The 121,896-nt window shown below is 39.3% G+C and overlaps 1 protein-coding gene across 1 annotated transcript; it reads right to left on the reverse strand.

The window, feature by feature from the left end:
• Positions 1-28,055: 28,055 nt before the first annotated feature.
• On the reverse strand, positions 28,056-121,647 carry DTWD2 (DTW domain containing 2; the record flags this gene model as incomplete). Its single annotated transcript, XM_084278210.1, has 6 exons — positions 28,056-28,263; positions 32,491-32,619; positions 67,451-67,634; positions 90,723-90,817; positions 95,667-95,757; positions 121,517-121,647. 6 exons carry the CDS (start codon positions 121,645-121,647, stop codon positions 28,093-28,095), a joined length of 801 nt encoding a protein of 266 aa, XP_084134336.1. The 3' UTR covers positions 28,056-28,092.
• Between the last annotated feature and the right edge of the window lie 249 nt (positions 121,648-121,896).

A 121,896-nucleotide genomic window follows, 5' to 3' on the forward strand; every position in this document is an offset into this window, starting at 1 on the left:
TAAGAAATTACACTTTATAATGAATGATTCAGTATAACAAAAAGTGAACTGTAGGATTCTCCTGTCACATCCCTACATGCCTTTATATTAGAATTTTACTTTCTTTGCTTATTCTTATCTGCCAGTGAAAGATCTGAAAGATTTGGGACTGTAAAATCTGCCAACAGTGCCAGCATTGTAATAGAGTCACACAGATGTGTTATTTTTTCTGTAAATGGATTAAAGCAGGAAGGTAGACAAAAAAAAACTTTGTTTGCAAATGGGACTCAGTGCATGATCTTCCAAGAGTGAAGACCAGAACCCCTGAATCATTACAGCAGTTCACCCAGGCCTTGACTCTGCTCCTTTGCAATTAACAGAGGTTTTGTTCCTAACTTCAATCAGATGAAGGCATAGTCTGGTAGTATCTGAAATTTCATACACATACAAGAAATGCCACAGTGGAGTATCAGGAAAACATTTTAATAAGTCAGCATAATTTCAAGTATAACATGCTGTTCAAATATCAAATCCTCTGCCTTTCAAAGATAAGACTTTCTACAACAGGAATCACGGAATAATCATGCCTGTGGAGAAAAAAAAAAAGGCAAAGAGAGAAAACTTTTAACAAAATCAAAAGCTGGATTTTTGGAAGACAATATATTGCATCTAAATGTCTGGTTTAGTGTCTAAAAGTTTTAAATTCATGTTGTTACTCAAAAACTAGGTCATTTTCTTCATTTTTTTTTAATTCTACTCTGGAATGAAGACTCATAAAAGCAGAAATATACATATAAAAACTGCAAAGTAGGATGTTGTAAATCTACATTTACTATTGAAACTAAATTTCATCAAATGCAGCATATTTGCCACTTAGTCTAATTTTAAGTTATTTTTCCCAGGTTTTGCTATGGAATTAAGCATTGTGCCTTGCAGTTGACTATCAGAGCTTCAGAGTGGAAGTGAGGTACATGCACTAGCAAATGAGCATTTCAAAGCATCCCCAATAAAACCTGAAAAGCCTTCTAGAATTGGTTATTCCTACCAGCAACCACATTTATAACTCTGCATCATCCATAGAGCTGAGACTGATAAATATGCTGAAAAGGTCACATCGTGTAGCAGCTGCTAAAGGGATACTACGAAAGGCCACAAGTAATAAGTCAAGCAGGAAAAATTTACTCACTAATCTTAACACTCTTACAGTCCTTTCTTGAAAAAAAAGCAAAATTGTTTGCTGAAGCAGAGGATGCCCTTGTCTACCTACCACTTTCTGTGCCTTCCTTTTTGAAGTCCTCTACTTAGGCAAACTATTTTGTACATTTTCATTGTGAAATCTGGCCTTGTAAAAATACAGATGAAAAGAGGGTAAGAATCACACAATGTGTGATGCAGGTCCATCTCAGCATGATAATGACCCGTTTTTTTCCAAATAATAAGATGCGCATCAGGTACCTGACACAACTTCCAGTGACTGACAATTTTCTCAGCATATGGAACATCACAAATAACATGGCTTTTGTTTTGTCAGCTTTTAATTCATCCATTTACTACTTCATTACAGCCCTATCATGGCAGTGACACAACTGAAACTGCTTCTCTTCTTTGTATTTCCCATTTCCTACTACAAAATAAATCCAGACAGAGGTATACCTATTAGGTATAAGGGTTAATTCCAAAAATGAGTGTAATAAATGCTCTCAAAGCATCTACGGGCTCCTGCAGCAAATCTTGGATACAGACAGCCTTTTCACAACAGAAAGTGTATTTAGAAACAAAGTAGATGGAACATCAGCTTACCTCACAGGATAAAATAATGGCAATATTTGTATTGGCAGAGTTCACAGGGAAATAGTTACTGTTTTGTAGGAAATTTTTAAAGATAAAATAAGGGTTGGCTCATCAATAATGTAAACTAAATTTCAACAGCAAGCAACCCAGGAAACAAAGTTTCTTCATTAGAATTATTTTGCTGTTGTTTTCCACTCAGTGGCACAGATAATTTAAAATGATAACCAACAGTTGACCAAAATAAAGCTCCTGATAAAGAGCAGCTTTAGGAGGGCAGGAAACTTTAGCAGGAATGTATTCTGCCACCCTAAACTTTCAGATGCAAATGACATGAAATCTGAGTATCTGGCTACAATAGTGCCCCCAGGTGACATCCCTGTTTCTATCAGTTATTCCTGTGTGCTCATGCTGGAACAGTACTGGAAGGGACTTTTATCAAGCTGTTCAGGACCTGCCTTTCCAGCACTTTGGAGCTAGAGTTCATCCCCTGGAAAGTCTGTGATGCACATATAAATTCCACTTCAGCAGCAGAAAAGAGCAGACTACAGAGCATGTGAAGATCAGACCAGATTTGTCTCTTACACAGTCAAACAGCCTTGATGGGAAAGAAATCAGCTTCTATGCAAAGCACAGCTGATGGATGCTGCACAGAAGCTTCACATTGCCAAGAAATCAGTACAATCTCACCAGCTAGGCTAATGGGCAGGGAAGGTTTATTTGTTTCATCAGCCAGGAGAACATACAAAACAAAGGATGAGTTTAAAGGAGAGGAGGATACTTCCAAGAAAGATTTACTGCAAGTCAATTTTATGAATTTGCTACAGTATTACACAGCTGCTCTTCTGTACATCTTCAACAGACATTTTAACATACATTTATTCTGCTACCAGTATTTGCCAAGGAGAAAAATACTTTTAAAAAAGTATGCTGAGAAGCATAGGGGAATTTGTAAGTGTGCAAGATAAAGCAGGCCATTAGGCTGGAGAGATGTTCAGTGATGGAACAGGTAATTCTCAGCCTTTATTCTGAGATCATACATTCACTGGAGAAGTGCCAAACCTCTCTTTTGGCACAAAGAAAAGTTTAATCCAGCACTAGATATATATGTGATTTTTCTTGCTCCATCAATGAGAGCACCCTTAGGCAGTGCTAATAAGGGTTTAGGGAAGAAGATACAATCCTTTGGCATCCCTGGTAAATCTAGCCTTGAAGCATAGGCACAGCATCTAGGAGTACACTCCACTCCTGGTATCTATCTGCCAAAGTTCTCCTATATCTGACCTAACTGCATACCTTTAGCCTAGGGAGGTCAGTATGCATGCCATGCATTCCTGCTGTCTCCCCTGAACTGGCCTCAGGAGTCTCATTTAAAGTCCATTTACACTGCTGAAGTATCACCTAAAGGCCCAGATGTAGCCAGCATGTATCTTTCACTGTAAGACAAATGGAAACCCAGAGGGATTTAATGTCTACTACTCTCCCAAAAAGAGACACTGTTCATTAAAAAGTAGCTATAAAGAATTCTGAAACTTTAATGAAAGTTTGTCCATCAAACCACCTTTTCTGTAGCAAGGATCGTTCCCTGTTAATTCACACAGGTTTCTCCAAGAACACTTGCAAATTACTGAGGTCAAGACAAGCATACATTGCTCATAACTGACAGAGAAACCTGACGTGGAGAGAGTAACATATTTGCTATCCATACACCTCTTCCTTTCAAGAACTGAAACAACACTGATGTCACCACCAAACCTTTGGTATTAAAAGATGCCTGATTGAGCACTACAGCTCTCCAGGTATGTGCTGATGTTGCTACATCCATTGCAGAGTGACACTATACAATAAGGCAACATATGTCCCTGATGTGCAAATATACCAGAAAGACACCTTACTCCACCCTAGAAAATATTTAAACACCTTTAAGCCTGCGTTCAGGGGCAGGCCTTGAAGCTTCAGGTGCATGGGGCCTTACAGAACTGAAGCCCTATTCCCTAGAAACTAAGAGATGTTTTTTCAGACCAGCAAAGAAATACAGATTCTACATCTGACATCAGGGGTTTTCTTTTGGTCAGTTGGAATTCAATAGGGTGTACAAGTGTATTTTCACTTGCTGCCTGAGGAAGAAAAATCAACAGCTGCCATTTTGGAAGTTGTGCATTTGAAAGGCTGGCTGCTCCAAAAATTTAATCAAAAACTAGGAGTCCCCAGATAGCTGTTCCAGCTTATTAAGGGTGAAAATGTTTTAAACACCTATGATTCAGGATTTATTTTCATAAAAAGAAGTCAGGACAGCTGTAGCTTATTGTTTTCTAACCACTTCATGCAAGTGGATGAAAGAGCTATCTTATTCATAACAGTCCAGACAACAATGCCCTCTACTATAAAGCTTCTGCTCAGTAAGGGATAACATAGTCAGGGGCTACCCATGGAGTTTTGCTTTGATTTCTCCTTGCTCATATTACCTTGCAGACTTAACAGACACTTTGGGTCTATTTATTTATGTATAGATTAGATTCTTAATCAGATGGAAGCTGTGTTGACACTACTTAAACCCAACTGGTAAAATTAAAATTATTACATGATGAAAATTATATTCTGACTGCAAATGGCACTCCAAGTTCAATAAGTTTGGACACTAGCCTCTGAAAAGAACATCAAAACAATGTACTAAAGAAGTACAAAATGTGTTCCCCCACAAAAGCCCAGAATTTATCTATCAATTTTCAAGCATGTCAAGAAAGAAAAGGCACAGAAATGACATTAAATGGCAAACTAGCAAAATTTTCCAAGCTTTGAATAAATTCTGAGTACTACTGCACAGTAATACCTAAATTTAATTCAAAGACTGGGAGGGATGCTTGAGGGTGGTGGTATAAAAGCACACATCCATTACTTTACTTTTTAGCACAGTGTTAACAAAGTACAGTCTTTTTCCCTTGCAAAGACGCAGAAGCTGCATTAGTTGCAGCCTGGGTTTTGCTCTTACTACAGAGGAATACTTCAGCTGCCACCTCCTGGATAACCACCCCTACTGCACTGCACCGGCCTTGTTTCTCATCTTCCTTCCCAAATCTTGTAAATATAGATAAAACTGGCTTTCCTTTAAGTGCATTCTTATCCTAACCCAAACAGGTTCTTTACTATTTTTCACCAGTAGTAAAGAGTGAAAAAAGAACATTGTATTTTCAGCCTTGACACTAAGTCTGCATGAAAGAGATCAGAAAAGACTAGGAACTTGAAAGCAACATGACTGGTCCAGAGGAGGATCACGTAGGCACTACCTATCCACCTACCCAATAAGATGGCAGTACTGAACTAGGAGGATCTGTGTTCTGCCAAGTCCTGTTGTGTCTAGCCTTTACAGGGAAGAACAAGCAACTAAAAGGACAAATCCTTGATGATTGGTAGCAGTGCACCAGACATTCTACCAACATGATACGATAAAACTAACACAGGTTAGATACAGCTTTGTGGTGACAAAGATATGCGTATACACGTGTACTTCTTTGTTTGATTACCATCACAGCATCAGCTAATACATAAGCCAATGTATCTTCATCATGAGTGATATCTATCACCTTGCTCTAGCAAGAATGTCATGAATACCTCTGGCTGATGTGCATTATAGAACAGGAGCAACAGCCTTTGAAATTCTTCATCTTGTTTAAATAAAGCTAATGCCCTAAGGCAGATATAAAAGATGAGGATTTGGGGCCTCTTTGATCAGGAATTTTGAAGGTCATTGCTTCTACCTGTCTGTATATCTACTGCAACACCCAAGTGGAACTAAAGACCAAATGCTTATTATAAATACAGGTATTTCACATTAGTAACTCAGGCTAAAACTAGGAGTTGTAGGATTCTACTCAGAAAACTGAACATCCCGGACATCTTAGACATAATGTTTCTGCCTCAGGACACCCTTGTACAGTAAGTCAGTAGAAACTGTGAGAATGTGACAACATATCACCATGCACATCAACCACATTCGACTCTGTCAGAAAAGGGACAGGATCATAGTTCAACACCTGACCTAAACAAACTAGCACACAGTTAAAAACAGGCCCATGGGGAGTGGAAAGTCGCAGGTAACACCATCCCTTGTAATTACAGCCATAAGTAGCGTTTGGGTTCTCTCATCAGAGACTACTATGCTTCTAGTGGATTTCCACAGACCCTGTTGGCTTTATTGCCTTAGTACGAGTCTTGAGCAGCTTGGAATATATTGACACTGTGAAACAACTATCACACTCTCAGGAAATGTGAGTTCTTTAGGCAAGTCCATGGCTGGATGCTCTATTTAAAACTGTTCATGGATGAGAAGGCCAGAGAAGCAGAGCAATAGACTTAATTCCCAGTTTTATAAAGAAGCAGCGTTATTTCACTGTACCGTAACATACCACATTTATTTCCAGCCAAGCAAGACAACACTTACATAAAAAAGCACACTACAACAAAAATTGCTTGTTCATTTGAAATTTGCCTTCTACTCTCATAATCTCCCTGCACATTTTCACTTTGTCGTTTTTTTTCATTTTCTGAAGTATGGCATTGACTTATCCAGGGCTCTGCATCAATGCTTGTCTGCACGTAGAAGACACTTGGGATCTTCGCCTTAGAAGCATAAAGAGTATGGATATACTAACATCATCTCCAGAAATTCTTCAATAATTTAGATGAGAAAAGGATGGGGAAATTAGCATACTAAACAAATCTACGTAGTAAAAAACAGGAACGCAGGCTTAGGAGTTTTATCTGTTTTGCTATTCCTTTCTAATGGGATCTAGCTGCCTAATTATCAGATTGGTCAAATAAGGCAGCTTTTGCCATTTTATTTCTAAATCTCAGAGTGGTTCTCCACGAACCTGCTAACACAATTTTCCACTCCTTTTTTTATGCCATAATGCAGAAGAGCATTAGTACTAAACAATGCTGTACACACACACACACACAACACACACACACACACACACACACACACACACACACACACACACACACACACAAATGTTCTCCGAGGTTTCAGCAGCAAGTATCAGCCATTCATTCCTGTCTGGTGGTCCTTTCACAGTAGTCTGCATTCAGAGACTCCTTCCTCCCAGTCTCGGTGTAGATCTCCAAAGAGCTTTCTGATTGCCCACTTGAAGAAGAGCTCTTCTTCCTCCAGTCACTGCCACCTTTGTCCCACAATCACATAAAGACAAATTTGCTTATCAGTAATTTCAAAGTCATTTTCTAAGATGGGCATTACATTCTTTCAGCCTCTGAATGTATTTTTAATGTAAGCCACAGTCATTTGCAAAGCACTTTGAAACTATTTGTGATGAAACACACTGTATAAATAATGTATTATTAATTTATAATCTATCAACGTGGTGCCCAGATTTTACACAATATTTTCTAAGCTTTGGGGGTTGTGACAATTTTCTTAAAAGCTGTAATTAATCTTTTTAAAAAACAAAACAAAACACTCCCCTCAAATTATTTAGTCAGTCTCCAATCACATCTTGGGAATATAGGCCAATTGAATTAACCCAATTATCCCTCTCTCTCTCCCTGCTTCGTTCCGTGTTTCAGTCACTTGTCACAAAGATGAAGCATGGTTTAAATGAAATAAGCTTTCCCTTATGTCTGGGAATAAAGGGCTTGTTGAAACAGAATGCTTTTTCATTTTGGGGCTGACCTTTCCTTCATTTAGTTTTACTCTTTATTTGCACATCACTACAGCAATGTTACTAGGGCAGGGAGATAGATGTCATCTGGTTGCTGTAGGAAAACAACATCCAAGAATGTGCATGAAATGTATATGCAACTGTTTGGAATAAAACATTTGAAGGTATTCCTTCTTCCCACTAGCTGCATAAGCCTTCATGACTGATCTTACCCCCATCTCCTCAGCTGGCAGAGAACTGTGGGACACTTTCTTTCTTCTAGTACTCTGATAACGTGCAGATTTAACACAGGAGGACAGTGCTTTACTGCAGTTTCCCAAGGGCATCAATTAGTTTCTTTCCTTTCATCTGCACTTTCCTAGTAGGCACGAGTGAGGTAGGCAAGAGTAAAGCCTGGTCACACTGAAGTAGAGATACCACCATCAGAGCTCTCACATACACAAACAGCATTGCTCTTCTAAAGACAGCAATGTGAGGAATAAACATGAGCTTTGAGTCCAAAGAAATGCAATGTAACACAGCTGCAGGGTTAAACATGTACACAGGTTATATTTCTGCTTCATCATCCAGATCTGCAAGTAATACGGCTCAAAACTGATGTTGCGTCACCTTGAGGAATTCACAGCTACACAACATCAGTCAGAGCCAGATCAAAGATCCACTGCTAGAGGCAATAACTTTTGGTCTCAGCTTGCTGTGTTTCAGTGGTTCAGAAATGCAGTTTCTCTGCAAAAGCCAGACTACTGGACTAGAAAATTCATCAAGCTGTTTCTTTCAATTAGTCATCACGACACACAGAGTGAGCTTCAGCACTTCTCAGCATTCTGTATGGGTTAGCACTGGTTTCTGAAGATCATTTTGAAGTAGCAAGGCTAGAGGGAGGATTGGGTAGGTCACTGCCTTTAAAAACACTTTCATCGACTTTTGCCAATGTAAAAGTGCTGATTGTCCATTAATGTGTTCACCATCTTTCTATACATTAAAGACTGCTTCAAAATCACACCTTGAAGCATCTATTCAGTTTTGTTTTGTACTTCTTGCTCAGAGTATGAGAAAACACACTTAGTATTCTCATTCAGACTTTAGTAGGAAGAAAATGTGTCAATTTTATTCCTGATCAATATCATGTCAATCAAGATGATGAATATATAAATGTGTCGTTTCAAAACCAAGGAATCTTTGGAATGAAAACAAAATACATTACAAATCAATGTGAAAAAATGTCAAACTAGAACTCAGCATACACAATAATTCAGAATTTTGATCTTTAAATGAAACTTTATTAATTGGGACAGCTCACTAGGATATCGAGCAGGGAAGTAAAAAATAGTGTGGGTCCTCCATGTCTTTACAGGACAGAAAAGGAGCAGCTAGCAAAGTGATTGCAGCAAGATTTCTGTGAATTTATCTAGACAACTTACTGAAAAGCTTTGGACTCAGCAATATCAAGGTAAAAGGCTAGAGGAAGAATTTGGAAAAAACCTCTTAAAAGACTATCATGCATGTCAGCTTAGTCATGGTAAAGTAAGAAAAAATAAAGTAGATGCAAATATCTGAAGGGAAGAAACATCAAAGGGAGAATAATAATTTGCTGATATAGAAAGCTTGCTATGTTGAACAAAGATGAAATTAAAATACAGTAATTTAATACGGTTGTTACAAAAAATAGTTTGTGCTAAAATACATCAGGCTACAGGAAGTATCACAAAACAGAACTGAAACTTCATGAGTAGAGGAAGAAAAAATATGTTTGTATACAATCATTCTGAAGCAGAAATGAGGTGATACAGAAACAGTGATCCTACAGCACCTTTATCACATTATTTCTAAGTAATACAACTGCCAACGTATTCGAAAACATTTTTCCCCTTCATGTAGGCATACCCAAAACACCCAACTCAAGGGAGGTTATGCAACCATTCTGAGTAAAATTTGGTGTGGTTTTATTTCAGTCTCAGCCTACCCACTGATACAGCAAGAGGACAGAGTCCCATGGCAACTAGAACACAGGATATACCCTTTCAGATACACCACGCCGGGTTAGCCAGCGTACACTCCACCTTGAAACAGAGCCAGTTCCCAGGCACTGCAGCACTATGCCAGGGCAGGGAGGGCACCAGAGAAGTCTTACAAGTTTTTTAAATGATCCATAGCTATTTTCACTATCCATTTCATTATTATTAAACCAGTGACAGCATGACAAAGACTGCAGATTTTCAGATAGATATGCGGAACGAAATGGCAGAAAGCCTGCAGCCTGGCTGTACACACAATTAAAATGAACAGACTACAGAGACAGATGTAATCCCCCCTGACCTTAACGATGTTGATGTTTACATACGAACCTCCCCACTCAGCTGCAGATAAGAAATGACAGACAATACTACAAATTAGTGAAGGTCAATAGAGCAGGAGGCAGCAGTTAGTCAATTACAAAAGCAAACCCTCTGCTAAAGCACAAAGTCCTGTGTTTTCTCAGTATAATCAACTGCCTGAGTCATGGAGTCTAATAAAATTGACCTGTTTTTCCTTTGTCTAATTGACTGATGCCTGGAATTGCATGAACTTTAGGTGTGCTAGAATTTAAGTCTTAATATCATGTAGCAAAAGGCAGACTTCTAATTAGTCTGTCTTCAGGTCTAATGGCTGCTTCTGCAATGTGCAGTTCCATCCAACCATGACAAAATCTTTGCTTTGAAGGTGTTTACAAAGACCAAAAAAAATTGTTTACAAGCTATGCATGAAATCTACTGGGTGCTAGTAAAGTTGCTATAGCAGAATAGTTCTAGTGTGAAAAACAAGGATTGAATTATAAACAAAATAAAAAAAATGAAAAAAACCCCAACACTTTCTTCAAATGAAAGTATGATTTTCCTCATACCCCTGCCAGATAGAGCAGAAGATAGTTTTCTTGAAATAGCAAGGCTTAATAATTTTCATGATTAATTTCTCAGAGTAAGCTCATTCAAAGTCCTAAATAGCCTCAAAGATCTGCTTCCCTTTGGCTCTGTGGCTCATCTACATAACTATTTGACACCTTTAAAAGGCTGCATACATCTTCATGGTTTTCAAGGGTTTTGTTCCCATACATTCCTTATATATTTTGAGCTTAACTTAAAATGACCTTCAGATGAAATGGTCCCTAGTGATAAGTAGCTGCAACTACTGTTATGGTTTATGGGAGATGCTGCTTCATGGCTCCTGCTTTAGCCAAGGTATTTGAGTGCATTCTTGACCTTTTACACTGTTGCTGAGTTATAAACAAAATCAAATTGGACAATGGTCCCAAATACTATTCAGTACATGGATTTTCAAAAGAATCCCAGGATACACAGATGTCATTGCAAGACTTGGCACCTTAAAAAAACCCCAAACCAAACTAAAAGATACCTTACTGTTTCTTGGCCATGTCTCTGAGCAAAAAAGTAGTTGGACATGAAAGGCCCACTAACTTTAATTTTAATCCAGGCTCTACGATCCTCTTCTCAAACTGTACTCTCTGACGTTATCATTGGAAAGTAGCTGCACAGCCCCACTACTGTATCATTTGCTCTTTGAGAAGACAGAGGTAATTAAAAATAATAATTTTAAAAAGAGAATAAAAAGTAAGACAAACTCCAAAAATGTACTTTCTGTGTACAGTTCCCTATGCGTTCACAACAATATAAATTAGTTTCTGCTTTGGAGAAGTCAATTTCCCAGGGTTACCACTGAATAATCCTACTTGAAAATACATTATATGTGTACAGTTCCACTAACCGTTCACCACAGAATACGGTACCCACAAAGGGATTCTTCTGACACTGGAAACTATATACAAAGAGGTTGAAAAGCACATTCTCAAAAACTCAAAGCAAAATTATAGCCTTTATTTATGTACAGTTTGGTAACAAAGTCTACATACTCTGTCTCTAATCACACAAAATATTTTATATATGTTTAGCTATTTATATAAATATATGATGTGGATATTCACCTCCCAAATTTATTCAATTTCCCATTGTTATATTAGTATTTTCTCTGCTCCACTAAACCACTTACAGGATTTTTCAAGAGTCCTTCTCTTTACACTGGGAAATTTCTTAGTTTTCATTCTCTCCCAGCTGCACAGTTACTAATGCCTCACTAACACATTTCCCTTGAACTGATATTGCTTCTCAACCATCTTTATGTTCCCCTGTGTCATACTCCTATTTCTGGACTAAACAGTGTATTCTATCACCATGTAAGAGTCAAACCCTAAGAGGCAAATCAATTTATTTACTATTACTCACTCCTGTTGCCAAGGGGCTACTTAGGTGAAAAATCAAAATTTGTTTTCAACATCCTAAAAACAGCACACTTGTAATGCACACCATGAAACTCAAGGTTTTTTTAAACAACAGCTTCAGTGCTCACGTAGGTTTGGAAGTAAGCATCCAATGCCTTCAGAAAGTATTAAAACAATACTTCATGGTGCCACATAGGGCTATCTTGATCTATAATAGAAGGCCAGGGAAAATGGAATCCCTTTCGTCACTGACATAATTCTGTTACATTCATGAAATGTCCAAGATAGAAACATTTCAGCAGCAGATACAGAAACAGGGAAAGTAAATATACTTTACATCCCATGTTGATCAGATATAGTACATTGTACTGGTCCAGCCAGTTCCACTGACGTGTTTTAGAAACCTTTAACAAATTTTAAAGCTTCCCTTGAAGAAAATCATGTAGTTAGTTTAAAGGAGTTCACAACAGGCACTGGTCTGACAACAGTAGCATTCTCATGACTAGTCAACCATTACAAAAATATTTCCATTCCACCAAAAAATTGCTCATATGATAATACCAACAAAAACTGAGGAAACATGAGAAGTCTATGCACCTATTACCCAGAGCCACAAATCAGACCAAATGATTAGCATAAATTACTTTTATCAGGAGTAATGCTCAAAAGTATAGGCTGCTCTTGGCACCTTTGAAACATCAGAATTTCCTTTCAATGCAAGACGGTTCCTTTGTACTAGAGTGACAGTTAACAAATACTAATGCAAAACTCGGAAAAGTTAAACAAAAATCCAGTTTCATTTATTCATTAACATTAACTGGGTTTAAGCTCCTTCCCAAGGAAGAAATATCACTGCTTACTTCCAATGCAGTAAAGTTTCACAACAAATAAAACCACACTGAAGAGACTGTTTGAACATATCTTTCCTTTGTCCATCACAGTCCTTATTTCATTGTCCAAAAGAGGCATGACAAAAATACAGGGACAAAGTTAGGAAGAGAAATAAGTGCCCTCACACATCATTGATGCCTTGAGGCAGCTGGTTTCTGTTGCACACATCATCAAGATCAAGTATTTCCTACTGTACTGGGCATACTAGAGGTGGAGATGGTCAAGTCCAGAGAGGACCGGCAGTGACACCAAGAGTACTGAGGCTTTCACTGTCTTCACTGAACAGATACAAACACTACCTCCAAAGACTTTGGCAAATATTTACACCTGTATGTCTAAATTCACTGAGCACTGTGCATAGCAGTCACATCACCACCACAGCAGACTTGGACCCCTTTAGAGCACACCATTTGTGTCCCTACTGGAAAAGGGAAAGCTTTTGTCCAGTTTATCTAGAGCTTGTGCCCAGCTCAAGAGCTGCCTCACAAAGGGAAGCAGAGACACATCAAAGCCAAGACCCGATTTGCACCAATATACACAGTTTATAAGAGAGAAGGCAAAAGGGTACCAATACAACCTTGCAAACTCACACATATCTTCTATAATACAGTTAAAAAAATCTTGAGCTGCCTCTTGTATTTTTTAGCACAGTAAGTGCTCTATAGAATGTTATAATCAGATAAAATGTAGTTAACATACATGAAGGTCACAGGTCCCAAATGGGAAAATTAGAGATCTTCCTGAAGAGCAAATTTAAATCAGAACAACTTATAGAAAACAGATGCCACAGCAGCATGACACAATTGTATGTTGTGGTTTTAGTTGAAGATACAGCCTTATGAACCATAAAATGTTGTAATCTCATATTGAGATATGAGGTCTCTGGAGCAACGAAAATGGATCTTTGAAAGTAATGTTAATAGAAAGTGGTTAGCACAGTAAGGCAAATGAAAGAACTAATTTATAGGCAATTAAACTCCAGACACTCAGAGAAGTAATTCTCAAGCCTGTCCAATCAAAAGCTAGGTATATAAAAATAAGAGAAAGGATCTGATAATTTATTACTTGGGGGAACTGGTACTCTGTTTTTTGCAACCTGTCAGACAAAAGCCAAAGGAAAGATATTTAAACAGCCTTTTGGAGACATAGGTCAGCATATGGCCTAAATTGGGAAGAGGGCATGCCAAGAGAGACACCAAGGAGGTCAGAATGTAATTCCTGGCATAAAAGAGATGTTGAAAATCAAGAAAAAGACAACAGAGTCTCAGGAAACCCAAGCAATCCTGAAGGGATATCTGCAGTATCTCATGCTTTTGTAAAGTGTAAACTATGTTTTAAATTTAGGAGAATTAAAATTTTGCTATGAATAAATTGTGGCCAGAGTAAGAAACCTCTACCAGGGCTATGGGGTTGATTTCTGCTTAATGGAGACACAAACCTCAGGAGAACGGGAAAAGGCACTGCTAAACATTACATTTATTAATGCTGAAATTAGTTAGGTTTTTTTCCATACTCTCAGTACTTTTGCAGCAACAAGCTTAATGACTAGTATGACATAACACTGCTCTGCTGAGCATTTGCAGCTAACTGGATAAGTTCTTAAGTCACCGACTTAAGAAACATAGTCACAAGATGGTGACACCGTAATGATGTTTTAAGTTAATGACTCTACACTGCAGCTTGTCTGAAGGACGCACCTGGCCAGTTACCACAGCTCACCATCAGGATATACTATTAGTTTACAACATTACCTGGAATGCTTTTACTCATATCTTTAACTAAAAACCATGCTCAACTATGTACAGCTTGAGATTTAAGGACTAAAATATATTGATGTATTTTGGTTTAGCCTGTACTTCCAAGGTTTTATTTGCTGAAGTTCTATCTGACCTGTTATCTGGAATAAATATGTTTAAAGCTAGTTTCCTTAAAGGAAATTAAGAGCTATAAGGAGCATGAATTACTGGCATTCTTACTAAAATTGTCATTAAATTTCAGTGGGATCACATCTACTTTGCTGAAATCATGCCATATTGTTCCCTGTAGCCTTAAGAATCGATGTCCTACGTACCACAGCATCATAAGTACTGCATCATTTTTTATTAAAACAGATTTTTGATCCAAGGAAGACTAAAATATAAACATGTCACAACAGTTCCATGTCAATGTGCTCTAAGTGCCATTAAAGGTAAAATCTCTGGCACTATAGAGCATCATTAAATTTTTTTTGTCAATTTGAGTAGGTTTAATTAAAACCTATTACACCCAGGAAAGCACACCGCAAAAGACAAGGACAGTATGCAAGAGCTATATATAATTATTTCTATTCCTAGCAAAAGTTGTCAAGCAGAAATGGTTGGCTTGTTTAAAAATAGCTAGCTGTTAAAGACTCCAAGCAATGGAGAAATGGCATACAGTGGTATTTCAACCTCGGATGTGCAGCAGAATCATAGTATTACAGAATATCTCAAGTTGGAGGGGGCCCATACAGATGATTGAGTCCAATTCCCTGATTCTTGCAGGATTACCTAAAACTAGACTGTATGACTAAGAGTTCACTCCTTGAACTCTGACACATTTGGTGCCATGACCACTGCCCTGAGAAGCCTGTTCCAGTGACTGACCACCTTCTCAGTGAAGAACCTTTTCCTAAGATCCAATCTGAACTTCCTCTTCATGGCCTACTATTGGTCCTCAGAGAGAAGAGATCAGCAACTCACTCTGCTGCTACCTTTGAGGAAGCTGTAGACTGTGATCTTTGAAGTGCAGTGCAAGGTAGAAATTGGCAAAGGAGATGGTCTTCCTTCTCAGGCTGGCTTCTCCAAGTTACTGCCTGGTGCTCGTGCAGCAGAAAAATGCCACTTGTGCCCTGGGTTTGGTGTTGGGAATTCACTAAGAGCTGCCTGCAGCCCTGATGCTCTGTGCACCTGCATTTCTTCCCATCCAAGACTGCTCAGAAACTTCCACAGTGTACCAGGGGCATGAGATGAGCCCCACTCCACATCACATGATCACCCCCTTTCCACTCCACACTCCCACCTCTGCCCTGAGATGCTCCCCTCCTGTACCATTCACAGCTTATGGGAAAGACCTCCTATCCTGGTTCTGTCCAGGCCAGAGTCAACTTCCCCAAGCAGCCAGCACAGGTGAGCTGAGTCAGCCCAGGCTGTTTCCATACCACCTGACATCACTCACCTATAAAAGGGGCTGGTTGGGGAACTGTGCTTCCGGGTGCCTTCAGAGCAGTTCCAGTGTGGCTGGGGTATTGGGTTAGTCCTTGTGTTGTGCAGCACTCTGTAATCATTGGGTGGGTAAGGTAGTCTGTGTTATCATAGGGTGTGAGTGTAATTGGCTGTTATTGTTTCCCTTTCACTGTGATTTTGGCAGATCACTGTTCTTATCCCAACCCAGGGAGGCTCTGTTTCTGCTCCAGGAGTGAGCAAGCAGAGAGTGGTGCTCAGCAAGGAGATGACTGTAAGGATACATGATCACGGCATGTCTTTGGATGACATGCCCATGGCATAGCAGAGGATGTCATTGAGGGGCTAGTGGGATTCACTGTAGGGCCTGACAAGGCAGCTGGAGGTTCTCTGCTGCAGTCCCAGCTCCTGGCAGGGCCATGTTCAAAGCTGCTTCTACAGGATGGAAATCCTGCTTCATCCTTCCTTCAGGGAGTGGAGACAAGTTCCTGGGCAAAGTGCCACAGACACCTGGAGGTGCACACAGCTGTGTGGCAGAGGATGGCAGAGGCAAAATTTGGCTGTGTGGCCTGAAAAGACCATGGGAAGGCATTCTCAGTGCTTGAGGAGCACTGCAGAGCTCACCATCCTCGTTGCCTGCAGAGCCAGGGGCAGTGGCACTAAGGAATGGGCTGCGAAGATGCTGCAAGAGCCAGCACATTCCCCAACGTCTTGGAGCACCCACTGGTGTCCTGCCAGGCCCAGGAAGGATTTTTATCCCCAAGATTGATCTAACTGAGGACTTTTTACTCCTCTCAAAAACCCCTGAGGTGAATCCAGGCAGTGGGAGGGAAGGGGTTGCACAGAGATGGTGTCCCTGTTAGGACTGACCATGCCATAAGGCCAGGAGGAAGGTCTTGCCCACATGCTCCAGGAACAGCCCATCAGTCACCAGCTCCTGAGTCAGGAAAGAATCTCCTCGCCCGGAGCAGACTGGTACTGGTCCATGGGGGTTTTTCACCTTCCTCTGCAGCACTGAGCAGAGTTTCCTGTCAGGACTCCTCTGGGCCATTTTGCGTAAGTTCTTACAGCAATTAGATGCTTCTCTTTCAGCATGAAGATGTCACCAAGTGCTCTGGGTCTGTGACTGGGAAAGAATTTTTTTCCTTAATTGACACTGGCACAGATCCTGAGGGGAATTTCCTTTCATTGGCTGCAGTGAACATAGACCCTTTCTGGTCCATTTTGTCTAAGCACCTGCCCACTGCTCTTGCAGCACAAAGATGCCATGGGTGCCCTGAATCCCAGCTGTCCCTGCATCCCATGTAAGCACAGATTTTTCCTCAATCTGTGTTTGTATCATGTGTGCTGGTCTCAGGAGACTTGTCCTGTAGCTGTCCACTGTATTCGGTTTAGATGATAGCAAGTTTTGGGCATTAGGGAGCTGCAAGGGTGGCTTCTATGAGAAGAGACCAGCAGCTGTCCCCATGCTGGACACAGCCAGTTCCAGCTGCCTCCAAGACAGAACCACCGATGTCAGCAACGCCGGTCGCACCTCTGTGATAATGATTTAAGAGGGGTAAAAAGTGCCGCTATCCAGGTATTGCACTGACTTTTCGAATGTCACTGTACATCAGAACATGTTTTCTGCTCTGGGATGTTGACACAGATTTTACAAACTGCAGCAAAGTCATCATGCTGGTGTACAAAACCATGATAATGGTCAGGCAGAAGCAAAAGGAGCAGCCTCCAGCTGAGGCCTTCAATAGTCACAGCTACTGCAAACGGTGAACTCTGGCCTTACCAAACGGCACCAATGAAACTGAAAAACAGGAACGGTACAATTGACCCATTAACTTTTCAAAAACTCCTTTCAAGCATAAAACAAGGATGCTATCAGTTTTTCACATCATGATGAAAATACAGAAATTAAGCAATGTTTTTGAACTCAGAGATTCTCGGATAACAGTCGTTACCCTCCGTATTACTCGGGCACCTGCAGCCTGCATTCACAAATGGAGCATATTTCCACAACAAATATATTTGTTTAATAAGTATGGAAATTAAAACACAACAGTTGGCATTTACTATGCATTTCTTACATGAGCTACCATAGTTCATTTTAAAAAGGTATTGGATTTCTATTAAAGCTTGCTTCTGCTCCTGCTTAGATTATTTACAGAAAGAACTTTAACTCTTCAGGAAGAACAGCAACAGAGAGTGGAGTACCTGCTTCTTCCCTAGAGTTTTTCCACACCAACCTGTAAAATTTTGTCACCATGCCCTCTTTCAAAAGCTGGTTCAGCTTGCCTAAGAACTGGAATCTAGCACTACTTTAGGACACAGTGACCATCTACTCAGTCCCATTTTAAAACACAGCATTTGTGACAGCTTCAGAAGTGATATGCACAAATGCTGTTTGGGGTTCAACCCTACTGCACTTTTGCCTATCCTACAGGATAAAAGTTATTAATACTTAAACATCGGCATTAAAAGTATCATACATTTTACATAGGATGCTTTGGTTCCAACATGATTTCTTCACTGAGTCATTGGCCAGCAAGGCACTTGCTTCCTTCTTCTCTGAATTATTCATGAGGCATTCCCCTGAAGAAATCATCAACTTAACTGGAAGAATCATTGAACAGAAGACTCCTGTCATACTTTATTTTTTCCCCCTTTTTAAGTTCCAATTTTAATCAAAAGCACTGCATTTTCTTCCTTGTGAAAGACACTGGGTATGAAGCAATGAATGTCCATTACCTGCCACACATCATAATCGGCATCTTGGACTACATGCTGGGAAATCTGTTGTGTGGATGACAAAGTTACCAAAAATGAGTTAATAACTACAATTAGGTAGATATGAGTAATAGTTTGATACAAATACAATTTGATATAAATAAACACCTGCCAAATATCTACTTCTAGGAACTAGTAATTTTCTCAAAATAAAGGAACAAGTATCTTCGTAACTTTAGATTAACTTATAAAGGGGATGAAAAATCAGCTGCTGCCATTGAATAGGCACAATTCATACAATTACTTAAGGAAGGTCATGTTTCATTATGAAAACTGGAAACATTAGATGTGCTACAATACTACTAGGTTTCCATCTTCTGTTGTCACTTCTAGCAAATTTGGAGGAAGAACATGGTCTTTTACAAGCAAAACATCAAAGCTTACTGCAAAACCTGCAGTGAATACAACCCAAATTAACAAAATGTCATCCAAACCACAAGGCTTTTTTTTTTTTTAAAGAATTTCAACAGATTTAAAGACTGAGTGTGTTGGTCCTCTGAAAGGTCACAGCATTCACATTACAATTTTCCTGACTTGAAAGTGTTAGGAAGTCACAGCATATGCAAGTCACAGGATGTAAATTCTTCAAAATCTGTAACTCACACCTCTCTCTACTTCCAATTCAATTCCTCCAATAATTTCTCCCCGCCTACTGAATTCTAGAGCTACCTCAAAAAAACCCAAACAAAATCAGAAACTCCCAATTCCTTGTTCCCAAATTTTGTTATAACTTCAATTTAGGTACCATTTTCTCATATACCCACTGTGAGAACAACAGTAATTCAGATCAGTTTATGTCTGAGGCAAACAATGGTGCCAGGTAAGTGAATGCCTCTCTTCTTTGATTTTTAAATAGGCTTAACTTCCTCTTAATGTGAAGCACTTAAAAACTTAAAAGAGGACATATCATAAAGAAAAACCTGCATCCACCCATAAGTTCACTTTCATAGAGGTAAGGTAGTGTTAGAACAGGTTTGAGCTGTACAATAGTAATATGCCTTTCCCTCCGTCTTTGAAGTGATACATGCCTCTAGAGGGAATGAACTGTTCTTCTATTCCCTTGAACAGAAGGGCTGTGATTTTCTGTGCTTCTTGTGAAGGGTGCATAAGCAAGGACCTCCTGTTGCCCGCTCCTAGGCAAAGTGTAAAATCTGGTCCTTAAAAGTTCACTTTCATATTTGGTTCTTTATCACCGGACAAATATTGACTTTTTTAAAATCCCATTTCAAATAAACTCCTAGTGAACAGTAACTGAAAGAGAAATTTACGTTCAGTGTTCTCCTTCCTCATCAAAAGCACACAGTGCCCCGACAGTGCCAGCACAGCTCTGCAAAATATCATCTGTGCCTCCACAGTGACAACAGGGTCAAATCCAAACATGACTGCTGTCTGAACAGAGAGGCAGGGATGATTTAGCTTTGCAGGCAGAGGTGTAAGTTCAGCCTGCACGGTCAAAGAATGTGAAACTCTCGCTGATCACAGGGAGACCAGCCGCACGAATCCTAGAGGGGAGAACTGCTGCCTGTCTGGGGGGAGACAGGTGAACAACACCAAGCAGAAGACAGATCTCACAACTCTTTCAGGATCAACTGAAGTATGTATTTTGTCTACTACAAATACCTGCTCAAAGAAAAAAGAAAATGTCTTTGAATAAGGCAAGGGTCACAAACTGTAAGTGTTCAATATTCTTTGGTTAATACCTGACTGCCAGCACATTCCATTAACAAATCCATTATTGATACACTCTAGAATGAAACAGAATGCCAACTACAAATCCAGTTCTGCATAACTTTATTACACTCAAATGGAAAAGAAAAAAAAAACCAACATAAACAGTACTCCATGGACACTCTCTATAAAAAAGAAAATCCATACAACCTTTCTAGGGAAAACTATACAAATGATCTTTTGAGCTAAACTTAATATTCCTCACAAACCTGAATCTACATTTGGCATACAGCAGCATATCTAGCACTGACTCAAGACATCCTATCTAATCCCCCAAAAGAACAGGGAAGTTGATTTTGTGTAAAGTTAAAATCCCTTAGAGGACTACTTTAAGTATAATAAGGGACCATAAATTGATAAATTAATGTACTACAGTATCACTTTTTCCTCATTACCTTTTGCTAGTAATTACAGAAAAAATTCAAATGTATTGTAGATGACCTCAATTCTGCGAGTGCTTAATCACAACCAGTCTATGACCCACTTCTCAACACACTCATTAAAAACTGTATTTAAAAAAAAAAATTAAAACCCCAACTAGAAATATATTATTTATCTACACATCTGCTATATATCTATGACCCTTTCAGCATTAAAATGAAAACAATTAAAACCAGAGAACCACTTCTTTTCACTGAATTTTAATTTTACTTTTAAAACCTATTTAAAAGATGGTGATAACTTATATTAATTATGTACTTTGTAAACACACAATATATATGTATGTGCCTGTACATATGCAAATAGTTCATACATTAATTTACCAAATATTCTTCTTGCTCTTTTCCACTAACACATAGAGAAGTATGTATGTCTCAATGTGCTTTAAATCTTTTGTGTATATTCTTTGATACACCTCTTTATTGAGAGTAAATCCTAGTATTCAAGCCTAAAAGAATCTTTCATATCCCAGATAAAGCCCCAGTTTCAGTTCAGCTATAAAAGCTAAAATATGTTACCTGTCCTTACAGACACAGTAGGCCACAGCATAGCATATGGTCTGTTAGAGCTACTGAGGTTTTTAATTATTACTTACACGGGCAGAGAGAACAGTTCAAAGCTACTTCCAACAGAGCATCTGCTGCCTCTTACATTCGTAACAGAAGATGTGCAGTATGCATGGTCCAACCAGATGAAGTGCTGTATATACACCAACATAAGCTGTAACTGTGCTGCACGCATCGCTGCCCCATAGGTAAAGCACTTTTTCTGTTGCTTGGTGATAAAAATACCTGCTCACACCAAAAACTAGTTAGCATCTTCTATGAAACACAAAGATCCAAAAAAATATTTAGTGAATCTTAAACCGGTAAAACAAAGCAGCTGCCCATGGATACACTCCACATCAAGCCAAACTGTTCGGACAATCCTGGTATTAAGTTAACACCGAGCCAGTGTGATCAGAATCAAGCTTTAAAGCAGCTATATCCTGGCAGCAGAAACATATTTAACTTTTAAAACAGAATTTTCTCTCCTTCTCCAGTCTTTACTTCCCCTACCACAAAAGCAGCAGCTCTCAGAACATGAAGCACAAGGGCTCTGAAGGGATTGTGACCAAGGACAGAAGGAAGTAAGGGTATATGAACTCTCAAAGGTGCAGGTTTTGCAGCAGAGAGATGAGGAATGGCTGCCTGAAAACTGAACCAGCTTTTTTTTCAACTGCAGCACAATTTGGGGAATGGAAAAATGTGAGTGAGATACAGGTTGTTCAGATCACCACTCCTGGTAGGGCACTGAGCTGGATGGAAATGCAGGACTTTGGGGATGATAGAGTGTGGGAAGATGTGGGGTAGCAAATGGGAGTCAGCCACTACTGCACAAAATGATGAGAGCTCTGAAACAGAAATGCTTGAGAAAGCAGGACAGCAATTTAGTCTTCGTGCAGGTTTCAATGGATAACAAAGGAACCTTTTTCTTCAGCTGGCATAGGAAAAGCCACTTCTCTTCATTAACTGACTGAATGGTGTTAAAATGGCACAAAAAAGGACCAGGCTTACCTCTTTGTGATACCAGCACATGCCAGCAAATTCAGTTCTGTAAAGATGCAGTGGCTCATGGTCACAGTATATTAGATCTATTCTTGCTTCAAAGCAGAAACAAATATGTGATTTATGTGCATGCATGTGTGTAGCCATAACAAACACAAACCTCAGGAGAAAAAGTGTGAATGACTGTCCTTTTTAAAAAGTATGGTTTTAATTATATTTCCAAACTAGCAGGGAAGTTGTAGGACAATAATGCAGCATAAGTAATTCTTTATCTTAGAATCACAAAATGGGTTAGGTTGGAAGGGACCTTTAAAGGTCATCTGGTCCAACCCATCTGCAGTAAGCAGGGACATCTTTAACTAGATCAGGTTGCCCAGATCCCCATCAAGCCTGACCTTGAATGTCTCCAGGGATGGGGCCTCCAGCACCTCTCTGACCAACCTGTTCCAGTGTCTCACCACCCTCATAGTGAAGAACTTCTTTTCTGATGTCTAATCTAAACCTCCCCTGCTCTAGTTTTCAACCACTGGCCCTTGCCCTTTTGCTACATGCCCTTACAAACAGTCCTTCCTCAGCTTCCCCTTCAGGTACTGGAAGGCTGCTATAAGGTCTTCCCTGAGCCTTCTCCAGGCTGAACAGCCCAACTGTCTTCATAGGAGAGGTGCTCCAGTGCTCTGAACATCCTTGTGGCACTCCTCTGGGCCTGCTCCAGGAGGTCCATGTCCTTCTTGTGCTGAGGGCTCCAGAGTTGCACAAAGTACTTCAGGTGGGGTCTCACTAGAGCAGTGTAGAGGGGAGAATTACCCCTCTTGATCTGCTGGGCACATGTCTTTTGATGCAACCCATGATGCAATTGGCCTTCTGGACTGCAAGGGCGCACTGCTGACTCAGGTACAATTTTTCATCCATCAATATCCCCAAGTTTTTTCTGCAGGGCTGCTCTCTATCACATTGTCTCCCAGCCTGTGCTGGTAACAAGGATTGTCTCGACCCATGTTCAGGACCTTGCACTTCTCCTTCTTGAACTTCGTATGAGGTTTCCATGGACTCACTTCTCTGTCTGGTCCAGATCCCTCTGGATGACATCCAATCTCTCTAGCATGTCAACTGCACTACTCAGCTTGGTGTCATCTGCAAACTTGCTGAGGGTGCACTTGATGCCACTGTCTGTGTCACAGATGAAGATATTAAACACTGGTCCCAGTATGGATTCTTGAGGGACACCACCTGTCACCCCTTTCCATCTGGACACCAAGCCATTGTCCACCACTCTCTGGATGTAACCATCCAGCCAATTCCTTATCCACCCAACAGTCCAACCATCAAATCTGTATTTCTTCAATGTAGAGAGAAGGATGTTGTGGGGGACTGTGTCAAACCTTATGTAAGAATTATAGAATCATAGAATGGCATGGGTTGGAAGGGACCCCAAGGATCATAGAGCTCGAACCCCCATGCCACAGGCAGGGACACCAACCTCCAGGCCTGGATCTATGCAAGGTTGCCCAGGGCCCCATCCAACCAGGCCTTGAACACCTCCAGGGATAGGGCATCCACCACCTCTCCGGGCAGCCTGTTCCAGCACCTCACCACTCTCTCTGTAAAAAATGTCCCCCTAATGTCTAATCTAAACCTTCCTTCCTTTAGTTTTAATCCATTCCCCCTTGTCCTGCCAGTGTCTACCCTTTTAAAAAGCTGGTTCCCCTCCTGTTTGAATGTTCCCTTCAGGTACTGGAAGGCTGCAATGAGGTTCCCCAGCAGCCTTCTCTTCTCCAGGCTGAACAAGCCCAGCTCCCTCCGCCTCTCTTCATAGGGGAGGTGCTCCAGCCCTCTAATCATCTTTGTGGCCTCTTCTGAACCCTCTCCAACAGTTCAACATCTTTCTCGTATTGCAGGCCCCAGACCTGGACACAGTACTCCAGATGGGGACTCATGAGGGCACAGTAGAGAGGGACAATCCCCTCCCTGTCCCTGCTGGCCACTCCTCTTCTGATGGAGCCCAGGATACCATTGTCCTTGCGAGCTGCAAGAGCACACTGCTGGCTCATGTTAAATTTCTCATCCACCAGAATCCCCAAGTCCTTCTCAGCAGGGCTACTTTCAAGGAGCTCTTCTTCCAGTCTGTATCTATGTCTGGGATTATTCCAGCCCAAGTGCAACACCTTACACTTGGCAGTGTTGAATCTCAATAGGTTCACCTGAGCCCACCTTTCCAGCCTGTCAAGATCCCTCTGGATGGCTTCCTTTCCTTCTGTTGTGTCAACCACTCCACTCAGCTTGGTGTCATCCACAAACTTGCTGAGGGTGCACGCAATTCCAGCATCAATGTCATTGATAAAGATGTTAAAGAGCACCAGTCCCAAGACAGACCCCTGGGGGACCCCGCTTGTCACCGGCCTCCACCTGGACATAGACCCATTGACCACCTCCCTTGGTCTACTTGTAAGAGTTGAGAAGAAAACCCTTGGTTTTCAAATATGTTTTCTCCCTTTTGACATCAGTTGAAAAGTTTTCTTTTTATTTATAGAAAAACTAATAAAAGTTGAATTACTTGGTAGTATGGTAATGCTGTCTTCTGTCTGGAATGAAAGTTAAATCTTGAAGAGAAAAATGTTTATGTTTTCTTCCTGAGCACCTCTTCACTTTTCATTTGAAAGCTTTCTAAACAGAATTTGTAAATGTATGGGGAGGGTTGTGTACTTACTTGGAAAGTTTTCCAGCTTTCTCTTTTTTTCTTAAACGTTTTCCTACAGATTATGAAAATATGAAGACTTAACAATGGCCACCTTTATGTAAAAATTTTACATTCATTCCTGCATTCAAAATCCTGCTATCCATGTCACCGGTTTTCCCAAAGCATGACATAGCGACCGATGGAAGGCAGATTTCATTTTGGTAGCAATATTTGGAAGTACAAAGTGGACAAGGACAAAGAACCAAACATTAGAAGCAAACACATTCCTTTCTTTTTAATCAATATCTTGTTAGACTGGTAGGTTTGACTCATTAATCTTTTGGTAAGTGAAAAATGAAACAGATTGAGCATTACAGCAAAAAATAAAATTGCAAATTAAACTCATTCTAATGAAAATATGTGTAAAGAGTGCTACTTCACCACATGCAACTTCTGTCAGAGAACTTTGGACTTCAGAGTACCCATTTCTTTGAGGTAATGTATTTAGAGGCAAATTCTCAAACCAAAATACTTGAGAACAAACTTTCTAAACTCTTCCTCTTACACTGTGTATATGTTTAAAGCCATGCAAGTTCCACCAAAAGAACAGTAAAAAAAAAAAAGTATTTTGTGTTTAATAGCTTTGAACAAATCCAAAATTGAACTTCATGTGACTGCTGTGTTGCATTTAAATGATCACTGTATTATAGCTGAGATGGGACATACGAAAAATCCAAAATATAAAATGCCTGGAGGTTTCCAATGAATTGTTTTTCATTTCTTCAGCAACTGCTGCATAGTGATTGATCTAGTACTATACAGCACAGGAAATTAGCAATTAAAGGCTTCCATGCATCCAGCATTAGATCCTACAAATCCCGTTAACCACAGGAGCAAAATTAGAAGAACAAGAGGAATCAACAAAACTAAAAAGTGCTTGTTGTAAGCTGTATGGAGTTTGTCCTTTGCTGAAAAACATGAAAACTCTGCACAGATTGCATGCACAAGAGTATTTAATGTGGGATTATAACTCAATTAAGACAACTATTTCTCTGATCCTGTAATTCTAAGGCATTTTGCAGATGTCTGTGAATCCCAGGCTGTAATACAAATTTCTGTCTATTCTCCGTAATATAAACTCACATTTTACGAAAAGACACATTTAGCCTTCTGTCTAGGAAAATAATCTCCACTGTGTTGGTTGAAAGATACACTACTGTTCCAGATGAATCTAAAATAAGGTAAACTATGTTACCATACACAACATGAAATGTGAACATTGCCCATATATGTAAATATGGCATTAACAGTAAAGCCTAACTGATACCCTTGTTTTCTTAAGGAATGCTTGGACCGTGTCCCAGAGCACAGGGGACACGGATTCCCAGCCCGACAGGAGCCATGCCAAACCCAGAAATGGCAGCAGCGTCACACACAAGGCTGCACAACCAAGTTGCACCAGACTGCAATGCAACTTCAGACTCTGAGGCAGGCTGGAGGACCACGGCCTTGTGCTTCACTACAGGAATAAACACGGCCTTTCTCCATTCCCATGTGAACAAAAGTGCATCTACACAATCATTAATCACATGAGACTGCTTTGCTTCAGATTTGTCAAAGCTAATTCAGGTTTGCTGGATTTAGTGTCAGATACAGCATTTTATCTAGACCGGGAGAAGGAAAAAAGGTTATATAAACTTTCCTAACATAGCCAGACAAATTAAATTGTTAATCCATGCCTAAACAAAAGGTCACTATTAGCTCAGGGTTAACTAAAACTTCTTAGCTAATCTCTGACCTAATTTTAACCTCTCTACTTAATTGCAGAAATGCTTCCAGTTAATACATTGGTTAGTTGTGTTTGCACACCCCACTTCTGTAGTTTCTTGCCTTGCAGCTCATAAATTAAACACAAAATATCTTTTTCTCAGACTAATTAGTACCCAATTAGCTCCATGTTCTTACCTAGAGCGGAACTGATAGTAAAGACAAGCTTTAAGCATTTTAGTCTATTTCATGAAGGAGGCATTTATGAAGAAAGTAACAGCAAAAACTTTATTTCACCATTTTTCCCTCTCTATCATAAAATATTATGTCACAAAGCTTGTAAAAAACCCCAATTCTTCTGCTTCTAGCAATTCCTATTAGAAAGAGGTACAGTTAAATCACTAGTAAAAGAACTAATTAAAGACCACATGTAAATCTAATGGATCTCCAATCATCTTTGTATCCAGACAGAAGTATTTGTTATTCCATCATAACTTCTTACAGGGCTGTTTACACTGGGCTTGTTTAACTTCTTCAGTATGACAGTCCCTGTATGCCAGGGTATGAAATATCCACAAAATGCCCCCTTCTGCAGAAGAGTGGGTTTTGCTTAAGTAAAAGTGAGTACCTGAGTTATAAACCCAAAATTAATTTCTTTCAATTCACTTTATTCTTTTTTTTTTTTTTTTTAAAGTCAGAAGTATTCAGGTTCCGGTAGAAATATATGTGGGCTTAATTTAAAAATTAAGTCTGAGAGAGAAACTAAACCCAACGGCATTGTAGAATGCATATAAATTTCTGAAAAGGAATTCTAATAATGGAAGAGATAAAAATCTTAAAGTCAAAAAGAACTATACAAATAGCATACCTCATGTTCATCTGAACTAATACAAGGAATTACAGTTTGAAAACCTACTGTAATTAGATACTGAAGTTAAAATACTCAGCAGAAATTCAATATACTTCTAAATGCTGAAGCCTTGCCCTTCCATTACATTCATATTCCTTGTCTTTTCATACTGACAAAAGCTTCTCCAAAGTAAATTTATCCAGTCATTTTGAGGAACATACTTGTCACCCAAGAGATAACATAACTCTAAATTACGTTCTGAGTTTTCTTCTTTTCTAAAGGAAATAAGAATGATCTTCTATCATCTGAACAAAGGCACCTGGCCTACTGCAAAAAAGGAAAAAGCTTGTCCATTACTGTTTGTCACATTGGTAGATAAACCTTTGCCTACGAAGGGCCTAAAATTTGTTTTATTACAGTACCATACATTTGGATCAAATCCAGATTCATATTTATTTGCTAGCTGCAGGTAAATCCAACTGTATTGCCAGTACAGTTTTCTTAAATTTTAACATTATTCACCAAAAGCTCCATTCTTCTGAGTTTGCGCTTATTCTTTGGCATTGGTTTGTCATATAAGCCATTTTTGAGAAGATGCTCCTTGCTGTGATGGATCTGGGCACCATGCTGAAGCTGGAAAGAACATAAAGCTTGAAGTGGACGGAGTATAGTCTGCAGAAAGATGAAGGGGATGGGGGAGACAAAAACCCCAAACTTTTAGAGACCAATTATTTTAGACCAATTATTCCAGATTTTGCATTCAAGGACTACTTAAAATTGCTAATAAAATATAATTTAGATGACAAACGTTGATAAAATATAACCTTTGGAGACACAGAGGGCACAGCTGAATAAGAGATGTATTAAAAAGAAGCCATATAGCAAACATACAACCACCTACCAGCTGTTGGCCTTTACTCCTTCCCGCTCAAGCCTGATTTCAGCCCCAGCTGCATTACGGTAAGTTACAGCTTTAACTTGACCTTAGCAATGGACTACAATCAATTAATACGGTTCAGCCAACAAGCTGTAATAAAATAAGTAACACTAACCAAGCTGTTTGCACTTGCATGAAAGCACCTTGAGGCAGGGTTTTAGAAAGAGGAAGAACTCACAATCAGGACAGCTGGACTGCTAGCCTGGAGACTGGACTGTGTCCCTGCTTCTGCCCATGGATATTATGTAGGACTAATGAAGCCACACAAACCAAATTTATCTCAGGTGGATCCTAATTGCAGGTTCTTCATTTTCTGGTTGCCTGACTCACTATCATGGGGCCTCAAGTGCAGATGTGTAAAGCAATCACAAATGTAACTGCAACCAGCAGGAGCTGAGTTTCTACCAAGAAAAATGTGACTCCTCTGAGCATACAGGACTTAGATTTGGCATCAAACTAAGTGCCCGTTTTTAACTTTCATGGCTCTCAACTTCAATTCACAGTCTTATATACTGGGAACAGCACTCATTTCAGAGAGGGTATAAAAAAGTGCATGAATGTTTATGAAGCTCTTGAATGCTGCAACATTTAGAGAAACACCTTTGAGAAAATGATAATTTTGTCTTTGAAAACTAGGCTGGGCTAATTCTGAGTGGAAGGGATAAAACAGAACACAGGACTGGGAATTGTAGATACCAATAAAACATTCACCCTGGACTGGAAGAAGACAGAAGTCCTCATGAAGGGAAAATATGGACACTAAACCCTCACTTACATTTCAGTATTTCTTATTTGTTATGGGTTAAACTTCTACTACATATAATAATAGATGCCATAAAAGCATATGATAGCTACACTGTCATAAAAAATACATATGCTTTTATAAAAAATTTCTTTACAAAGAGGTCCAATTTCTGAGCCATATTTCTTGTGGCCACACACTTTGTCTCGGTCTGGTTCTAAATGCAATTGATGTAACATTGAGGTGTCTCTAGTGTCACAGAGGCAGACATGGGGGTGGCAGACTGAACACTATGCTAATTACAGAAGTCATTCATCTGGCAACCTTTTTTTAGTAGGCGGATGTCAAGTACCAAAATATCCATTATATGATGGAGAAGGGATATGAGCATCCTTGGGTGGACAGTAGAAAGTAGTGAAGACATGGGTAAGCCTTAAATCTCTTTCACAGACCCTTCTATACTACAATCCAAGCACACAATCAGATTGCAGACCTGGGTCTATGTTGCAAAACTACTCATAGGTCTTTTTTGAAAGGCTTATTAAATTGATATTACTAATGTCAGCAACAAAAGATTAAGAAGGACATTATCTTAATAACCTCTTCCATCACAGACATCACAACTTGCAAGGAAGAGGCTAATGTCCAATTAGTATTCTTTGACCTGGGATAAACTTAAACTCAAGAATTGCTAAGTCCCAAATTTCTCCAATGGCACACAAGAGCTGTGAGCTGGCTGGTAGGAAGACATAACTTAATGGGTTTAATTCCATGGCTACATGTGCGCCAGGAGGTCAGTAGGTCAGTGGGACAGGCTACAAAAGCATTTTATCTTCAAGCTAGCTGTGAGGGGGTATTCAGATCATCTCTGCCTTTCAGTTTTTGTAGAAAATAACTTACTACTTTCCATGCAGTAATACACTCAACTGGGTGTCTCCAATTGGATCAGCTTTTGTGGCTTTGAGTCAAAGATCACCTTGCTGTGCTTTGACTTCAGAGAATCATTTAAAAATACAGATCTTCTAAAAAGATACTGATTGTTTGACCCTAGTAAATATTCAGAGACCAACACATGCTAAAACAGCAATTAATCCTGACTCCCAACTAAACGAAACTTTTTAGAGTCTAGGACCAGTTATTCTCAATGACATTTATCTTTCCAGTAATTCTGAATCCAAATCTTAACTAAAACAGTTAACCATTTCACGGTAGTTAAATACTTTAAAATCCTACATAAGGCAGAAATTTTACTGATACTAATCTCCAAATTTTCTTCAGCTTCTCACCCTTTGGAAATACTTTTCCTTTTTAACAAGTTCTATCCAAAGGTATTTTACACATTCCCAAGAGCCTCAATTGATAGTACCTGAAATAATAGTGTTCTTCATTCTATCCGAATATGAAGAGACTGGTGAAAACACCTGAATGTTTCTACAATTTTGCTCCCAACTGAAGTAAATAAACATTTTAAGGTGTGCATATATACATCTATTATAGGATTTATGATTTTAAATTAACAACCCCTCCTGAATTTAAGTGGATTCAGGTTTCATCTGCCATTAGAAAAGGCCCAAGAAAGTCAATGGTATGAAGCTTTTGAGACCCAGAACTGCTTGCTATATTATTCACTACCAGTGGATCACTATTCAAATAAAAATCGTCATGCTTTTCTGGCTTCCTAAAAATTGGAGTGGTGGCTATAATTTCTGGCAAGTTTTCTAATGTCTTCTTTTGCTATAATATTAATCATAGCTTAGACTGAGTATAACTTTGTTAACGTAAGGGTGTAACATGTAAATTCCATATCTTACAGCAGCCAAACAGTTAATAATTGCAGTTAATTAACAAGTTTCATAAAACAGAATAGTTTTCAATATATATTACAGTTAGGAAATATCCCAAATGATTTTTTTTAAAGAAAATCAACCTTGCATGCTACATTTGTACAACTTAGTATATTACACATGCTTGGTATGCAACCTATGTTTTGAAATTTTGCTGTAAGAAATGTCAAGTGAGTATCACAGGAAGAGATAACCACAATGCTGCATCTCTGCACTATTTCCCCTGGAATACACACAGTAATATTTCTATTTGTTTTGGGCTAAATTCCCTATTGTCGTATCTACAGATTTTTATTCTGTATTGCAGCAAGCACAGCATGTATTTGTTGACTCATAAACCATATTTTTTTAGAAAAGTAACATGCAGGTCCAGAGAGTCTGAGTCACTCTTCTCATCATAAGTAGAATTACAGGAATAAGTGTGCAAGGAAGTACTACAGGACTAGAGATTGTGATGGGAAAGGAGAATGAGGTAGAAGGAAAGAATGAACTAGACTGTTGAGTCAAAAATGCATAAAAGGTACACGAGAGCAAGACTGAACAGAAAAGACATATGGAAAAAAGGAAAAATAAAAGGGAGATTGAATAACAGCTACAGGAAGAAGAGACCCCATGTCCTGAAGACTTCACAGTGAACACGGGTATAAGTGGAAGTGTTTGGGGAAAGCACAAGACAACTAAAGAAAAGGGAAGGGAAAAGAAGAAAACCCAAAGACTCAAAGCAAACCACAAGGAAAAACAGAGGAACTGAGGAGATGGGTTGACAAGGCAGCATTTTTTTCAATAACCAAGATAGTATTTCATGCACAAAACGGGGTACAAGAGTAAAACTTGTCTGTCAGATAACTAGTCTGAATTTAGCCTGGATATAAGTTGGAGCACCAAATAAAATCTGTTACAGGACATGATCTGACCTTAACTGTTACTTTAAGCATCACCAAAGCAAGATTTTTAGCCCTGAATTTTGCCAAGTTTATCTTCAGAAAACTCTTTGTGGCAAAAGAGCCAGTCTAATTCCATGATGGGATAGAACCAAAAAATACCATACTAGAATTTAACATACTGAAAAGAGGAACAGAAAACAGTCATTCAAGACCTTTTATCTAACAAGTTCTCTCAGCACTCTGACAGCACTGTGGAATAAAGAAAAGGAGAACTACAGAGACTTTTGGAACACAAGAAGAAAGAGTCACAGTAATCTTAATCTACTAGAATGATAAATAGTTTCTATTGCTATATTCTTGTTTTAGTTTGCCGTGCAGCAAAACTTTTACAAAGTTGTTAGGATTCTGTTAAATGCAGCATTAATAGCTAAGTACTTTTGCTGTCCCTCTATTATTCACAAAAGAAAAACTCAGATGTTTAAAATTACATACCTCTTGTATACACTTATTGTTTTCCATGATAGTAAGAGCAACAGCAGCACATTCAAGTGTAGACAGACAGGTGTTTGTTGGCTGTGTACGGATTACATATTGACTTGAAATGTTGGTTTTTAACTGCACCTGAAAAATAGCAAACTCTATTAAAATAAACAGGTCAGTAAAGCAAACAAGACGCTTCTTCCCCACACTAGGCAAAACGCAGCCCTTTCTCCTCTGTGATCAGTTGTCTTCTTTTGTTTTTGCTGTTTTGTCTCCCATTAGCCAATAACATGATGCTACTGTTATAAGTGTAATACTATAATACCTGTGAGTTGCCATAAGAGACAAGAACTGCCTGTTTCTTACTGTAGAAGGCAATTATTAGAGGAAGACTGAAATTTTAGCAATCAATTTCCATAGATATCCTATAAAAAATAAAATTATTCATGTATTCTTGCTTTACTGCAACACTCTAAACACACACACAATCCCATACAAAGTATGACTGAGTAGTCACTGACAATATTTACCTTGGTTAAATATTATATGTCAACTTCTGAATGGAAGACTTTTAGAAACTATTTTTTCATATAATTTATGAGGTCACTGATTAGAACTGTTTGCTTACATAACTCATGTTTGAAAATGATTTATAGGCTCTCCCTCTAGTGATAACCACTCTATACTATCTCATAAGTTAAAGGTTTTAAGAAAAAGAAATCTAATTCAACCACTACACTGCTTATCAGCTCCAAAAGCTTCTACTGAGTTTGTAACGAGCAGTTGAAACATCACAGAATTTACATTACTAGACTTTGTGTGAAAAATTCCAGTACTGTTCCTTTATTCCTAAAATTTCCATATATGTTTAAGCACAATTTGCCAAACAATATCCTAGCGACATTGTCATTATTCTTAATCAAAAATTATCAGTTCCTTTCAAAAAAAAATTTGAGTACAGTACAAGAAACCCTAAGGAATGATTATAAAAAGGCAAGTCACTTTTCTTTTTTTTTTTCTAAATTGTATCACAGCATTTTATTTTTCTTTCTTCTCAAAAAGCCTGAGTGTCTTCTCCCTCAGCCATCATAATATTGCTCCCCTTCTGCTTGACAGAGGTTTTTCAGCATTCCTTACTTCACTCAGTATTGTCCCTCTTAATTTTTCACATTTTTGCTTTCGTTTGTAATATTTCCTTTTCCTTCACCTCTTTTACATGCAATCACCCATTCTTAAAGTCCAAGATATATCATTTAGAAAAGGGAAAGTCCAAGCTGCAGAAGATGCATGAATGAATAAGATCAAATAGCTTTAATCCCAGTGCAATGGGAATTAAAAATAAACAAATAAAAAAAGGTCGCAAGACTGATAAAGTGAGATATATGAATGTTAGTTATGTAAAGAATACAACACAATTGCTGTAATGATTTTTGCATTATGTAAAAGTACATTCATATTCTTTTCACAACTGCACTACCGGAGGTGTTGCTTTAATTATATAATTTTAAAATGACAGCTTTCAAACTCCATTTGCATCCCCCCGGAGTGAAGATCAATGTTTTTGCTCTTTTTAAGGCTACCATAATAATTACCTGGAATGCATTCTAGTTTTAGTCAGGTTATGCAATTATCCGTTGTTAACTGACCTGAAAATGCACCATTGTTCTCAAAGCAGACACAATATATCTTTCTTGAATATATTTACTATTCTTAGCTGTTTGAAATCAATGGTTACAGGTGATGTTATACAGCGTTATTTCCTGCAAATTCAGCATATTTTTGCAAACTAACTGACATACTGTATGACAAATTACTCCATGAATGCCTATTACACTATAAAGCCAATCCTGGTATTTTAAATTTAAAGTTAAGATAGTTGAAGTAGTTGATTATTCCACAACTGTAGACTCACGGTCTTCAGTCTGTAGCTCTGTGCTCTGACTGTTGAAATAAAAGAACTTTTACCTAGCACCTCACTAGCAGATTATGTTTGCTATTGCACTGTACTGGAAGCTTATCATACATCCATTAGTTTATAGTTATATTGTAGAATTTTTAGCTACTGTATGAAAGATGTTAACACTCATTCAGGTATACAACAGCAAATTTGGTCCACATGCTGGGGAACATACCCAGGGCAGATTCAAGAGTGAAGATAAGGGATACACACAAGCCTTTATCAATTACCTTCTTCGATTTGGTATTGCAAAATAAAAAAGAGAATACATTGATTTAAGAGAGAAAATATAAAATTTGAACATCAGTGTATAGAATGAAATACATCCTGAGTAGCAGAAACATATCCACTCACAGCTGACAGCCACATTCTTCATAGAGTCTCTCTACAGAGACTGAGAGAAGCCACGTCACTGACCACCTGCAGACACACTGGCTTCCTCCTCCTCCAGGCATAGACACGAGTGCCTTAAGGCTTTTTTTGTAGGAGCTGGGTTTATTTCTGTCTACTTCATTTCTTGGAGCTCATGCCTAAAAACTTTTAAGATCATCAGCATTCTGGAGAAAGGAAAATTATTTCTGACTGCAGGACAACTTCTGTAGAAAGCAAGCTGCCTGCACTCAGCTTTACACTGTGGAACCAAAATGTCTTTAAGTACAGTTCTCACACAGCTGACATTGTATGAAAGGGAATCTTTCTAACATCAATACCAGTAGCAAACAAATTTCTTCTTTCCTGGAAAAAATGAGAGAAGATAGGAAAAAGTGGTCCTTACACATTTTCCTGAAAAATTACATAGTCACTGAAATGAGATGAAAATACCACAAACAGCACAGTAGTGGACATCAGAGGAAGAATACCTGACCAGGACAACTCCCTGCTAGTTTGTCTCTTAGGTTTCTTTCAACAATCTTGTCTCCACAGAGACACAGTATGCAAACAAGACATTCTTAGTCAACTCAAATACAGTAGGCATAGCCTTTTTCTACTTGAATTTGGATAGACTCTCCAAATGACTCTCAAAAACTAAGCACACTTGCTGAGTGAATAAAACACAAAATGAGAAGCTCTATCAACTTAGAACACAGGTTGAATGGTGAGACAAAGACAATATAGAAACTATGGAAAACAATATAGAAACCAAAACATATGAATATAGTTAATACATATTTCAGACATGGGAATAATATTTTCTTGAAAGAAAAGGCTATACACACAGAATATTTAGTGTTATCAAGCATGACTGGGTAGGAGAACAACTTTACTCATTCTTAGCCAACAGGTCTAAAACTTGCCTTGTTTTTATGGAGTTAATAGTTTCAGGTAGGGTATTAAAACAGTCTCATCAAAGCTTCAGAACTCCCTAGCTGGATCAATTCTTTGAAAGCTGAACAAGCTTAATTCAAAGTTATAGAAATGATGTTTCTCCACGGTTAATGCAAAAAAAAAAAAAAAAAAAGTGATTCTCTACCCCTTAAATGACATTTCAAACACTGAGATTAAGTATACATAAATACCCTATTTAAGGATATTTCAAAACAACAATCATGATCTTTTATAACCAATTCTCTAGAAAATGATGAAGATGTCATGATACAACAATTTACTTTTATTTTTTAGTTGTCGAGGTAATTTGCAAATCATATGCACATTTTGGAGTAATTTCAGTTACTTACAAAATGCAGCTATGTCAAGTTGAAAAAACAGCAGCCTATTTAACACCACTCATCAAAATAAACAGTAGAAGAAGACAGAAAATGGAAACTATCTCAACCTATTCAGAGTAGAGAGAGGAATTTAGATAAGCTGAATGAAATTACTCACTGAAATTTAGCCAAGACACTGAAATTAGTGCATCTATTCTCTTTATAAATGCAAGGGAGTGTGGGGGCTTTCATTCCAAGCCATCAGAAGCACAAAGCAACACATACAACCAAGTTTCATTTCTACGTGCAACTCATGACCCAGAATTCCCAAAAGCCTGAATGTCAGCAATTCTCACAAACTGTTACACTAATTTAATAAACAGGGCATTCTCTGCCAACACACAACCCTCTTAGAAAACGCCATGGCCTTTAAGCATTTACAGTGGATTTGAACCACATTAAATATAGTAACCCTGCAGTATTTCTGAGGGTTGAGTTCTTCCTCCACAGCCCTCTTTGGAGGTCCCTCAGGCATCTGATAACCCCACTGATGCTGTTCAGAATTTATGAAAGCAAAAGTGTTGCCTTGATTGGGTCAAAGAACTGCTGTTTGAAATTTTAAAAATTTAAGTCAGTACAGACAGGCAACTGATTTCTGCCCTTCTTTTAAATATTAGGACTAGAGGTCTTGCATAAAGCTCCAAGCACTATCCTCAGTCCTCTCTTTAATACCAATATCTTGGTCTTTTACCTTTTCTGTGTGAATTTCTTCTTCCTTACTAAATTTACTCTCCAAACAGAATCCAGTATCATGCAAAATTATATTTGCAAAATAGAGCATCCCCAAGAACACAGGCTATAATGTTAGCACATCTGTCTCTCAAGGTACACTCAACAATTCTTCATTTTGACAGCCCTGCTATCTGCAGTTAGACTGCACCTCAAAGCTATAAAAACATCAAAACCTACCCTCCTCTGTCGTCTGTGAAAAACCTACTATTATTTAAGATCTCCTCCACTTTTATTTATGTTGATAGTATCCTTTTAAAATCTGAATTTCTGTTTGAGAATTAACTTGCTCAACTCTCTAAGTATGAAATAAGCAAGTACCAGCCATCATCCAGCCATCATCCTACACAACACAGGCAATAGAGTTCTTGTTCATACTACCTTAAAAAGTCTCTTCCCCAAAAACTCTATACACCATTTTTTTAAAAGGAACTCAAAAGGCACAAAAAACACCTGAAAGAGTACAATCACACTCTGCCATCTTGCTCATCATTATAGAAACTAAGAAAATACTGCTTTTAATGTGCTGAGGAAGAGCATTCTCTCTGTGCTACTGCGCAACAAACCTCAGACGGAAAAGGGAGTCAGGCATGGAAAGATCTTTCACTCAGTACCCAGTTGGCACAAACACCTTCTACCTGCAAGCCAAAACAAACTATTTCACGTACGTTATAGAAATTTCATGCAGTTAAATAAAATTACCTTTGTGACAGAGAAGATAGCCTGAGTAAATTTAGTCTCAGCATGCTACTGAAATTTAAATCAGGAATATAAATAAGTTATTTTGTTCAAAATCTCGGCTTTAATTCAAAGTGACATCTTAAGAGCACTCTGTTTCTAAATACTGGAGGGAGTAACTGCCATGCAACCGTCACAAATGGATAGCCTGGAAGAGTAGATAGATATCACAAAAACCTCTGTCCACTTTGCACGCCTTCTGATTGTGAATTTTTAGGCATATCCATGACATTATTATGTATGTTCCACATAAAATGCTGGAACAAGTCATAGATTATATTGTGTCTTTCAGGTAAACTTGAAATTTGTTTAATTTCTACAAAATGAAATTGTCTCAGACAATTTCCAATGAACCTCAAAACCCTTCTCTTTGCATATCCCTCTAGAGCATTTTATAGCATCAGGTTAGACTCTAGAATCTTACCACTATAACAAGCCTCCAGATATCTTACTGCTGCTGTGGTAGTTACTGTGGTATATATGTAATATATATATTCTGTCTTTGCAAGAGAACTATAATTGCTTCTGCTGAACCGTGGCTTTGTGCAGGTTCTATCTACTTACACTGCTTTCAGCCTGAGCAGAAGAACCTGAATTCAGGATTGTGATTCAGATTATCACTTTCACAGGTGAAAACCAGAACTCTTCTTACGCTCTTTTAAAATGCACCTGTGTAAAAATAATGCCCAGAATTTCTTCCAAGTATGTTGCTGTTGTCTGAAAATGTATTAAACTTCCATGAACTTTCAAGAATGTCCTTTTTGACCTTCTGAAACTGAAACAATTTAAAAGCCTGATTTTATTGCTGTGGGGTATTCACATGCTAAAGATAAATGATCCAGCAGAAATCAGTAAGCTACTCACTGAGTGACTTAATGTTCATCTTCTGAATATAATCCAACATGACGTCTCTTAGTTACATGACTATGTCAAATTACATATTTTTTAAACACATCACGCCTGCATTTCATTGTGTCTCTTTCCTGTTACTGTATTAAAAAGTTTGAAAGAAAATAAATATCCTGTAATTTGATGGATATAAAAATATTTGACACAAGTGCCTTCTGGGAACTTCTTTTTTTTTTTTTTACTGATATTCTGATCTTTTTTAAAAAATATCTTCTTAATAAGGATAACTCAGACTGTACAAAGCTTTCATTTGTTCCTTGCTTTCATTTTAGACATAGTTGATTGACAGGAAGAGATTTTAAATTGCAAAAGCAATGTGTCCTTCTGAGACAGAGATTCTTACATCAGAATCCTACAAGAAATTTTTTAAGTAAAAAAAAGAGAAAGCAAGGAAAGGGAAAGCAAAGGAAGGGAATGTGGCAAAAAAGTCTCACAGGTATATTCTCCACCCCGCCTCAGCCAAATTTTAAGTTTTTAGAGTGCTCCTAAGGAGATTCAGCCAAATTTGTTCAGTAGATCTGGGCACAGAAGCAATAAACATAAAAATGAAAATGCTGCCTTTTAAAAAGTAAATCACAATAAATGCAAAGCTCTTATGATCACACAACACAAAATTACATTTTCCACATGTAAGAAATCATTGTAAAAAACACTTTTAACAAAACCCATTACTGATAGTAAAATTTCTACATGGAAAAGTTTCTCATATAGCAAGATTCACACTTTATAATTTAGCTTATGTAAAGACTGAAGACTTTGACTCATAAACATGAAAGTTCCATTTATTAAATACTTGAAAGAATTGCAAACTAAATACTTAATGAAGTTTAAAAAACCTTTTCTAAATACATCTGTAATCTAATCCATATGTCTATGTTGATCATCTTTGCACATGATACTGTATGAAGTGAAGATAAAAATCAGGTTCCAAAGCACAATTCTTTGCAGAAGAACCCGGAAATTGAAAATATTTATTATCAAGTACTCCCACTGCTTTGAGAAAGTCCAGCAGCAACCTAATTCCTTAGGCTAATGCATTATGAAGTCAAAGACATAGACAAAAATACTGAACAGTTTGCAGTGGTCTCCTTAACACTACACTTGTTTTATACAACTATTTACAACAGGTCCTTCTTCTGCCTACACAATCATTTCTGAAGTGTTTTTACCAGGAATGTCATTACATTTTTTGTCGGAACTCAAATTTTTAGCATCTTCTCAAAGATTCTAAGAGAATTCAACAGTTTAGTACTTGTCACTTCTTGCAAATAAAATTGTTGCCACTTTGTGTTTTCAACTAAGGTATTATGAACTCCTGCAAACTTCAGAAGTAAACAATATTTTGGAAGTGGATGCTTATGCCCACCTGTGTATTTTGAATCTTTAATGTTGCATACAACATTAAAGGGGTAAAATTATGGGATCACAATGTTTCCAGCAATTGCTCATGATATTTGCCATCACTTACACCATCCATGGAAAACACGTAGTACGAAGTAAGTGTCCACCCTAAAAGAAGTTTGGAAAATTAATCTATGTCAACCTGACAACCTCTTTTTTTTCAAAGAAGATATCTACTGAATGTAGATATTCAGATCTAAATTCAGTAAATAAAATTTAAACAGTAAGTATGTATAAAAAGGGAAATGAACTCTTCAGTATTGATGGTCTGCAGAAAGTATCTAACTTACTAGGTAAGTAACATGCATTTCTCCATTGATGAAAACTATCATCAGTAGAAGTTATCTAAAACAGCACTTTAAGTGCCCAGATCAGGCTGCTGACAGTGACAGATAAATATCAGCCCCCAGTGCTGGAAAGAGACTGAAGAAAGTTTGTGCATATGCATCCTGTTCCCTGAAAGAAAAGACACTGAACTTGATGTCATGAAATAATCTGAGCTCACTAAATCACAGTGCAACTTTAGGCAAACCACCTTACTTCTCTGAGTTTCAAAGATTCTACCCGTGAAATGATATTTACCCAATGCTGTAAAGCACTTTGAAGGCTGAGGGAACCCATGAATGAGAAGCAGGAGACCTATCAGAAATAGTGTGCTGCTACTGGAGATAGGAAGATCGTCTTCATTCTGATATTTTAGTGTGATCTACTCCTAAAAAGTCTGTGGGGATGGCAAGGAGGAAAAACGCAAAGAGGAATTAGGCCAACCGTCCTTATGTATAAGGATAAAAGAAAACCCAGGTTGCCTTCACTATTTATCCTATGCTTCCTGTATGAATATTTACATGAAAAAAAGCACTCATATTCAGAACATCCCAACCAAATAACAACAAAAAACCTCTGACAAAAACCCCACACCAAACAGAAGGCCCTACTATCCTAAAGAAAGTAAAATAGTGCAGCTGCATTTAAAATAGATAGGAGAAATAAAGTCCATGTGCAGTTAAGCTGTAGGTTTAATCTAAAAGTTCAAATTCCTGTAGAACACAGCAATCTGAGTCTCACCCAATGGCTTACATAAAATTAAGAACTAACAGTGAAATTATAAGGAAAGAAAATTCCTAACAGCTAAGGCAAAACAGAAGATAAGACTGTGCTAATAATATCTGGACTATATATTTAGGACAAATAATTGAAATAACATCTGGTTAGGGTCTTTGATTCTGATACTGCAGGTTTTTACCTCTAACTAATACTGCCATTATGTTACGTGAAAATAATTATATTTAAGTGTAAGTCACACAGGGCATGCCTGGCACTTCATAAAATGGCTGTACATTTTTAGTTAATTTCCATGCATTGTAATTTTTTGGATTTAGGTAATGAGAGATACAGAAATTATTTCTGGTAATATCTCTCTTGCTCTACTTACATTTCAAAAATGAATGTCAGGCAACAGATCAATATTTTATGCAGCACTATTCTTTTAATAATTAATACCATAGGAAAGTGCTGCAAGTAAATGCAGTCAGTGAGCAGAGAACAGATCTAGAGAACGGGGTCATGAAATGAAGGAAGAAAATTTAATTACATGTATTGTCACAGCCATTTAACTTTAATTACCTGCAAATATCAGAAAATTGAAAAGGAAAATTAAATACCTCAGTGTCAAAAAGTAGCATCAATGCAACGACATTGCTCTTTGAAATCTACTCATTACTTTTGCTTTCTCTGGTTCATTTTTTCTCATATGAATAGTAGTACATACTTCCTTGAAAAAGGCAGTGGAAGAAGCTCCCAAGAAGAATTTTGGCAAAGGCAGGAGAGAACATGTAAAGAAAAACTACAAGAAGGAAAATCCTTTAATCTAGTTATTATAAAGCAAGCTTAATCAAAATGAAAAATATTTCTAGTTTCCTTTCTACAAAGATTTCCTACTAGAACTTCAGCATGGGCACAATGCTACAAAACCTGCAATTGCTCCTGGATTGTTCTAGCAGAAGAGTATTCAGATATTCAGCAAAGAATTTAACAATAATTACAAAAGAAATGGCAAAGAAATAAATTAAAAGCAAAATTTCTGCCCAAGAGTGAAAATAGCTTACACTTCTGACATATGGCAAATTACCTGTGACCTTTCAGTCACAAAGAAAATGTCATGGTACTGAGAGGTAATAAATATATACTTATCACTAGAATAATGTCAAAGTGGAACAATGTCATTCAAATTAACCTAAATGTCACAAGGACAGACTCCTGTTGATGGCTTAGTGTCATATCTCAACTATGCACGGCATCTTGATCCAAGGTAATTCCCAGCTCTCTCACCCTGTCTTCTCAAACAGCAGTTTCTGCCAGTTCTAACATAAACTACTTTGTTCTTCAGGGTCCAAAATACTTCCTTGAGTGTTCCAGTTGTAATGAGACAGCAGCTAAAACCTGAACACATCAAACATTTGAGAATATATAACACTTTTTAACAATTATCCTTACCTTCCAAGTCATAATGCAGCAGAAAATATGAGCTACTTAATGAAAACATGTTTTCTTGTTACATCGATATTCACTCCATTTAAAATTCAAGTTGGAATCAAAAATTTACTACCAAAGCTTGCAGCAACTAGGACAGCCTATAGGTAACTAGGGTCTCCTATAATTATTAGTAAAATTGCTACTGTCAAACACATACAGACAAAAAAAATCTATAGACTAAGTCAGTGAAAACATATTTTTCTTCCATTAACATGAGGATGAATGGTTGAATGAATACCTCTTTCTGAGACCTACATTGCTACAGTTTTTCCCACTGCAACCATTGTTAGCTGGCCTTTGTTGCCTCGGGTTCTGATTTGCCACCTGCACCCTCGATTCATCACCATACCTCTTTCCCTTGAAGAATTAAACTGGGCATCATCCATTTACTTAGATTCTATGGCAAAATTTGGTATTTAATCTCTCTCATTCATGAAAATCGGAAATTTTGACAAAGGAAATCAGAGATAGGAAAACAGAGAAAATGGAGGATAAAAGAGGACTGTAACAAAAAGCATTTCCTACCTGGCACAATTTTGCTCTCATATATTCACTTCCCTAAGTCCCATAACTATGGAGGATGAAAGAGCACATTTTGCTCTGCATCATCTCAGCTCCCTGAATACAAAATTTTATAAAAAATAATTCAGAGAGAAGACATCAGAAAAGGAATAAATTAAAATATAGCCATATGACAACAGTGCTTCCTTCTATCAGGCTTGCTCTTTTGTCTGTGTGTTTTCTGTATTCAGATGAATGGATTTTTTTTTATAGTTCTATTTTTACATTCAACATAATGCTCTCTCAAGGTGTTCAGACAGTTGCCTATACATTTTAAACTGTATTATACTAGTGTCTGTGAGCACTAACTATATAAGAAGGAAGTTTTTTACCTCCTCTAGAGGGAATTTATCTGAATGGCAGATTACATTTTAGAACAGCTGCTTGCCCCAGCAAAGAAATTCTGAATTTTGGACACGCTTTCAGAAACAGACTACTACTCCTTCTTTAATCTTTTAGGCTTGAAAACAGCAAATCCCCAAATAAAGTTTTATTATCTAAATGTAACAGAGGACTAGGCCACAAAAGACACTTTCTGTTATTCACACTATTCACATACCTTTAACCACTACGGTTTTTCTATCAACTCATTTATGACTTTACCCATCATTGGAAAAATAACAAAATTAATTTCTGCTTATGCTCAGTGATGCATGCTGCCAATTTTGTACTGATGATTCTGGCATTGCTGCCAATTGACTTGGTGGCAGAAGACTCCACTGAAAAATAGAATTCAGTGTCCTACACGTCTTGACACTTCTGCATTTTATGCTATCTGCCATACACTTCGCCATCACAGAATCAGAATGACAGAATCACAAGGTTGGAAGGACCTTTAAGATCATCAAGTCCAACTGTTCCCGTCCTGTGCTAAACCATATCCCTAAGTACCTCATCTACCCTTTTTTTAAACACATGCAGGGATGGTGACTCAAACCCCTCGCTGGGCAGCCTGTTCCAGGCCCTGACAACTAATTCAGTGAAAAATTTTTTTCTAATATCCAATCCAAACCTGCCCTAGCACAGCTTCATGCCATTTCCCCTTGTCCCATCTCCTGTCACCTGGCTGAAGAGACCATCGCCCACCTCTCTACAACCTCCTTTCAGGTTGCTTTAGGCGGTGATAAGGTCTCCCCTCAGCCTCCTCTTCTCCAAGCTAAACATCCCCAGCTCCCTCAGCTGTTCCTCATAGGATTTGCCCTCCAGCCCCTTCACCAACGTGATTGCCCTTCTCTGCACTTGCTCAACTCTTATGTTGAGGAGCCCAGAACTGCACACAGTACTCAAGGTGTGGCCTCACCAATGCCGAGTACAGGGGCACAATCACTCCCCTAGACCTACTGGCCACACTATTTTTGATACAAGACAGGATGACATGGGCTTTCCTGGCCACCTGGGCACACTGCTGGCTCATATTCAGCCTGCAGTCAACCAACACCCCCAGGCCCTTCTCTGCCTTACAGCTCTCCAGCCTGTGTCCCCCAAGCCTGGAGTGCTGCATAGTGGTGTTATGTCCCAGGTGCAGTGCTCTACACTTGGAACTGTTAAACTTCAGCCCATTGGTCTCAGCCCATCAGTCCAGTCTGTTCAGATCCCTCTGAAGAGCCTCCCTACCCTCAGGCAGATCAACACTTCCTCCCAGCTTAGTGTCATCTGCAAAATTACTGAGGGAGCATTCAATCCCTTCATCGAGGCCATTGATAAAGATGTTGAACAAGACTGGACCCAGGACTGAGCCCTGGGGGATGCCACTCGTGACCGGCCTCCAGCTGGATTTGGTTCCATTCACCACCACCCTTTGGGCCCGGCCATCCAGCCAGTTTTTAACCCAGCTGAGGATCCACCTGTCCAGGCCAGTAGCAGCCAGTTTCTCAGTCAGAATGCTGTGAGAAACTGTGTCAAAGGCTTTACTGAAGTCCAGGCAGACACATCCACAGCATTCCCCTTGTCCATTAAGCAGGTCACCTTGTCACAGAAGGTGATCAGGTTAGTTTGACAGGATCTACCTTTTGTGAACCCATGTTGACTGGGCCTGATCCCCTGGCCATCACGCATGTGCTGCATGACAGCTCCCAAGATGACCCTCTCCATGATCTTCCCCGGGACTGAGGTCAGACTGACAGGCCTGCAGTTCCCCGGATCCTCCTTCTGGCCCTTCTTATACATGGGTGTCACATCTGCCAGCCCCCAGTCGAGTGGGACTTCCCCAGTCTGCCAGGATTGCTGGTAGATGATGGAAAGGGGTTTGGCAAGCACATCTGCCAGCTCTCTCAGCACCCTCGGGTGAATCCCATCTGGCCCCATTGACTTGTGGGTATCTAACTGGCCAAGTAGGTTGCTAATCATTTGCACCTGAATCATGGGAACTTTGTGATTCTTCCCCTCTCTGTCAGCCAGAGGATGAGTACTCAGAGAATATCCATCTTTACTATTAAAGATTGAGGTAAAGAAGGAATTAAGGATCTCAGCCTTGTCCTCATCCCTTGTCACTAATGCTCCCCCTGCATCCAATAAGGGCTGGAGATTCTCCTTCACCCTCCTTTTACTGCTAATATACCTATAGAAGGACTTTTAGTATCTTTTACAGAACTGGCCAGTCTGAGTTCCAATTTAGCTTTAGCCCTTCTGACTTTCTCCCTACAAGATCTCACTACATTCCTATAGTTGGCCCAAGACAACTGCCCCTTCTTCCAAAGCTTGTATTTTTCCCTCTTTTCCCAAATATCTTCCTGGACCTCTCTACTCAGCCAAGCTGGCTTCCTTCCTCACTGACTCCTCTTCTGACAGACTAGGAGCCTTCTCTGTTTACAAACAACAAGTCCAGCAGGGCACCTTCCCTGGTGGGTTTATTCACCATCTGGGTCAGGAAGTTGTCTTCCAAACACTCCAGGAACCTGCTAGACTGCTTCCTCCCTGCTGTATTGTACCTCCAGGAGACATCCGGTAAGTTGAAGTCCCCAATAAGGATGAGGGCTGGTGATCATGAGACTTCTCCCAGTTGTTTAAAAAACAACTCATCAGCTTCCTCCTCCTGGTCAGGTGGTCTATAGCTGACTCCCATCACTGTATCTCCCTGACTTCGTTCTCCTCTGATTTTTACCCAGAGACACTCAACCCTGTCTTCACCATACTCCAGCTCCAGGCTGTCAAAGCATTCTCTGCCATACAGGGCTACCCCACCTCCTCTCCTACCCAGCCTGTCACGCCTGTACAGTTTGTAACCAGCAATTGCAGCACTCCAATCATGTGAATTATCCCACAGCATTTCTGTGATGGCAATCACATCATGGTCTCCTTTAGTAACAAGGACTTCTAATTCCTCCTGCTTATTGCCCATGCTGTGTGCATTGGTGTCTGGTCTATTGATCTTGATCCCTTCCTCCTTAGGGAAGCCTTACTTCCCAAGTGACAGCTGGTTAAGTTACCTATCCCATCAGTAATAATTACATCTCTACTCTGAATTAATGCAAAATCCCCCTGGTTTACTAGGGTGGCTGACCAGAGGTTACTGCCAGCACACCATCCCTCAGTAACTAGACCACCACTCCCAGGCTTTTTTCCATCTTGCCTGGCCCTGTCCCCCTCCCACTTCTCATCTAGTTTAAAACTCTATTAATGAGCCCTGAAAGCTGCTTTGAGAGTATACCTCTGCCCCTTGGGGATAAGTGCTCCTCAGCCCTAGAAAGCAAGGCTGGTGATGCTCAAGCCAGGCCATTGTCGAAGAACCCAAAGTTCTGCTTCTCACACCATGCTCTGAGCCAGGTATTAATTTCCTGGCTCTTCTCATTCCATCCCTCCCCATTCCTTATAGTGGGAATGCCGGAGGAAAAAACTACCTGTGCTCCAGATCCTCATACCATGGGTCCCAGGGCCCTTAAATCCTTTTTAATAGTCCTCAGTTTTCTTTTATGGATTTCATTACTACCTATTTGGAAAATTAAAAGTGGATAATAATCCATGGGCCTTAAACCAGATGACATTGTATCATTGCCTGTGTAGCATTTAATCCCTCAATTTCCACAGTAGGCTTCTCCTTGTAACTTCAGTGGCAACAGTAGAATTGAAAAGCAGGTGGATCACTAAAGGATAAGCTGTTCTCTTAAACAAAAAGAGTGACACAGTGTTCTGAGCCAACCTGTTTGAACAAAGATCCCTTACCTTGCTTTCCACACTTCAAGTGCAGTGCCTTCATTTCTCACTGCTGACACAGTGCCCAGCAAGCTGTCCTGCCCATAGTTTCACTATTCCTTCACTGACTCCTACAGAAGAAGGATGAGAATGCTCTTCCAAAGAGTCCCTAGGATGACAGCATTTCAAGCAAGTTGCTTGGTAAGTCTTACTCTCAGGCTCCTATAAGCATCTGTGCACCCATACTCACCCACCAAGGGCAGCACAGAAACCATGAAGTCAATCCATTAAGTGCTACTCAATTTGCACAGCATGAAGTTTTGATGTGAGCAGTGAGGTAAACTGGCAAAGACTTCTTAAAGCAGATGGTGATGTGACTGACTTTGATGAAAGATCAAAACTCGAGAAACTCTGGCAGTAGTTTGTGTTGACAAGTGTCCAGGCATATTACAAGATGGTCAGTGAGCAATGGGAAAGAAATGGAAAAGCACAAGTGTTTCATAAATATTTCATCACACTGTCTTCCACGTTGTAACATATGGATTTGGTCCATGTTTCTCAGAAGATGAGAATATGGAAAAGTTCCGCCTGCCCAATACATTGCCAAAATTTTCTTTCATTGATGGAAATTAACAATGGTATATAGTCTTGACACATTACATTTCTAGAGTTTTGTTTAGAAGACAGTGCATTAACTATGTGTTGCTAGTAACACTTCTAATTATGCAGTTTAGGAGGTCAAAGATCATAGCTTCCTGTCATCAGTAACACTTTTTGTAAACCTTTCCTTTACATTGAAGACAATCAAGTATTTTCAGATTATTTTGGAGTGCTATGGTATTCTAAATTGCCAATAAGTGTTCTTAACAACATGATTATATTATTTGCAATTTGAAGCATATTTAGTGGACTATGCCCATGGTATGCATTGATTGAGAAAGTTACACTAAGGTCGGACAGAAGAGAGTAAATGAACTCAGCAGGAATGATACTTTTATAAATGTGTGGTACCTTGAAACTCTGCAGCTTGTGTCACAAACAAATTCATAAACAAATTGCCCTGAAGGTCTTGGCTTAAAACTCTTATGTTTACCTACAGATGTACAATCTATTTTACTAGCTTTCTGACAATACATTTGACCGCAGGATTCCTAAGATCTCAAATAAATATGAGTAACTGCATGTAAAAAAAAAAAAAGTTTAAAAAAGAAAGCATATGGTAGCATTTATCTCAACTACTATCAGGTCACTTTCTTTTCTAGTTCATTTAACAGTTCGTTTCAAGCCCAAAAAGCTGTGTAACAAAGAACACTGAATTCAGTTGGAAAAATGGGGTAAATTGAATTTAAGGGAATGTTTAATTACTCTGGGAAGAATTTGTCGAGGAAGCCTAAGCTAACACCCCATCACTCAGGGGAAGACATCCTTTATGGGTCTTTTTTTATTTGTTTGTTTAAATGAGTTTTAAGGACTCCAGCAGAACAGCATTTTCAACAACAGGGGTCCCCTAAGCTCCTCTTCTCTTGCACAGAAGTGAGAATACATGCATGGAACTGAAAACCTGGTATTGTCTGAGAGCAACTTGTTGTTTTCTGCATTCAGCAGCAGCCATTTGGAACAACCAAAGGGAAAACAAGCTCTGCAGTTTGCCACCTATGACATGTGTCTCCTCAATCCTTCCCACGCTGGTTGCCTGGAGTAGTCTAATGATGTTAGGAAGGCACCTTCCCACTCTGCCCATAGGACAGAAGCACACCTGATTCCCTGAGTCTTTCTGACCTTGTCTGGGAGTCAATAAAAGGTGAGGTCCCAGCACAGAGATGAAGACTTATAACTTGTGCATTGTGCAGTAATTGCCACTATTTTGATAGTGGAGGGCAGCAGGACAGACCTCAGTGGGAGGAGGTGCTCTGTGCCAGATACAAGACAATTCCAGGCAGCTCCACAATGCACAGGTCCTACACCAAGCCCAGGAGGACCTGGAGCCTGGACCATCACTATGTTAAGACCAGGACTGCTTAGTAAAGCTTGGGGATTCCAACCAACAGTCTCTGTTGGAGTAGCAGGGCACTATGGAGTTCTCAGCTCCGAAGGGAACCAGCAGCCAGTGATGCTGTGGTGCCTGTGTGGGAAGCTGCTGGGAAGGAGGGAAGGAGGGAGGGAGGGAGGGAGGGAGGGAGGGAGGGAGGGAGGGAGGGAGGGAGGGAGGGAGGGAGGGAGGGAGGGAGGGAGGGAAGGAGTACCAATTCCAAAGCATGAGGAATGACTGTTCCAGAGGGGCACCCTAATATCTGGGAAAGGAAAACAGAGGTGCCTGGTGTTAACACAGATTGACCAGAAGATTCCAGTTACAGTCCTTTATTCAGAAGAGTGAAAATATCTAAATGAGGGATACCCACTGCCCTTGCCCCAGGGAAATGCCTCTGAAATGCTAAGTTTTTTTGTGTGGTAGGGAATGGCTTCAGGGGTGGTTTCTGTACAAAGACCACAAGAACTGGCCCCATGTTGGACAGCGCCAGTTTTAGTCAGGTCCAAGATGGAACCACCACTGGCCATAGCTGGTCCTGTCAGTCATGTAGGTAGCACCTCTGGGATAATGTTAATTAATAAGGGGTAAAAATGCCTGCACAGCAGCAGCTGGGAGAGTGGAGCCAGAAAAAAGAGTGAGAGGAACAGTCCTTCAGCTCCCAGTGCAGAAGGAGAGAGAGGAGGTGCTCCAGGCTCTGGAGCAGAGATTTCCCTGCAGCCCCTGAAGAAGATCATGCTGAGGCAAACTACCCTCTGCAGCCCAAGGAGGAGGATGGTGGAGAAGTTATCCACCTGTAGCCTATGGAGAACCCCACACTGAAGCAGGTGGAGGTATCTAACGGAGGCTGTGACCCTGTGGGAAGCCCATGCTGGAGCAGCAGGATCCTGGCAGGACCTGTGGTCCCATGGAGAGAGGAGCCCACACCAGAGTAGGTTTGCTGGCAGGACTTGTGACTCTGTGTGGGACCCACACTGGAGCAGTTGGTGAAGAACTGCAGCCCATGGGAAGGAGTCCCATTGAAGATGGTGGTAGATAACTTCTCACATGGGAGTAACCCCATGAGCAGGGGAGGAGTAGGAGGAGTTTTCCCTCTGAGGAGGAAGGAGCAGCAGAGACAATGTGTGGTGAACTGGCTGCAACCCCTGTTCCTCATCCCCCCCATGCTGCTCAGTGAGGGGAGGTAGAGAAATGGGGAGTTAAGCTGAACCCAGAAAGAAGGGAGGGATGTGGGTTTTTTTAGATTTCTTCTTTCTTTTCATTGTATTGCTCTGTTCGACTGGCAATAAATTAAATATCCCTCCATCTGTTTTGCCTGTGACAGTAATTGGTACATGACCTCTATGTGCCTATTTTGACCCACAAGTTTTTAACTGTATTTTCTTCCCCTGTCCCTCTGAGGTGGGTGCCTGGCAGCCAATCATGGTCAGATGGTAGGGATGCATGTTCTGTAGAGACATGGGGTGGAGACTGTTGAAATGTTAAACCTGGAGCAGGACCTATATCCAGACCCACAGTGACAAGGTGTGGAGCTTGCAATGTATACAGATGTTAAAACCATTGTAATGCACTTGACCTTGTTGTTTTGCAGGGCCAAGGGGTGGAGTTTCACTTAACGTGCATAGATATTGCTACCACGTCTATTCCTTTTGTCTGGTAGGAAGGGTTGACTTTATAAGACATATCTATTTAGGTTATGGTAACAATAAAAGCAGAACTTGTAATGAATGTAACATTTTGCTGAGGAGAAGGATGGAATGTAGTGAGCATAATTGTCAGGGTCATGCTAGCTGAAGGGGACCCACTGCAAGAAGAGGACAAGGGCTGCCTATTCCTCAACAGACCCCCCACAGCTGAGCCCATCAGTCAAGCATGGTGCCTTTGACACTGCCAGAGGAATGTGCTACACAAAAATGTATTTAAGATAGAATGATAAAAACAACAACAAACCCTAAGAAAGAAACAAGGCCAGAGCAGGAGGAGAGAGGAGCCAGACAAAAAGACCACACCAGATGAGAAGGAAGAGAGGGGAGACAGGAGCCAAACTAGTGGCAGCCCAAGAAGTGGCTGCAGCCAGGGGCAGCGGCCACACAAGCAGTGGTTGAGTGGTGGGATGCTGAAGGGACTGTCGCCAGTGGAGGAACCACCATGCACTGGCCCAACCTCCTGCACCGCCTGTCCCCTCACTGAAGGGGCCAAGTGTAGCATGCAGTGGGGGCCTGGGTAACAAACAGGGGAGGAGAGCTTTCACAGAGACAAGGGGAGCCTTCCTTAAGCATTTGCTTATTTTTTTCCCTTCTATTACCGGAATCGGCAATTAGAATTTTGCACTCTGATAATAAAATGAGTTTACTGAAATGACATTAAAACTGGTAAAACAGTTTTGCTGCAGCAAACCTGGCAATAAAATACTTTGAACAAATGAGGAGTGACAGAAGAAAAAGAGATCATTTAGACAGGTTGAAATGATGGGACTATAGAGAAAGAGGGAAATCAGACCTGTGGAAAAGAGGCGTATTTCTGGTGCAGCAAGGTAATACTCAAACCTGAAAAACTACCAAAGTAATGCTACAAATAAGGTGACTCTGTTCTTATATTCCCAGCAGCAGCAAAGAAGTACAGCGGGGTTCTGCTTCCTGCAGCTGCATATTTGGTCAAAACTTGTTTAATGGCATTAGCTAACAGTGTGTCTCCTACTCATTTTTAAAGGATGTTTTAAAGGAAATTTGTCTCCCCTCCTTAATTTAGCCATAGAGTGAAGCACCAAAATAATGAGAGTAATTCTGCCATCTGTAGATCATCAAGCACTGCACAAAATGTCCACCCCTGCATCAGAAAGTATGACTATGCAGTATCCCTTGTCACACTTGTAAAAAACATTGTCTCCCACCTAATCCTTAGTTCAACAATTTTGCAAAAGCTGAATCACTCATGGTTCTGTGTTACTAGCACCTGTGATGGGAAGGATTTTATTCCTCCTCAGCCTTGTAACAAAATCCAATATTCCCAGTTATTTATTGACATAATTAAAAAAAAGAAAAATATAGATATAGAAAAGTTTTCTTAAAATAAATCCATGTCAATCCGCCTAGAGTTCATATTAAGGTTGTTAAAAATAATTAAAAAACTATCTTCAAATTCACCGTATTTTTTCTGAAATTAAATTATCACAAATTCCTTTTATTAGTAGTAATGTTCCGTATTTTAATGAAGAAATCTATATTAAGAAAAGTTGAAATTACTTTTCCAAGACAACAAAACCTAGAAGACCACACATCATGGAGTACAGAGTGTTTTGCTCTTGTTCCCATGTGCACCTAACAGAACTAAAGAAAAACTGCTGTAAAAAAAAAATCCATACACATAATTTTACATATTAACTAAAGAAAGAAGATATGAGTCATCTACTTTCCTTAGTAGAACTACAAGCAATTGTTGTCCAAGGGACTTCAGCATTTCAACCCCAAATATATCTGTTTCGCTCAGTTATGTGTGTATATAAATGTAATAATTTCTACTATAAAAATCCAAATGCTTAACTAATGGCAAACAGATGTATGATTTGAGAGATGGATAAAGCTTAAGATATACAAAGTTCTTCAGTCCATTTTATCAACTTTCCAGCTCGCTTCTGGCCTTACTGAAGTCATTCACGTTCTCTATAATTTTTTCTCAGCCCATGAAGTGACACTTCCCTCCCAGTTTGAAACAATGAGCTGTTAGGACAGAAAGCAATGTCTGGAAGTTCATGCGTAATGCAAGTGCTGAACCATTGGGTATATGTGACAAGAATTTTGTCTTGGGGTTCAGGAGTTCATCACGTCTTGTCACACTGCATTTGGCACAACCAACTAGGAGGTGTTGCTGCCTCTGAAATCATGCCTCACCACCAAAAAAAAAAAAAAAATTAAAAAAATTGGGATTCTCAAGAGAAATCTTTGTATACTTTGTAGAGCACCTCAAACTAGTTACCAATGCTGTAAAATACAAACAGGTAAGATTTACAGCTGAGCAGGATAGAGACCACACAGCTGTAATGGGCTCATGTACAAATTAATGCGGGACAGGGTATTACAAATCATGCCATGATGCCATGGAAGTATGTCTACAAAGGCTGCATGTTGAGAGTCTTGTATAAAGTTCATTTATCATCACATTTGATTAATACTATTTAAAAGAATTTCAACCAATTGAAATCCCACTTCTAATTAACTTTAAAAGGGTAAAATTCAGTATTTATGCATTGCACCTACAGATATTTAAAAAAAAAAAAATTGTAATAAGGAAGTGTTCCAGGTGTCTTTGGTGAAGAGACTTCAAACCACAAAGTATCTCCTCCACAGTGGTACTGCCTATGGACATGCCAATTTAACAATTCCAAATCCGGTCCTGAATTTGAAATATTGACTTTTATCAATGTAAAGTCCAAAACACAGACAGACAGCATTGTTAGACACTTGGGTCCTGCCCTTAAATGAAAGTATCTTTTCAAGTAAATGCAAGAATTACTATCAAAACCACAAGTTCTCAGCCTCAGGGACTGATAAAGCCAAGACTCACACTACTGAGCAGTTTCTTACATGAGTACTTAGTAATTACTCAGTGATAGGAGAAAAACTGTGAAATGGAATTTTAAAACTAAAGACCAAATTCTGCTATCATTTATCTGCACAGTAGAATACTAAGTAAAGTCAACTTAAATAAATGTAACTGATTTCTCATACAATTAAAAGAAGCAAATCCTGTCCTAATTTTTGTTCTTAAATACTGACTGCTACTTTTAAAATTTTACTTTTCAAAATAAAACACATCTAATTGTCCCCCTGATTCACAATTAACCCCACAGGACCACCACTCCTCCAGAATGGCTGCAAAATGTTTTTATCAATAGCAGGAACTGAAAAAATATCTGAAAGAAAAATTTCTATAAAAGGTTTTGGTCTTATGAACTTTCAGGATGTAAGGTCAAAAAAGTTTGCTTCAACTTTCTCATAAGCTGAAGATAAAAGACCTTAATAAAAGAAATAGTTATTCTAAAAATACAGCAATATAGGAAGCAGTGGTGAAATACATCTTGCACTAGAGTGGAAATCTAACATAAAAAAGAGGAATGTGATCAAGTATGGAATCTGGGAAATCACAGAAGTGGCATTTTAAGTCAAATAGTCCAGTAGTCAAACAAAAAAAGACAGTAAACCAAGTACAGTGAAAAAACACCAAGATGGTTAAACAAAAAGAAAGAATGAAGGAAAGTCAGAAGGAGAAAAAAAAACCACACCACACAACAAAATATTGCCAGCTTTCTATCTTCTAAGAAGTCATTTATACCAAACATGTATAAAGACAAAAACAAAACAGAACGAAGATAGAAGCTGCAAGTAAATTAGTGAATCTGCAGAGAGAAGTAAGCACTACTGTGCAGAAACTATCTAGAGAAAACAAACAAAAAGACAACGGACTATGAATTTTCATGAGTTTTAATATTGAAGGAGCCAACCGTAGTTGTATTGCTATGGCAAAATGATGTGATTGGAGTCTTTTGGAAAAATTACTTCTCTTGAGATTTGGGCTGTATTGTTCTCCCCATCAGTTAATAGTTCTTGTTTACACTGCCACCAACCACCTAAGACACCATCAAATTTCATGGCCTCAGTGGCAATCTCCTCCTGGCTCATTCTCCTTCCTACTATTTCATATTTTTACCCAGTTCATTTTTTTCTACTTTCCCTTCCTGGGGAGGGATGAGGAAGCAGCATATTCAATTTGCCAAATATGGGTTTACATCTGTCCTTAATTTGAAAAAAACCCACAACATAAACAACAGAAGTCTATAATAAAATATACACTGAAACTCCTCTGAATGTTTTTCTAGCCTCCAACAACTCACGGATCTCACAGGCTAGAAGTGACCCCTTGGCATTTAAAAACAATTTAACCCCAATGGATTTTCCTTATGTAAATTTGTTCAACTACTTTTCAAACTTTAAAAACATAAAAATTCCAACTGTAAAGAATTCTACTGCTTTGATACGTGTGTGAAGACCTCCACTTTTTCATCTTACTTCCTTGGTACTTAGGTCTTTTGAAGCCTTTTAGTACATGTATTGGCAAGGATAGTCAACAATTGGTCCATATTTACTATGTGTGTCACTTGTGAACTTATAAATCTTTCTTATGCTGGACCAGCTGTCTTTCCAGCTAAAGAATAGCCTGGCCAGCTGTCTTTCCTGCAAAAGAATAGCCTGCTTTGCTGTATCATATACACAATGCATCCCATATGGTGATCATTGGCTGGATTTCTCTTAACCTCTTCAAGGTTTTTGTGAAATTTTCTGCCTTTTTTTTTTTTTTTCCAAATAGGAGGAGCATGGGCCTTAGAGACACAGCAATCAGACATGTTTCTATCTTTAAACTTAATTTTTCAATGTTCTGAGGTTCACTGAACTGAGGTTTTAATGGAATTTGTTACTACAGTCACAAAATGTTGCTGCTGATAAGTGTGCAGTTAAGAAGGTTTTTTCTCTTTCTTTTTAAGTAAAAGTAGGAAAAATATTGGTGTATGCTGCCATTGCCAGTACCTGAAGGGAACATACAAACAGGAGGGGAATCAACTTTTTAAAAGGGTAGACAGTGGCAGGACAAGGGGGAATAGATTAAAACTAAAGGAAGGAAGGTTTAGATTAGCTCTTAGGGGGAAGTTTTTTACAGAAAGAGTGGTGAGGTGCTGGAACAGGCTGCCCAGGGAAGTAGTGGATGCCCCATCCCTGGAGGTGTTCAAGGCCAGGTTGGATGGGGCCCTGGGCAACCTTGTGTAGATCCAGGCCTGGAGTTTGGTGGTCCTACCTGTGGCAGGGGTGTTGGAGCTCTATGATCCTTGGGGTCCCTTCCAACCCAGACCATTCTATGATTCTATGATCTACAGTGAATTTCCTGTGCTATGCTAATGTCCAGCTACTGAGCTTCACAGTCTTTTTACAACTCATCACAGCTTGCCTTTGTCAGTACCACACTGAATATCTTAATGCCATGATGAAAATTTTATCATTTAACTACTAAATCCTCCTTGTATTACTTCCAACTATGCTGAACAGCATGGATTCACTGGAGGCGCTACTGATGACATCTCTACAAACTGTAATATAAAATGATAATAACTCTTAAAATAGATGAGTTATTGTTACCTTCTTTAATTGTTTTTCTTATTATGATGCATAGTTTTATTGGGGGCATTTGGTGATGGCACCTGCTAAAAGTGACCTCCAAACACTGCTTCAGTCAGATTGCTTCTGAAGGAGCCAGAAAGCAGACGAGTAACGAGCACCAGTAAACTTTTGAGCTGTCATCTGTTTTCACAGGATCACAGAATTACAAGGTTAGAAAAGACCTTTATGATCATGGACACTGGGCTAGCCCAATACTGTATATTTATCCATGGATCTTTTAATTCTATTCTTTATCATCTATTCAATTAATTTATTTGGTACAGGTATTAGCACAGCCTCCATAGGTATGTAGAGGTATCATCAGGAACTGATAATCTTAGACTGTGGAGATGTTCAGACTTCCTGTTGCCCACACTTTCCAAGTCTTTGCTGCTGACTGGGTTAGATATGGCCATGAGATATGACTGTCTTCAGAAAATTGATGATTCTAGAGCTGAACTATAAATTTTGTGGACAAAAGATCATACTGGGATACTTTATCCTTCTTTCAAGAACTTCCTTTGCATAGTGTCCTGGAAGTTTAAACCATTGTTAGGAATGACTTTGCCTCCTTAGAAGGGGCTGCATGTCCTTATTTACACATCATTATGTCTAACACAAAGAGATTAGCACCTTCTCTGACACAAATATTTTAGTTGTGCACAAAGTAGTGACAGATGTATAGATCAAGAAAATAATTTTAAATGACATGACCATAATTAAAAATCCTGATAGAGAACCTGCTTGGCATCAGTTAAAATAACTTCTGACTATTAACAGTTGCTCTTTTCCAATGGTTACTGCAAATAGCTGCTCTCAAGAATGATTAAAAACTCTAGCCTCCAAAATTTCAAATTATTCATTAAAATTATTGTAGACAGTGTTCACTAGAACCTCTGAATAATAATCAAAATCTGTACACATACATTCTTGTCATTTCTGGGTGCTTCTGTCATACATGCTCAAGTTAGCATTTGGTACTCTCACTTTTCTTGTAGGAAAAGAAACACACAAATAATTTTCAACTGTTAAAACACTAGTTACAGTAAGTCAGATTTCTCAAAGCTCCCTTTCAGTTTTTAGAAGCTCAAGCAAGACTGCACACTGAGTCTTTAACAATTACATCCTGGGCTCCAAAGAAGCCAGTTAGGAAATATCCCATCTCAGGGATAAAAGGGTGAGGAGGGAGAGAGAGGAACAGCAAGAGAGATCACAGGCATAATCTTAACAAAATGTCAACTCACTTGAGGACTGGTGCTTGGATCAGTGCAAACATATGCTCACAAATGCTCACCACTAGTCATGCAGATCTAAGCATACAGTGCAAGCTGAATTGAACAGTAAACCTCAAGTGTTAAAAATCTGCTGTAAGAAACCAGGTTTTAGCTGATGACATCGATTTTCATATAGCAAAGGAAGTATAAGGGAAAGAAAATAGATGCATCAGAAATTGTGACAGCAGGATGGGAAAAGACAATGCGGTGTTGAATATTTCAGTAACAGCAATGCTGTGATAAATATACATAGAAAGATTTGCTGGCATTATGTTGTTGACATTATTTTGCCCAGGAAGTAGCAGAGGATTGCTGCAACAAAGTAGAAGAGAGTGAGAGTGAATATGAACCTACCCCAGTCTAAAGCCAGGCAGGTAAAATTACTGGGAAACACTCACAGTTTTCCTGCATCACTGTATATTTAGTTTAAGTAATTTTTTGATACCTGAATAGCAGCATGTGAATTCCTTCACAACCCCAACTCTCACAAAGTGCATAGCATTTTTTAAGATTTTCAAGGGATGGATATTTCTCTTTTTTTTTTTTTTCTTTCTATAACTATACAGCATAAGGATAACGATACCAAGGAGATTTTCATTCTCTTTAAAAAAGGAAAACAAGATACCAGGTGACAGAAATAATTAATTCAGGTTTTGGATAGCAGATGCTTGGATTTACAACAGTGGTCCAGGAACACTTGTACATAAATAAAACTAATTCACATGTTACCTACTTCAGAAAGCTTGCCTACATTTAATGCATGTGCTTGTCACTAGGTTAATTTTTTTCCAACTTTTTTTTTTGCTGAAGTATTTAAATATTATCAAATTTATTTTTTTTCAGCCATCTGTTCCCACTACTCTATGCTTATCTCCTCAAAACCAGAAGTAGAGTCACCCATGGTGCTCTGTGATGCCGTATACACCAGCCTGACTGTGCCAAGCATGTCTGCTGAACACACCAGCTCATTGTTCCCTCCAAACTAATGGCATCCACTGCTCCAATTTAACAGGACACTTTTTCTGTATCACCTTTGCAAACCACAACAGCTGTTACAAGAAGGCCTGCAGTGCACACTCTAATACTTATGGCCTCTTCCTCAGTTGTGGCCATGCAAAACATCCTGGGATAATGTGTTTATCTAGAGGGTGCCAGCTCATGGAGTGCATGACATAATCAATGTAACCATATCAAAAACTATAAAAGTCACCTTAAGCCATGCATCTCATAAATTTCTGCTATAAAGTTTGTCCATATTCATGCTTTGTCATTTGTAAAAATCCCAGACAGTAAGAATGGTTATGGATCAAGAGATAAATTTAAATCTTTCTGATAGAGTTAAATACATTAGATTCATAAATATATTTCCTCTGGGACTTTCTGGAAGATCTAAACTGAAATTTCTTCAAAGACTCTTTTCAAAGAAAAGAGCTATGCTGACTGAGCTTTTGATTAAAAGAAGATCTTTAGATTTTAATACTATTTTAAAACAACAACAAAGTTTATTAAAATATACATTATCTGTAAAATCATTCAATGTAGCAATATAATATTGAATGAAATTTTTTATTATTACCCAAGATCAGTGAAACTGTGAAGGAACACAGTAAAATGTGATCTTCTAATGCCTCCAATTTCTTCTGTTTTTGTAGTATAACTTGCAATTTTGAATTGTTAATCTCCTCATTACTAAAGTAGCTCTCTTCTACCTACAGAACACTGATTAAAAGCGCAAACTGACATTTCTTTAAGAATTTTAGTTACAACAATTTCCGTTTCTATTTACAGATAATGCCTGCAGGAATTATATCCTCTTTTACTTAAATACCCCCCTTCCTTTAGGTATTGTCATATCTACCTCATTCTCTTTCTGGGATAAAAACCTGCCTTCTTAAATTCCAAATATAATCACATTCTACTCAGTTTAATCTTGCAAAACTGCATTATCAACCCAAAGCCTCAAAACATTAAACAAAAAAATCCTTATTCTTCTAGAAAACCATTTACAGAGTATTTAAACACCAACTATACTATAGGAAAACAGGAAATAATATAGAAATATGAAAAAGCCAGAAAATCCCTACAGTGTTTGCCATGGCGTCTAGCTCAATGAGAAGGATGAAACATAACAGAGTCACAGGGTAAACAAAATCAATCTGTAAGAGTGCTGGTGTCTGCTTATAGTTTTACTACAATAATCTACTACACCTGACAGCTAATTTTCACAGAATCACAGAATTGTAGGGGTTGGAAGGGATCTCCAGAGATCATCGGGTCCAACCCCCCTGCCAAAGCAGCTCCCTAGGACATATCACTCAGATGGGCGTCTTGAATATCTCCAGAGAAGGAGACTCCACCACCTCCTTGGGCAGCCTGTCCCAGGGCTCTGTCACCCTCACTGTGAAAAAGTTCTGCAGGTTGGTGTGGAACTTCCTGTGCTCCAACTTGTGGTCATTGACCCTTGCCCTGTCCCCACAGACCACTGGAAAGAGGTTTGCCACTTTCCTTTGTCTCCCACACTTCAGATATTTACAAACATTGATCAGATCCCCTCTCAGTCTTCTTTTCTCAAGGCTGAACAGCCCCGGTTCATTCAGCCTTTCCTCATAAGCGAGATGCTTCAGGCCCCTAATCATCTTTGTGGCCCTCCACTGGACTCTTTCCAGATCTGTTTTTTTTATACCAGGGAGCCCAGAACTGGATACAGCACTCCATGTGAGGCCTGACCAGGGCAGAGTAGAAGGAGAGAGAAGTCGTAGGGATTGTGCAAGTACTTCTGTTCATTTTAGCAAAAATGACCAAATTTAGTTTAACACACAGCTGTGTGCAGAGTACTCATACACAGCCTTTGCACTGTTCCATACTCACCTGGTGTCTTCACTGTCCCATAGATGACTGCTTGCAGTTGCAGCACAAGTTCTGACTTAGCACTGTGCTACCACCACAGCACAAGCAAAGCTGAAGTAACACTCAAACCACTAAATACAACCTTTAGGCTTGATTTAAGAGTCTAAAGCCAGTTAGGTCACACTTCAACTTTTTTTTTTTCCCTCACCAGGAAGATATGTCTGCATTTGAGAACAATGCCATTAAAAGAGCCCCATGTGATCTGAGTAACAGCAGATAGCAACTGGTACATTTAGTGACAAGCAAACAAGTATATTTTTAAAATATATTTTAATATACTTATTAACTTAATACTTCACTAAGAATTTAATCCCTTTAAATTGGAGTTTTAAAGAATTAAGAGTTGCAATGCAATTCCAATAAAGTAAAGGTAGGGACAGTAGAATATTTTCCTTTAAAAGAGAGCAGATAAAAAGCACAGACTGTTAATTCAGACAGGCTGTAACTGCAACTGTTAAAGTCTGTGATCCATGCAATGCAGAATTCAAGTACGCACAAAGAAGCAAATCTGCTAAGAAAGTTTTTTATACTCCTGCTGTCTGCTCGTATTTTTCCCCAAGAGTTCAGAGTAAGATCATTTGCATCATTGCTTCATAACTCAATGCCTCAGAACTTTCTCAGAAAAAGTCTGTGACTCACCCCAGTGATAAATGATATGTGACAGTTTGACTTTGCAAAGTCTTAAACCCTCTATATATGTGCACACTGCAAGTGAGTGAAGGTACACTCTACCCTATCATGTAGTTAGAAACTTTTATCCATGTTCATGTTGCCAGAGAAGCTGTGGCTGCTCCTCCCTGGCAGTGTTCAAGACCAGCTTGGATGGGGCTTTGGGCAATGTGGGCTAGTGGAGAGTGTCCCTGCCCATGGCAGGGGGTTGGGACTAGATGGGTTTTGAGTTCCCTTCCAGCTCAAACTCTTCTGTAGTTCTATGTACAGATGTCTCCAGATTAACTTTTCAAAAAGTTTCTTGGCATATTATCTTATTTTACTTTCATTACATTATTTTTACTTGTCCTACCACTTTAAAACCTTTTTCAGTTCCATTTTGTGCTAGGCAGGATTTCAGAATTTTAAAAGAATCACCTGTATGTTAACTGATCAGTATTTCCTACACATTGCTTTAATAAAGCAAACATCCTCAGGGATACTCAGGGATTACATTTTGTGCTCCACTACAAGGCCTAAAATAATTTTGGCAGGTGAAATGCCAAAATACAGATACATTTAGTCCACATCCCCTTGATTTTCAGTACCTGCTCAGACAATATGAGCCTTTATATAGCTAGGTTCAGTTCAGTTAGCACTTAACAGCATTGGCTTAAGCCACTATTTACCAGTATCATAACCACACTTAGATAGCACATGCTGTGACCACACACTGCTGTGGCAAGATTGCTACTGAGATTTATATAAGACAGACGAGTTTGAACCAATTGCTCCAACACTATCTCAAGGATATGTGCACAATCAGCAAAACAATCCTCTCGAGTGTAAAGCAGATATAATTTTAAGGCTTAAAGTGTCAACACTTGAAAATGGAATTAAACACTAGAGTCTCTTCAAACATGAAGGATGCATCATCTTCAATATTTGACTGTTATCTACTTTTATTGACTCATCTAGCAGTGCAATACTTCTTGTCTTTACTCCCTGGAGAATGCTCAGGTTGACTGCATCACAGTATTACAACACTTAAAAGGACAGCTATACAGAGGATAGAGGCTCTCTCTTCACAAGGAGCTACATGGATAGGACAAAGGGCAACAGGGTGTTGGGAGGAGTTTCATCTCAATATAAGAACATTTTTTAATCACTGGAAGAACTTCTTCAGGGACACAGTGGACTCCCCATCTTTTGGGGATTTTTCAGATTTTCAAGATGTAACCAGAGAAGCTGCTAGATAATCTCATCCAGGCTCCCCTTCCCACTAAAGGGTGGACCAGATGATCTTTCAAGGTCCCTTCCAACCCAGGCCATTCTATGATGCCATGATTCTGGTCCAGCAGACTTTTGCAGGGAGTCCCATATGAAAGAAAAAACACATTGCATGGAGAAGTGGTCCCACATGGTGAACTGAAGAAGTTAATTATAACACATAAGAAAAAGTTTGAAAAAATGTATGGCAAGGCCTGAGTATTAGAGATCTGGTAGTTTTCAGTCTCTATGGACCTCCACTCTGAATACTGTCTTTTATTAAAGATAAAGATTAAAATGCATATATATTTTCTACCATGGATTCTTCCATTCCTGCCATAAGATCACATGCTCTGACTAGACTGGTCCTGTGTGGTGCCAGGAGTTGGAAGCGATGGTCCTTATAGGTCCCTTTCCACTCAGGGTATTCTTGATTCCATGTTCCAAACCTTCTAACAGAAAATAATGCACTTCTGAAAAAACCCGAAGTGTTGAAACCTTTTGGATTTTGGAAAGAAAATAATTTTAGGGATTTTATTTTTACATTGATTTATTCCATAATAATAATGTAGACGAGATTAATAATTTCACTTCTGTCCTCTCAGACACTTGCTGCAATCAGAAATAGGTGAGGCAGAATTTGAATGACAAGTAAGTCAGCAGGGCGTCTGTTTTTCATAAAGATGTTTCTTTTTAGGTGTTTCTGACAGGCATCTCATGATTTTCTAATTACATCAGTGTGACCAATTTAATTTATTTGTAATACAGAAGGTTAGGAGGAGAACTTATCTTGAACTAGTATTCATTTTCTGTGCCATATTTATTCAGTGCTATGCTTGGAAGTTTAAAACGGGTATTTGAGTTCTACATATAATAGAGATTCTTTATATGCCTCGGCATTTACAACAGGAATACATAGAATTTTGCTCTTTGGAATAGTGCAATTTTGAGCTTAAATAACTTTTCAAAAACTGGACAAAACTGGATCAGCTATCTCTTCCTTCATTTTTTAGTTCCCAATGAATTCTGCTGGTTTATGCATGACTTGCTATCTTCTTTATACTCATTTAAATAAAAGTATGGTTTACAGGCAAAATGGAACTATAACACAGCAAACTAAATACCAGCATGAAGTTGTTTAATGAAGTTATCTGAAAAATATTTCCAATATCTTTCCCATTTGGAAATAGGACATCACCCCATGCTATTAAATCCCCTTGATAATTCTCAAGAGTAATCTGTTATAAGCAACCACTGTTTCACTAGCTGTTTAGCTCATTTATTTTTCTCAGCAATAATGTGCAAGAGTGAAGAAGAGAGAAGTGTTAATAGGGAATAAAGTGAAATGAGACAAACATTACTGACAAAAAATCCAGGTACCATAGTAAAATTATATGTAAAATATTTGCATTTTTCTAAACAAAGAAATACTGTAATTTTCTTTCAGGTTCAGCCTTTTTTACTTTAATAGACCATTAAAATATAAATTTAGCTTACATATAAACAACTGATTAGAGTAAAAATAATTTCTATAGTTTACAATATAGGATAAGAAGTAGGTTCTACCATACCGAGTATTATTAGGAAATAGCAGTAGTTGAAGCTAAGTAAGTAATGGCCCAGAAGCTACTCTCAACACCATAATGAAAGAGAAATCGAAAATTATACTATCTGGAAGAAAAGGCAGATAACAAAATGGATTATTTACACAGCCTTCTCTCATAACACTCCTACAGATCTAATCTGCCAAAACCACTGACTACAGGCAGACAGAGGTAGTAGTTAAGTGCCGTAAAACAGCAATCACCTGGAATGTGTTCAAATAACTGATCTTCCAAAAATCAAAATCCACCACTGAAGACAGTCTGTCAGCAGAAAAAATACCCAACCCTGAAAGGATGATAAGGTTTCAGCTCTATAGAGGAAAGTGGCATGAACTTCAAATAAAGTTGAATTACACACAACAGCAGTAAATGATCTAAGTCGGTTTTAAAATGATTGGACTAAAAAATACCTTTAGAAAACATGTGATACACTTTTGTTCCTTTCAGAGTTTGCAGAGATTACCTGTTTTAGAAGTACCAGGGAGGAAGTTCTGTCAGCAAGTATGTAAGAGAAGTGAAACAAACAGAAAGGCCATCTAGATTACCTAAGCTACTCCCCAAGATAGTTTTCAAGAAAGGGACACTAAGGACAGTAAAAAAATAATAGAAAAACAATGTTGTGGAATAGTTGGCTGGAGTTTGGCTGCAACCAGTGGATCTTTGAATACATTAATCTATTCCTCACAGCCAAAAAAAAAAAAAAGGAAGCTGCTAAAAAAGATTAATAATTAGTGGCTTTATCTAATAAAGCTAAAACTATTTTTTGCGAGTTTTAAAAGTAACAGACAAGAATGATGTCCATTTTTTTCCTTTATTTTCCTCTCCCTCCAAGTGAATAGATTAGGAAAAAGTGCTTTCTTCTGCTTTTGCTAACTCAGTCATACACTCTGCAATTGCAAGTAGCCAGTTTACAGAATGTCTGATTTTTTAACTTCTGCTGCCAAATTTGGTAGGGCCAACCAAAAAAGCCTATGAATCGAAACACTTTCTTGCTTAAAGGCAAGTTATATATCCACGGTCAGGTGCTTCAGTGTATCAGAAGTGTTCTGCAGAATTTGAAATGGATTGCAATGAACTATTCATAAATTTGCAGCTGAACTGCAATACACTGAAACAAATCCCATAAATTCCTAGATGTGACTTCCATCTGTTTCAGCATCTTCTTTGGAAGGCCAAAATAATTTGACCAAAATATCAAATCTGCTTTTCCATTTCACTTACACTAGTATAGCCAAATTCCTATGCTGTTCTAAGACCCTAAAAAAGACTCCCAAATTTAATACAAAACAGATTACATGCCATAAAGAAAATTACTTATAACACAGTAGTACTTTTTTTTTTAATTAGCAGTATATTGACTAACAGCACAACATTTAATCTATCCTAACACTATAGCCATTAGGATTTTATTTTTCAGTTTGCAAACTGCCACCCTGTCTCTCCTCCTGTAGGGGTAGTCATCTTTTCACTGATCAAAAGGTGATCCAATTATGGAGACGACTGTTTTTTCTGTTAGTAATACTGCTAGTATTAATAGTTTTTCTACAACATACTTTGAATAATGCCCCTGTGTGAAAATGGCAGCTCTGTCAACAAATTACACCTGGACAAATAATCCTAATGTTCTGAAAATAATTAAGAATTAGAAACAAAATCTTTGTTAATACCATCTAGTAGGGAGTATTTTTATACATATTGAAAAACTTCCTTCTAAGAAACACTATAATAACAATATATGGTTAGAAATATCTTACAGGCATCATGACACAAGAACCCAACCGATCAGGACAAAATTCTGCTCCATTTTGATCTGTAGCAAAACTGTTCCTATATGAGATTCTGAACAGTCAAATCAAGCTAGTTGATAGAACAAAATATTTCAATATTTGTCAAGTCACACCAAAAGCCTGCAGACCCCTGAAGTTTCAAAACAGCACAATAAATGAAGAGCTGCAAACTAGTTATGAACCACAACACAGACTGAAGTTAAGACAGCTGCTTACACAGGAGTTATTTTCATTACATTTGACAATCGAAGGAGATGTATATCTTTCATTTTCAAAAAGGCCAGAGGCCCTTCACCCCTCCAGGAGTTGGTGTGCTCTGCTATACCCTAGCTCCCCACCAGTACGACTGCAGGGGAACTGGTCAGGAGCAAAATCAAGAGTCTCACTGTAAAAACCAACACAGGAAGAAACCTAAAGCAATGGCAGTGCTAAACTTTAGACAGCAATTTGACTTCCAAACAATTTCAGACTTAAGGTATTGTAGACAAGTTCCAGCACAGAATAAATTTAATGGTTAAACCAGTTTTTCTATGATCAACTGGCAGGCATGTAACAAAACTACAAAACTAAAATGACAACCTGGTTGGTTATGAATGATACACTATATTAGATACAAGCCTGCTGTGTGTGGAAAAAAAGCCTTTCCTAGAAAATTTGTAATTTGAGCATTTAACTCAGACACAGTATTTCAGGACATAAAGAGATATCACCTGGTGTGTTTATAAGACATAAATATAAATGAGTTCATTCTAATAACAGGAGAAAAACTTAATAACAACAACTGAGTCACATGAGATAAAAGTTTTTCCTCCAAAATTTATAGTCAAGACTCCTGTGCCAAAGCGACACTCAATGATCCACTTTAAAAATTCCTTGAAAAGTAGTGTTGTGACATTCACGATGCAGAAACAGGAATGGATGTCTACTAATGTTCTTAGCACTGCATTACAGTCTAGGGTTATTTTAATTACAGCTTAAATTAATCACAGCTTAAACCTTACTGGTATTTCAGATGGGTGGGTGTTGATGATCCTAAGGAAAGAAACCAAACCAAACCAAAGCAAACCAAACATAAAAAACCCAAAAAACAAAAAACCCCTAATTCCACACATGGCCAGAAGTTGTTCTGCCTATATTCTAAGGAATTTTTGCCAAAAGTCAAGAAGTTTCTAAAATCATGGAGACCAAATACGTGGGAGAGTGTGCTATGCTTTTATGAGAGGCTACAAAATTCTCCTATCAGTTTCCCTTTTACTGCAATACAATATACTCAGGTAGGAGAGATTATTTGATTGCATGTTTTATCACCTTAGACAACAGGCAAAAATTTGCTACTCTAACCAGTTTTCAATTTTGCAAAATAGTGAGGCACTATGAAGTTAAAAGCATTAACTCATAACAAACACAAATAAATCTTATAGGTTGCTTTAATTTAATTGTTCAAGTTTTCCTTATCTTGTCAGCTAGTTACAGCCAAGAAGGAAAGAAGACACCCATGATTTTCATCCTCCTAAAAACACTCCCTTCTGGCTGGTCAGAAATAAAGCATTTATGAGACGCACTCAATATTTAAATTTTACATATTCTAACTCACCTGCTTGGGAAGCCGGAAGAGTGAATTTTTATAAAATATATCTTTAGCCTGACTCCATGTTCCATCGATGATGATCATAACAGATGGTCTAGAAGACATCACATCTTCCAAATTGGTTGCTTCAGCTCCAGGATACAAAATAAGAGTACTGGGACTTCTGCACACAGCTGCTAATTCAGGATACCTTCAATGTACAGAGACACAAAATGACAATAATTATTAAAAGCTTCCATAACAAATACATAATTACATATATTCCAAGTTACTAACATCAACTCATCTTCTCCAAATTTTACCACTTTCTTTTTCCAACACCTCAAAACTTGTCGGTTCTCTCCCAGCTTGTAAGGGGGAAGGAAAAATACACCCACAAAAGTAATCAGTGAAAGCTGGATAAAGCAACATATCAGGATTATTTTCTGATACTTTATTCATTAGGTTTCTAATGTCTATTTGAGCCAAAGATGTTTAAACTGATTACCAAATCTCAACTTATGTATTTTAATAAGATTTTTTTCAAGCACATGGCAGAAAAGCACTATAATCATCCCATTTTGAACCTTGTATATATAAAAACCATCAGTAATTCATGGCCCACATCTACAGTACACTTTTGAAAATTTTAGCATCTAAATTTACACTTTTGTTTGTTTAATCACTACTTCTACAGCTAATGGTCCCCAAACTTGTACATTCTCTTCTTCATTCCTGCTAGCTTCTACATTTTGCAATAGTACCAGAGGAATCACAGAATGATATGGGTTGGAAGGGACCTCTGGAGATTATCTACTCTAACCTCCTGCCACAATCAGATCACCATGAGCAGGGTGCACAGGACAGCATCCAGACAGGTTGTGAATATGTCCAAAGATGGAGATTTCAGTACCTCTCTGGGCAGCCTGTTCCAGTACTCTGCCACCCTGACAGAAAAGTTCTTCCTCACATTTAGGTGGAACTTCCTATACTCAAGTTTGTGCCCATTGCCTCTTGTCCTGTCACTGGGCACCACTGAAAACTGACTGACCCCATCCTCTTGACATCCAGCCCTCAAGTACCTAAAAGATACTCCCTCAATCTTCTCTAGTCTAAAAAGTCTAAAGTCCCTCAGCTTCTTTTCATAAGAGAGATGTTCTAGTCCCCTAATCATCTTTGTAGCCCTTTTTTGTACTCTCTCTAGTAGCTCCCTGTCTTTGAACTGGGGAGTCCAGAACTGCACACAGTATTCCAGATGAGGCCTCACTGGTGCAGAATAGAGGGGGCAGAGGACCTCCCTTGACCTACTGGCCACACTTGTCCTGATACACCCCAGAGTGCCACTGCCTTTCTTGGCCATGAGGACACATTGCTGGCTCATGGCTAACCTGTCGTCCATCAGGACTCCCAGGTCTTTTTCCACAGAGCTGCTTCCCAGCAGGTCAGCCCCTAACCTGTACTGGTGCCTGAGGTTATTCCTTCCTTGGTGCAGGACCCTACACTTCCCCTTGTTGAATTTCTTAATATTTTCTGCCCAACTCTCCAGCCTGTCCAGAACTCACTAGATGGTGGCACAGGCTTCCAGCGTGTCAGCCACTCCTCCCAGTTTTGGATCATCAGTGAACTTGCTGAGGGTGCACTCTGTCCCCTCATCCAAGCCCTTGATGAGTGTATTGAACAGGGCTGGATGACCTGGACTGACCCCTGCAGAACACTTGTCACAGACCTCCAACTAGACTCTGTCACTGATCACAACACTCTGGACTCTGTCTTTCAGCCAATTTTCAGTCTATCCCCACTGTCCATCCACCTAACCCACATTTCCTGAGCTTGCCTATAAGGATGCTGTGGGAGACGGTGTTGAAAGCCTTGCTGAAGTCAAGGTAGACAACATCCACTGCTCTCCCTTCATCTATCTGTCCAGTTATACCCTCATAGGAGACTATCAGGTTCATCAGACATGACTTCCCCTTGGTGAATCCATGCTGACTACTTCTGATGCTGGCCTCAGCAGTAAAGACTAAATCAAAGAAGGGGTTCAGTAACTCCACCTTCTGTACATCTTCCTTCACCATGACACCTGCCTCATTCAACAGTGGATCCACATTTTCCTTAGTTTTTTCTTTTGCCACCAGTATACTTGAAGAAGCCCTTTCTGTTAACCTTGTCATCCCTTGCCAGGTTTAGGTCCAAGGACGCCTTGGCTTTTCTTGTGTCATCCCTGCATACTCTGAGAGCATTCCTGTAATCTTCCCAAGTGCTCAGCCCCTTCTTGCATGAAATGTAGACTTCCTTCTCCCACTTCAGATTTTTCAGAAGTTCTTTGCTCAACCAAGCAGGTCTCCTGCTTCCCTTGCCTGGTTTCTTGCTCTTAAGGATACACTGATCTTGAGCTTGGAGGAAGTGATCCTTGACTATCAGCCAGCTCTCATAAGCCCCTTGCCTTCCAGAGCCTTGGCCCATGGGATTTCTCTAAGCAGTTTCATAAAGAGGTCAAAATTAGCCTTTCTAAAGTCTATCCTACTTGTTGTTTTGTACCTACTACCCATGATCCTGAACTCTATCTTCTCATGATCACTACAACCAATGCTGACCCTACTGTTAGTGCCCTCCACCTGTCCCTCTTTGTTTGTCAGCACTAGGTCCACTAGTAGGTATAAAAACTGTCTAGCAGGTATTCACTTAATGTACAGGGAAATTCCTGAAGGTTTTTCAGGACACCACTGTAAGTTAGTTGGCAAAAATCTACGAAAGGCATTGTCTTCTAAGTAGTATTGGAAGCTTCAAAAACCACCTCTTAGTTTACAGAGAAATTCCTAATCCCACAGTGACCTAACTGCTTTTGGGCCCCTAGCAGCTTTTTAAGCACCTGCACAACTACTCCAAAAATCAAGTAAGAATCTCCTTTCTTCTTTGAGAAGAATTGAATGGTTAATAACAGAGTTTGAGTTAATATATACTATGTGTACTTCCAATCTGTGCACTCCATTATCACTCTCTGGGCATATATATGAAAACACAGAATTGAGTGCCTAAGACACTGAGATCTTGAGCTTAAGATCTCATAGGGCCATAAGGGAAATATGTGAAATGAAAGAGGAACTGAATTCAGTGTATCAGTAAATCTAGAGCGAGTATTCCAATACTCGACCATCTTCATCCTCCAGTCTGATTCCACACTATCACTGCTCACTACTGTGACCACTATTTACTAAAAACGAGTAATGAACTTGCGTTCAAAAATGAACAGTAAACTAAGTGTAAATAGAGACAGGACATCTGTAAGATAAGTCCGTGGCAAAAAGAAGTACATGGAAACTTCTCTGTCTGGTATGTTTTTAAACCTTACTTACTTTATGGTAATTTAGTATCACTTCCGTTTAACCAACAATCATGCTACACATAATCTAAAGCAAGGGAGGGTCTCGCTCAAACTACCTGGCACTCAAGGTTTAAATCTAGAAAAAATCAGTCGTTACTTTCAGATTTTTTTCGTGAGAACCCAACTCCTCAAAAAGCAAAATATCCTAAATCAAACTCATTCACATCTCTTAAATGTTTTAAAAAAATTAAACTAACCCAAACCCATGATGATTATGAAGGTCTAAAAGTTCGTGTTATGAATGCTACAACTATAGTCTTAGTCTATGCAGTATGATTCACTTGAAAACAAAGATTTTCAATGCACACTCATCCAAGTATTCCAGTCATTTTAGTTTACAACTGTCTATATGCAAAAGCAAAGGCAGTGGGGTTGCTGAAACAATTTTTTTTAAGTTTGTCCCACAAATACAACCTAGGATCTGAGGGCTCATTATGCATATACTCCTATAAGAACCTATTACACTTTACAAACTGTTAGAGTTCCCGCTATCATGAAAGAGTTTATTACCCATGGGCTTAATCCCAGAGTGACATTAAGCACATGCAGAGAGCTCAGTACTCTTTCCTTTCGTAGGAGCAGAAACATATGCTTCTAGGTTATGGTTCACATTGACAGTCACAGTCCATGTTAGAAGCTTTACTAAAATGTGTCTTCCATTCATAAAACAGTCTAGTTCTTCCTTCCTTAGAAAAGCCATGGAGGATCAAGCTAAACACCAACACTTACCGATTTGCTTGGATATAGTTTGTATAAATAGACTTTGTAAAAAAAAAAAAAATTAAAAAAATAATAATTGTATGTATTTCTATACAGATACATCTTGTTAATTCCACTGCACGTTCGTTCAGCCTGGAGAAGAGGAGACTGAAGGGAGACCTCACAACAGTCTGTGGCATTCTGACAATGGGAACAAAGGCGCAGGTGCCAATCTCCTCTCTTTGGGGACCAGCGATACAACCCAAGGGAATGGCATGTAGCTGCAGCAGGGGAGGTTCAGGTTGGATATTAGGAAGAAGTTCTTTAGTGAGAGGGTGGTCAGGCACCGGAACAAGCTCCCCAGGGGAGGAGTCACAGCACGCAGCTTGGCTGAGTTCAAGAAGCATCTGGACGATGTGCTCGGTCCCATGCTCTGACTTGGCTGGTCCTGTGTGGGGCCAGGAGTTGGACTTGATGGTCCCTATGGGTCCCTTCCAACTCAGGACATTCTATGATTTTGTATTTGTTGATTTAAAGATTTACATCCTGTCAGTTTGGTACAATTAGACTTTTTCTACTCATGTACAACCATCATCAAAAATTTGTCCCTCAAAACAGTTTTTATGTACATCCTTCAACTGCATTTATTTAGATCAGTCAAAGAAATGCTTGCTTTGGTTGAACACACTAGTGCTGAGATACTGCTGTAGGGCAGGACTTTCTCTTCAAAAATCAGATATTCTTAAAGGAAAATTATAGGAAACCATTGTGAAAAATAGCCATTTCACTATAATGCTGAAATAGAACTGCTGTCTGCTAAGATCTTTTAAAAACCTGGTCCACACCGTACCCTACAACTTTTTTTTCATATAAGCTTTCGCTTATTTGCATAAACATACTACAAGATATAAGAAAGAGGGCTAAGAATTAGATTTCATCTTCATAGAGCTGTACTTTTAAAAGTACATATAATCCTACTATAAAAACCCATTCAAACAATGTTAATATTGATTTTTTTCTTTTAGTACCAATAATTTATTCTATTGTTTAAGTACAAGAGTGATTTGAGACAAATAGTATGGCTAATTAAAAATACAAGAGACAATTTCATTAAGGCTGATGTTTGTATTCATGATGACTCATGAAATATTAAATGATATATGCCAACTTTGAAACTCTCCTCTGAGCCACAGAAGCAGCTTGCAGCTCATTCCAGTGCTGTCCAATAAAATGTATTTTTGCTTTTTTATCCCTGTCTGAATTTCCCTTGAGAAACAAGGATGGACTCAAAATGTCAGTACCAGATCTGCTGGCAGTCAAGATTGCCTTAAGATGCCTAGACAGACATTTCTGGCCACACAGTAGGTAACTGCACTGGGAGGTAGAGAAGCAACTTCTCAGAAAGGCACATCTCTAATTCCAAGTCCTCCAAATTTCCAAAAGCTGGGAGAGAAATTAGGAAGGTCTCACCAGGCTTGTAGCCACTCTTCTGTGAGCTTTTTGTCCTTTAAGGTGTTTTTTGTTTATTTTAAATACAAGGTGCTTTTATTTAAGTTATAAAGCACAATTCTGTAGTCCAGCAAGACTTGTATACATGAGAAAATTAAATTCAACAGAAACATAGAGGTAAGTTAGGAGCAGAAGGCCCCATTAGGATAAAGCACAAGGTCAAAACTAGGAGCACAAGTGGTCACATCACAATAAGCTAATAAAAGCTATTGAAGGAAGAACTGATTATGATGGTGAAGAATTTCACACAGTGGCTGCCCACATTCAGAAAAGTGGCTTTCTTGCTTTTCTTGCCATCATACGACATACAGTAGTACACAGTTTCATAGCATTTGTGAGATCAAACATGGAAAAATAAAACATGCCTGTCATCTAGACACATATCTTTGGCAGTGCAGACACAGAATGAGGGGGGATGTTTGTGCTGGGGACAGCAGTTTCTGTAGATGAGACTGCTGGACCTCATGATTCACAACAAATCTTTGCTTATAAGACATCTCCGAAAATAAGTTTACCTGCTAGTTAGTGACAACCTGGATTCAGGAACAATTCAGGTCCAGAAGGAAGCTCCTCCTTTAATTGTATGCTCTGATCAGCATTCAGGATATCAGCATTTCCTGCCATCTTTCAAACACCAACCTCATCTGCAAATGTTTGGACAGTACTGTGGCCCAATACCAGTAGAAATGTCAAAGACAGTGTCAAAGCTGGACATGGTAGTGGGGCACAACAATAATACCAAGAGGGTGAACTGAAAGCTGAAGTGGATGAAGAGCAACATGGCTGCTGGTCAGTGCTGGAGACTAAGTTACATCATATTCCATATCATAGTTTTTGTAGAAGCCTTTTGTGATGTGAAGCATGATCAGCTTCAGAGAATTAACAGGACTTTAATTTTACCTTTCATTTCAGACAGAACAGACATGTGTATAGCAGACTCTCTGAAGCCACCGAATTTCAAGAGGAGGCTGAGAAACTGAATCTCTAAACAATTACTTTTCTTCCTAGAGATCAAAGGTTGACTTTTCAAGAATTGACAGGCCTGTGTCCACCAGGGCAGAAGAGAGAGATAATGTTGCTACATAGGAAACAGGAACCTCTTAAACTCCAATTGTACTTGGCCTTTCTCAAAGATGTTGCAAAATACAAACTCCTGAATAGCAATGAGAACCTACTTCTTAATTTAGGTACTGTATTGCAGTGTGTTACCAGACTTGGTAGGCTTTACATTTGCTTTGTTTTGCATGCTACTTCACAATGAACTTTTCTCATTAAAGAAGTGGGACAGTTACAGAATTTTGAATACAAAATTATTCTATGTTCACTTAATTGCCATGAAAACAATCAATTAAGCAAATCCTTTATTTACTTTATGTTGCAGGTATTCATGCACTATTAACAGCAGTTATCAAAAGTTTCCTGTAGATTTTTTATAATCAGGACTTAGCAAGCCATGAATCTCAGCCCTTAAGTAAAAGTCACAAAAGAATAAATTATAGTGAATCTTTGATGAAGTTACAAATATACACAATTCACTCATACATATATAACAATGAAAAAAGAGATGCAGCACTGTAAGATTCCACTCTAGCAACTGCGATTGCTTTACTAAGTTCTTAATTGTCACTGGGGGGAAAGGGGGAGGAGGAAGAATACTGTTTCATTTTTCTTTTAGGAAATATTACAACTCCAACAGTGTATAACAGTTTTTAGTTGATGTTACCTGAAAGAGCCCCATTATAAACTTGGCTGGTTGTCTGTAAGACATTGCTTAGGCTTGTGAATTACTGTAGACTATTAAGCAATGTAATTATAAAAATGTGATTTAATTGATAGAAGTGACATTTGATGGGAACTAAAGGGACTTTAAATTCATGTGTGTTGGACACAAACACAAAAAGAGATTGCTTGAAAAATGCACTCAGGTAAAAAGAGGTGTTACTTTCCCTGAGGCAGAAAAAGATCTCTTCTCTGTGGGTCATTAATACCTAAAAAGGAAAGTAATGAAGTGGAGGCACATGAAGGATCAGATGGCTTGTAATTTTCTTTTCTAACCATTTCCACATTGTCAAAAGTCTATCAGAGACTCTCCATCAAGCTGTCCAAAGAAAGACAACATTTTAAGAGCAAAAGTTCTTCACAGGGTTTCTAGGCATGACTAAGAGTAAGTATGAAGGAGCACACACACACAAAGTCATTATTTCCAGAGAACAAGGAACAAATTGAGGGGACACAATGTGAAAATGAAAAAAGAAATGCAACATTATCTTTTGTCAAATCCTGAACACTCCACTGATGTTATAAACCATATGAAACTGTATGGGGTTTCTGTGGCAAGATTTGTGTAGCCAAGGGGCTACAGGGATGGATTTTGGAAGAAGCAGCTAGAAGCTTCCCCCACATCTGACAGAGCCAATACCAGTCACCTCCAAGACAGACACACTGCTGGCCAAGGCTGAGCTTGTCAGCAATGGTGGTAACACCTCTGGGTTAACAGAATTAAGAAGGAAAGGGAAAAAAAATCCCCAACCACCAACAAACCTAGTGAAAGGCACCCACACTGAAGCAGGGGAGGAGTGTGAGGCATCCTCTCCCTGAGGAAGAAGGAGCAGCAGAGCCAATGTGTGATGAAGTGACGCCAAAACTCATTCACCATGGCTCTCTGCCACTGAGGGGGAGGAAAGTGAGAATTCAGGATTAAAGTTGTGCCTGGAAAAAATGGAGGGGTTGGGGAGAGAAGGGGGTTTAGATTTGGTTTTATTTCTTATTACTCTATTTTGATCGTTAATAAAATATATTTTTTTAAGTTTAGTATGTTTTGCCCATGATGGTAACTGGTGAGTGATCTCTCCCTGTCCTTATCTCTACCAAGGAGCCTTTTGTTATATTTTCTCTTTCCTGCCCAGTTGAGGAGGGCAGTGACAGAGAGACTTTGGTGAGCACCTGGCCTCCAGCCTGGGTCAACCCACCTCAGTGAAATGTAGGAAGACATAAATACAAATACAACAGAGACTCAGTATGATACTAAGGATGGTTATGTAAGCACAACCCAAGTCTAAGTGTACCATGAAAACATAAAAATAAGCACATTAATGAAAACCAGAGGGCAAGTGGTGGGGAAGAACCATGAACCACTACACTGGTCTGCAATTCGGAGGAAAAGACAGTAATAAATATAATTAAGAATACGTAAAACTCTAAATTTAAATTTCACAGTTGAGCTTTCAATAGAATAATGCGAATAGAGTCAGCAAACAAGTCAGCTCTTGTGTTACAATATAGGCCACCTCAGAAAAATACTCCAGTAAAAACAGTGTCTTTCCTAATAAAAAGCAAGCAAACAAACAAAAAAATAAAGGAAAACCCCAAATGTATAGGTGTGAACTAGCTGGGGAAGGTCTACTGACAAGAACAGCAAGAGGGATAAAAGTCTTCCCAGAAAAACTGAATAAGCTGAGGTTTTAGGTTTTAGAGAAAAATCCAAAGGGAAACTAAGTTAATAGTCTCCAAAACCACAAGAGGAAGAAAATAAACTATCCTCCACATCCACAGAGGACAAGACAAGAAAAGGTAAGTATAACTGCAGCAAAAAGGCGTCAAACTAAACAGGGAGACAAAACCCCATAAGCTTTCTAATGGTAATAAGTTACATTCATGTGTTAGAACAGATCCTATGGGAATTCCCCAGACTCTCCTGTACATAGTATTGATAACATGCCTATGTGCAGCTGATCTCTCTTTTGTAGGGGAGTAATGGAGTATCGTGAGTATCATTCTGTCCCTACGTCTTCAACTATGTTGAAATATATATATAAATAAATATCAAATACCAACACTGGTCTTTAGTTGATCTTATTCTTAAACGTAACTCCTCTATACAGACATAATGATGTTTCCAATGTTCTCACATATATACTTAATAAAATATGGTTTTCCAATGAAAGTTCATTCCTAGTGCTGTACATGCTGTACCTATATATTACTAGCTTTGAGTTTTCATTACCAGTTTACAGACTTTAGAAAATGCTGGAATTCCAAGAAAATGCTAGAATTCCAAGAAAAATCAATTTATATAATTCACAGTTGCTGTATTTCACTTCAATCTAGGTAGCATTTTTCTTGCAGTAATTAAAAATAAGATCTACCTTACCCATCCTGCCATGACCAACAGCTAATGTGAAGCTCAAAATATACTTTAAGGAACAACTATGGTCTTGAACTCTGTAAAAGAAATACTTTCATTACTAGCCTGTCATACAAACCACTGGCGACCCTTCGTTGTAGTATGCAGCAGGCCTTGCAGGCGTATATAATCCATTGGGGTCAGCTGACCCAGGCTGGAGGCCAGGTGCCCACCGAAGCCACTTTATCACTGCCCTCCTCAGGGGAGAGGAAATATAATGAAAGGCTGCTGAGTCGAGGTAAAGAACGATGAGAGATCACTCACCAGTTACCATCAGACTAAATAAAATTAATATATTTTATTTCCAATCAAAACAGAGAAATCTAAAGCCCCTCTCCTGTCCCCTCCCTTTTTCCCAGGCTCAACTTTATTCCCTATTTCTCTCCTTCCTCCCCCTGAGAAGCACAGGGTGGGCAGGGAATGCGGCTTGGTGTCAGTTCATCGCAAGTTGTCTCTGCCACTCCTTCCTCAGAGGAGGACTCCTCACACTCCTCCCCTGCTCTGGCATGGGGACCCTACCACAGGAGACAGCTCTCCACCAATTTATCCAACATGAGTCACTCCCACAGGCTGCAGTTCTGCTCTAGTGTGGGTCCCCAAAAGAGTCACAGTCCCGCCAGCAAACCTGCTTCAGCATGGGCTACTCTCTCCACAGGGTCCCAGGTCTGCCAGGACCCTGCTCTTCCATGGCTTCCCACAGGGTCACTGCCTCCTTCAGGTGCCTCCACATAGTCCAGTGTGGGGGTCTTCCACCAGCTGCAGGATGGATATTTACTCCACCATGAACTTCCCAAAACATCCATGTAGTCTGACAACAATCTCCACTAAACAGAACTACTCAGAGCTTTCTTTTGTGCTTGAACTGACTCAAAGTACTTTGTCACAGCTTATTTACACGTTCTCATGATCTTGAGAAAAGTAGCATTTTATTATTTCTGGGATGCATGCTCTTCAGTTCTGTAATTTAAACACTATCTTATCTCACTATAATCTAGTTTTTCTATCATAAACATTTTTATTGCACATCTATACTGCTTCTCTCAAACTCTCTAAGTGGTTTTAATTCAACAGGGATATATTAAACTTTGCCAGTATGAAAGGCAAGTGTTCAAATTTTTAAACTCCAATGTTGCCATTTAGTAGGAAAAGTACTAATATTACAGAACAGATGTTAATTTATTACCTGCAAAATACCATCAAGTTAATCTTTTTACTAATTTACCTTGGTCATAAGCAGGTACCTTTGCTTCCTCAATACTCCCACACTTAGAAGTTTGTAGGAGTACTGATCCCCATAATTCCCATGAGATAATAAAATTAATAAAAAAAAGGGCTACAACTCTCTATCATCTCCACGCTCAGTAATAGTCCCTTAGGATCAGGACTAAAGGCTAAGAGATGCACAGCAAGAGAAAAAATTGTGTTTTCATACCAGATACTCCTACCTCTTTTTTAGATGACATTTAGTCTCTGATACACTTTGGATATTTTTTTCTTCCTTTCTAAATAGATAAATTACATAAACAGATTATCCTTGGTTGAAAGATCAAATAATGAAAAATATATTTAAAGTTTAGAAACTTGGGAAAAAGTTCATCAAAACAGCTTTTTCAATAACCCCTTCTAATCTATGAAAACCTGTATATAAAATACTGTGTTAGCAAAAAACCATAATTACCAATGTTTCCAAATAACATTAACGTTAAAGCATAAACATGTAAATAAAACAGAGGTAAGTTTGGTTTTACCAGGACCCTGATAACATGATACCAACTTACTTATTACTGTCACAACTGGAGCTGGCCTGCAATATTTAATAAGCTAGAATAAAAAGGAACGATGAGTGATGAGTTGCTTTTATCGACTCTTCCATATTCCAATTTCAATTTGCTTCTCCTTTCTCATGTACTGTGCTTAAATTAAAACCAAAATAGAACATAAGCTAGTAATAAAAGGAAAACAACTTCCTGTCTGTAGTATTAGAGTACTAATACCATCCCAACATTTAAAAACCTGACTGTTCTAACTAATATGGTAACAATCATATTTGGTAGCACTGGCAGATTAGTTTTGAAAATTAATGCAGTGGCAGCCAAAGATACAATCCTCTCATGTAAGGAGAAGCAGATACTTTAACTTGCCAAGATTTTGCTTTGTTAGTTGACCTCAGTATTAATTCTCTCAAACATTTAATGGCTTCTTCAACTAAAAGAGTCTATTGCAAACCCCTCCCCCTGTCAAAAAAAAAAAACCCAAACCAACCAAAACCCCCTAAAAATCAAACCACAACCCAAGAACAATAGCAACAACAGATTCTTAAGCACTAAAACGCAGGTCTCAACATTCTGCTGAAGAATACTGCATTGAGTAAACATCCTCCTGTATACTGCTCATGCAATGGAAAAAGTAAGAAAAACAATATACCATTTTTTATGATGAACGTGAATATATATTGCAGTAGCAATCATTTGGCTAAGTTATATCCAGCTTCTTTAAGCAATTAACTGCAGAGAAACCTCAACAGCTGTACTTAGAGGCCATAATCATAGGCTAAACTGCAAACTGTTTCTTCCCTGTGTAACAAATACACCCCGACTAAGAAGTCTAATCCTCTCTCAAGCAGTTTGTAGGACTCATACAATAAGCCAGACAGAGAAACTGCAATAACTCTAACAGATCTTTATTTCCTGAGTCTTAAGATGCATTTTGTGTAACAAAAACTACTCAACAACTAATACCAATATTTCTAAACATTTTAAAACCTTAATTTCAGTAACAAAATTCCTTTCCTCCTCTGGTCTGTAAAACTTGCTTTCTATAATATCGGTATTACATTGTTTTTATCTCGTTTACTACAATTTGAGACATTAACCACATAAAATCCAAAATGCACTACTTCATCAAAATGCTTGTTTTAGAGAGAAAGGGGATAAATTGGAATAGGAGACAGGAAAATTATGAAGAATTTTCAAAGTGTCACCACCAGAGACTAAAATAATCTTCCACTCCTTTTAGTAGAGAAAAAAATCTCCAAATAATCTCTAAGACATATCAGGAGGAGGGGAAGGGAGGGAATTTCTAAAGCTATAATCCCCGAATAGTAGGAAAAGGTCATACCATACTTTTATTAAACAAGATATTAAACAAGACTGCCCCAGCAGAGAGCCCCAGGGAACATTGCTTGTGACCGGCTGCCAACTGGATTTAACTCTGTTCGCCACAACTCTATGTGCTCAGCTGTCCAGCCATTTTTTTACCCAGCAAAGAGTTCTGGGGCCAGTCCTCTTTAGTATCTTTATCAATGAACTGGACAAGGGGATGGAGTGCTGCCTCCTTAAGTTTGCAGATGACACTAAATTTGGTGGGAGTGTTGATCTGCTGGCTACAGAGGGACCTGGATAGTCTGGATTGATGGGCCAAGGTCGATTAAAGTTTCCAAGGCCATGCACCGGGTCCAGCACTTGGGTCATAACAACCCAATGCAACGCTACAGACCTGGGGAAAAGTGGCTGAAAAAGTGGCTGGAAAGCTGGCAGAAAAGGACGTAGAGGTGCTGGTAGACAGCTGGCTGAACATAAGCTATCATTGTGCTCAGGTGGTCAAGAAGGTCAATAGCATCCTGGCCTGTATCAAAAACGGTGCAGCCAAAGAGATGAGGGAAGCGATCATCCTCTTGTACCCATTGAGGAGGCTGCACCTTGAGTACTGTGTTCAGTTTTGGCCCTCTCACTACAAGAAAGACATTGAGGTGCTGGAGCATGTCTAGAGAAGAGTAACTGAGCTGGTGAAGGGTCTAGGGAACAATTCTTATGAGGAGTGAACTGAGTGAACTGAGCTTGTTTAGCCTGGAGTAAAGGAGGCTGAGGAGAGGCCTTACTGCTCTCTACAGCTACCTGAAAGATTTTAGACTGGGAGTTGGCCTCTTCTCCCAAGTAACAAGCAACAGAACAAGAGGAAGAGGCATCAAGTTGCACCAGGGGAGGTTTAGATTGGATATTAGAAAAAAATTCTCATTGAAAGAGTGGTGAAGCATTGGAACAGGCTGCCCATGGAAATGGTGGAGTTACCATTCCTCAAAATGTTCAAAACAAGTGCAGATGTCGCACTCCAGGACATGATTTAGTGGGTGGGCATGGTGGTGGTGGGTTGATGGTTGGACTTTATTTTCTTAGAGGTCTTTTCCAACCTCAATGATTCTATGATTTAATTCTACCTCAAGGTATAACAAGAAAACTGAGTATGGAGTTGTACAGAGAAAAGACTTCAGAGCAAAATTTCTAAATACAGCAAAAATATCCAAGTAATTGGAAAATGAAGCCCAGGAAACGAAGCATATATTTGAAATGGCAGCAACAATTAATATATCTAGATGTGACACATCTCTTCAAAATAAATTATATCCAGTACTATTTCTCTTAAAATGTTGCGAGTTTTGCTTCAGGAAAGTAATGCACCTGTTTCTCATCTGTAACTTGGGCTAATGCAATTCATTTCACTATTAACACAAAGTATTCACAATTATTGATTTCCAAGTAAAACTAAGAGAATAAATTACTAATGTGAGAAAACTTGTGCTTAATACTCAATGTGAAAGAAGAAAAAAAAAGCCAGTTCAAATTTTGGCCCTAATTTACAAAGTTGTTGCTGAGATAGGCTCAGAGGCATCGTCCCGCTAAGGCAAATTCAGACCACTATTCTTATACACCTGGTGAACTGCAGTTGCTGGCCACAACATTCACTTGTATAGTATTTTTCATGCACAAAGCAAAAGAATGCACTTGAAAACACAAAGCATGCATATTAGATCTTTCTCTTCTACTACTGTGAAGCATAATCTTTAAGAGCAGAAACAGCAAAAAGATCATATGCTGTGCTGGGTTCATGTGGCAAGTTTTGGTAGTGAGGGAGTGTAGAGAACACTGCTGGTGTGTTCATACCCTGAAGGGAGTTGTAACCTGTGAAAAAGACCCATTCTGGAGCAGGGGTAGAGAGTGAGGAGGAAGTAAAGGGTTGTTAATTATTTGGTAAGTGGTAAGTTAGGTAACCTTAACCCTAACCCTGATAACTTGGTATTTGATACAGTAAAAATATTTCTGTTTGTGAATAAGTACTAGAAAAGACCCATACGTACAGTATATAGTTACCACAAAGAGATATATAAAATTAATAGAAATAAGTTGCATTTTATTATTTCAAAATTAGTTGAAGTTAACAATTTTCCCAAGTGTCCCAATTAATTTCTGATCTAAACTACTTAAATGTAGCAGAGCTGGCAATTATACTGTACAGAATGTATGAGCCAATTGTGTAGCTTGATTTCAGACAGCAATGCAAATAAAATTGTAGTTGACTCCCCACTGTCCTAAATAACAGGGTGGTCTATACAGAGATATTTGCATCTGTTTTCCTGCTAGTGATCACTCATTAGAGAACACCATTTTATCATAATGCATTCAAACTGTAATGTTTTGACTGACAGTATTAAACTTAGTCTTATCCTGATAACCAAGTTCAAATTTATGCAGATGATCACCAGTTAGTTAAGACTAAGTGAACTACAGAAGTGTGAATATCAGCAAAGAGGGAAACTTTGAGAACAAGATTACCTTTTCAGAAAGGAAGGAAAAGGGAAAAAAAATCAAGGTAAAAAACCCTGCAAAAACCTCTCCCAAACTGTCACAGACTCATAGAATGCTAGCAGCTGGAAGGTATAAAATAAAGCTTGACAGCAATGAAGTTATAGTGACAAGGCTGTTTACAGAACTATGACATCAAATTAAAATAACTCCATTTTTATGTTAAAATTTAGATACAGTTGATACCTCTGTTCAATATATGCCAGAAATTCCCATTGAGTGAGACAAACAGTATCATTATTCAAAAATAATTGCATGGAAAAAGTTTACTTGTAGCCTAAAAAAAAGTTGAGCTTGTTCAGCCTGGAGAAGAGAAGCTCCTGGATGAACTAATTGTGGCCTACAAATACTTAAAGGGGACCTGCAGGAAAGTGGGAGAAAGACTGTTCACCAGTGAGTGCAGCAACAGGACAAGGAGTGATGGCTTCAAGCTGGAAGGTTTAGGTTACACATCAGGAAGAGATTCTTTACTCTGAGGGTGGTGAGGTACTGACACAGGTTGCCCAGAGGTTATAGAAGCTCCATCCCTGGAGGCATTTAAGGTCAGGTTGGATGGGGCTTTGGGCAAGCTCGTCTAGTGAGGGTTTCCCTGCCTATGGCAGGGGGTTGGAACTAGATGATCTTTGAGGTCCTTTCCAGCCCACACCATTCTGTGATTCTACGATAACATGAATCCCATTAAGTTATATTTTATTTATCAACATGAATTTTTCCCCTAATATTTCCAGGTTGAATAGCAAACCTACTGCTCAAAGAACGTGCTGCAATTGTTAGATACAGTGCTATGAACAATTATAGGAAAAGATAACAGCACTTATTTTTCTCCCACCCATTCCCCTTTTTTGAAGTATAATTTCTTTACAAAATTAGTACCTTAACAGACATCCTTAAAAATGTAAATGCTCCTGTAGCTACTGTTTCAGAAAACCATACTGCAAACTATACGTCCAGCTATATAAACTACACCTTAACTCTGAATAAAGGAAAGAATAATTAACTACTCAAATTGAGACATGTCCTAGCTACTCCTTTGTCCTCACATGCATATCTTAATTTTTTTAATTGCCCTTGCTCACTATATCACACATACTAACAAAAACCATTCCATTTTCAATGCAAGGCTTGAAATTTAGGCCATGTAAAGGAAACTTACTGTTGAAAATATTTCACTGCAAATACTCTTGTATTTTATCTTCCTTTCCAGTGTGCCAATATCTTGACCAAATGGGCATTTTGGTTCCCTTTTATCACCTTAAACAACACTACCATGCAACTTTCATAATCCACTCAGAGTTTAGTAAACTTTATTTCCTGGAGTACTCTCAGTGCAAATGCAACACACAAAAGGGGTTGCATACACTTAAACTTACTGTTGACAATGCCCAAAGTCAGAACTTCGGAGAAACCAGTTGAGTTCCTCTGAGGTCAGTATCAGGACCAGCACTGTTTAACAACTTTGTCCAGAGAGTCCTTGAGAGGTAGGCTTGAGAGATAGGCCTGTGCAAAGCTCATGGAGTTCAACAAGGCTGAGTGCAAAGTTCATTTCAGTGAAAGTCCTGCACAGGAGTCAGGGCAAACCCAGGCTCAACTACAGGCTGGGAAGAGACTGGATTGAGAGCAGCCCTGAGGAGAAGGACCTGGAGGTGCTGGTGTACGAGAAACTCAATACAAGCCAGCAACAAAGACTCATAGCCCAGAAAGGCAACAGTATCCTGGGCGGCATCAAAAATGCACGGCCAGCGAATCAAGGGAAGTGGTTCTCTCCCTCTACTCTGTTCTGGTGAAACCCCACCTGGAGTACTGCATCCAGCTCTGGGGGTCCCAGTACTGCCAGACTTGGCGCAAGTCCAGAAGAGGGCCATGAAGATTATGAGAGGGCTGGAGCACCTCTTCTATGAAGACAGGCTGACAGAGTTGGGCTTATTCGGCCTGGAGAAGAGAAGGCTCTGCGGAGACGAAATTGGAGCCTTCCAGTACCTGAAGGGACCTACAGGAAAGACAGAGAGGGTCTCTTTATCAGGGAGTGTAGTGACAAGGCAAGTGGCAATGGCTTTAACCTAAAAGAGGGTAGATTCAGATTAGATATTAGGAAGAAATTCTTCCCTGTGAGGGTGGTGAGTTCCTGGCAGAGGTTGCTGAGAGAAGCTGTGGTTGCCCCCTCCCTGGCAGTGTTCAAGGCCAGTATGGATTAGGCTTTGGGCAATCTGGTCTTGTGGAGGGGTGTCCCTGCCTATGGCAGGGGGTTGGAACTGATGATCTTTCAGGTATCTTCCAACCCAAACCATTGTATGATTTGGGATCTAGATGAAACAATTATTGCATGTCAGCCCTCTCTTAAGTATTTAACAAAATGTTCAGCAAAATATTTTTCAAGTGCCACTGTTTGACTACAATTCACGTTCTACGTAAAAGCACAAATTTTAGCTGGAATAAAAAGAGGATGAACAGGACAGACATTCAGTGTTCCCACACCAACATCACCATGACCAATTTTGATTCAGGCAACGTCTGTTTCTGTGTATGTAATGACACACTAGTGTGCTTCAAGAGCCTCATACATGTGATATACTAAAACTACTGTCAGCTGCATTAGCATAACAAATATACACATGCTACTACAACTGCAGATGGAAGTTGCAGGTACGAACTCTAATAAACTGATTTACATTACACAAGCACTGAAGACTCTCACTTTTCGAGACCAGACATTAATTCACTGAGGAACTGTAAAAAGAAAACAAAAGTATCTAGTTCCTATCAAGTAATTAACAAACTAGACATAAAACAGATTAAGGAATAGGAAACCTACAATAAGAATAATGGGAAGCACACACTTCAAGCATTTGCAATATATTGGGAGCCTGATGTGATTCTGTGTGTGCATATTAAAATTTATTGCAAATTGAATTTTTCATACAGATCAAGCAGAGACTAATTATCTCTACAAGCGTTTCCAAGGCAGTAAGTCAAGCGTAAAAAGATATACGGAACAATTTCAACCAAATATTAAAAAGAAATAAGGAAATAGTAACATATAACAATAGTAACTCCTGCTGAGTAACAGGAGGTAAAAATAGGCATTTCAAGAGGGAGTGGGAAGATAGGACACAAGGCAAAGAAAAGCTCTGAAAATGACATATATACTTTCAGTCTGACAACAAGAGATAACATCCTGACTTGTCAACCAGGACAAAGCAGTTCAATAAGCTGAGCAAATAGTTATTCAGTAGGACTTTGGATGGACCTTCATGGGAAAACTGTTATGTTTATCAATGCCAAACAAAAGCTTGCTATAATATTTGAAACAGATGAAAGCCAAGACAGGCTTGTAAGCTCAAGCTTAACAGTCAGCAGAACATACCAGAGAAATAGGATCTCTCCTTCTATTCCAAAAGACCACAGACTTGCAAGTTTTCACCATTTGGGCAAGATACGTCATCTGTCTGTAGATGATCAGTAAAAAACAAACGCAGAAAAAAGAAGTAGGCTTCTGTGAGGCCTGAACCAGAGAAGAACAGCAGAGAAGAACCAGGACCTGAACTAGAGAACAGCACCATGAAGCCAAAATGATGATATAGGGACAGAAACTAAACAACATGAGAATATAAAAATGCAGAAGATATCCCAAGATTAAAACAATGTTTTGAAAGATGAGTAATAGAGATGAGACAAGGCCAAGAGAAAACAGAAAAGTGTCACTAGATGAAATACCCAAGCTAGAAAAAAGGAACGAATGAGAAAAATACTGTCTTTTGCCAGTGCAGAGCAAAATGAAGGAAACCCCACAAGGCAAGAACAAAACCCACACTACTATGTTCTGTCAATATTATTCTAGAAAAATTATCAGTTCTGAAGATACAGCTGGAGGAAGATCTGCATTTTTCAAGAAATTAAGCCTTGATGGTGGCAGTGTTAGTTGCAAAATACAATGGGAAATTTAATTTAGAATTGCTTTAATTTAATTTAGAATTGCTTTGTTGCAAAGATAGCAGAACTGAAGGACAGAATAAGGTGAGCACAGAAAGTATGTTCTGTCATGGACAGGAAGGTAGTCATACCAGTGGAGAACAGGAAGCAGGCGCTTCAGGGCTGATAATCTCAGCGATAAACACTGATAAACTGGAAATCATCTGACAACTGAGTAAAAACAGAAAGGAGGAAGCTGCTGGAAATTACTTAAGAGGGAGGAGGGAGTATTTAGAAATCTAAGAGAACATCACGTTTGAAGTATCACATATACCTTTGATAAGCAAAAGCAATTAACCAGAGACACTGATATAGTAAAAATAGGGTTTAATCAAGAACTATAAATCAGAAGCTATCCTAACTAATGCTAGAGAATTTGAGATACCATCATCTAAGGAAGATCTAGAGATCTTAGGCATGAAGGGCTTGACTAGTGAGAGCTAATGAAAATAATAAGGAATTTTTTAAATAATCAGATGAAATAGTAGTCTAAGAGGGGGAAAATTAGGAAATGCTATCTGGATTTGTGCTGTTAGAAGATTTAAGCAAGGAATGGAAAAAAGACCAAAGACATTCGTGATTTCTAATATGTGAACATACCAAAACAGACAGGGAAAAAGGAAAGAAAATTATGTAAAAGTTATGCATATCTGAATACTGGCAGGGAGAAAAGGAGCAATATAAATGGCATCTGCTGTCAGTACAAAAAATGCTAAAAAAAAAAAAAGACATGAAGCAAAAAACAACTATAAACATTAGAAAAGTAGAGTTTCTAAGTAACAGAGGAAGAAAATAAAATTGATACAATGGTAAAATAAGTATATAAACACTTTCCTACAGTTCCTAATGAAAGCAATTAAGTTACACATATAACAATTACTACAATATTAAAAACCCTTTGTTTCACAAATACAGGACAAAAATATTCTTAGATACCAACATGAACTAACTTCCACATTTTTCTTTCTGGAGGGTTCAAAAATCTAAGGTACAGGCTGTTAGAAGAGTCTCTAGTCAAATTTATTGGTAAAACGTATTTTGTCAAGGTCATAATCACTCTAAATACCACTGGGTTTTGCAGCATCAACACCACAAAAACAGCTTTATAACAGTAATAAATAGAAATAACTGATACTACTGCCAATTTAGAAATTAACCAAAGTCCTACCACAATGTTTTGGTAGGTCTGGCGAATCCTTACTATCAAGGTTTCAGTGTCTGCTACATGATAACATGATCACTTCAAGAAGTCAGGATTGAAAACTCCAGTTACCACAGAATCATTCTGACCTGGTTCAAGTAAGGAAGTTTGCTTTGCATAAGACTAAAATTTCAATACAGGTGCTTGCTCATGCTATCCTTCTAGTTGATGTCTAAAAGATGCCTATATTTAACAGTCTCAGCATCTCTATTAAGAAGGTATATAAGACACACAAGTAAGTGTCCTACACATACATATAATTCAACCTCCAACCTGTCAGTGAAGCTAACCCTACCCTCCCACACTCCTGCCTGCGATACTACTAGGCATTTGTGCTAGGACAAATGAAGAAAAATAACCTACACAGAACAAAAATCTTACTTTTATCTTGAAGAGTGTTGCATTGAAGACTGAAAGAGCTACCCTGCTCAGATGGCATGTTTGTTCTCACCTGAAAGCAGACCTCTTATGACAGCTACAGATTAAGAACTGCCAGCTTGCTGAGCTTTAATTTTTTTTTTCATTCGTGACAATTACTTATGCTTCAAAAGGCTACCTTGGAGTGTCAGAAGTTTTCAGAGCTGTTACCAAGAGCTGCTGGGTCCTGTGATAATGTAGATATGCCCACTACCATTCTATTTTGATAATTTATAAATGTTTGGGCAACCATCAATGACACCACTTCCCAGGCCTACGCATGGTATGGCACCTACGTGTATGCAGAAGAACATGTGCACCACACTACCCCTCCATCGGCAGCCACCACTGACCTGCAAGATCAGCGCCAGCATAGATTTAGATTTACACTGTTTCTGTTTCATTCCAATCTTTGCACTTCCTATCTGGTACCCTGGAAAAGTGCAAAAGACATAAATAGAATCAGAATCTCCTCACTTGGAAGGGTGCTATGAGGACCATGGAGTCCAACTCCTGGTTCCACACAGGGCCAGCCAAGTCAGACCATGGGACTGAGCGTATCATCCAGATGCTTCCTGAATTCAGTCAAGCTCGGTGCTCTGAGCACTTCCCTGGGGAACCTGTTACAGTGCTCCAGTAAAGAACCTAATATCCAACTCAGATCTACCCTTTTCTAGTTTCAAACCATTACACCTAGTATCACACAACTTTAAAAATACCAAAGCCATGGCCGTAATGTGCTTCAAAACAATGATACTTATAAAATTTAAAAGCAAGCACTCCATGCTAATTTTTTTTCTTCAAAGTAACAAAGACAGAATTCCTCTCTTGTCATGGGTCAAGGTTAAGTTGCTTGTACAGAAGCTACTAAATTGCTTAAAATATGTCTTTTTAGGCAACAAAAAAAAACCAACAACAAACTTTGAAAGGTGAAAAATTAGCATTCCCCATCTTCTCACCATTCCAAAGAAGGTGGGAATGAACTCCATGATGGAACACTCCTGATTTCTGCTGTCTCATTCACAGTACAAATCAGGCATACTGCAGATAGAATGAAGCCATATCTGCTACCTAAGTACTTTTAGCCCTGCATCCAGGTAAGTCAGATCACCAAAAGTCATATTAACCTAGGGCTTACTTCCATTTCTTCCACTGCCTCCAGTATGTTTTATGGCAAAAAACCCCTAGAGGAACTAGGTAACTATGAATCTGTTTAAACTATTTTTGAGGTTGAGAGTTCCATAACTGCTTTTGAACTAAAGAGGAGCCTTTAGGTTAAAGAAATATTTCCAGATTCAAACTTGATGAAGTTTTAATACCGTAATCATCACATGTAAAAAAATTCTAAGGAGTTTTACTAGAAGTAGACTCTATTGATAATGTTCCACCCTGTGCACATCAGCATGAAGAGTTGCTTCATTTTCAGGTTTAATGGGAAGACAGTATATTTTCCCTGTAGCCTGGAACTTCTCAGATAATTATTATAGTTATTATCACAGAAGACTAATAGAAAAGCTATGTATTTCTAATGTGCTCTGGCTACTATAGAGGCAGTACAATTCACACCATTCTGAATCACCTTCTGACTTTTTTATTCACTGAACTCTAAAAAAAGTTTTCTCCACCGATTAAATTCAATTTTGGAACTAATTTCTGTCATCAGTATTCATGATTTTTATTTGCTTTCATTGAAAATGTATGTGGTAAAATTTCATTGACATTTGTGCCAAGAACTGGTTTCTAAGACTTTTAGCTTCATCTAATGAAGATTAAAGACATTATGTAGGAGACCAGTATCATCCAAGGTCTTGGAATATTAAAAAAAAACCCAAAAAAACTCTGAAAGCTATACTAATTTTAAGAGAAGAGGAAAGGATTTGAGAACATACATTCTCTGAGAGTTTTTCACTACTGGACTCCCTTCTCAAATACAATCTCCTATACTTGAGTAAAAAATATTACTTAAATTTCAGTAACAGCAAACAAAGCAAATACAAGAAGAACCATAGAGAATAGCAAGACAAACCTAATGACAGGTAAGAACAGAACTGCAAAAAGCTAAGAGTTGCAGAATAACCTCTTGAACTTTCCAAGAGCAAAAAACTAAGACAGTAAAAGCTAGATTCCAGAGGAAGACACACCAAGTATTTCTGATTATTATACATATTTCTCTTTGCTGGAAATCAGAAACTTGTATCAAGAGTGAATGCACACATTTGAAATAAAAATTGACTATTAACAGACACTGAAAACAATTAACTCCACAATTTACAGAGGACAGAAAATGCATAGGCAGTCCCACTCACCTGTCTTCACTAAAACGTCGACCAACCAAAATTTTACATTTTTCTGGAGGGAGACAGGCTGCTAGCAAAGGTACTGTCCTTAATACTCGACTTTCCTGTGAAAAAGAAAAGTTGCTTTTGAACTAAAGGAAGGAGGCTTTCCATGAATTGTTAATGTCTCCATTTACTTTAAAGTTCCTTTGACTACAGACAGTAGAAAAAAATCTAACCAGACAACGGAAAATAAAGATCTACAAGAAAAAAAAAAAATTTTGATGCATTTAAACTGTAATGTTTTGACTGACAGTATAAAACTTAGTCTTAACTAACCGATGGTTATCTGCATAAGTTTGAACATGGTTATCAGGATGAAAATCTATGATGACACTTCACAGACTAATAAACAGGAGACCAAAAAAACAGCATTAGCATTAATGTAACAGGTTTGGAAGCTACTGTCTTTATATTGGAAGATGAGGAGAGGGCTTGATTTCCACAAACAGGTGCTAAAAGGAAAAATCACAGGATGTGGTCTATCAGAGCAGACAGTCTAAAATATAAACATCTCCACTCTGCTGTCACTTACAGTAAACAGGGCAACGGCACCAACACTGCCATAAGTACTCCATCTCACACTATTCAGGCTGTGGTGACCGGGAATCTGCCTACATCTTTCTGCCATGGATGAGAAAGGTGACTTCCATAATGGGGTAGGGAGCAGGGGCTCCTCAGATCTCAAAGAACATTAAAGAGACTCATGTTGGAGCAGAACCTCAGAAAATGAATAAAGAAGGAAGTACTGCCAGCTGAAGTAAACCATCTACTTATCAAAGATGGAAACTTATTTGTCCTTTAACACACCTGGGAACACATTATTTTTTTATCTAGACAAGAAGTATTGCAAACTGAGCTTGAATATTTAGGATGTCGATTTTTGTTTTCCTATCAAGGAAGAGAGCACAGGTTTATCTTTCATGTAATGAAGACAACAAGCTAACATCAAAATCTGAACAAAAGTTTCAGTTTGTTTATTTATCACAAGAGGAACAAAGGAAGGTTATTAGCTGAGTCTAGCAGGAGGCAAGACGCCAGAGGTCAGGTGAGGATTATGAAGCCCCTAAACCCAGTAAGGAACTAGTTCTTACACTATTCTCAGCCTGAGCATCTCATGATTCAGACAATGAAAATCCAAAGATCAGTCCCTAAACCACAGGACTAATTAACGAAAACCCGAGGAGGGGGAGTTGGTCTGTCTTTTGATTTATGAACTGTATATCAACATTTCAGTATTTGTGAACACAAGGGCTTGATTAGCTCTCTCACTTCTCTCTAGGTGGCTGTTACCTTCCACAGGTATCATTGTGAAGCTGCCTGCAGCTTACACATTGTCTTGCTACCAAATTGCTGTTAAATTAGTTTTGTGAAGACTTCTATCACTGCTGCCTAAAACCTTTATTAATTCTGCTTTTTTTGATCCGTATCTACTGATCCTCTATAAATAAAACATCATGGAGTTGAAGGAATAAGTTGTCTTGCTACCTCCACCACCACTTTGCACGGCGGCAGCAGCATGATGCCTCCTAGGGATAGATGAAGATCAAAGTATCTGGATAGTGAAGTGCTAGTAAGGGGAAGGAGAAAGATCCTTCAAACCACCATTGATTTCTTCTATCTCAACGAAGCAGAATAAAGCATCAATGGTGGTACAGTATTATTTGTTTTTTATTTCATCCTAATTAAATAACACTCCAATTCACTAGTCAGAAGACTCCCTTCTTCGTAAGAATGTAAGAAGCTGCAATAAAGGAACTGGAAGAAAATCAATTCTTTGTCTGTGATAAGCAAAACCAAAAGAGCTATCATCAGTCAAGGGAAAGTCATTCAACTGTTCCCTCCAATGTCGTATCATTACTTCAGAATTACCTTTCATATCAAATAAATACATTCTCCTAGTACAGGGGAAATGGAACTTTCCAATCTAAAAAACAATCCACGTTTACAGGAAGATAATACATTAAATTCAAAGCTGGAAGGAATTGTCTAAGAACAGAAGCTTAAGAACAGCTAAGTCAAACTAACATTTAAAAGGTTTCACTTGCTTATCATTTTCTTCATTAAAACCATTTGTATTGACTTGTTATATCAGCTATTTTCCATTTACTGGTTTGAAAATGAGCAGTTATTATCTCCTTTGTTCTTCTTAGTGTTCTAATAGTGACTTGCAACTCTTTTTATTCATTATTTGACCACTAAAGTACACAAACAGAAATAAGATCAGAGGACTGATGTCGTGAGTTGACCTTGGATGGCCTCCAGGTTCCTACAAGCCACTCTATCACTCCCCATCCTCAGCAGGAAGGAGGAAAAGAAGATGAAAATGAACTTGTGGGTTGAAATAAGGCAGTTTAATAAAGAAAAGGTAAGGCCTCGTGTGGAAGAAAAGAAAACCAAAATGATTTTATTTTCTACTTCATATCAGCACGTGATGTTCAGCCACTTCCTTGGAAACAGGGTTAGTCCAGCACACAGTGGTTAGTCCAGAAAGCAAACACCTTAATAACAAATACTGCTTCCCAGCTTTTGTTGTGTCATATGTTAATGGAATATCCCTTTGGTCAGCTTCGGTCAGCATAGGGGGACAGGGAACGGGGTTGGGGTCAGTTCATCACATGTTGTCATTGATGTTCCTTCTCTCTCGAGGGGAGGACTCCTCACACTCCTTCCCTGCTCCAGCATGGGCTCCCTCCCATGGGACAGTCCTCCATTAACTCCTCTAATGTGAGTCCAGCTCATGGGCTATAGTTCTTCATGAGCTGCTCTAGTGTGGGTCTCTCCCACAAGGCGCAGATCTTCAGGAACAGACTGCTACAGTGCAGGTCCCCTACAGGCTCACAAGGCCGGCCAGCAAAGCTGCTATAGCCGGGGCTCCAATCTCCATCGGGCCACAGGTCCTGGCAGAACCTTCCCACAGGGTCACAGCCTCGGTTCTCCACAGCTTGCAGGCGGATGTCTGCTCTACCATCATCCTCCTTGAGCTGCAGTGGCACAGTTTGCCTCACCAAGGTCTCCTCCAGGGCCTGCAGGTAAATCTCTGCTCAGGAGCCTGGAGCACCTACTCCCCCTCCTTTTGCACCTGACATCAGTATCTGCAGGACGGTTGTTCCTCTCACATATCCTCACTCCTCTCTCTGGCTACAAATGCTGCTGGGGATTGTATGCCCAACTACGTCACTGACCTACAGCAAAGGTAGGTCAGATATGCTTCTGCTATTCTCAGTCAAAAGCATCATCTGTGATCATTTAAGACAAACGTTTTCAAAGATATTCTTAGCTTCCCACCATTGTTTAGCTTATTAGAGATAAATCCAAGTGCCCTCATATAGTCAGCTAGTTGAATTTTTCTTCTCAGATGGACTGTCTTCAAAAACAGTGGTCTTCAAATACTACTTTATTGTGTGTTTTCCATTGCACAACATGTACTAATGTAAATCTTGCATTCCTGTCCTGGTTTTTGGCTAGGGTAGAGTTAATTTTCACAAGAAGCTTGTAAGAGACATAGCCAGGAGGGATCATCCAAACTAGCCAAAGGGGTATTCCATACCGTATACTCAGAACAAAGAGGGGCTACTAGAAGAAGAGTAGCTGCTCCAGGGTAACAGTGTTTGAGTTGCTGGGTTATGAACTAATTGTTTTGTGTTATCACCCATGCACATTCTGTCTCAATTTATTGTTCTCTCCTCCTCCCTGGTGCTGTCCCAGCAAACTGTCTTTATTCCAAACTGTGAGGTTTGCCTCTGTCTTCCCATTCTCCTTCCCATCCCACAAGGGACTGGAGGGGTGAGTGAGCTACCAAGTGGCTGCGCAGAGCTCAGCTGCTGGCTGGGGCTGAACCATGACAGTCTCATTGTAACAGACAGCTCTTGTGACTGCTGATTAATGGAAAGTGTAGGTAGCCTTTCAGAAGGACACAGGAGTAGTGTAGAAAATCTAAAATCAATCTACAAACTTTTTCTAATACCTTCCACTAGGAATAAGAAATTCAACACAATTCAAATGCCAGTTCAAAGTTCTCTGGCAAATTTTTAAACCGCTTCTTTTCCAGCAAGTCACTTAAGCATATACTTAAGTACTTTTGAAATAAGAAGTAACACAAAACAGTATTATAAGTATTCAATTAAAAACCACAGCTTTCCAATTTAAGGAGCAAGTATGTCATAGCTTCTGTTCTGTTTCTCTGTGAGAGAACACTTTTCTCTAACTTACTCATTTACATTCTGCTTAAGTGCCTTCAGGCAAAGACTCTCTGCATGCTGATGAGCTACTGTATAATGCTAAGTAAACAGCCAGAGCAGAAGACAAGTTTCTGAACTTCACAACCTAATTTGTAGACCCATCTATCCAGATCTGTGTAACCACAGCCCAACTTCTAAACCCTTTAAGATCTAGCACAATACTCCATTGTTAAGAAACAAGAAAACATCAACATAACTTCTGTTAGGTAAACCAAAACATACTGTTCTGAAGATAAACTGTAGTTTTTCATTGGCTGAACAGCTAAGGTCATCACTAAGATGAATTGGCTAGTTCATATTATTAACAGAAGACTAACATCAATAAAAGACCACTGCTATACTCAAAACACATTTCTCCCTGGATCAACTCTGAGGACCTCCATGAGACACCATGTCAAGATTAATTCTTGTACTCTGTATCAAGGCAAGCAGACTTCAGATTCTAGCACGACCATTCAGATAAGAAAATACATCTTGCGTGTATGGGACTTTCAGAGAGAAGGTGTGATTTCAGAAGATAAAATAATTCAGAAGAACTGAATAAAAGATACAGTAACTCAGGTGAACTGGTATTTAAATCAATCAAGTTTAAAAGGAACAAGTTTCCTCTTGCCTGTCATTTCATGCATTAAGATTGTAGCTGAACTCCAACAGTTACCACAGCCTTACTCACCTCTGCTGGATGCTGAATTATATACAAGCAGGTGGAGACCTTTAGCGGATGTATTGGCAGGAATGGACATAAACACACCTTCTGAGGACGGCTACATGACAGGAGGGAGTGAAAGAACAATAAAAGTAATAAGCAATTTATGAAAGATGGCATAAATATATTGCACAAACACATAACACTACCCAAGAGGCATGTTAAGAATTTCCCCTTACAATACAGTGTATTAAACCTGATGTAATTTTCCGTTAGAAACACCTTCTGTTTCTAAAAATAAAGGACCAGGTTTTAATGAAATAGAGTTTTGAGAACAGTGTTCAGTCCCCTCCTGGGGTCTGGTTAGGATTAAAGCACTCTCAAAATCCTTTCATCATCTTCAGGAAGAGCAACTTCAATGGCATCCATACCCGAATCAGAGAAATCTGTTACTGTTTTTCATACCAAGTTAGTGTTTCAACAACTTGATAAAATACCATAATATGTAATAATTGATGTAGCATTTGCAATGGATTAATTACAATAGAAAATTTTAGCAGTATACACACATGAAACCCCAGATAGGCTGCATTTATGGTCAGGTTCCTATTTTGTAATTCCATCTATACTAAAATAGGTAGTAGATATGTAGTATGAAAACAAAAAAAATCCTTATCAGGAACTTCTAATTTAAGTCTGAAAAAAGAAAATTAAACAATTCTTTGGTGTGCTGCATGTAGCTGTTAAACAACTAATGGAATGGAATATATCTAAAGACATGAACTTAAGTACTGCTTGGCATGAAATTAGCATGCTGAATTATCAAGAATAAACAGAAGCAAAGAATTAAGCTCGAAGCCATTCACAGAATAATTGAAGTTATTGCAGCAAAAACATATATATACATATGCATTTGCACACACAGAAGTCACTGTAGGTACTTGTCTACATTATTCAGTAACTCAGAAAAAAATTTTTCCTTAACAGTGAAACTATTACAAATATTCACCACTTAAAAATCATGTAATCTCTACAAACAAACTCTCTGATCTTAGAAATTATAAAGCCAGTGTTTTCAGCAGAATGCTAGGGACTCGGAGCACAACTTCAACTGTATTTTCCCTGCAGTCTTTCTTGGTAACAGTTTATATGTCAGCCACTGTAAGAGACCAAGCAATCATGCAGTAGACATGATTTACAAAAGTGAATTCTCAGGACAGACCCCGACTGAGTTTGTGGTGAGCCTGACTGACACCGCACTCCTGAGAGCACACACACAGCCAAGTATACTAAGTAATGTTACAGTAATCCAGGCTAGTGTAACTGCTTCCCAGTCAAACAGTCCTTACTAGTAAATGCTGGCACTATTGAAAGGCAGTAAAATAGATAAACTCCTCATTAGCAGCTGACATGTTAATTTAAAAGCCCTGTTTCTAGCTCCAACTACTGAGACACAGAAACTATTCCCTTCTACACAGGGTAAACAGTTAGAGGTTACTCAACAACAGTCTAAATCCGAAGTGATGAGGGGAATGTTGCTGCAAGGGAAGGAATTGGTACTCATCAAAATAAATTTTTAAGTATTTAGACTAAAAGGCCCATGGTCAAAAAATCAGCCGTGACAAACCAGAAATTGTTCTCATACACTCTTGTGGTATACTTTTCCAGTGGTCTGCTGTCCATCTGCCCTCCGCACTCTTAGTCTTGGCATTTTCCTGTCACTATTCCTGCACAAATTTAGCATATTCTATTTTATTAATGGGCAAGCTTTGAGCATAAAATTAAGCATTCAGTGGTTATTCCAGGGACCATCACTGCAAATTAACAGAAAGCAACCTTCCTTCCAGTTCTGGTAGGTCTAATTTCAGATGTTCTCTAATGCTGGACCAAAATTTTCTCACTTGTAACCAATTTAAAAAGAAATTTCTAAAAACAGTTTTGTTAACAACCTGAAAGCAGCAAGTACCCCAGGAAGCTGTTTGTTACCTGTGGCCTCATTGTTAAGAAGAAGCTTATCCTCTTTTTGATCACCAAATTTAGTGGAAACTCAATTTTGTACTAAGTGCAATTTCTTAGTTTCTTCCCATTATTGAATGACTGGTTTCACTGAAAAGAGAAGTTGTTAAAGTTCTCCCCATTATGGTATTTTCTACTGAGGAGAGATTAAAGGCATGAAAATCTACTGCACAAAGCTGTTCCAAAACACTTAGCTTGTGACTTCAATCCAAAATGCTGCATTGTTCACTGGCTTCACTGGCTTTTATAAGCAGACGGAAAGTTTCTAGTGATTTCTGACTTTGTGGTCTTTAACTATTACAAAGTTTGCTTTAACTTATGTTAAAGTCTCCTTTTTGCATATGCTTTTTTTTATTTTCCACATTGGCTTGGATTTTTCATAGCTAGTTTTTTAAGCTTTGTTAATGTCACCACAAGAAAAAAAAAAAACAACACAACAAACAAAACCCAAACCAAAAAAAGGGAAATTACCCACAAAGCAAGCATTTTCAAATAGTTAAAGAATAAACTGTACCTATAATTTGATTTGTAGGGAGCAGAGCACAAACCATGACAAGTAAAATACCTTCCAATATAATTTAATTACTTACATATGTATGTATGTTACTTAACTTTAAGCACCCAATTAGGTGCCTAATTATGTTGAATACATACTTTTACAACTCTATCCTGGGGGGCACAATTCTTATCTCCATACTTTCACTGTGGTACCTAATGGTTATTGTGCCAAGACAAAAGAAAAAACCAAAAAAAAACCCCAAAATACACACTAAACCATAAAAAACATTATTCTTCTGCAAAAGTGATATCATCAGCCTGCATCAGTCAGCCACAAAGCACTGCAGAACAAAAGTAGTTTTGTTACACCACCACAAAAGCTGCCTTTGCTTCGAGAAAGGCCACCTAGGCAGAAAAGGGTTTTTTTTGTCTTTTTCTTCAGTTTAAAGATTCTACTATGGTCTTGCCCTACATACAGATAAGAAGTTACAGAAGGCTAGGGGCTAGGGAACTCATTTAAAGATGATCATCAGTTTTCTCCCATTTGTGGAAATGCAAGTAGCAATCTGCCTCAGGCAGGAATGGCAGTATTGTGGGTGGGGACTAGGATTCAAAGAAGGATAATTCTGACAGTATTATTCACTTGTATACAATTTCACTACAGCTCAAACACATCCAGTGGGTTCTTACCAGTTTTTCAATACAGCACTTCTAGTTTAAAAACTTATGACAGAGTAACCTGTCCCATTTGGTGGGACTGAAATAAAGCACAAATTAACACACAACCCCCAACATTCAGTGTCGTGCAAAAGTGCTCCATGTGTAAAAGGCAGCCATGCACATGCACAGACTTCTCATATCTTTTCTTCCATTACTCACATCTAAATTAATGATGTTAAGGTTTAGATAACATTTAGCCTATTTTCCCAGCAGAACCGAGTCTGGACTGTAGACTGTGCTGTGCTGCGGTGTCAAGATTAGTGTGATTACTAGTTTCTGGGCAGAGATACTCTAAAAGCAAATATGCAGCAGCCTGGAAAATAGTGAGCTAATTCTGAAACTCTTTCCAAGTCTACATATGATTTTCCTGCAAATATAAATGTCCTTACTCAGCTCAAGACTAACTTTTACTTTGTTATGACTCCAAAGGGCTTCTGCAAACAGGCACCAAACTGGGAACACAAATAAATGTATTCTTACAACCATACTCAGAGAACTAAAGGCAGGCAATTCAAGGATTTAAACCCAAAGTAAGCAAGGAATAGCAACATTACAATTTTATGCTCAGCATTTGTACAGGTTTCTAGGGAAAGCTATAAAGAGGCTGAGCGCCAAACACATGCTCTAGGAACAATGGTTGCAATATTAAAATAAAGAGGAAGCTGATGTTTTAAAACTACTATCACTTGTGGCAACATTTTCATGTTCCAACACATCTTGCCAAGGTTGGGCCCCAGACTCTGTATTTTCAAAGAAACGTGCCTGGCCAAACAGAAAAAGGCTGCTTCAAGTAAATTAGATTTCTCTATTGTTTACATCAGAATGCCAAGGGTTTCAAGGTCAAAACCCACCTGAGAAGTCTGGAGAAAAGCCACCCAGCTACCATATGTTTGCTATAGACTAATGTTTTAATACAGGTTTTATACTAACACAAGTCCATTATTAACATACATTAAAACAACATTTAGGAGTTTTACAAAGCTGTACTGGAAGTTTAAAGGCAAAAGCCCACAGATTTTATAAAATCTGAGTACAAATGTTATTTTTGCTAGTTTTATGTTAAGACAAACACAAATTTTAAATGGTTTTAGGATTACATTTCACATCCTCCACCATAACCGCTGCAGCTATGGAACAACCTTAAAGGAATGAGTGGATTCAGTTAAACACAGATAAACATAAAATGATGCACTCAGGAAGGAACCTACAGAAAACCCCCATACATACAGAAACCCCCCAGGGTCTGAGGTTAATATGGCACAACATTCACAAGTAAGACAGCAGTTCTATGAAGTGGCAGTTTAATGCCTGGGAGTTATTAAAAATTCAGATCAGATGTTAAGTGTTACTAGGACAGGATGAAAGAATTAAACAGAGAACATCGTCATGCCACTACATAAACCTCTGGTTTAGCCCCATCTTTCACTCCCAGTGCAAAAAAAGGCTGGAGAAGCCAGAAACACACACATGGAGTAATTCCTTGTGCCAAGGGCCACAGATCTCCTTACTCCCATATGCTGCGTACACAAGAACTTTACATGGGGTCAAGGGAAATTGGAAAACTTTGTGAAATAAAAATCCATCACACATGGAAGCACCATCACTGAAGGCACACAGTCACAGCACACTCGAAGTGCCCTGAGCTGAAGGCAGTTAGAGAAAGGACAGCAGGATCAGCTGCTGTAGATGTACATATACACTCATCACTGAATCTGCTCATAGCTGGTGACAGAACGCGGTGCCAATGGACCTTTGATATGCTCTGGTACGGCCATTCTTCTATTCTCAGTCTGCGTGATTTAAAATGACAGTGTACAAGGCCAACTGCAGTCACTGGACATTACCTAACTATATTTTTTTACTTTTTGTATTGTAGCTCTAAGCTTTGTATGTACACCTGCATTTCTCTGGGCGCAATCTTATAGCTCCTGTGGGGTAGCCTGCTATAACTGACAGGAATAACTGCCATCTTAAAAAACAATTTGGTGATTATATTTGTACTTTTCCACGCCCCATGGCTACACAGTATGTGACCTGATGCAATTGCCATAACTTTCATGGAAGAAGCAATTTCTATTAATGGAAAACCCCTCTCCCTTGTGTTATACACAAATAAAATAATTGATTACCTCATCCTCTACATGGCCAATAACTATCTGGCAAACCCAGCGCTACTGCGGCCAGAAGGAAGACTTGGTATTCCCTAAAGCTTTTCTGACATTAATCATAAATCCTGCAAGGAGAGCCAAAGTGCCACAGTCACCAGTTGAACAGTACATTAAAGACAGGCCTAAAGTTCGCTCTAGCTAAGACTACACAGTAGACTTGACATTTCTGAAAACTTGCCCATCCTCTGATCCTAATAAATATGTCAGATTTAAACTAGAAACTCCAAATATACAAACACTGCTGATCTACTTTGTTAACTGAAGCTCACACGTGCTTTTCAACTACTAAGAGGGATACTGTAAACTGCAATACTGAAATAATAAATGAAGATATTACATAGAGTTCTCTCCTTTGTTTTAAAATTGAACAGGATAAGCCAATTAAATCATTACCACTGCTTCAGTTATTACGGGCTGCCCTTATTTTCTCAATAGCAGGAAGTCTATGGGTAATGTGGCTGAGCAATTTTAAGGTGCTACAAAATGGCTGTGTAACATTGTCATGTAAATATTTCTCACAGTTTCAGTGCTAGTAGTCCTTTAGTCTCATGCTCAGGTACCCTGGAGCACAGAAATAATAAAATACCATCTCTGTCACACTTCAGATTTCATTATAACATTCATGGTCACCATATTTTGTTATTTTATTGTTCCTGCTTGAATTATTATACTTTTAAGACATCCACTACTATTCTCACAACCATCCAAATGAACTAGCCTACACAAGACTTACTCCCACAGACAAGATCGAGAAATAAAAACAGAAGTAAAACAAAATAAAAGCTCATTCTTTTTTTAGACTCAGTTTTCTAATTACATACCTATCAGCTCACTCTTCAATTTCTCTTCAAAGTAAATTTTGGAAAGTGCTACTGCTCTCATGCAATGCCCAGAAACTCAAGGAGCCATCAGAATTTTTTAGGTTTCTTCTAGGCTTATTATAAATACTCTTTACACAAGCACAATTTCCAAGCCTTAGTTTAACAGTGGAACTCACTGGTCACAAGGCATGAAGGTTTACAATTAAATTCTTACAAACACAGTATCAGAAATAGATGTGGAGAGAGTATCCAGAAAAATCAACAAAGCACCTTCTTATCCTATAGGTAACCTGTACAGCACCAGCTGGGGAGGAGGAAAAGAAAAAGAAAAAAAGAAAAAGGAATATTGCTGAGGTTTTGGTTCCCACAAGAAGTTTAAGGAAAAAAAAAAAAAAACAACAAACAGGTGTATCTTGTTTTGTTGTTTTGGGGTTTTTTTAATGATGCAGACAGTGAATTTAATAGGACATATCTGTTTCCTGAGTAAAAAATACATTTTAATGGAGAAGCATCTAATACAAATCATGGTGAAAATTATTTCTACCTTTTGAATTTCAAATTTTAACTTAAAGGTTAATTATATATTAATTAATAAAACAGTTTTCAAAACTGATTATGATATCTACTGATTAGTCAACATGCATTCCTGGACAAATCAAATACTTCTTCTCATCCCCAGCTCAACATCTTCATCATCTTCTTAAGAAGCTATTAAAGAGCGTAGGATTAATTATTCTGCTAACCTCCTCCATAAAATCGTGCACAGAAAACATATTCTATCCAAAGAAAAGTTCACACACAACAGGTAAAATCTCATTTTCATCTTACCTGACAACATGCATCAACTACTTTGTAAACAAACTGCCCTTAGTAAAGAGTTAAATATCTAAAGAAATCTTACAGTTGTCCTGCACAGTCTTTTGAACCTTTTCAACACAGATACTAACTTTAAGGAATTCAAAACAGGAATAAATTAATTCAGCTAATCAGAAATCCGAAATACTAGCTCCAATTCATAGAAAAGATCTACCCCCATTACCACGTGAGCTATGAAGTCATTTGGTGTCCTTACATTTTGTGGAAAATCATTTACCAAGGCATAGGGAATGTGAACTACACCAACGAGCTAAAGGCACTGAGTGTGAATGTCAGGACAACATATAATGGTCTACAAGTACAAACTTCCTGAGAGAGGTGGTGGATGCCCCGTCCCTGGAGGTGTTCAAGCCCAGGTTGGATGGGGCCCTGGGCAGCCTTGTGTAGGTCCAGGCCTGGAGGTTGGTGTCCCTGCCTGTGGCGGGGGGTTGGAGCTCTATGATTCTTGGGGTCCCTTCCAACCCAGACCATTCTATGATTCTATGATGCCTCCATTCATTGTTCTGAAGCACCAGGCAGTAACAGAGAAGCATCCTTCTAGAAACACACATTTAGGGCATTATCAGACTAGATCAATCCAAACCTGCCATGTGTTGTGTTACAAATTTCACAGAATCACAGAATCATTAAGGTTGGAAAAGACCTCCAAGATCATCTAGTCCAATGGTCCCCCTACCACCTACATTACTAACTAAACCACGTCCCTAAGTACCTCATCCAACTTATCCATCTGGCTCCAGGAAAAGTTCCTGCAGCACTACATTTTAAATTCATGACCAAAACCTTGATGATGTTTTCCATCACAATCAAGATTTCCCCACGAATTTGAAAATTACTGCTGTCTTGCAAATTTCAAACAACCTTGGGCCTTTGCTCAGAGCAATGGACTTCAGAAAACCCAACAAATAAGGCAGCTGACAGAGGCATTAAGCAACGATGAGAGTAAGTTCAAATATTAAAAAACTATTTGCATCTGTCTCATGAATAGCCATATTGTACACCTTACCGTTTTGTTATCATGTTACCAAAAAAATGCACAGCAAGAAAAAAAAGGGTATCAATTATCAAGAGCTACTGAAGCATAGATATCCTTTTTGGTTCAGAAAATCCCAGAACCACTATTGCTATAGCTCTCTGGGTGCTCCTTCCAGCCCTTCCTGCGACTCACAAAATCACAGAATGACAGAATTACAAAATGTTAGAGGTTGGAAGAGACCTTGAAAGATCATCTAGTCCAACCCCCCTGCCAGAGCAGAATCACCTAGATTAGGTCACACAGAAATGTGTCCAGGTGGGTTTTGAATGTCTTCAGAGAAGGAGACTCCACAGCCTCTCTGGGCAGCCTGTTCCAGTGCTCTGCCACCCTCACGGTGAAAACATTTTTCCTTATGTTGGAACACAGAACCTCCTATGCTCCAGTTTGCATACACTGCCCCATGTCCTATCACTGGACATCACGTTCCCTAATATCCAGTCAACTGGGACCTCCCCGGTCAGGCAGATTGCTCATAAGTGATGGAAAGTGACCTGGTGAATACTTCCACCAACTCCCTCACCCTTGGGCGGATCTCATCTGGCCCCATTGACATACATTTAGTTGCTGAAGCACCTCATCATTTCCCCTTGGATTACGGGGGCTGCTTTATGCTCCTCTCCCTGTCTTCTGGCTCAGGGGGCTGTGTACTCAGGGAACAACTGGTCCTGCTGCTAAGCCAGATGCATCCTCATCGTTTGTCACTATGTTACCAGCCCTGTCAACTACAGGACAGAGGTTGTCCTTAGTCAGTCCTCTTTTTACTACTAATGTATTTATAGAAACTTTTTTTTTTTGCCCTTAACTTCAGAGGCCAGGTTCAGTCCTAGTTGTACTTTTGCCCTTCTATTTTTTTCCCTGCACAGCCTCACTGCTTTTTTGTAATCCTTATGACTGGCCTGCCCTTTCTTCCAAAGGCCATAAATCCTCTTTTCAGAACTAAACAGCTATCAGTTGGCAGTGATATTCAGTTGAAGCTCAGCTGGTCTGGATTTGAACAACTGTAGCAAAACAGTTGAAAAGCCTATTTTATAAAGATTACAAGATGTCATTCTTCCTAGTTTTAAGGATAAAATCAGACAAAAAAGGCAACCTCTCCACACATAAGAGATGAAAACACTCATTTATTTCATTACAAGCTCAGAGCTCTCATTAAGGACAAGATTCCTATCTTAGGACAAATTAAATCAGCTAGTGTGTTGCTTGAAGAAACAGGCAAATAAGTAAACATACATACATACATATTTTCCTCCAGGAAATGCAGATTTGTAAAAATATCTAAAATTAGTAAAGAAAAAAAACCTGCCCTTTCAAGTAGTTGGTAGTCTATGTATTATTCCAAAGTTCCCTTCTATTTTTCATTATCCTATTATTCACCATGATTTTTGAACAGTAAGTCAATAGTACAACTGATTATTATTGTTGTTGTTGGCGTTTTTACTATTATGTATTGGAGAGATAGCTGTATCCAGAGATTTATCACTTAAGGGTGAAGTAGCTTTTATGGACAAGTTTATAATATTATGGTGACAGGCAATTACATTATAATTATTTTTAAATCATTTGGAGATTTTCTTCAGACTTTGATATTACAAGGGAAGGTAACAAGTTACCCAATAAAATTAACAGATTCATTCACATGACATCTACACGAATGCTGTATGTCAAGTGTTAGATGTCCTCAAGGGGTGGTTTGGTTTTTTCTTTTCTTTTACATATTTTCATGCTGAAGGTAAAGACAAAAATCAATATATTTCAGAAAAGTGGACAAGGTCCATGCCACCTTTATTAAAGGTTCTAAGTTGTGCAGTGTTGTCATGTGACCATTTTCCAAAGCAAATAACCTTTTTGCCTGACCAATTAAATCATAAATAAAGGACAAACAAATACATTTGGGGATTTTTATTTTATTTTTGCCTGGAATGTTCATGGCAGCTTTATGAGGCTAATCTGAACATATTAAAACAAACAAATACCTTCTAATCCTATAAAAAGAGAAAAGATATGAAAAAGAAATGAACAAAATAGCCACTTTTTCTATTTTCCTAACTTGCTATGTGGAAGCAGATGTTGGCAGGCAGCTTTCATTGCAAATAACTGAAGTTAACAAATCAATAGGAGAACACTCTTTCAACTATTTCAACATTTACATTCAAGTTGGCTATGCCTTCTACTGTAACTAATAGGAGTAAATAAAAAAATAGCATTTAGCTTATGCAGCACTGCAGTCATTACAGAAAGGCCAGGAAAGCCAAAAACTAATGAGCCTGAGATTGTTGACATTTTCATGCATCTTGGCTCTACAGTCTGGCAAAATAGCTGGCATTCTGACAAGCTTGATGCCAGACAGTTAGCAACACTGTAAATTTGTTGAAGAAGGTGAAGCAGTAATGGTATTTAAAGTGAACCACTGAGACACTAAGATTAAGAAGTTAAACTGAAGTTCCACACTGCCAGCCAGTCTGTCTCAGAATTTTAGAGACCACCAAAAAACAAAACCAAAAAAACCACTAACCCCCCCCCCCCCAAAAAAAAAAAAAAACCCTGCAAGCAAACAAAAAAAAACCCTCCAGAAAAAAGTCTGTAACCAAAAAAAGTCTTGTGGAAAAGCTCAGAATTTCCTGGGGAACAGAGGGACTCATCAATGCAAGAAAGAAAGAGGAAAAAAAAATCCAACAACATGGAATCAGCATCTTGATTCTTTCAAGCATCTGTGTATATACAGAAAACACTCCTGTTAACAGCATAAAGTAAAAACTGAAACATATTTTTAAAGAACTTAAGAAGCATTAATTTAGGAACCTCATAAGTTAAATGAGTTCTGTGTATATCATTGGCTGAAGTTGGGGGTTTTTTTGTAACACTACAGAAGTACATTTGTTTGAATTTTGCTTCAAACTGAAGACTTGTATTTCCCCAAATGCTTGTTACCGTTTTAGCCTTTGAAATAATAATTACAAAATTAGAAACTGTGCCATTGGCTTTATATGATAAAGCTGAGTTCAGCTATGGTTTATTTAAATTGACGTGCAGCTTGCTTAAAAGATGGTTAAGAAGTGACTACATCTGAAAGTCCTGCACCAAACCCTTTGTTAAAAAAGAACAAAAATAGTCATGAAAATAAGACTATCAAAGAGATTCTCTTTAAGTTTTTATTTCTAAGCCTTTCCTTAATTTCTATCTTTCCGGCTATTTTAAATAGAGCACCACAGAATCTGAACTTTGTGTAGGCAGGTCTTTATGAACTTCAGTAATATAATCTGATCTATCCCCTTTTCTAAAGGCCCACAATATTTCCAGTATCTTATTTTCTTTACTAGAACTGAAAATTTAAAAAACTGTGAAAACTATCTTGAAGGCATGGACTGGAACATGGCAGAAACCACTAAGCTATAGAACAGTCCAGAGGAGCAAAACCAGTTACAAGATAGAAAGTACCTGCTATTTGGCTACCCTAGCAAGGGTCACTAAGCCAAAACCCAACCAGGGCTTCTCCTGTCATGCAGTCCTCCCCAGGTAGTACCCAGAAATCTGCCAGCACTGCCAGGCTTCACTGTGCCTGCAGCGCACCACTGCTGCACCTGATCCTCAGCCCCTCCGATTTCAACAAGCTTCAAATTAAGAAATTCCATTCAATAGTAAATTTCATTTACTATTGTTGAATGCCATTTTCACAAGTATTAATACACTCACCAGAAAGTAGTATTTTAGCAGTGTTTCAGCTCGTCTTTAGGTTAGCAACAAATAATTATGTAAATCTTATTGTATATGTACACAATTACTTGTTAATTTTATTACATTTTTACACAGGTTTGCAAAACAAATTGTCCAATGCATGGCTAACATCTCTATCTCCACACACAACAATGTACACGAGGGTGGTGAGACACTGGTTGGTCAGAGGGGTGGTGCAGGCTCCATCCCTGGAGACATTCAAGGCTCTGAGCAACTTGATTTAGTGAAGATGTTCATGCTTATTGCAGGGGGGTTGAACTAGATGGCCTTTAAAGGTCCCTTCCAACCTACTACATTCTGTGTTTCTGTGGTTCTGTAACTGATAAATTGGAGAAGCACAGCCTAAGGGTAGTTTGCTTCTGCCTGTTACTCTGTCTGCAAGAGAACAATGGTTCTTCCAAAGCAGTAAAAGCCACCAGACACAAACCCTGCGCTGATTCCCTGCTGGCACTTTGTTTTCATTACAATCCAGCAAGAGGACTAAACATATATTACACATGGAACTTGGACTTCTGTACAGCAGATGACATCTTCCAACTTGCCAGGACGAGTAGACAGGGTCCTTCTTCTCTTTAGCCTAGAATCTGGTAGACTTGCCAGCCCCGCTGCATGCTTGCCCAAAGAGCCTCTTTTCCAGAGGACTCAGAAACTGTGGCCCTTTTCCCACTCTATTCCTCAGGCTGATACCTTGCTGTGAGGGAATACAGGTTGTTTTGCATCCATGTGGAATAAAGAGTCGTAGTGAGCACTGCAGCGAGCCAGGGAAAAGGCAGCTGGAAAAGCTGAGGGATTAAGCCACTGCTGGCTAGAGCTAGTGACAAGCACATTTCAGCTGCCAGTCAGTGGTTCAAACAGTAACTGAAGCTGTGTAAATGCAGTATACAGATCTGAAGTTAAATTACCTAAAAGCTACATGCATTGGGGCTTGTTGCTGTTAGGGTTTTTTATTATTTTATTGTTGGTTTGTTGATTAAAAAATGGTAATTAGATCTTGTCATTAAGGCTAACCTTGCCAGAGTCTATGTAAGAATAAAAACATCTAACACTAACTTCCCATATCAACAGTTTATGAAGATTTTCAGGTTTTTATTTTTAGTCAGTTTAAGTTATATCCACAGCATTCTCTTGTTCCAAAAGCACAGATCAAGTGTCAACCAACCTGACTTTTCTATCTCTACATAAGCCATAGGACTTTTAAAATCTGAAATTTAGGTCTACCTATACAACGTTACCTTATTTAGTACAGGATTTTAAATAGACCCTACTGGCATGCATACTTTAACAGAAAAAAAAAAAAATAAGGATATGGCAAAAAGGAGTTAAATTAAAAGCTCAGTTCTGCACCAAATGAAATTAGAAGTGATTTATGACATTGATTTTTTAATGAAAGTAGGCTTAGTATGCACATGCGTTTCGGAAGTTAGAAGAAGATCTAAGTTTTTGTGTCTCTTAATTCATGCAACAGTGCCATATCCTGTCATTTACAGGCATGAATTTAATCTCTCATAAATTAAAAAGACTGCAATTAAGGTATTTCTATATTTTGGTAAAACAGGCGAGTACACAATAGAAATCTGTATTTACCATTAACATAAAAGGGGATACCTTCTATCAGACAAAATTTCTTTAAAGAAGAACATTCTTGTTAAAAGGAAAATCTACCATTCTCTGCAATTCATCTGAATGTAAGCAAAAAAATAGTTAACAGAGATTCATATGATGAATAAATGAAGTTAGAAAAAAGGTTAAATATTAAATAGAATCTTCAGTTAAAGTATTTTAGTGTACTACTCACTTCTGCCACAGACGGTAGAAGAACAGAGTTGTGCTTGGTATAACTCAACACTGAAAAAAGGCAGCGTGCAAGCAACGGTCTGTTCAGCCTTCCCGGTACCACTTGGCCATGAGAGTATCATAAATGCTATACTACACTCTAGCGCCCTTTTTCTGAATAGCAGGCACACCTGTCACTTTCATTCGGATTTTGACTTAGCATCAATCTTACTAAAAAGCCGTAAACTGCTATAAAATGCAATGAAATACCATATTTTAAAATACTACACCTGTTATTAAACATAAATCAGCTATTATATTTCATCAAAGCATGTTGATTCTTACTGAATACAGAATATTTTATTTATTAACCAGGCATGGAGTTAATTAGGTTATTCCACAGCTTTTTGTGGATAGTGTTAAGATGTCGCTTTTAAGGTTTACAGCTAATTAAGCACAAGTGCTTTTAAATGTTGAATATAGCAGTTACCACATCAAATCCCAGAGCCATATTGATCTGTACCTAATGACTGCTCAAGGTGCATTGCAGACAGCATTTCTAAGGAAAAATACCTTACAATAATACCTAATTTGAATAGAATAGATAGAAGTCTGTTGCATAAAGGAACCTATCCTTGTGTAACTTGCAAACACTAGTTTTGTAACTAATGTCCTATATGTTTGTGTTGTTTAGAAAAGTTAATAAAAACAAGGTTAGACTGCACCTGAGTACCTCATTAAGAGACTGACAGGAATGAGATAGACCACACCAGTTAAGATTCTGTGCTGAGAAAATAAGCATTGCCTGGTCTGAGAGGCCCCTGGTATTAACTCAGACAAAGCATAGCAGTTCAAAGCTATAAACAGATTCAATAAATAATTCAGATTGGAAGTGACCTCCACAGGTCATCTAGGCCAGGTTCCCACTCCAAACAAGAAAAACTTCAAAGCCCTTGAGCGACCTGATCTGAGCACTTCCAAGGATAGAGCCTCCACAGTCTTAAGGTAACTAGCTCTAGCGTTTAACCACTCTAAAATAATAGTTTGTTTTCTTAAGTTGAAACACAGCCAGGGTACACTCTGGTTGAAACAGTGAGGATTCTCCAGAGCTCTTCTGCTAGCAGGGAACACAGCAGCCCCACTCAGCCTGCTGCCCACCTTAGTGCTCTAGTCCTTTCCTGCAGACCAGTTCCCTTGCTGGCCAGGACACAGGCTGCAACACTGCCAGTGCCTGTTCAGCCATGGGCACAGGACTTTGAATTTACTAAATTTTGTGAGGGCCCTAACGACAAGAGTTTGTCAGTGTCTTTCTGAATGGCAGCTCTAGCTTTCTCCGTTACAGCACCGCTCGGTCTCGCCTATGATAGTGCCACCTGAAAGCTGCTTGTGCAGGCCTCCTACCCCACCAACCTGGTCACGGAGAAAATATTCACCAGCTTTGCACACAGTATGAACCCTCAGAGAAACCTCTCCAAAGCAGCTGTCTCATAGACTTTGGACTGTGGATCACTGGAGCTCAACAACACAGACAGATCTTTGGTCATTTTGCAGCAGAGTTCATCTAGTCTTTTTATTTTCAGCTTGACTACAAGGATAGTGTAGAAAATAGCCAAACGCCTCCCTAGTATTCTTATCCATAAAGACAAATGTAACCACCATTATCTCAGAAACTGTCATCATGGTTAGATACTATTAAATCCATTAATCACTCTGGCAAAGAAGGTGGGCATGCTGTTCTTCCTTCTGTCCTCTACCCCCACTTGTTTTTTGTGGCACATGACTTTATTAGTCCTCTGATAGTGCCCTTATTAAATTTCTGCTCTGACCCCACTGCAGACTGCTACATAATCTATATTTGCAAACATTAAGAGAAATTAAACCAAAGCAGTTGCTCATAACAGAAGGATATTAAAAGTTTAATAGAATTTAATAGGGTTTGACGGATTGTATTTACTCTATTGTTATAAATAACAAAGACATTACCAAAGTAGTTTTAGAGACTGAAGCTCTAAGATATTTAGGTGTCTAGATTCCTTGGAAACTACATGAGTTTAAAACACATTCATATCTATCAGAATCTCTGCTTCAGTTTCAGAAGGCCTGTTTCTGTGGAGACAGGACAAGGGGCAATGGCTGCAAGTTGGAGCACAGGAAGTTCCGCACCAACATGCGGAAGAATCTTTTCTCAATGAGGGTGACAGAGCCCTGGGACAGGCTGCCCAGGGAGGTGGTGGAGTCTCCTTCTCTGGAACTCAAGACCCGTCTGGACACCTATCTGTGCAATATGACCTGGGGAGCTGCTTTGGCAGGGGGGTTGGACCCGATGATCTCTCAAGGTCCCTTCCAACCCCTACAATTCTAAGGCATGAAGGGGCTATACATATATGAAAGTCTGTTGTACTTGGGGGGTGGGGGGTGGGGGTGTATCTATTTGGACACTAAAAGGGACTTAAAGTCAACACACTTGGGTATATGGGTAAGTCTTCAGCTGTTGTAGCCATCACAGTATGAAAAGTAAAATACTCCTTTTTTTTTCAGTTTTTTGCTTTGTGATGTGTTCATAAAAATCAATAACAATTCTTGTTAAGTAAGCACTGGTATTTTTTAGCATTCCTTATGATTAAATTGAGAAGGCTTGACTGATGTTGAAACATCTTTGGCTTCTCATACAAAACACAACCATCCCCAAGGCAAAGTTGCACTTGGTGTAATTACAGAAAAGGAGCAGATCAAAGGTATTAGAGTTGCTTTAATTAACAAGATTATTCTCTGCTGCAGTTCTTGTCTCTGGTTGTACTCCTACTAGCCTATAGCCATCCACAGTCAAAGGGATACGGCCAGCCTGACATACCCCTTTTGCCTTATTTTAAAAACTTCTAATGCAAGCAGTTCAAAATAGATGCTACACAAGTCAGATGAGCACAAAGTGGCCTAAAAAAAGGTCACTACTTGTTAATCTGATCACAATATAACAGGAAATTAATAAATGTCTCTGAAATTTAGCCCATCAGAAAGAAGTAACATTCAAACAACTAAAATTTTTAATTCATCAACAGTTCTGGCACCACTCATTACTGCTAATACAAGCCAAAGAAACAATCACAAGAGAAAACACTCTGGATGCAGTAACTGCTAAATGCAAAGCAAAAGGCAACTGAAACCCCACTGACCAATGTTTATATTTGTGATGGGATCCAATAGAAGCCACAGAATTTACTGTGTAAACAATAGTTATTTGAGGCAACATTAATCAAAATGTATTACACACGGCACTGACCTTGAAAACTGATGCTTGGAAATTTTTCCACTTACCTTTAGCTTCTCTTCCAAAAATGAACAGATTACATATATTTTAGTTCATCAATTTCCAACAAGTTACAGCGTTGTTTGCAACTGGTAAGTTCTAAGTCTATTTTATTATTAAGTATAGAATTTCAAGAGTTCCTCCTAACATTCTGAAAATAGATTAAAAACTCAAAATACATGTCTATAAAGGAAAAAATATTTCTTGAATGGTAGAGACTTTCACCTTGTATACTACTGCTTTCCACATCTCCAGCACTATGAAAATTTCTTAGCTTCTTTAGAAGAGCTGATAAATTACTGCATAAATATCTCTCCTGTTCCAATGACAGGAAAATCTACATATCCACTTTACTGATAAAATAAACTCTTAGTTTGTAGAAAAACTTTTTAGTGTTTCAAAAATAGGCATTTATTATTAAATAAATCTGCATTAAGCTATACAACCTATGAGTAATATTCTCCCTTTCAGGCACGTTTTTAAATGTAAAACTCACAAGAGTAATTTGTTCTGAGGTCTTGCAGCTGGATTTTCTGATGACAAGTAAAGTGCACTCAACTCCCCACAAGTCAGGCCAATAGCACCTCCTTGCTTAAGAACTTAACTCACCTTATAGCTTTCTAAGGACACTGCTTCAGATGTCTCTGTGTGCATACACAAATACCCAAGCTGGCTATGAAGGCATAAATCAAGTATCAAAAAGCATACAGTCATGGCAACAGAGCTCTTCTTCATGCCATTCATTTTTGCTACCAGGTTGACAAAGTCCCAAAGCAGGGTTGGATACCTGATTTACACCAAGGTCTCTCTTGCCTCCTCAGCTGCCTATATACCTACACTTACAGAAACTGAAATACACTTACACCTCTACCCTTGTGTAATATATTATACACACATTTGATATAATTTTTATCAGAATCACTGAATATCAGGAATAAGCACTTATTTTACATTCACAGTAAGGACATGAAAAATCTTCATGCCAATACTTCTAGTTATTTTTCAAAGAAATAAAACTTATAGGTGACTAGACTTGAAAATACCTTTGTGTTGAAACTAGCTTACAAAATTCTCATCAGTTCACCAGTACAGGGAATTCAGTCCCCGTCCTTGGAAGACACTTTGAGAAAACTATGCCTGCAATTACACAAGGACAACAAAAAAATTGCAAATGCACCTTGTTTTTTGAAAAGTAATAAATGAAAAAAACATAAAATACAAGAAATAAAATTCAGTTCCATAGGCCAAAAACCCATGAAGAGACAAAGATTTTCTGATTCCTTCACCTGTACTGGAACACACAGAACAACTTACCCATCTCCTATTAACAGCAACAACTATTTACAGTCTTTTAAAAAACCTAACTTCTCTCCTGCTGTTTCCCTGCTAGGCACTCCCCTCTTCCCTTGCCTCAAACTGGACCTGTGTCACTGGCAAAGTCCTTCCACACAAATACAAAGGCAGACCTAAGATTTTATTTCTTCAACTCTTCACATATGTTCTGTTAGACATCTACAAAATACTGAATACTACCCACCAAATTATATTCCTCAGCACATGCTCATACTGCAGACACTCTTGAGATACTCTTATGTAAGCCACAACATGTAGCATCTTCTAAATTCAACCTTTGCCACTAGGAACTGCAGAGCCAGCTTCATGTTTACAAAAGATTACTCGTTCTAGAAGTTTTTGCCTCATCTCAGGATTAAATTTTATTACCAGCTACTTGTGCTCTTCCAATAGATCTCTGATCTATTGTCTCATTACTATCCTGTAATTTCACCAAGACCAACTACCCTGCTGAAGGCATGACTTCTTTCTCCCAGCTTTGTTCAAATGTGCAGGAATGACAGTATTAATTAATTAATTGTTACATTATGATCATCATCTATACCTCACAAGAAAGATATATAATAATTTTAGTTTATTTTGAAAGGCAATACTTTTGATTTAGTAGCATCATCTCAGTGTCCTATCCAACTCAAGTTTCGTAGTCCCATCCTCTACCTTCAGCCTGATAACAGCAGGCAGAAAGCTGGTAAAAAAACTCCCACACAAAAACCTCAGCAAAACAGTTAACTTTGGCTAGCAGACAAGAAGGCTGAGGGGAGACGCCATCACAATATACAATTTTCCCAAAGGGATAAGGGGAGAGGGAGGAGTTGATCTCTCTTCTGAGAACCAACAATAGCACATGAAGATAAGTTAAATGAAGCTGCATCAGCAGAAGTTCAAACTGGACATTAGAAAAAGGTTCTTCAGTAAGAGCGTGGTCAGTCACTAGAATAGGATACCCAGGGCAGGGTCACAGAACCAAGTCTGTCACAGGTAAGGACCGTATGGACATGCTCTTAAGCCATATGGTCTAGTTTTAGGTAGTTCTCTGAGGAGAGGGGAGTTGGACTCAGTGACTTTATGAGTCCTGTCCAACTTGAGATTTTCATGATAATTAATCTACACAGGATCAGAACATTGCTGCCAGCAATGGTGGCCACATGCACCATTCTCAGGCACCACTGGAGTATCCATTCATTTAAACTCTAAGACTTAGGCAGAGCTTCAGAAGGAGGAAGCAAGTCTCAGGCTACAGATAGTGGTTGGGGTCTATCACTGGGATATGTGGTCTTCTAGCCTTCAGAAGGCATGCAGATAGCTGTGCTACAACATGAAAGAGTTTCAGGAGGTCACTGGATGTATTCAAAAGACAGGTAGATGAGGTGCTCAGGGATATGGTTTAGTAGAATACAGGTATGGTTGGCCTTGATGATCTCAAAGGTCTTTTCCAACCTAGTGATTCTGTGAAAGGTCTTCTAGGAAAGTTTGCTACTTGCTGGGGACTTACATTTGGATGTTGTGGAAGAGTAACCAAGGCTGCTCATCTGGCCCTCTGACTACTACCCTCTGCTGATCTTCCATGTACGCACCAATGACACTGTTATAAAATGACACTCTATATAAATGACACTTTAATATAAAAATATTAGAGGAGTGACTACAGAGCTCTGGGGTGGCTGTCTAGCAAACAGGTGGTGCTCTTGTCAAATCCTGCTGGTGAGGGGGAAGGGTCTCAGCAGGACTCAATGGTCCTATGCCTTCTTTGCCTCTGTCTTTAATAGTAAAAACCTTTGGGAAGTCCAGGCCCTTGAAACCAGTGGGAAAATTATGGAGTAAGGAGGACTTACACTTGGTGGAGGAGGACACTGTTAGGGAGCACTTAAACAAACTGGATGTTCAGAAGTGCAGGAGGCCTGATGAATTGCATCCATGCATAGTAAGAGACCTGGCTGATGCTATTGTGAGGCCAGTTTCATTACCTCTGGATAGTGGGAGACATTGCTTAAGACTGAAAGAAAGCAAATGTCACTCCTGTCTGCAAGAAGGGCAAGAAGATCCAGGAAAGCACAGGTCACTCAACCTCATATCGATTTCTGGTAAAGTCATGGAGAAAATTCTCATGGAAACTATGTCCAAACACATGAAGGTGGTCAATGGGTCTATGTCCAGGTGGAGGCCGGTGACAAGCGGTGTCCCCCAGGGGTCTGTCTTGGGACCGGTGCTCTTTAACATCTTTATCAATGACATCGATGATGGAGTTGAGTGCACCCTCAGCAAGTTTGCAGATGACACCAAGCTGAGTGGTGTGGTTGACACTACAGAAGGAAAGGAAGCCATCCAGAGGGATCTTGACAGGCTGGAAAGGTGGGCCCAGCTAAACCTAATGAGGTTCAACACTGCCAAGTGTAAGGTGTTGCACTTGGGCTGGAAGAATCCCAGACACAGATACAGACTGGAAGAAGAGCTTATTGAGAGTAGCCCTGCTGAGAAGGACTTGGGGATTCTGGTGGATGAGAAACTTAACATGAGCCATCAGTGTGCTCTTGCAGCTCACAAGGCCAATGGTATCCTGGGCTCCATCAGAAGAGGGGTGGCCAGCAGGGACAGGGAGGGGATTCTCCCTCTCTACTCTGCCCTCATGAGGCCCCATCTGGAGTACTGTGTCCAGGTCTGGGGCCTGCAATACAAGAAAGATGTGGAACTGTTGGACTGTTGGAGAGGGTTCAGAGGAGGGCCACAAGGATGATTCGAGGGCTGGAGCACCTCCCCTACAAAGAGAGGCTGAGGGAGCTGGGCTTCTTCAGCCTGGAAAAGAGAAGGCTGTGGGGGGACCTCATTGCAGCCTTCCAGTACCTGAAGGGAACATACAAACAGGAGGGGAATCAACTTTTAAAAAGGGTAGATAATGGCAGGACAAGGGGGAATGGATTAAAGCTAAAGGAAGGAAGGTTTAGATTAGATATTAGGTACTAGGGGGAAGTTTTTTACAGAGAGTGTGGTGAGGTGCTGGAACAGGCTGCCCAGAGAGGTGGTAGATGTCCCGTCCCTGGAGGTGTTCAAGGCCAGGTTGGATGGGGCCCTGGGCAACCTTCTATAGATCCAGGCCTGGAGGTTGGTGTCCCTGCCTGTGGCAGGGGGGTTGGAGCAGTATGATCCTTGGGGTCCCTTCCAACCCATGCCATTCTATGATTCTGTGAAGGACAAGAATGGGATTTGGCGTAGTCAGCCGGATCTACAAGGGGAAATAATACTTGACCAACCTGACTGCCTTCTACAGTGAGGTGACTAGTTTGGTGGATGAAAGGAGTGGAGGGGCTGTTGCTGTATCAACTGTGAAAATGCTCCTGACAGTTTATCAGTCTCCCCTAACACACTCTTATATAAGCCATCAGTGAGGAGAAGTGAAAACTGTCTGAACCGCCAGATGCCCAGGGTTGTGAACAACAGTAGGACAAGTTGCTAGTGGAGTACTCCAAGCATTGATACTGGGATCAATATTGTTAAATCCCTTTGTTAGTGACCTGGATGCTGGGACAGAGTGCATCCTTAAATTCACAGATTATAATTGTAAGGAGTGGTGAGTAAATGGCTGTGCTGCCATCCAGAGGCATGATGTATAAATGAACCCTTTAAAAAAAAAAAGCTCAGAAAACAATTAAGGAAATCACCACAGCTACTATAAATTAAGTTTGACTTGTTTCCAAACAAAGGAAAATTGAGGTTGGTTTTTGCTTTAGATAAATTGCTCTATCAGGTGAGTGGGTCAGCTGATTGTGTAAATAGCCTCCCCTGAGATAATCAATAGGGTGTGATCTTCCTGACCCAGCCAGACCAGCATGAAGAAAGCATGTATGTGCCTCAGCTCAGCATTGTATAAAACTTGAACAAACACCAAATGAGTTTTAAAGAAAGCAATGGATTTGAGCTGGGTTAAACACCAGTTCCTTCCTGGCAACTTAGGACACGTGGTGTAGCAATGGCTAGCATATGAAGACCAACAATTATAGTTCTATTATGATCGATATCCACTGTGGATTGCAACTGCCATATTGTGATTTTGTTGCCATTTCAGTACACTGCTTTATCACTCTGCTAAATCAAAACTCATGCAAAATAAACTTGCTATTAAACTTTCAACCTTTCCCTCTGTAGAATATCTAGAAAATCCTCATCAGGGAATAACTGGACTTTAACAGGAGACACCTGGGGAGGCTGGAGAAATGGGCTGACTGGAGTCTCGTGAAGTTTTAACAAAGGGAAATGCAAAGTCCTGCATATGGGGAAGAATAGCTCCTGCCACCAGTACATGCTTGGGGACCAAACGGCAGGAAAAAAGCTCTGTAGAGAAGGGCCTGGCAGACAATCTAATCATGAGCCAGCATTAAGAACAGTGCGGGGATGTCAAGGGAGGTGATCCTTCCTCTCCATCAAGCACTGCTAAGGCCATATCTGGAATGTTGGCTCCAGTTCTGGGCTTCTCAGTACCACACAGAGAAACTTATTAGAGCATGCCAGCTACACTGTGAGATGGGTCATTGATAACTATGTCCTGATAGGAAGTGGGTATCTCTCCTCACACACAGCAAAAGAGAAAATGCCTAAAAGTGAAAAAAATAAAACCAATTTCTGATATACAGCAACTCCCTCCTGAAATCCTACAACAGTCCTTCCAGTTACACAGTGAAACACCTCTTACAATGAAGGAAAATAATGACTGGCACAATCTGGCTTTCAGATGCTGCCAAATGCAGCAAGCATGTGAATGGCTTTCATTTTTGTCTCATCTGCTCTGCCTTTCTCTGTCTTCTAAACTCTGCAGAATCAATTTATTCATCCATGTAATTCTGACGTGTTCATTCTCAGATACACTTGTAAACCCACTTTACACATTGAACTACATTGAAAATGAGTAAATCCAGCAAAAATATTGCTCTGATTTAGGACTCCTTAAAAACTCTAATAGCATTTTAAAACTTTGCCTCCAATACACCACTTAAGAACCTGGAATAACAAAATTCACTCAAGTGATGCCTGTCACCTAGCAGTGACAGGTTGTGTTTGCTTTTTTCTTTCTTTTTTTTCAATGCAAACATAATAGGAAATGCATGAATCATTAAAAAAATTCTCTACAGAACAGTAAAGTACCCATTATAAGTCATGAACCATGGGGGAATATATAGTTTCAGTTACATAAGTTTATTTAAGCAGTGACAGGGAATCAAGATTACAGGGAATGAAAAATTGCAATAAACTTTAGAGCACTGGAAGTAAACGCCTAGAGTTAATATTTAAGAACATCAAAGGCTATGGAGCCATTTTCTTGCAACAGGCATTGCTAAAAGAATTAATGTGTGCTTCTTTCACTTTCTCTGATAGTTAGAAGTCATGTTTTCACTTAGCATACCAACATGCTATAAAGCATTGTGTTGAACAAAGTCTTTAGACTCAGAGTTTATGTGACAAAGGGATTATTAACAAATATGGGATGCTTATGTAAGAACATTACATTTTTCTTCAAAGTATGAAGCAGCACTACTCTATCATATCATTCTCAAGCTATCAGTGCTATCAAGAGCACTCACATAGTGCCCAGACTAAATATAGTATCTGTACTACTACAGATATAGGCAAAAGGGACATTTTTATTAAAGGACTTCAGTTATTACTTCTCTTCCTCCACCCTTCCTCTTGAAATACAAGTTAACATATAACAGCACATACCATAGCCAATCCTGCCAAAAAATTAAAAATAAAAGTAAGAACAACCCAGTGGTGGTTCTCTCCAAATTAAAGAAGTACAGATTTGATGGGTGGACTGTCTGGTGGGTAAGGAATTGGCTGGGCGGTCACATCCAGAGGGTAGTGGACAATGGTTCAATGTGCTGGAACAGTGTTGGTAACACAGGTATGGGTTTTTTTGCTGCTGAGCAGTGCTGACACACACCCGTGGGATGGCTGAGGATGCACAAGGGGTTAGGAGGGGACATGGCCAGGACAGCTGACCCCAACTGACCACAGGGATACCCCAGACCATACGGCATCATACTCAGCTTTGTAAGGGGCTGGGGACGACTTGAGTCACTGTTAGGCATGACAGAACGCGGCCTTACTGGAGATGACCGAACACCTGCCTGCACCTCAGAAGTGGGGAACATGTACTTTGTCTTGCTCTGCTTGCACGTGTGGTTTTATTTTCCCTATTAAATTGTCTTTATCTCAACCCAAGAGGTTTCTCACTTTCACTCTTCCAATTCTATCCCTCAGTCCCTGGGGTGGAGTGGAAGGGTGGTGGAGGAGGGCTGAAGTGAGAAAGCACGGGGTTTACTTGCTAGCAGGGGTTAAACCACAACAAAAAGGAATTCTTCCCACCTGGGGTTTGTAGGGCTGAGGTGTTTCTAGCTAGTCAGATGTTACTGATACAAAACTTTACATGGGTCTAAGAGGGACTGAAGAATCATAGAATCACAAGGTTGGAAAAGACCTTTAAGATCATCAAGTCCAACCATTCCCATCCTAAGCTAAACCATATCCCTAAGTACCTCATCTACCCTTTTTTTAAATGCATCCAGGGGAGGTGACTGAACCCTCTCCCCTCCCTGGGCAGCCTGTTTCCTGCTTCATAAAAGAAAAGAAAAATCTCCTGGGACCTATTAAATACAAAACCACATCTGGGCCCGTGAGTTCCCTGAGCTGAAAGTCAATGGAGGGGAAAAAAAAAAAAAAGCTACAAATTACATATCATACATGGTGGTTTTCATCGTTGGGCACCAGCTACTGACGAGGAACTGGGTTTTTTAATAGTTAGCAGCTGTAAGCGTTACAACGTACACGATAAGTATTTTTACTACGACGTTCCTGACCCTCCCCATAAACACCCTCCTGAACCTTCTCCAAGCCAGCACAACTCCCGCGTTAGTGCGCTTACGCGCCCGCCTTTCTTCCTGAAACCTGCGTCCATTCAAAATGGGCTGTACAGTTCTTATGGAGGGTCAGTTTCTCGTTCTCCTTTGACCAAGCACCCAAGTCTGAGGAGCCGTACCGGGATACCCCCGCCCGCCGCGCCGGTAACACGGCCCTTCCCTGCTACCCCCCCTCGCAGCGCCCGGCTGCGCCCCGGCTCCAGCCCGGCCTCGCCACGTCCCCGCGCCCGCCCAGGAACCCCCGCCGCCCCACGTGACGGCAGCGCGCTGCGGAGCTCCGCCTGCGCCCCTCGCGCCCGCCGCCTCCGCCGCCGAGCGCTGCCGCGGCGCGCGCCCCGCCCGCGGCGAAGCGGCCGCCAGGCGGCCCCCGTTCCGCAGCCGGCCGCGAGCCGCGCGCACCCCGCCGCAGCGGCACGCGAGATTTCGGGTAAACTCGGGCGCGCGTGCGGCTGCGCGTGACTTCGCCGCCGCTCCCCCGCTGACGAACCGAGTCCCCGGCCGGAGCCGCCAAATAACCCAACCCCGACCGCTCTGCGCCGCCCGCCGCCCCTCGCAGCCGCCACGACGCGCCGCCCCGGGGCCTCAGCGCAGCCTCCCGCAGACCGGGGCGGGGCGAAAGCTGCCGGGGCTCGCCGACGCCCCGCGGCTCGCCCAGGGCCCTGCTCTGCGCGTCACCTGCAGCGCCCGCACTCCGGCCGCCTCTCGCAGCGCTCCACCGGCAGCTCCCACAGGCCCGCGCAGCCCTCCTGCTCCTCACCCGGCGGCGAGGCCGCCTCGCTACCGGCCGCCGCGGTGCCCCGCTCCATGCCGGTGCGGCGGGAGGCGCCGGCAGGGGGCGCCGGCGCGCAGGAAAGGCAGCCATCCCCGCTCACGTGAGGCGCTCCCGCCCCTCGGTGGGGGGCCGCCCCCTCGCGGGGCCTGGCCCGGCTGGGGCGCGAGGGAGCGCTGCCGGGGGCTGCCTGAGTCACTGCCACGCGCGGGGAACCCTGACGGGAGCTGCTGACCCGAGCGGGGCGCGGGGGGCCTTTCAAGCGGCGCGGCCGGCAGCGGGTGCT

This window comes from Gallinula chloropus (genome assembly GCF_964237585.1).
Source record: "Gallinula chloropus genome assembly, chromosome: Z".
NCBI classification, from domain to species: domain Eukaryota; kingdom Metazoa; phylum Chordata; class Aves; order Gruiformes; family Rallidae; genus Gallinula; species Gallinula chloropus.